Source organism: Macaca mulatta, chromosome 6, assembly GCF_049350105.2.
Source record: "Macaca mulatta isolate MMU2019108-1 chromosome 6, T2T-MMU8v2.0, whole genome shotgun sequence".
Lineage (NCBI taxonomy): Eukaryota > Metazoa > Chordata > Mammalia > Primates > Cercopithecidae > Macaca > Macaca mulatta.
The window spans coordinates 189,793,110-189,902,153 of record NC_133411.1 but is presented as its reverse complement, the minus strand read 5'-3'; the positions used below and the strand labels follow the sequence as shown (position 1 = coordinate 189,902,153).

Genomic DNA, 109,044 nt, shown 5'->3' with positions numbered 1-109,044 from the left:
CTCACAAAGTCACCACTTAACAAGATGAGAATGAAAATTTCCACAGATAACCACCAAAATAAACACACTCTAATCATAATGCAATTAAAATTAAAAAGAAATTCAAAAACATAGGAAACTCTATATACTAAGAAATTCTTATATAACACAATTTAAAACAACTCACAGGATGGGACCAAATCACAATAAAAGTTAGCATCTAGAATAGGGCAAAATGAAAACACTACATTTAGTCTAAAATCTAGAACACTGACAACATCAAATGCTGGTGAGGATGTGGAGCAACAGGAACACTCATCGACTGCTGACAGGAATGCAAAATGGTTCAGTCATTCTAGAAGACAGTTCAGCAATTTCCTGCAAAATTAAACATACTCTTATCACATAATCCAGCAACTGTGCTGCTTGTTGTTTACCTAAATGACTTGAAAACTTATGTCTACATGAAAAATTACACATGAATCTTTACAGCAGCCTTATTCATAACTGCCAAAAATGTATGCAACCAGATATCATTCAATAATGAATGTATACATAAACATATGTGTAAATGTGTCTTTATAGTAGAATGATTTGTAATCCTTTCAGTATATACCCAGTAATGGGATTGCTGGGTCAAATGGTATTTCTGGTTCTAGATCCTTGAGGAATCTCCACACTGTCTTCCACAATGGTTGAACCCATTTACATTCCCACAAACAGTCTAAAAACATTCCTGTTTCTCCACATCCTCTTCAGCATCTGTCATTTCCTGACTTTTTAATGATCACCATTCTAACTGGCACAAGATGGTATCTCATTGTGGTTTTGATTTGCATTTCTCTAATGACCAGTGATGATGAGCTTTTCTTCATGTTTGTTGGCCGCATAAATGTCTTCTTTTGAGAAGTGTTCATATCCTTCCCCCCACTTTTTGATGGGATTGTTTGTTTTTTTCTTGTAAATTTGTTTAAGTTCTTTGTAGATTCTGGATATTAGCCCCTTGTCAGATGGATAGATTGCAAATATTTTCTCCCATTCTGTAGGTTACCTGTTCACTCTGATGATTGTTTCTTTTGCTGTGCAGAAGCTCTTTAGTTTAACTACATACCATCTGTCAATTTTGGCTTTTGTTGCCATTGCTTTTGGTGTTTTAGTCATGAAGTCTTTGTTCATGCCTATGTCCTGAATAGTATTGCCTAGGTTTTCTTCTAGGGGTTTTATGGTTTTAGGTTTTATGTTTAAGTCTTTAATCCATCTTGAGTTAATTTTTGTAATAAGGTAGAAGGAAGGAGTCCAGTTTCAGTTTTCTGCATATGGCTAGCCAATTTTCCCAACACCATTTACTAAATAGGGAATCCTTTCCCCACTGCTTGTTTTTGAACAGGTTTGTCAAAGATCAGATGATTGCAGATGTGTGGTGTTATTTCTGAGGCTTCTGTTCTGTTCCATTGGTGTAGACATCTGTTTTGGTACCAGTACTATGCTGTTTTGGTTACTGTAGCCTTGTAGTATAGTTTGAAGTCAGGTAGCGTGATGCCTTCAGCTTTGTTCTTTTTGCTTAGGATTGTCTTGGCTATGCAGGCTTTTTTTAAGTTCCATATGAAATTTAAAGTAGTTTTTCTAATTCTATGAAGAAAGTCAATGGTAGTTTGATAGGAATAGCATTGAATCTATAAATTACTTTAGGGAGTATGGCCATTTTCACAATATTGACTCTTCCTATCCATGAGCATGGAATGTTTTTTCCATTTGTTTGTGTCCTCTCTTATTTCCTTGAGCAGTGGTTTGTAATTCTCCTTGAAGAGGTCCTTCACATTTCTTGTAAGTTGTATTCCCAGGTATTTCCTAGGTATTTTATTCTCTCTAGCAATTTTGAATGGGAGTTCACTCATGATTTGGCTCTCAGTTTGTGTATTACTAGTGTATAGAAATGCTTGTGATTTTTGCACATTGATTTTGTATCCTGAGACTTTGCTGAAGTTGCTTATCAGCTTAAAGAGATTTGGGGCTGAGATGGTGGGGTTTTCTAAACATGCAATCCTAGCATCTGCAAACAGAGACAATTTGACTTCCTCTCTTCCTATTTGAATACCCTTTACTTCTTCCTCTTGCCTGATTGCCCAGGCCAGAACTTCCAATACTATGCTGAATAGCAGTGGTGACAGAGGGCATCCTTGTCATGTGCTGGTTTTCAAAGGGAATGCTTCCAGCTTTTGCCAATTCAGTATGATGTTGGCTGTGGGTCTGTTATAAATATCTCTTATTATTTTGAGATACATTCCATCAATGCCTAGTTTATTGAGAGTTGTTAGCATGAAGCGTTGTTGAATTTTGTCAAAGGCCTTTTTTGCATCTATTGAGATAATCATGTGGTTTTTGTCATTGGTTCTGTTTATGTGATGGATTACATTTATTGATTTGTGTATGTTGAACCAGCCTTGCATCCCAGGAATGAAGCAGACTTGATCGTGGTGGATGAGCTTTTTGATGTGCTGCTGGATTTGGTTTGCCAGTATTTTATTGAGGATTTTCTCATCGATGTTCATCAGGAATATTGGCCAGAAATTTTCCTTTTTTTGTTGTGTCTCTGCTAGGTTTTGGTATCAGGATGATGCTGGCCTCATAAAATGAGTTAGAGAGGAGTCCCTCTTTTTCCACTGTTTGGAATAGTTTCAGAAGGAATGATACAAGCTCCTCTTTGTACCTCTGGTAGAATTCGACTGTGAATCCATCTGGTCCTGGGCTTTGTTTATTTGGTAGGCTATTAATTACTGCTTCAATTTCAGAATTTGTTGTTGGTCTATTGAGGGATTTGACTTCTTCCTGGCTTAGTCTTGGGCGAGTGTCCTGGATTAGTCTTGGGTGGGTGTATGTGTCCAGGAATTTATCAATTTCTTCTAGATTTTCTAGTTTATTTGTGTAGAGGTGTTTGTAGTATTCTCTGATGGTAGTCTGTATTTCTGTCGCATCAGTGGCAATATCCCCTTTATCATTTGTTACTATGTCTATCTGATTCTTCTCTCTTTTCTTCTTTATTAGTCTGTCATCTATCTATTTTGTTAATCTTTTCAAAAACCAGCTCCTGGATTTATTGACTTGTTGAAGGGTTTTTGTGTCTCTAGCTCCTTTAGTTTGCTCTGATCTTAGTTATTTCTTGTCTTCTGCTAGCTTTTGAATTTGTTTGCTCTTGCTTCTCTAGTTCTTTTAATTGCGATGTTAGGGTGTTGATTTCAGCTCTTTCCTGCATTCTCCTGTGGGCATTTAGTGCTATAAATTTCCCTCTAAACACTGCTTTAGCTGTGTCCCAGAGATTCTGGTGCATTGTGCCTTTTTTATTGGTTTCAAAGAACTTATTTATTTCTGCCTTAATTTCATTATTTACCCAGTAGTCATGCAGGAGCGGCTTGTTCAGTTTCCATGTATTTGTGCAGTTTTGAGTGAATTTCTTAATCCTGAGTTCTAATTTGATTGCACTGTGGTCTGAGAGACTGTTTGTTATGATTTCTGTTCTTTTGCATTTGCTGAGGACTGTTTTACTTTCAATTATGTGATCAATTTTAGAATAAGTGCGATGTGGTGCTGAGAAGAATGTATATTCTGTTGATTTGCGTTGGAGAGTTCTGTAGATGTCTTGCTTGGTCCAGAGCTGAGTTCAAGTCCTGAATATCCTTGTTAATTTTCTGTCTCATTGATCTACCTAATATTGATAGTGGGGTGTTAACGTCTCCCACTATTATTGTGTGGGAGTCGAAGTCTCTCTGTAGGTCTCTAAGAACTTGCTTTATGAATCTGGGTGTTCCTGTATTGGGTGCATATATGTTTAGGATAGTTAGCTTTCTTTGTTGCATTGATCCCTTTACCATTATATAATGCCCTTTTGTGTCTCTTTTGATCTTTGTTGGTTTAAAATCTGTTTTTCAGTGACCAGAATTGCAACCCCAGCTTTTTTTTTCCTTTTATTTGCTTGGTAAAAATTCCTCCATCCCTTTATTTTGAGCCTATGTGCATCTTTGCATGTGAGATGGGTCTCCTGAATACAGCACACAGATGGGTCTTGACCCTTTATCCTATTTGCCAGTCTGTGTCTTTTAATTGGGGCATTTAGCCCATTTACATTTAAGGTCAATATGGTTATGTGTGAATTTGATCCTGTCATTATGATGCTAGCTAGTTATTTTGCCTGTTCGTTGATGCAGTTTCTTCATAGTAGCCTTTCTTTCTGGCTGCCCTTAACATTTTTTCCTTCATTTCTACCTTGGTGAATCTGACAATTATGTATCTTGGGGTTGCTCTTCTCGAGGAGTATCTTTGTGGTGTTCTCTGGTTCAATACCCCTTTTTAACAATAGATACATGAACCAGACAGAAAATTAACAAGAAAATACTGGATTTGAACTGCACATTAGAGCAAATGAACTTAAACAGATATGTACAGAATTTTTCACCCAAAAGCAGCAGAATGTGTATTTTTCCTAGTGTACATGGAACATTATCCAGGATAAACCAAATATGAAGCCATAAAATAAGTCTTAGCAAACTCAAGAAGATTAAAATCATAATAGTATTGTTTTCAGGATGACAGTATAAAATTAGAAATCAGTAACAGGAGAAATTTTGGAAAAGTCCCAGATATGTGGAAATTAAACAGCATGTTTCTGAAAAATCAATGGATCAAATAAGAATCAAAGGTAAATTAAAAGTGCTCACTTCAGTAGCACATATACAGAAGGAATTTTTTAAATTTTGGTATAAATGACAATAAAAATACAATATATCAAAACCTATGGGGTGCAGCAAAAGTAGTGCTAAAGGGGAACTTTATAGTTATAAATGCCTACATTAAAAAAGAAGAAATATCTTAAACAAAAAAGTAATGTTATGCCCCAAGGAGCTAGAAAAAGAATGTAAACCCAAAGTTAACAGGAGGAAGAGAACAATAATATCAGAGCAGAAATAAATCAAATAGAGAACAGAAAAACCATGTGAAAAAAATTAATAAAACCAATACTTGATTCTTTGAAAAATAATTTTTTTTTGAGACAGAGTCTTGCTCTGTTGCCCAGGCTGGAGTGCAGTGGTGTGATCTCAGGTCACTGCAACCTCTGCCTACTGGGTTCAAGCAATTCTCCTGCCTCAGCTTCCCAAGTAGCTTGGACCATAGGCGTGCACCCCCATGCCTAGAAAATTTTTTTGTATTTTTAGTAGAGACAGGGTTTCACCATGTTGGCCAGGCTGGTCTTGAACTCCTGATCTCTCAGGTGATCCACTGGCCTTGGCCTTCCAAAGTGCTGGGATTACATGCATGAGCCACTGTGCCCAGCCTTGAAAAATAAATAATATCAAATTCCGAGATAGACTAAGAAAAAAAAAGATAAGACTGGAATAAATAAAATCAGAAATGTAAGTGGAGACCATATAACACATACCTCAAAAATAAAAAGTATCATCATAAACAGTTATGAAAAAGCATCTGCCAACAAATTGCATAACTTATAAAAGTTAATAAACTACTACAAAACAGTAACTTTCAAGAATAAATTAGGAAGAAATCGAAAGCTTGAACAAGCTATTATAATAATAAATAAAGACACTGAAGAAGTAATTAGAAACCTTCCAACAAAAACAAAGCTTGGTACCAGATGGCTTTATGGCTGAATTTTATCAAACATTCGAAGAATTATTACCAATACTTAACTCTCCCAGAAAATAGAGCTGGGAGAATATTTACAAACAGACTTTACAAGGCCAGCATCATTTTCATAACTAAGCAAGAAAAAGACATCACAATAGGTGTCTTTAGGCCAAGAAAAAAAAAAAAAACTGTAGGCCAATAACTCATATAACGTAAAACTCCTCAGTCAAATATTAGCAAACCAAATTCAACAACACATCAAAAAGAGTAGATGTCATGACCAAGTGGGATTTATCCCTGGCATGAAAGGCTGGTTTAACATAATCAATGTAATACATCACATGAACAGCACGAAAAACAGAAAACCACATGATTATCTCAACTGACACAGAAAAGTACTTGACAAAGTTCCATGTCCATTCTTGATTTAAAAAACTCTTAATGGCCGGGTGCAGTGGCTCACACCTGTAAACCCAGCACGTTGGGAGGCCAAAGCGGGCAGATCACTTGAGGTCAGGAGTTCAAGACCAGCCTGGCCAAAAAGGTGAAATCCAGTCTCTACTAAAAATACAAAAATTAGTCAGGGGTAATGGTGTGTGCCTGTAGTCCCAGCTACTCAGGAGGCTGAGGCAGGAGAGTCACCTGAAAACAGGAGGCAGAAGCCGCAGTGAGCCAAGATTGCACCACTGCATTGCAGCCTGGGTGACAGAGCGAGACTCCTTCACAAAACAAACAAACAAACAAAAAACTCTTAACAATTCATGTATAAAAAGCAAAATTCTGGCCAGGAGCAGTGGCTCACGCCTGTAATCCCAGCACTTTGTGAGGCCGAGGTGGGCAGATCATGAGGTCAGGAGTTCAAGACCAGGCTGACCAACATGGTAAAACCCCATCTCTATTAAAAATATAAAAATTAGCTGGGCGTGGTGGTGAATGCCTGTAATCCCAGCTACTCGGGAGGCTGAGGCAGGAGAATTGCTTGAACCTGGGAGGCGGAGGTTGCAGTGAGCCAAGATCATGCCACTGCACTCTAGCCTGGGCAACAGAGTGAGACTCCATCTCAAAAAAAAAAAAAAAAAAAAACTAGATACCATGGGTCGCTTCTAAGATGGCCGAATAGGAACAGCTCCAGTCTGCAGCTTCCAGTGAGATCAATGCAGAAGACGGGTGATTTCTGCATTTCCAACTGAGGTACCTGGTTCATCTCATTGGGACTGGTTGGACAGTGGGTGCAGCCCACAGAGGGCAAGCTGAAGTAGGGCAGGGCATCGCCTCACCTGGAAAGCACAAGGGGCAGAGGATTTCCCTTTCCTAGCCAAGGGAAGCCATAACAGACTGTACCTGGAGAAACGGTACACTCCTAAGCAAATATTGCACTTTTCCCATTGTCTTAGCAACCAGCAGACCAGGAGATACCCTCCCATGCTTGACTTGGTGGGTCCCACATCCACAGAGCCTTGCTCACTGCCAGCACAGCAGACTGAGATCAAACTGTGATGCTGCAGCTTGACTGGGGGAGAGGTGTCTGCCATTGCTGAGGCTTGAGTAGTTCACCATGTAAACAAAGCGGGGAAGCTTGAACTAGGCGGAACCCACTGCAGCTCAGCAACGCCTACTGCCTCTCTAGATTCCACCTCTGGGGGCAGGGCATAGCAGAACAAAAGGCAGTAGGCAGCTGCTGCAGACTTAAACGTCCCTGTCTGACAGCTCTGAAGAGAGCAGTGGTTCTCTCAGCACAGTGTTTGAGCTCCAAGAACAGACAGACTGCCTCCTCAAGCAGGTCCCTGACCACCGTGTAGCCTGACTGGGAGACACCTCCCAGTAGAGGCTAACAGACACCTCAAACAGGCACGTGCCCCTTTGGGATGAAGCTTCCAGAGGAAGGATCAGGCAGCAATATTTGCTGTTCTACAGCCTCCGCTAGTGATACCCAGGCAAACAGGTGTGGAGTGGACCTCCAGCAAACTCCAAACAGATCTGCAGCTGAGGGGGCTGACTGTTAAAAGCAAAACTAAGAAACAGAAAGGAATAGTGTCAACATCAACAAAAACGACATCCACACCAAAACCCCATCTGCAGGTCACCAACATCAAAGACCAAAGGTAGATAAAACCACAAAGATGGAGAGAAACCAGAGCAGAAAAGTGGAAAAGTCCAAAAACCAGAGCGTCTCTTCTCCTCCAAAGGATCACAGCTCCTCACCAGCAAGGGAACAAAACTGGACGGAGAATGAGTTTGATGAATTGACAGAAGTAGGCTTCAGAAGGTCGGTAATAACAAACTTCTCCGAGCTAAAGGAGCATGTTCTAACCCACCGCAAGGAAGCTAAAAACCTTGAAAAAAGTTTAGACGAATAGCTAACTAGAATAGCCAGTGTAGAGAAGACCTTAAATGACCTGATGGAGCTGAAAAACATAGCACGAGAACTTTGTGACACATGCACAAGCTTCAGTAGCCAATTCGATCAAGTGGAAGAAAGGATATCAGTGATTGAAAATCAAATTAATGAAATAAAGCAAGAAGACAAGATCAGAGAAAAAAGAGTGAAAAGAAATGAACAAAGCATCCAAGAAATATGGGACTATGTGAAAAGACCAAATATACGTTCGATTGGTATACCAGAAAGTGACAGGGAGAATGGAACCAAGTTGGAAAATACTCTTCAGGATATTATTCAGAAGAACTTCCCCAACCTAGCAAGGCAGGCCAACATTCAAATTCAGGAAATACAGAGAACCACAAAGATACTCCTCGAGAAGAGCAATCCCAAGACACATAATTGTCAGATTCACCAAGGTTGAAATGAAAGAAAAATTGTTAAAGGCAGCCAGAGAGAAAGGCCAGGTTACCCACAAAGGGAAGCCCATTAGACTAACAGCGGATTGCTCAGCAGAAACTCTACAAGCCAGAAGAGAGTGGGAGCCAATATTCAACATTCTTAAAGAAAAGAATTTTCAACCCAGACTTTCATACCCAGCCAAACTAAGCTTCATAAGTGAAGGAGAAATAAAATCCTTTACAGACAAGTAAATGCTGAGGGATTTTGTCACCACCAGGCCTGCCTTACAAGAGCTCCGGAAGGAAACACTAAACATGGAAAGGAACAACCAGTACCAGACACTGCAAAAACATGTCAAATTGTAAAGACCATTGACACTATGAAGAAACTGCATCAATTAACAGGCAAAATAACCAGCTAACATTATAATGACAGGATCAAATTCAAACATAACAATATTAGCCATAAATGTAAATTGGCTAAATTCCTCAATTAAAAGACACAGACTGGCAAATTGGATAAAGAGTCAAGACCCATTGGTGTGCTGTATTCAGGAGACCCATCTCACATGCAAAGATACACATAGGCTCGAAATAAAGGGATGGAGGATCTACCAAGCAAATGGAAAGCAAAAAAAAAGCAGGGGTTGCAATCCTAGTCTCTGATAAAACAGACTTTAAACAAACAAAGATCGAAAGAGACAAAGAAGGCCACTACATAATGGTAAAAGGATCAACTCAACGAGAAGAGCTAACTATCCTAAATATATATGCACCCAATACAGAAGCACCCAGATTCTTAAAGCAAGTCCTCAGAGACCTACAAAGAGACTTAGACTCCCACACAATCATAATGGGAGACGTTAACACCCCACTCTCAATATTAGATCAACGAGACAGAAGGTTAACAAGTATATCTAGGACTTGAACAGAGCTCTGGACCAAGCTGACCTAACAGACATCTACAGAACTCTTCACCCCAAATCAACAGAATATACATTCTTCTCAGCACCACATCAAACTTATTCTAAAATTGACCACATAATTGGAAGTAAAACACTCCTCAGCCAATGTAAAAGAACAGAAATCATAACAAACAGTCTCTCAGACCACAGTCCAATCAAATTAGAACTCAGGATTAAGAAATTAACTCAAAACCTCACAAATACATGGAAACTGAACAACCTGCTCCTGAATGACTACTGGGTACAAAATGAAGGCAGAAATAAAGATTTTCTTTGAAGACAATGAGAAAAAAGACACAACGTACAGAATCTCTGGGACACATTTAAAGCAGTGTGTAGAGGGAAATTTATAGCACTAAATGCTCACAAGAGAAAGCAGGAAAAACCTAAAATCGACACCCTAACATCACAATTAAAAGAGCTAGAGAAGCAAGAGCAAACAAATTCAAGCTAGCAGAAGACAAGAAATAACTAAGATCAGAGCAGAACTGAAGGAGACAGAGACACAAAAAATCCTTCAAAAAATCGATGAATCCAGGAGTTGCTGTTTTGAAAAGATCAACAAAATACATAGACCACCAGCAAGACTAATAAAGAAAAAAAGAGAGAAGAATCAAATAGATGCAATAAAAAATGATAAAGGGGACATCACCCCAATCCCACAGAAATACAAACTACCATCAGAGAATACTGTAAACACCCTATGTGAATAAACTAGAAAATCTAGAAGAAATGGATACATTCCTGGACACATACACCCTCCCAAGACTAAACCAAGAAGAAGTTGAATCTCTGAATAAACCAATAACAGGTTCTGAAATTCAGGCAGTAATTAATAGCCTACCAACCAAAAACAGCCCAAGACCAGATGGATTCACAGCCAAATTCTACCAGAGGTACAAAGAGGAGCTGATACCATTCCTCCTGAAACTATTCCAAACAATAGGAAAAGAGGGAGTCCTCCCTAACTCATTTTATGAGGCCAGCATCATCCTGATACCAAAACCTGGCAGAGAAACAATAAAAAGATAATTTTTAGACCAATATCCTTGATGAACATTGATGCAAAAATCCTCAAGAAAACACTGGCAAACCAAATCCGGCAGCACATCGAAAACCTTATACACCACGATCATGTTGGCTTCATCAAGGCTGGTTCAACATATGCAAATCAATAAACGTAATCCATCACATAAACAGAGCCAAAGACAAAAACCACATGATTATCTCAAATAGATGCAGAAAAGGCCTTCAACAAAATCCAACAGCCCTTCCTGCTAAATACTCTCAATAAACGAGGTATTGATGGAATGTATCTCAAAATAATAAGAGGTATTTATGACAAACCCACAGCCAATACCGTACTGAATGGGCAAAAACTGGAAGCATTCCCTTTGAAAACCAGCACAAGAGAAGGATGCCCTCTCTCACCACTCCTATTCAGCATAGTGTTGAAAGTTCTGGCTAGGGCAATCAGCCAAGAGAAAGAAATAAAGGATATACAATTAGGAAAAGAGGAAGTCAAACTGTCTCTGTTTGCAGATGACACGATTGTGTATTTAGAAAACCCCATCATCTCAGCCCCAAATCTCCTTAAGCTGATAAGCAACTTCAGCAAAGTCTCAGGATACAAAATCAATGTGCAAAAATCACAAGCATTCCTATACACCAATAATAGACAAACAAAGAGCCAAATCATGAGTGACTTCACATTCACAATTGCTACAAAGAGGATAAAATACCTAGGAATACAACTTACAAGGCATGTAAAGGACCTCTTCAGGCAGAACTACAAACCACTGCTCAATAAAATAAAAGAGGACACAAACAAATGGAATAATATTCCATGCTCATGGACAGGAAGAATCAATATTGTGAAAATGGCCATACTGCCCAAGGTAATTTATAGATTCAATGCTATCCCCATCAAGCTACCACTGACTTTCTTCACAGAATTGGAAAAAACTACTTTAAACTTCATATGGAACCAAAAAAGAGCCTGCATAGCCAAGACAATCCTAAGCAAAAAGAACAAAGCTGGAGGCATCATGCTACCTGACTTCAAACTATACTACAATGCTATAGTAACAAAAACAGCATGGTACTGGTACCAAAACAGATATATAGACAAATGGAACAGAACAACAGAAATAACACCACACATCTACAACCATCTGATCTTTGACAAACCTGACAAAAACCAGCAATAGGTAAAGGAATCCTTATTTAATAAATGGTGCTGGGAAAACTGGCTAGCCATATGTAGAAAGCTGAAATTGGATCCCTTCCTTACACTGTGTACAAAAATTAACTCAAGATGGAGTGAAGTCTTAAATGTAAGACATAACACCATAAAAATCCTATAAGAAAACCTAGGCAATACCATTCAGGACATAGGCGTGGGCAAAGACTTCATGACTAAAACACTGAAAGCAATGGCAACAAAAGCCAAAATTGACAAATGGGATCTAATTAAACTAAAGAGCTTCTGCATAGAAAAAGAAACTATCATCAGCATGAACAGGCAACCTACATAATGGGAGAAAATTTTTGCAATCTACCCATCTGACAAAGGGTTAATACCCAGAATCTACAAAGAACTTAAACAAATTTACAAGAAAAAAAACAACCCCATCAAAATGTAGGCAAAGGATATGAACAGACGCTTCTCAAAATATGACATTTATGCAGCCAACAGACATATGAAAAAATGCTCATCATCACTGGTCATCAGAGAAAGCAAATCAAAACCACAATGAGATACCATCTCATGCCACTTAGAATGGCAATCATTAAAAAATCAGGAAACAACACATGCTGGAGAGGATGTGGAGAAATAGGAATGCCTTTACACTGTTGGTGGGAGTGTAAATTAGTTCAACCATTGTGGAAGACAGTGTGGTGATTCCTCAAGGATCTAGAACTAGAAATACCCCCTTTAACCCAGTGAACCCATTACTGGGTATATACTCAAAGGATTATAAATCATTCTTCTATAAAGACACATGCATATGTATGTTTACTGCAGCACTATTCACATTACTAAACACTTGGAACACATCCAAATGTCCATCCGTGATAGACTGGATTAAGAAAATGTGGCACATATACACCATGGAATACTATGCAGCCATAAAAAAGAATGAGTTCATATCCTTTGCAGGGACATGGATGAAGCTGGAAACCATCATTCTAAGCAAACTATCACAAGGACAGAAAACCAAACACCGCATGTTTTCACTCATAGGTGGGAGCTGAACAATGAGAACACATGGACATGGGGAGGGGAACATCACACACTGGGGCCTGTTGGGGACTGGGGGGCTGGGGGAGGAATAGCATTGGGAGAAATACCTAATGTAAATGATGAGTTGATAGGTGCAGCAAACCAACATGGCACATGTATACCTATGTAACAAACCTGCACGTTGTACACATGTACCCTAGAACCTAAAGTATAATAATAAAAAAAACTAAAATTCCTCTACATAATAAATGTCATTTATAAAAAAGCCCATAGCTGACACTGTAATCAATGGGGTAAAACTAAAAGCTTTTCCTCTATGATCCAGAACAAGACATAAATGTCCACTCTCACCACTTTTACTCAGAATAGCACTAGAAATATTAGCAAGACCAATCAAATGAGAAAAAGAAATAAAAGGCATCCAAATCAAAAAGATGTAAAACTATCTCTATTTGCAGATAGCATGATCCTATGTGTAGAAAACTGTAAACATTACACACACACACACACACAAACTAGAGCTAATAAATGAATTCAGTAGAGTTTCAGGATACAAAATTAACATATAAAAATCAGTAGCAATTATATAGACTAACAAAAAAATTTGGAAAAGAAATTAAGAAAAAATCCTATTACAATAGCATCAAAAAATACCTAGGAATAAATTTAACAAGGGGATAAACTTAACAAGGGGATGAAAGATTTGTCTTCAGAAAATTTTAAAACATTGATGAAGGAAATTGAAGAAGACAAAAATGAATTGATAGATATTCTGTGTTGATGAATGGGAAGAATTAATATTGTTTAAATGTCCATACTACTCAAAGCAATATACAGATTTAATGCAATCTCTATCAAAATTCCAATGGCATTGTTTATGGAAATAGAAAAAAAAATTCTAAAATCTACATGGAGCCAAAATAACCCAAATAGCAAAAGCAATACTGAGAAAGACAAACAAATCTGATGGCTTTATACTTCCTAATTTAAAATTGCGTTATAAATCTACAGTAATAAAAACAGTATTGTGCTGGTATAAAAAAAAGACATGCAGACCAGTGGAACAGAGAAGAGAGCCCACAAATAAATCCAAACATCTATGGTCAACTAATTTTTGACAATGGCACAAGAGGATACAATGAGGAACAGATAGCCTGTCCAATAAAAGGTTCTGGGAAAACTGGATTTACACAGGCAAAGGAATACAATTAGATTCTTATCTTATGCCATGCTCAAAAATCAACCCAAAATGGATAAAAGACATACGTATGAAACCTGACACCATACAACTCCTAGAAGAGAACACAGAGGGAAAGCTCCTCAACATTGGCCTTGGCAATAATTTGGATATCACCTCAAAAACTCAAGTACAGTAATAAAAATATATAAATGGTACCACCTCAAACTAAAACCAAAGGAAACAATCAACAAAGAGAAAAGACAACCGACAACCTTCGAGAAAACAATTGCAACCACATATCTGATAAGGGGTAAAATTTATAAAGAACAATTAAAACTCAATAGCAGAAAAATAAATAACCCAATTAAAAATGGGCAAAGGACTGGAACAGACACTTCACCAAAGAAGTCACAAAAATGGCCAACAGGTATATAAAAATGTGATCAACATCACTAATCATAAGGCAAATTCAAATCAAAACCACTATGAGATATCACCTCACCCATATTAGAATAGCTAGGACCTAAAAGACAAAAGATAACAAATGTTGGCAAGGGTATAGAGAACAGGGAACCCCTGCACAATATTTGGTGGGAGTGTAGGTTGATACAGCCATTATGGAAAACATTATAAAGGTTCCTGGCTGGGCACAGTGGCTCACACCTGTAATCTTGGCGTTTTGGGAAGCTGAGGCAGGTGGATCACTTGAGCTCAGGAGTTAGAGACCAGTCTGGGCAACATGGCAAAACCCCATCTCCACCAAAAATACAGAAAATTAGCTGGGTGTGGTGGTGCATGCCTGTGGTCCCAGTTACTTGGCAGGCTGAGGTGGCAGGATCATTTGAGCCTGGGAGGCAGAGGTTGCAGTGAGCTGAGATCATGCCACTGCACTCCAGCCTGGGTGACAGAGTGAGATCCCATCTAAATAAATAAAGCTCCCTAAAACGTTAAAAATTGAAATGCCATATGATATGGTTTGGCTGTGTCCCCACCCAAATCTGATCTTGAATTGCAGTTCCGGTAATCCCCACATGTCGTGGTAGGGACCTGGTGGGAGGTAATTGAATCATGGGGGTGTTTACCCCCGTGCTCCTGTTTTCCTGATAGTAAGTAAATTTTCACAAGATCTGATGGCTTTATAAAGGGGCTTTTCCCCCTTTTGCTTGGCACTTCTCCTTGCTGCCGCCATGTAAAGGATGTGTTTGCTTCCCCTTCGGGCATGACTGTAAGTTTCCTGAGGCCTCCCCAGCCCTGTGGAACTGTGAGTCAATTAAACCTCTTTCCTTTATACATTACCCAGTCTCGGGTATGTCTTTATTAGCAGTGTGAGAATGGATTAATACACCATATCACCCAGCAGTCCCTCTTCTTTACCATCTTGTAAAGCTATTTACACTCTTATGTTTATGACAGCATTATTCACAATAGCCAAAATATGGAAACAATGTAAATGTCATAGAAAAACAAATACATAAATATGATATATGTACATAATGGAATATTTTTCAGCCTTAGAAAAGAAGATCCTGCCACTTGCTACAACATGTATGGACCTGGAGGACGTTATGCTAACTGAATAATCCAGACACAGAAAGGAAAATGTGACTGGGTGCAGTGGCTCAGGCTTGTAGTCCCAAGACTTTGGGAGTCTGATGCAAGAGAATTGCTTGAGGCCAGGAGTTCAAGACCAGCCTGGGCAATATAGCAAGACCTTGTCTCTAGAAAAAAAAAATTTTGTTTTAATTAGCCAGGTGTGGTGGCACATGCCTGTAGTCCCATAACATCATGTAGTCATAGCTACTCAGGAAGCTGAGGCAAGAGGATTGTTTGAACCCAGTTTGTTACAATGAGCTCTGATCATGCCACCACACTCCAGCCTGGGCAACAGAGTGTGACTATTTTTTAAAAAAAGAGCTAATTTCCAGCATTCATCATGCTAATTAAGTCATAAGAATCACCAATAAACTCCATTAAAAATTAAAACAAGAAAAACATTACATGATTTCATTTATATGTGGAATATTAAAAAATCTGAAAAATAGGCCAGGCGCGGTGGCTCAAGCCTGTAATCCCAGCACTTTGGGAGGCCGAGACAGACGGATCACGAGGTCAGGAGATCGAGACCATCCTGGCTAACACGGTGAAACCCCGTCTCTACTAAAAAGTACAAAAAACTAGCCAGGCGAGGTGGCGGGCGCCTGTAGTCCCAGCTACTCAGGAGGCTGAGGCAGGAGAATGGCGTAAACCCGGGAGGCGGAGCTTGCAGTGAGCTGAGATCCGGCCACTGCACTCCAGCCTGGGTGACAGAGCGAGACTCCATCTCAAAAAAAAAAAAAAAAATCTGAAAAACACAGAAAAAGAACTGACAGTGGTTATCATGGCTGAGGGAGGGGGAGGAAATGTGGAGATGTAGATCAAAGGATAAAAAGTAGGCAATATGTAGAATGAATGTCTAGAGGTCTAATATACAATATAAGAAGTCAAGTAGTAAAATTGTATTGTATTAGGAATTCTTGTTAAATAAGCATATTTTAGCTGCTCTTATTACAAAAATACAAAGTAACTCTCTGAAATGATAAATATGTTAATCTGCTTCACTAGTGTAACTACTTTACTATCTGTATGCATCCCATAATGCTGTGTTGTAAACCTCAAATACACATAATTTATCTTTGAAGAAACAGAGTAGGATGAAGGACAGAGCAAGATGGCAAAATAGAACTATTTAGCTGTTGTCTCACTGCGGAAACATCACCTGGAATGACTAGCAACATACATAAATACCTTCATGAGAGCTAAGGAGCCCAGGTGAGAGATCAGAGTATATGTTTGTAACATAATAAGAAAAGATGCATTGGAGAGGGTAGAAAGGACAGTTTTAATTACCTGAATCACTTCTCCCCCAGCTCCAGGTATCACAGCACAGAGAGAGATACCATGCACTTGGGAGAGAAATGTAAGTGAACACAGGGTTCTGCCTTGTTCCCTAACATTTGGCCCCCAACAATAAAACCAAGCATTAGGCATACCCCAAAGCTTCTTAATCCAGGTCAGTACCCATAGTTTGATCCTTCTGACCTGCTCCAGTGGCAGGCAAGATCCCACAGCCCCTTCAAAATTTACTGTATGTCTGGCCTTCATCACTGCCAGCTGACTACAGTAGCGTCTGTACCAGAAAAACCTCAGAGGCAGAGAGGCAGGCATCAGCAAATACTTTAGGTACACCTAACACTGTACCAGTCAGTAGCCACAGCTCCATTTAGGGTAAATGCCCTATATTGGTGTACCTTTTTTTAATCTTTTATATCATATTTTTACTGTATCTTTTCTATGTTTGGATATGTTTAGATACACAAAACTTACCATCATATCACAATTGCCTACAGTATTCAGTACAGTCACATGCTGTACAGGTTTGCAGCCCAGGAGCAATAGGCTGAATCATACAGCCTGGGTGTGTAGCCGGCTGTGCCATCTTGGTTTGTGTAAGCACACTCTACAATGTTCACACAATGACGAAATCATCTAACAACACATTTCTCAGAATGTATTCCTGTCATTACATGATGCACAACTGTATTTAAAACTGTAAGCCTTTTATAGCAAATTCTTTAAGAAAGGGAGTCCAAGGGCCTGTCAACAGATGTATCTTAGCTAAGACAAATAGTCATTTCCTGGCACATTGAACTTTCTCAGGCAGGCACTTTAAGGAGCGCTGGTTTTGTCTGAGGGGCATGGTCTTATGCTGTTAGAAGCCATGCTAGGGTTTGGTCAGTTCTCTCAGAGCTGACCAAAGTTGTCATGTAGTGAGAGTTCTACCATTTTCACCTGCAAAGTCTTCCCCAGATGCTTCTATCCATTCTCCCAACACTTTTTTTTTTTTTTTTTTTTTTGAGACAGAGTTTTGCTCTTATGCCCAGGCTGGAGTGTAATGGCGTGATCTTGACTCACCACAACCTCCACCTCCTGGGTTCAAGTGATTCTCCTGCCTCAGCCTCCTGAGTAGCTGGGATTACAGGCATATGCCACCACACCTGGCTAATTTTTGTATTTTTTTAGTAGAGATGGGGTTTCTCCATGTTGGTCAGGCTAGTCTCAAACTCCTGATCTCAGATGATCTGCCTGCCTCGGCCTCCCAAAGTGCTGGGATTAAAGGTGTGAGCCACCACACCCAGCCTCTTTCAACACTTTTTATTTCTGTAGCGTTAACATTCCTGTGAACATTCTGTCTTTGTTTTTCACCCCTGTCTGCACCTCTGCTGTTGGTGAGGGGCTCCTGGTCATCACAGTCACATGTGGACTCCCCTGCTCTGTACCTCCCAGCCTTTCTGCCAACAGCGTTGGAATCACAGTGTTGTCCTGGAGATTAAGTGAGGTAGGTATAATGTGCCAAGTCCCCTACTTGACACAGCAGGCGCCTAGCAGAGGCTGAGCTCAGTGAGTTAGTGGGGATGTTGGTATGTGCCTTCCCCTGTTTCTAGCAGAGGCTGGGCTCAGTGAGTTAGTGGGGATGTTGGTATGTGCCTTCCCCTGTTTCTAGCAGAGGCTGGGCTCAGTGAGTTAGTGGGGATGTTGGTATGTGCCTTCCCCTGTTTCTAGCAGAGGCTGGGCTCAGTGAGTTAGTAGGGATGTTGGTATGTGCCTTCCCCTGTTTCTAGCAGAGGCTGAGCTCAGTGAGTTAGTGGGGATGTTGGTATGTGCCTTCCCCTGTTTCTAGCAGAGGCTGGGCTCAGTGAGTTAGTGGGGATGTTGGTATGTGCCTTCCCCTGTTTCTAGCAGAGGCTGAGCTCAGTGAGTTAGTGGGGATGTTGGTATGTGCCTTCCCCTGTTTCTGAGTCCTGCCAGCCCCGCCAAGGGACTCTGCCACAAGACGGCAGAAACTCCGTCTGTCTGCCTTACCAGACACGCTACCCAGACTCACAGCTGACTGCTCAACACATATGCTGGCTCACTCACTCACAGCCAGTAATCCTGTGTATCATGACTGAAATCTCCACACAGGCATCTCTCTTCTGCTTTCCTTGGTTACTGGGAAGGTGAATTTGTGTTCAGATGAAATGGAGGACGGGAAGGAGGCATAAGAAGAGGGAGTTCTTTAAGTCCACATGCATTCTCCCATGCCAGCCACACAGGAGTGGAGAGGGCTTTATTTATAAAAGATATAAAAAGCAAACAGACTGAAATATTTAAATCCCACCAACTAGAAGCAACTGATCAACACTTTGATAAATTTCTTGTCACTTTTTTGTTCAAAGGTTCAGAATGGTTTCTGTGTATCTTTTAAAATACGTAATTGTTTACAGCATATTCAGCTTTTTATCCTGTTCTTTCTTTCCATGTGAGATTTTTCCACATTACTCTCATGCTGGCTGCCTCCCTGTTTTCAGCAAGCCATTGTTTCTCAGAAGCTAACATAATTCCTTGAGAAGTTTATGGCAGATACACTCTTAGGTACTGTCAAAAGACAAAATTACATAAATTTGGTTTAAGATCGAATTGGCTTTTATGAATCAGGGAAGCCTCTATTCTTCAAAATAGAAGGAGAGCCCCCACTGGGCAATGGCAGAACTGTGGGCTTTGTAAGGTGGGACTGAGCAAACAGAACAATAGAAAAAAATCAGATTGGTTAATATCAGGTTACTTCAGGTTATTTTCTTGTAAGGTAAAGCACAGGCAACTTCTTCATGATGCTGACTCAGGTAAACTGAGGTCTTTCCGATTGGTTGCTGTGAATTTCCTGTTTTCAGGAAAGAACAGTTAGTTTGGGGATCCACCTGCTTCCTTAAAGTTTCAGTCTGTAGTCCCAGCTACTCGGGAGGCTGAAGCTGGAGGATCGCTTGAGGCCAGGAGTTCAGGCAGGTCAGGGCTGCTGAACCAGACCAATGGGGTCAGTGAAGACCTAGGCTGACACCATGTGTTAGTCAGGATTCTCTGGTGAAAGAGAGCCATAGAGAGAGAGAAACTGATTTATTTAAGGAATCGGCTCACGCAATTATAAAAGCAGCAAGCCTCGAGATCTACAGGGTGAGTCAGCAAGCTGGAGACCCAGGAGAGCAGATGGTTTAGTTCCTGTCTGCGGGCTGAGTGAAATAGCCAATGCCCTAGTTTGAAGGCTGCCATGCGGGGGAGTTCCCTCTTACTTGGCGGATCAGCCTTTGCGTTCTTCTCAGGCCTTCGTCTGAATGGATGAGCCCACCCACATGAGGAGCAACTATCTGATTTCCTCGGTCCCCCAATCTCATACAAAACACCCCCACAGAAACACCAGAAGAATGTTGTCCAAAGATCTGGGCACCCTGTGGCCCATCAGGTTGACACCAAATTAACCAACACACCCGTCTGCCTACTCTGCCCTCATCAGCCGCCTTTAGGGCCTCCTGGGTGTTGCTTCATGGTTACAAGACCGGAGTGGACCCAGGCATCACACAGGAGGACGCGGGAATAGGCAGTACCAGCCAGCTCTTCTCTGTGCTCTTTTGTTTGTTTGTTTGTTTGTTGTTTTCTTTTTTTTTGAGAGAGAGAGGGTCTGATTCTGTCACCCAGGCTGGAGCGCAGTGGTGCAATCTCGGCTCACTGCAACCTTCACCTCCCAGGCTCAAGTGATCCCTCCACCTCAACTTCCCGAGTATTTGGGACCACAGGCACTCGCCACCATGCTTCACTATTTTTTTGTTTTGTTTTGTTTGGTATTTTTGGTAGAGAAGGGGTTTCACCATGTTGCCCAGGCTGGTCTTGAATTCCTGAGCTGAAGAGATCCTCCTGCCTCAGCCTCCCAAAGTAAGCCACCACGCCCAGCCCGGTTTTCTTTTTTAGTCTTAAAATCTTTCCCAAAGCTCATACCAGAGTTCCCCACACATCCCAATGGCCCACACAGGTCACCTGGCCTCCTTTAGCTGCAAGCAGCAAAACTGAGTATCCGGGAAAGGAGAATGGGAGTCACTGTGCTTGGCCATCTTACATCAATTCTGATTGGTCTGGGCGTATTGCTGCCCCCAAGTAATTCTGGGGCTCTGTCAGTCAAAGAGAAGAGAAGTGGGGTGGCTACCGGGGAGCCAGACAGCAGCATCAGCCACAGGTGACAGACCGAAATCCCGAACCAGTCCTGCTCTTTCGGCTGTGGGTCAGGGCTGAGCATAACTTAACCACGTGTGTAGAGAGTCTCTTGCCTTACTTTGTCAGGAGCTGATTCTGTATTATGCCGGGAGCTTTATATTTTAATTCCCATATGGCAGCCTCCTTCTTCCTCCTTCTGTGTCTCATGGGGTGGGAGGGCGTCTTGCTGTGGACCCCATGGCCACAGCTGAATTGAAACTTCCCCCAGTGGAGGGTGGAGGTCTTGAGGCAGCATCCACCTTGGTGGCTGTTTTCCTCCCAAATCCCAGAGGCGAGCCAGCCATTCAGCACAGCAGGTGCCCCCGCCACAGTCAAAAGCCTCACACGGCTGGCTCTGGCAGATGTCCTGGATGTGCTCAGGTGATCCTGTGCCACCTCCCTGACCCGACAACCCGTCCACGAACCAAGTGCCCCATGCTGTGCCCTGTCTAGGTCTGTGCCGGGGCCATCTCTATGAGACACAGATTAAATATTGCTGTTTTCAGGATTCACATTTTCCATCAGGTTGTGCCTACACCTGTGAAGTAAAATCCTGCAAGCCTAGAGTTTTGGATTTCTAACAAAAGATGCAGTTCAGCTGCCATTCTTGGTACCCCAGCACCCCCCCGCCACCCCCGTCACACACACACACCCTGGTTGGCCTGACCCTCGGCATGATCACTGCCTGGCTTGGGGCAGAGCCTCTGTCAGTCGAGTTGCTACTGCCTTCAAGGGCTGTACAACTTCATAATGTACACTTCATAGTGTGCTAAGACCCTGCACTTAATACAACTTAATATAATCCCTTGTATATCTAGAGGCTATGCTACTAGGGAACTTGTAGTCTGGCTTAAAGTTTTATGACCTCTGAAAAAATTAAATGTACTTGGACATGACAAAAGCCAGACAGATCAATGTAACTAAATAGGTGGTCCATGACAAGCCCTTTTGTAGATGATGATTTAATACTATAAAGTAGGCCGGGCACGGTGGCTCAAGCCTGTAATCCCAGCACTTTGGGAGACCGAGGCGGGCGGATCACAAGGTCAGGAGATCGAGACCATCCTGGCTAACACGGTGAAACCCCGTCTCTACTAAAAACACAAAAAACTAGCCGGGTGAGGTGGCAGGCACCTGTAGTCCCAGCTACTCGGGAGGCTGAGGCAGGAGAATGGCGTAAACCCAGGAGGCGGAGCTTGCAGTGAGCCGAGATCGCACCACTGCACTCCAGCCCGGGGGAAAGAGCGAGACTCCATCTCAAAAAAAAAACAAACAAACAAAAAAAAACTATAAAGTAGTTCAAAGCAATGGAGAAGTTAAATGAGTAAATGGTAATGGGGCAATCAGTTCTTCATAGGAGAGGGAAACTCAGGTGTTCTAAAATAAATTCAAGGGAGATTGTTGTAGTTTTAAAATATGTCCACAAATTCTTTTATATTCCTGATTTCAAGAGATGGAGTTTAGGTCCCCTTTCCTGGAGTGTGGGCTGGACTTAGTGATTTGCTTCTCCTAGAGTAACACATGGCAAAAGCGCTGGTGTGCAACTTCAGAGACTAGGGCATAAAAAGCACCACAGTCCTGTGTTGCCCTCTCTCTTGGATCACTTGTCATGCCAAGAGGACACTCAAGCAGGCCCGCGGAGGGGCCTATACTATGAGAAACTGAGGCCTCCCACCAGCAGCCACAGGAGCAAGCCAATTTGGAAGCAAATCCTCCAACTCCAACTGAGGTATTTCTCCAAATGACTGCAACCCCAGTCCAATCTTCACTACAGTCTCATAAAAGACCTGAGTCACAGCCACTCAGTTAATATGCTTTCAAATTCCTAGCCCTAGCTCCATGTGGGATAATAAATGTTTGTTGTTTTAAGCCACCAAGTTTTGGGGGCAATTTGTTATATGGTAATAGTTCACTAATTAAAAGATCAAAGGGAAATATATTTTAAAATTAATTTTAGAAAAACAGAACTGGGCGTTGGAGGAGAAAGGACCTCTAAACTTTAATGAAGGATTCCTGTATAACCTGAATGTGGGTTTTACCAGCTCACGCAACAATGAGGCCGCGCTGGCCACGTTGTTGAATGATGCCAGCTTGTGGCCAGAGTGCAGTGTGGCCACAGGGCGCCTTTTCCCCTTTTTGAAGTTTCCTGACTATGGCAAGACTGCCAGTATTCACCAGCTGTCCACGAGATCCTCTAAGCCCCGGCCTCCTCTGCAGTTAGAACGGAGCTGTGTGACCTGGTTCTGGTCAAGGAGAGGAGGTTTTAAATGACGTAACGCACGTCTGGGCCCTTAAACATCCCATGGGCTCTTCCAGCCTTCTCTACAGTGGCAGTTCTGAAGGCCACACATTCCAGATATGATGGCTGCAGGATGGAAGAGGGCAAACTGACTGACAAGGAAGTTTACATGAAGAACAAACAAACCTTCTTGTCTTAGGCCACTGGGAGGGAGGGTGTATTTGTTACTGCAACCTCGTCTAACTATCCTGACTAAACCATTGCACTTTTCTAGCATCTCTGGGTCTTTGAGGTACTCCATGTGTTCTCCAGGGCCAGTCCAGATTGTGTGTGTGTCTACACTGCTGTCACCTCCAGTTTAGTAACAGTGCTTTGTACAGAAAGATTATTTCCAAAGTTCTAGGGACCCTGGTGCCCACCACACAGGCTGATATGAACATAAGCCTTTCTTGTAATTTTTCCTTAGCCCAGCCACGACCAGACCTTCATGCTTCAGAAGTGTTACTGTTCGGAGAATAACCTGCCACAGGCTACCTTCCACACCCACAGGCCCTGAGCAGTCTCATGGAGCCCCTACAGGGCACTCCCTGCCAGCTCCTGACCTGCTCCCCGAGTGCTTCTCTGGACTCCGAGAGCCAGACCCAGAGAGAGGGAGGGGTCAACCACTGACCCAGCTAAGGCTGCACTCTTCAAGTCCTCAGATCCCGTCCTAAGATCTTCTGCTTCCCAGGGAGACAGAGAAAGGTGATCCAGTCCCCTCAGGAAGACTCAATACCTACAGGAGTGTGACCACAGCAAACCAATCATGAATGCTCAGATAGTGCATGCTGTATGGCACCATAAGATCTGAGCCTCAAGACTGCCCAGCTGTGTGTCCTTAGACAGTTCTTACCCTCTGTGTTCCCCATCTGTAAAATGGGGATGTATACAGTGCTGTCATCAATGGGTTACTGACAAGATTCAATATATCAATATATACAAGTTCTAAGTGCCTTACGTATGCTAATTTAATTTTCACAACAACTCTGTGAAGTAGGTATTATTACCTATATTCCAGATGAGGGAGCGGAGACCAAAGATTACCCAACTGCCCAGTCCCCTAAGAAACCCAGAGCCCAACACAGATTCAAGAAAGTACCTTGGAGCAGGTGCCATTTTCCAAGAACTCTCTGTCCAAGTTAGGGAACGATAGCTCCTTTGATTTTCTCCTTTCCCGAGGTCTTACGAAACTGAGTTAGTCCATGTGTACAAGAGGGTCCAGCTCTCTCTCTTTTAAAACAAAAATTGCCTCCTCCTGCCAAGTTGGCAGAGGCCTGCATGGGTGGCATCCTAACAGCCTCCTGCTTGGTCTTGGCACTCTGTGGCTTGTGAACAACCACCTGAGATGAATATATCTTCACGAGGAGAACAAGCAGCTGGGCTTGAACCAGCAGGTGCCCAGGGCAGAGCATTTCAAAGATGTCAAAGATCCCAGCCTCAGAACTACCCAGCTGTGTGTCCTGGGACAATTTGCTTTCCCTCTCTGTTTCCCCTTCTGTAGAACAGGTGTATGTGCCTTCATCAAAGGGCTGTTGAGAAGATTCAATATATCAATATATATATTTAAAGCATTTAGAAGAGTGCTTGCACAAAATAAGCCCCATAAAATTTTCGCTGTTATCATTTTAGATGCAAGTGTCAGTCAGGACTTCTGACATAGACACCTCCCTTTCCACAGGGCCCAGAAATGAGAACAGTAGGAGGCTGCTTGTGCCTTCTAGACCTTTTCCCAGGGACCACGGGTTATCCCTTAAGAGCCGCTGGTAACAGGTTTCTCCAGGTTCATCCCACGTCCCTTCCAGCTCAACAGCGCCCCCTGCCACGCAGATTTTACACATCCATGTAAAGCTTCCAGGCATGAAAGGAAATTGTTGGTGCTAAAGGGCAAGCCGGAGAGAGAACTGCAGTTGATGGCCAATTCAAAAGGTGAATTTCTCTAATAAAGAATGTGTTCCCACAATGGACACAAACTCTACAAAAAGTACCGAAAGACTTGATCTAAGGACACGACGGGCACTCCCTGGGAGAGATGGCTCAGCTGGGTAACACACATGACAGAAGAGTAAAGAAAATTAAACAACCAGACACTATTTGCTGCCTGCAAATTTAGAGAAAAAACAAACCTGCCAAAACCCAGTCCTGGGGAGGTGAGTGCGTAAAGAGCTTTCACTTACAGGTGGAAGCTCTATAAACTGAAATACTCCTTCTTGAAGTTGTTTAGCAATCTGATGCAATTTAGGATTATTTATGTTTACATATAATTTTTGAATAAATACTATATTCTCGTGGTTCAAAATGCAAGTATAAAAACGATATGCACTGAAAATTCTCCTTCCCACCTTTCTCTTCCAGCAACCCGGGTACCTCCTCACAGACAGCCCAGGTTAGTGGTTTCTGGTGCAAACTTTCAGGAACATTTTTATGAACATACACAAATATGTACACATTCATTTCACCCTTTCTTATGCAAATTATAACATATTATAGCTTGGCACATTGATTTCTTTACTTAATATACATCTTGAAGATTTTCTCGTACCATTTTATAAAGAGGCCCCTCTTCCTTTTTTATGGCTGAAAGTAGTACATTGCATGCTCTTATGGGTTGAACTGTGTTCCCCCAAAATTTATATGTTGAAGTCCTAACCCCAGATACTTCCTAATGTGACCTTATTTGGAAACAGAGTCATCGCAGATGTATTTCGTTAAGTCGAGGTCATGCTGGCGTGGGCCCTAGTCCAATATAACTGGTCTCCTTAAAAAAGGGGGAAATTTGTACATACGCATGCACGCAGTGAGAACGTGGTGTGAAGATAAAGGCAGAGATTGGGTGATGTGTCCACAAGCCAAGGAACGCCAAGGATTTCCATCAAACCACCAGCAGCTAAGCACAAAACGTGGAACAGAATCTCCCTCACAGCCTCAGAAAGAACCAACCTTGCTGACACCTTGATCTCAGACATCCAGCCTCCAAAACTGTGAGACAATAATGTTCTCCTATTTAAGCCACATTGTGTGGGGTACTTTGTTACAGCAGCCCTGGCAAACTAACACCTGTGAATATACAATAACTTATGTAATCATTTCTTTAGTTTGGACCTTTCGGTTTTCTCCATCTTTTACTTTAGAAACGCTATTGTGAATAACCTTTTCACACACCATTTCATGAGTGTGTGACTATACCAGCAGGGCAGATTTCTAGAGAACTGCCACGGCAAAGAGTACGTGCACGTCCATCCATACTGCATGCTGCCTTCCCTGGAGGTGGGGTCCGTCAACACTCCACCGGCAGGGCGGAAGAATGCTTCCCCGCCATGCCATCACCACCATCGCGTGCATCAAACTTAGGATCTTCGCAATTCTAATAAGAGAAAGATTGTGTTTCCGTGTAGTTTGGACTTGCTTTTTTTTTTTTTTTGAATCATTTGTATAAGCTTTTCTGTGAGCCCATTTTTCCACTGGGTTGTTCATCTTTTCAATTTTGGAGAAGCTCTGTGTATCAGGGAAATTTGCCCTTTGTGATGTAACATGCAAATATTTTTTCCAGTTAGTCATTTGATTTTTTTACTTTTCTTGTGGTGGTTTTGCCACACGAAAGTATTTTATTTTTATGTATTTGAATTGATCTATCTTTACTTTTACAGTTTTTGGATTTTGCGTTATAGTAAAAAGGAAAGAAAGAAAACAAAAACCCTCCCTCAGTTCAATATGAGCAAAGAAATCTCCTGCTGTTGTTGTTTTTTTTCTTTGTAAAATTTTACGGAAGTGGGAGCAGCCGCCATGACGGTTAGTGTGTGCATTTCACATTTAAGTCTTGGATACACCTGGCATTGGTCCTGGTGTAAGGGCTGCGGTTTGAATCCAACTTCATTTTTTCCCCAATGCTTCCAGCTGTCCCTGCTCTGTCTTTGCCACTAGTTTGAAATAATAGCTTCACCAGATGCCCAATACCCATGACTGTTTAGGTCTATTTCTAGACTTTATACGTATGTCTCAGAATTATACCAGCTTAATTATTAATGTGCTTTAATAGTGCCTTGCATCATTCATATTTTTATAGGCATTTTCTGGCTAGAAACAAGCAAGAGCCTGTTAATTTGTCCTTGTGAACTTTAGAATCAATTGTGCGTTGCAAAAGATTCTATCGCTCTTATTGGGATCGTGACAATTATAATTTACAGGAAATGACTATTCTGATGTCAAGTGTATCCATTCATGTGAATGGAACATCCAAGAATCTTTCCATAAGTTTAGTTCATCCTCCACGTCCCCGGGAGCACTGTAAATTTTCTTCATAGGGGTCTTTCCATAAGTTTAGTTCATCCTCTGCGTCCCCGGGAGCACTGTAAATTTTCTTCATAGGGGTCTTGCACATGAGTCGTGAATTCCTGGGCATTTGGTCTTGTTTGTTTCTGTTGTAAATGTAGTCTTTCCTTCCATTATTCCAACTGTGGTTTCCATAGAAGGAAACTTGATTTCTGTATGTTAATTTTGAAACTACACACCTTACAGCATTCTCATTTATTCTAGTTTTTTTAATTCTTGTGAGTTTTCCAAAAATGAAATCTTAACTGCAAATAAGACAATTACATCTTTGCATTCCAATGTTTATATTCTGATTTCTTTTTTCTTTGTTTAATCCAGCTGCAATGGGAAATAATAGTAGTGATGGGTAACGACCTTGTCTAGTTCTTTACTCTGATTGCTTCCAGTGTTTACCTACTAAGCTTATTAGTCTTTCTAATTCCCTATTGTTCTTATTTTAAGACTCTTAAAAATGTTCTATTGAACCAGTGATTCCTCTTCTTGTCAATTATTCCAAGGAAAATACGATGAAAGCGTTATGCACGCCACTATCTAAAACAGCACTAATTTATTTTTTTAAAAAGACATACTTAGAAAAAAACCTCAGTGAGTTACGCAGAATAGTTAAGGAGACTATAGTTTAATGGAATATCACAAAGACTAAAAACATGAAAAATGCTAATGTATATTATTTGTAAAAATGCTATATAAAAATACAGATATAGTATTATTATGGCACTATCTGAAAAACACTCACAAATTGGTGACAAAAAAAGTTTACTAAGCTAAAGTCTACTAAGTAAGAAAATTTACTAAATTATGGGCTGGATGTGGTGGCACATGCTTGTAATCCCAGCACTTTGGGAGGCCGAGGCAGGGGGATCATCTGAGCTCAGGAGTTCAAGACTAGCCTGGGCAACATAGTAAGACCTTGTCTCTATTTTTTTTAAAAATGAAAGTTTAGGCTGGGTGCGGTTGCTCACGCCTGTAATTCCAGCACTCTGGGAGGCCGAGGCGAGTGAATCACCTGAGGTTAGGAGTTCGAGACCAGCCTGGCCAACATGATGAAACCCCATCTCTACTAAAAATACAAAAACTTAGCTGGGCATGGTGGCGGGCGCCTGTAATCCCAGCTACTCAGGAGGCTGAGGCAGGAGAATCCCTTGAACCTGGGAGGAGGAGGTTGCAGTGAGCTGAGATTGTGCCACTGCACTCCAGCCCAGGCAACAGGAGCAAAAACTCCATGTAAAAAAGAAAAAGAAAAAGAAAGAAAGTTTACTAAATTAAGAATAATTTTTCTGTTTTCCAGATTTAACATAATGAAGTGATATTATGGTACAGTGGGAGGAGAGATTTTATTTTAAAATAACTTTGCAGTTGGGCATGGTGGTTCACAACTGTAATCTCAGCACTTTTGGAAGCCAAGGTGGGAGGATCACTTGAGGCCCAGGAATTTGAAACCAGCCTGGTCAACACAGCAAGACCCTACAGCTCCAAAAAAATTAAAAAATTAATCTGAGGCTGGGAGCGGTGGCTCACGCCTGTAATCCCAGCACTTTGGAAGGCTAAGGTGGGCAGATCACCTGAGGTCAGGAGTTTGAGACCAGCCTGGCCAACATGGTGAAATCTCGTCTCTACTAAAATACAAACATTAGCCGGGTATGGTAGTGGGTGCCTGTAATCCCAGCTACTCGGGAGGTTGAGTCAGGAGAACTGCTTGAACCTGGGAAGCCGAGAGTGCAGTGAGTTGAGGTCGTGCCACTGCACTCCAGCCTGAGCAACAAAGTGAGACTGCGTCTACAAAAAAAAAAAAAAAAAAAATTAATCTGGATCTAGTGGTGCACACTTACAGTCCTAGCTACTCAGGAGGCTGAAGCAGGAGGACTGCTTGAGCCCAGGAGATTGAGGTTGCAGTGAGCTATGTGATGACACCACTGCACTCCATCCTGGGTGACAGAGCAAGACCCCGTCTCTAAAAAAACAAAAACAAATAAATTTGTGACCAAATCCAGTGGCTAAACACAGAGTGGGAATTAAGCCCTATGGGCATAGCTCAACATTAGTTTGTACTTAAACCACTCCAAAGGGAGGTAGATGAGCCCCCAAAGCAAGAGCAAACCCAAACAACCTCACTGCTGCACCTACTGGCCTCCTAGAGCAGTGCTGTTCAATGGAAATGTAATGTGAGCCAAGTATGTGACTTCTGATCTTCTAGTAGATGCATTTAAAGTAAAAAGGAACAGGTAAAATTCATTGTAACCATGTATTTGATCTACCCCAATATAGTCAAAATATTATTTCAGCATGTAATCAACATTAAAAATTATTAGTAAGATAGTTTACATTCTCTTTTCCTACAAAGTCTTAAAAATGTGGTGTGGATTTTACATTTACAGCACATCTCAATTCACACTACCATAAGCTACATGTGAATAGTGACTGCCCTACTGAACTCAGCTCTGACCTGTAGATATCCCTAAAAGACAGGTGTTAGAAAGGCAAGTGTGTGTCCTGTGTCTGTGTGTATGTGTGTCTGTGTGTGTTATGTAGACACAGGCCAAATGAAAGGTACCTGCAATATAACAAGGCTCAAGGAAGAAAAATCATCATCTAAAATAAAAAGTATCTGACAGGCATGGTGGTTCACGCCTGTAATTCTAACACTTCCGGAGGCCAAGACAGATGGGTCACTTGAGCCCAGCAGTTTGAGGCCAGCCTGGGCAACATAGTGAGGGCCCATCTCTACAAAAAATACAAAAATTAGTGGGGCTGTGGTGGCATGCACCTGTAGTCCCAGCTACTTGGGAGGCTGTGGTAGGAGGATCCCTTGAGCCTGGGAGGTCGAGGCTGCAGTGAGCCATGATCATGCCACACCACTCCAGCCTGGGCAACAAAGTGAGAGCTTGTCTCAAAACAAACAAACAATAAGATAAAATAAAAAGCATCTGACTTAAGATGATTTATGTGGGTTTCCCATAATCCCTTCCGCACACATACCACCTTTCATGGAGCGAAGTGTTCCAACCTGGACGTGAATATTTTTCTGTCTTGTTGCCTAGAGGTAAAAACCCAGGCTTTGACTACCATGAACCTTTAAGGGCAGCTTTAATTCTGGAGGCCTGTGAGGACCACCCAAAGCTCCTTCTACAGCTGTGCTAGCCAATAAGGCAGCCATAGCCACATGTGGCTATTTAAATTAAATGTAATTAAAAATTCAGATCCTCAGCAGCACTGCCCACATTTCAAGGGCTCAACAGCTGCAAGCGTCTGGCTGTCCTTTGGGGGCAGCTCTAGGGGAATCACCTCCCAATCCTCTACTGGCCCTGGTGCTCTCACCTAAAGCTGCAGGCCTGGGCCTGGGGCTCTACTCCTTCTTAGGAGTTGCCGCTGCCTGTTAACTCGCCCAGACTTTCTTTGAGGTGGGTGGGGTTGTGGTGTGAAGCCCAAATGCGGTCAAGGGCTTAGTGCTACAATGAAACGCCCATTCCCTCTACTTAAGTGAACACTGTGTCTCAGCACCCACATGTATGAAAATGAAAAATAGGCGTCCAGCTGATGCCAAACACTGGCTCACCCCAGCAATATGTAAAATTCATTCAAATAATATAAATAATTTGAGCTGTAAAACAAAATCCAGCGCATTACAAGTTGTGTTGTGCTTCCAAAGCATTTCACTTTTTGTCTAAGAATTAACAGTAAACATTTTGATATATATATATAATTTTGCTAATAATCCAGAAAATAACCCTAAGAGGGAAAAAAGTGTAATCTAATTCGTTACGGAGATACATGCTAGGGTAAACAATAAACAATAAAAATGCATAAAACTATTTTACACTAGTATCTGACAGGCACGGTGTCAGATACACTAGGATAAAATTATACACTAGGATAAAATTCAATGAGGCACATAGAGTGAAAATATTTTTACAGTACAATAAAAAGCCGGTGAGGGACATAAAAGTTCAAGGAAAAAAATCCCAAAAGATGTAAAACTTATGAGTGTTAAAAGTGGGTAATACCAAATCTTCAGGGATTTAGATTCCATTGGATACCCCTAAAAGAATAAAGCAACTTTGTTGTTTTTAATATTAACAGCATGCCAAAAATATACCCTTTGCAATTATTTAAACTTAATATGAAAAATATTTAGATGTTGCTGTTTTTAAAAAAAACTGACTATAGCCAATAACTTGGTTGTATATTTTAAAATAACTAAGAATATAATTTGATTGCTTGTAACACAAAGGATAAATGAAGTGATGGATACTCCATTAACCCTGATACGACTATTACGCATTGCATTCCTGTCTGTATCAAGATATCTCACGTACTCGACAAATAGGGACACCTACTATGTACCCACAAAAATTAATTAAAAAAAAAAAAAAAAAAAAAGGTCTTCAAATTCATTTTAGGCCCTGGGTTTGGAAGCCGACACCGGGGGTGGGGTGGGCAGGGGGCGAGGTCGCTGCCAAGCTGGCGCCCCGGCTGGGAGTGCGGCCCGGTCCCAGGGGCCGCTCCCTCTCCGCATCCCCAGTGCCCAGCCGGGGGCGCCTCTGGTGCTGACGACCAGGAACGGCTGGTGCTCTCGGGCCAGCCCCCAACCAGCTGGGAAGGCAGTGGGTCCCCAGCCCAGCGCTGTCCTGCGCCCCTCCCGGGTTCCCCATTTCCCGCCAGGCCCCCCTGCCGGGAACGTCCCCGCACCCACCTGGCAACTAGTCACGTGTTCAGGAACACCTGCGGGTGCGTAGGCAGGTATTTACTTTATTACCTGTGCCCCGCCCCCAACCCCCCCAAGGTAAAATGCACGGAAACAGGAAGCCCCGCCCACGGTCTCCTGGCCGCGCCCCCAGCGCGCGCCCTGCAGCTGGCGCTCAATAAATAGCCGAGGCAGGCGCTCCCCTCCCTCCCGCCGGCGCGGGCGGCCGGACCATCGAGTCAGTCCTCCAGCGTCCCAGAGAGGGCGCGGAAGTGCCCCAGGGCCGGCGCGGGTTCTTCCGGCCGTGCGGTCCGCGCTTTTGTCCCGCCGGCGGCCGGGCTCCCGCAGCGCCGCCACAGCCAGTACGTGAGTCCGCGGCCGCCCGCGCTCCCGCCCCCGGCCCTTGCCTGCCACGCCCTTCCCTTTTTGGCCGGGTCTTGGCCGCCCCGCGGGTCTCGGGCGGGATCTGGGAGTAAGCGTGCCCCCTCCCTGCACAGATCTCAGTAGCGCGTTCCTGGGGAGCGGAGCGGAGGGGAGGGAGGACCTCGGGCAGGCAGCGGGGTGCGGGGCGCGCCCCTGGAACGGACTGGGCTCCTGTGGGCCACAGCTGCCACCTCTGAACGGACCAGCGTCGTGCTAGGTCTGCTCAGTGTTCCGAGAAGGGCCAGGGCCCCGCTCCGGTGTTCCGCAACTCTTCATCCCCGTCTTGGATGGGAGGGGGATTCCTAAAAATTAGTGCTTCAAAATACCCACCGTTTCGTGCTCCCTCTGAAGTTAGGTTTGGTACTCGAGGACTTGAGAGTGATGGCGAGGGCAGAGAGACCTCTAGGGGCGGTCTGATTCGACCTTCTCCCCGCCCCCCGACACACACCTTTTTGTTTTGATCCGTGAGTGAGGAGGATAAGCTCCTGCTGCAGGGTGAATGGAGACCCCGGAGGCGCGTCCTGGCCCTCACCTGGGGAAGCGCACCTGCATCCAGACGGGTGCACCGGGGGGAGGCGACCTGCCGCGGGTTCCTGCCAGCAGAAAAGGAGTTAACTAGGGAGGGAGAGGAAGATCGAGGAGTTTCTTAGACCCGGGGACACAGCCTGCGGGAACCCGGCGGGGGGACGGAAAAGATCACTGGGGAAAGCCAGGGCTGGGTGTGCTGCTCTAAGACCTTTAAAGTAGTTGGCCAGCAGGAGCGTTTCTTTGTGAAAGCCCAAGGCTTAAAAAAAAATATATGAAATATGTAATACTTTCATATGGCTGGGATATTAAAAATATTAAAAGTTACCAGTGAAAGATTTCCTCCATCCCTCTTAGCTATCTTCCTAAGCCCTACCCTCTTAGGTAATTTGTTCCTTTGTATCTTTTCCAAATTTCTTTCTGCAAGTACTGGCGAATATCGCTAGTTAGTGCCCGCTTTTATCACACAGGTGATAGAAATCCTTCTAACCCCTTGATTCTTTCACTTTATCTTACCGGTCTCTACATATCAGAACACAGAAGTTTTGTTCTGTTTTGTTTTACGGAGCTGTGGTAAGTATTGGATGGGCCATTTGTTTGGATGTTTTCGGTGTTCTGTCCTTTTTTAGATCTATTCGGGGGCATTTGGGTTATCTCCAATTTTTCGTTGTTTCAAACAATGGTATACTCAATACAGTGTATTACGGTAAGGATTTTTAAAGAAGAAACCTAACAGCCATTAGAAAATTCTTTTTTTACATTAACTCAACCAGATATTGGCAGATTGTTACATATGACAAGTCATTATCAAAATCACTGATGTAGAGTGTTTAAAGAACAAATAAAACTTTAGTCCTTCCCTCCTTCGACTTGTCACTATATTTAGTGTTACACTAGCCTAACAGACTATGTCAGTGACTCCAAGCCAGTCCCTGCTGGCTTTAATTCAGAAAATCAGCCTCCCTTTTAGTATCTCCTTTGCTCACCTGCTCCCTAGAAATCTCTTCTCCACTACTTGGTTTGAGAATGTTCTACTTCAGATTTTTACTTTAAGGAAAAATCACCTTTCATTCTTATTTCTATATTTAAGCAATAGAAGCAACTCACGTTAACCATCTACATTCCTAATATTCATAAGACAAATGCAACAATAGCTAGAACACAAACCATATTCTCTTCTCATCTGCATATCACTTCTCTATTCCTTAGTCCCATCTTTCCTTTGCACATTTTCCCCCTCCTAGGTACTCTTTCTTCTGGGTTGATAAGCATTTTGTGGTCACTTTCTCTTGTCTTTTTTCCTTTCTTTGGTCATCTCCAAATCAAATACAGTATGTGAGAACTTAAGGTATAGAATCCACGCGTGAACCTTGAGGTGGTAAAATTGTCTTGTGGAATATGGTTGGACTCCAAATTCACAGTAGTTCCAGGCTGGTTGCAATCTGCTAATAGGAAGGAATTTTCAGCCGGAGCAGGCCACAGTTCCTGTCTTACAAGTTGTCTAGGCTCTTGAAAAGTGGCTCCTGAGTCTTGGAGGCAGAGACAGCAAGAATTTAGGGCAGGTTCTTACTATTTGCATTCACTTTTCTAGGCCTTGGCGATAGAGCATGAACAAGAAAGCAGCACAGAAGTACCCAGAGGTTGTTGGTTATATATAGCTTGGAAGGAGTGGATGGCATTCTATGTCTGACAGTTTTGACTGATGTAACCAGGCTATTAGAGTCAGGCTACGTGTTGAAAACTGGTTAGAAAGGGCTTGCCCATTCTGCCTTTAGAACTTTTAAGAAATTCAAAAGTTTCTGGGTCTTTCTATGGAAGAATTGTGTTTTGGGGGTAATTCCTTACTTGTGTCATAGGGGACACATGACTTAGCCACTACATCAGTCTTGATTGGATTATAGTGACTTATTCCTGGAACTCCAGGACTCAGTCCTGTCTTGCCTTAATCCATTCTCCCACTGCAACTAGTATGAGTCATCTTTCTTTTCTTTTTTTGAGACAGAGTCTCGCTCTGTCACCTAGGCTGGAATGCAATGGCGCTATCTTGGCTCACTGCAACTTCCGCCTCCCAGGTTCAGGCAATTCTTGTGCCTCACCCTCCCAAGTCAAGTAGCTGGAACTACAGGTGTGCACCACCACACTTGGCTAATTTTTGTGTTTTTAGTAGAGACAAGGATTCGCCTCCTTGGCCAGGCTGGTCTTGAATTCCTAGCCTCAAGTGATCTGTCTGCCTCAGCCTCCCAAAGTGCTGAGATTACAGGCATGAGCCACTGCACCTTGCCTGATCTTTCTTTTTAAAATTTTTTTCTTCTCTTTTTTTTTTTTTTTTTTTTTTTTTGAGACAGACATACAGGCGCCCGCCACCACACCCAGCTAATTTTCTTTGTTTTTTGTTTGTTTGTTTTAGTAGAGACGGGGTTTGACCATGTTGGCCAGGCTGGTCTCAAACTCCTGACCTCAGGTGACCCGCCTGCCTCGGCCTCCGAAAGTGCTGGGATTATAGGCATAAGCCACTGTGCCCGACCCAAAGTTTTTTCTTATGAACTTCCATATACCCATCACTTGGATTCAGCAGTTATCAGGATTCTGCTGTTTAACTTTTCCCTTTTTAGTTTTTCTTGATGGAAATATTTTAAAGCAAATTCCAGATACCATGCCATTTCACTCCAGACTTCAGTCTGATTAAAAAAAAAAAAAAAAAAACTCTGGGCGCAGTGGCTCACACCTGTAATCCCAGCACTTTGGTAGGCTGAGGTGGGCGGATTACAAGGTCAGGAGATTGAGACCATCCTGGCTAACGCAGTGAAACCCTGTCTCTACTAAAAATACAAAAAATTAGCCGGGTGTGGTGGCGGGCGCCTGTAGACCCAGCTAATCAGGAGGCTGAGGCAGAAGAATGGTGTGAACCCAGGAGGCGGAGCTTGCAGTGAGCCACTGCACTCCAGTCTGGGCGACAGAGCAAGACTCCGCCTCAAAAAAAGAAAATAATAATAAATAATTTTTAAAAAGGGTCTGGGTGTGGTGGCTCATGCCTGCAATCACAGCACTTTGGGAGGCTGAGGTGGGCGCATCACAAAGTCAGGAGATCGAGACCATTCTGGCTAATGCAGTGAAACCCCATCTCTACTAAAAATACAAAAAAGTAGCCAGGCGTGGTGGCGGGCGCCTGTAGTCCCAGCTACTTGGGAGGCTGAGGCAGGAGAATGGCGTGAACCTGGGAGGCAGAGCTTGCAGTGAGCTGAGATCATGCCACTGCACTGCTGCCTGGGTGACAGAGTGAGACTCTGTCATTTTTATCACATGGTTGTTTTCCTACCAGACTCTCCTACTAGTCTGCAGGCGCCTTGATGGCAGGGCCTTGTCATATCCATCTCTTTGGATAGGAATAGCCCAGGGCCCGGAAAACAAACAGGATACAGATAATAGTCTAAGTTCCTTGCGCAACAATTAGCCTCAGAAAGAACTGATATACTAGAATGCATCTTCAGTATTGTTTATAAGGATAACTTAATTATCCTTATATGTTACATTCTTTGCATTGTTTTTATGTTTTAGCAGCATGTACTCTAGTGCTGTCTTGTTGCTTTTCTGCCTGTTTTTGATGGATCTTAGTATTGATTAATATAGATTTCATTTCAAGCCATGTATTTTCAGTGAAGATCATGTTTTTATTAATCCATCTTGATTTCACTCAAGAAGAGAATTGGATGAACTACATCAGGTGACGGGACATTGTGCCTCCAACCCAAACAGAGGGGTTTAAGCAGAGCCAGAACAGGGAGGCCCCTGGCCTGCACTTAGGTTAGAGAGGTAAGTGGCAATGTGTCTGTGATTTTAGGCAGACCAGGCCAGTCAGCAGCCAGTCTAACATGGAATCCCAGAGGACAGGAAGAAAACTAACAATCCACTTGTCGAAGAAACAAAGGAGGAAAGATCAGACTGAGAATCAGTGAGTGGAGTGGCAGTGAGGGGTGACAGTTGCACAGGCGGCTGGTGCAGAAGGCTTTAGGTGCCACAGTAAGTAGCCAGGGAGAACTTGGCACTGCCCAGTGACTAGGTGTGCATTTTACAAAAACTCTTGACAGTGGTTGGAGAAAGAATTGGGCAGGGATAAGAGTGAAGGTCGAGAAACGATGGCAGTAGTCCAGAAGAGAATTTAGAAGGCTTAAACTAAGGCCTTAGCGGTAAGAAGCAGGTGGGGGATGGGGTGGGAGCTTCGGAACTACTTAGGCAATAGAATCAGCGGTCCCCGGGGCTGTTTTGGATGTGGCCACGGGAAATAGCCCACTTCTGATTTAGGCAGAGGGTGGGGGGCGAGGTGGATATGAGGATCTGTAATTGAGAGGGATCTTGGGCAGAGATGAGGACCTGAGACGGTGTGTGGGAGTGCTGGGAGCCATGAGGGCTCCCAGGGGAGTATGGGGAGCCGGAAGAGGAAAGGCTCAAGGTGGAAGGAGGGGCCGGAAACATCCAGGGGGCAGCAGCCCCGAGGGCAAGCACCACCCTGAAGAAGCTAATGCAGTGGGGTCTGAGTGGAAGAAATGAGGCATGAGGGGAGTGGGAGTGGGATGTGAAGACCACTTTTCCAGATGTAACAGGCAGTAGGATGGCGAAGCAGTACCTGGAGGGGAAGGTGTAGAAGAGGAAACAAATTTGCTTTCCGACATTTTGAAAACTTTTTGTTTGGTAATAATTTTAAATGCACAGAAAAAATTCAAGAATACGAACAGTAGAAAGATACCCATTACTCAGATTTACCTGCAGTTAACATTTGACTTTATTTTGTCCTCTTGCTGTCTTTCATACATGCTAGTATTTTTCTAAACCATTTGTAGGTAAGTTATGTACATTATGGCCCTTTATCCCTAAATACTTCAGTGTATTTCCCAAGGATTGGGATAGTCTCATAGATAACTACAGTACAGTTTTCAAATTGAGTCAATTTGAAGTTGATACTGCTTTTACCTAGTCTACCATCCATATTCCACCTTTGTCAGCTGATATAATTGTTTCTATCACAATTTTCCCTCCACTGCAGATCCAGTCAGGGTCAGGAATTTAATCTAGTGGTCAGATCTCTTTAGCCTTCTTTAATCTGGAACATTTCTACAGCTCTTCGTCTTTTATGAAAATGATGTATTTGAAAAGTATAGTCCCCCCTCTTCTCTCCACCCTCTGTTTTAGTAGAAAACATTTTTCATTTTGAGTTTACCTGCTGATTCAGTTCAGGTAATGCATTCTCATTGGTGATGTGTCCTTCTCCCAACTAAAAGCATGTTATGTCCATCTGCCCCACTGGAGGTGTTAAATTAGAACACCTGGCCAAGGCATTGTCTCTCCACTCTTGCATTTTTCCCCCTTGTAAATAACTTAAGCATTATAAATGTTTAAGGCTATGCAGATATCCTGCCCCTTTCAGAATTTCCTCTTAGACGTGGAATTCATTGATGATTCTCTCCTGATCCAGTCTTTACTCTGATAGTTGCAGAAAGCTGATTTTTCCAATTCTGGTATTCCTTCTACGTTTATCAACCAGCACTCACATTCTGCTGTAAGCAAGAGGCCTCCATTTCTATCCTGTTTGTACCTGTGTAGACTCATGAAAGCCTATCTTCAGTGGTTTATAGTGTATCACTATACTTAGTTATTATGGTGCCTAAAGTTATTATGGTGCTTGAACATGAACACTGGATGTGCAAGCTGGGTCTTGCAGCATGTCCCTACCCTGTTTTTGAGCCTCTCTTTACTTGCTGGTGTAACATGATGTTCTTCTTGTATGTTTCCTGCTCTCAGCCTGAAATCAGCCATTTCTTTGAGAAGCTGTGGTTCCTTTTAGTAAGTAATGGTAATAGAGACCCAGAATGAGGGTACTAGATGTGCTCATTACCACTGGAGTGTTTTTGTTTTTTGGGCTTTCAGCAAACAGAACTAGGAAATACATGCAGATATATGCATACAGCTATACGGACTTGAATATACATGCGTGCACATATATGTGATTTAGAAATCATAAGTTCACACCAGTACTTCGAATTCATCCCAGGATTCATTTTTGCCTTCCTTTATTCCTTATTTTTAGGTCCCTTTCTTTAGGAGAGCCCTGAGCCCAACAAAATCAACACATTTACTCAAGTTCTTAATACATCTTAAGTTGTTTCAGAATTGCTGTTCATACCTCTGCAGAAAACCTGCTAACAGTTGAATTGTTTGTGCCTCTTCCCACTGCCACTGCCCCGCCTCCAGCTTTCCCCAGACTGAATGGACTTAGGTAGTCAAATAGTTTCTAAGTTGCCTGGATTAGTTCTGTGTTTCCTTTTTGTTTGTTCTCTTCCTGCGATTGTGGTATTCATGTGAAATGCAAGTAGGTTGATTTGTTTTCTGTTTTAGCAGTTTTTCCCCTTTCCCATCCTCTTGATGTTTAATTTTATTGTTTGAATATGTAGAATATTATCATGTATTTTGTATAGTAAAAACTATTAAAAAGGCTATATACTCAGTCTCTCTCCCCCATTCCTTCTGGTCCATTCTCCACACTCCTCCCTTGTAGGCAATGAACCTCATTGTTTTCTGGTTTATCATTACTATAAAGAGAAACACATACGTGCTGCTTTTCCTGTTTTCTTTCCTACACAAAATGTAGCATGTATATTACTCTTTTTCACTTTGACCTTTTGACTTTAGGATATACAAATTGCTCCATATCAATTCAGAAATGCTCCTCATCCTTTTTTAATACTCCATTATGCATATGTGCCAGTTTATTTAACCAGTCTTCTGTGCTTGGAGATTTACGTAGGTTTCCAGATTTTGCAGTGACAAATAATGCTATAATGAATCATCACTCTGTGCACGTACGTGTTTTATATTTTTTGGAGGGTTATCCTCCTTATAAATTCATAAAATAGGATTTCTGGGTAAATGCATATATGGTTTTGTTAGATATTGGTGAATTCCCCTTAAAAGGGCTGTGCCGGTTTGCATTCCCAGCAGTGTATGAGAGTGCCTGTTTCCTCCACAGCCTTGTCAACAGTGTATTGTCAAGCTTTGAACATTTGCTAATATGACAGGTGAGAAGTGGTGTTTTACAGTAGTTCTTACTTGCCTTTCTCTTATTATGAATCAAGTTGAATGTTTAAGGATCACTTAAAAGAATTGTCTGTTTATCTTTTTGCCTGTTTACCTGCATGATTTTTAGTTTATTTTTCTTCAATTTTTGAAAACATATCAGTCTTTTGTTGCGTATGAGTCATTGTTAGAAAACTTTCTCTATACTCAAGTCGTGGAGGCATTTACCCATGTTTTCTAGCATTTGTACAGCTCTTTTATATTTAGAGCTCTATTCCATATGGAGTTTATTTGTGTGTGTGTGGTGTGAAGAATGGGATCTAATTATATCTTTTTCTTTTCCTTTTTTTTTTTTTTTTTTTTTTTTGAGATGGAGCCTCCCTCTGTCACCAGGCTGGAGTGCAGTGGAACGATCTCGGCTCACTGCAACCTCTGCCTCCCAGGTTCAAGTGATTCTCCTGGCTCAGCCTCCCGAGTAGCTGGGATTACAGGTGCACGCCACCACGCCCAGCTAATTTTTGTATTTTTACTAGAGACAGGGCTTCACCATGTTGGCCAGGGTGGTCTCAATTGCTTCACCTCGTGATCCACCCACCTCAGCTTCCCAGAGTGGTGGGATTACAGGTGTGAGCTGCTGCGCCCGGCCCTGATTTTGGTGGGATCACAGGTGTGAGCCACCGTGCCCGGCCCTGATTTTGGTGGGATCACAGGTGTGAGCCACCGTGCCCGGCCCTGATTTTGGTGGGATCACAGGTGTGAGCCACCGTGCCCGGCCCTGATTTTGGTGGGATCACAGGTGTGAGCCACCGTGCCCGGCCCTGATTTTGGTGGGATCACAGGTGTGAGCCACCGTGCCCGGCCCTGATTTTGGTGGGATCACAGGTGTGAGCCACCACGCCCAGCCCTGATTTTGGTGGGATCACAGGTGTGAGCCACCGTGCCCGGCCCTGATTTTGGTGGGATCACAGGTGTGAGCCACCACACCCGGCCCTGATTTTATCTTTTTCCATATGGCTTCATAGTTGCTACAACACTATTAAAAGGACCATCTTTTCTCCGGTAATTGCAGATATCATCTTTATTATTAATTTCTGTGTCTACCTGGGACAGTGTCTGGACTTCCTGTTCTATTCCCTCTGCCTGTCTATGTACCAGGACCACACTATTTTAATTATAGAGGTTTAATGATATATTTTAATATGTAATATGCAGGTTGCCTTCTTTCTCATCTCTGCAGTAACTGTCTTCATGATTTCATAGCCTTCTCCCTGCTACCCCTCCCCAGGTACTGATTTTTTCTCTTTAGTGTTGTCTGTCCTCTGCTGATTTTGTCTCACTTTTCACAATTTAAAAAAAAGTTTCACCTAACTTTTGTCTTACTTAGGAATTTTTCTGCTTCTATTCCTCAGAGATTTCTTCTGCCCTCTTGTTTGTTTTTCCATGACTGGATGACATTGTTTAAAAACTGATTGATGTTGCCCATGGTTCTGTGAATCATTTCACCTTGCCCAATGCTAAGCTGTTATGCAAGAATAGAAAAGCTCATTGTTCCATTGAAAATCCAGGGCTCTAGCATTTTAACATTAGTTCCACAGGGGCAGAACTTTTGTCATATTCATTGTTGTATCCCTAGTACTTAAAAAACAGTACATGGTACTTATCACACAGTGTGTTGTCAGTAAGTGTTTGTCAGTTGAGCGAGCAAACTTTGTTGTTTGTTGTTATTCCAGTTTGTTCGTTTTTAAAGAGAGTGAACAGGTGTCCTTTTCATTTTCTCGATTTAGTGTCACATTTGAAGACGAGCACTGAGGATGAGGAACCAGCTGAAGAATATGCAAATGCTGGAAATACAGAATCTAAGTGGCCGAAAGGGGAAGGTCTTCACAGGGATCCTGTGCCTGAGTCTAAGGTTGGTGACACGTGTGTTTGGGATAGCAAGGTAGAGAGTCAGCAGGAAAAACCTGTGGAAAACAGGATGAAGGAAGACAAAAGCTGCATCAGGGAAGCAATCAGCACAGCCAAGAGTACAGCAAATACAAAGACAGAACAGGAAGGTGAGGCATCTGAGAAGAGCTTGCGTCTGAGCCCACAGCATATCACACACCAGACTATGCCTGTAGGACAGAGAGGCAGTGAGCAAGGCAAATGTGTGGAGAACATTAATGGAACCTCCCACCCTAGTCTACAGCAGAAAACCAATGCTGTTAAGAAATTACATAAATGTGATGAATGTGGGAAATCCTTCAAATATAATTCCCGCCTTGTTCAACATAAAATTATGCACACTGGGGAGAAGCGCTATGAATGTGACGACTGTGGAGGGACCTTCCGAAGCAGCTCCAGCCTTCGGGTCCACAAGCGGATCCACACTGGGGAGAAGCCGTACGCGTGTGAGGAATGTGGGAAAGCCTACATGTCCTACTCCAGCCTCATAAACCACAAAAGCACCCATTCTGGGGAGAAGAACTGCAAATGCGATGAATGTGGAAAATCCTTCAATTATAGCTCTGTTCTGGACCAGCATAAAAGGATCCACACTGGGGAGAAGCCCTATGAGTGCGGTGAGTGTGGAAAGGCCTTCAGGAACAGCTCTGGGCTCCGAGTCCACAAAAGGATCCACACGGGGGAGAAGCCCTATGAATGCGACATCTGTGGGAAGACCTTCAGTAACAGCTCTGGCCTTAGGGTCCACAAAAGGATACACACGGGCGAGAAACCTTATGAATGTGATGAGTGTGGGAAGGCCTTCATTACTTGTAGAACACTTCTCAACCATAAAAGCATCCACTTTGGAGATAAACCCTATAAATGTGATGAGTGTGAGAAATCTTTTAATTATAGCTCTCTTCTCATTCAGCATAAAGTCATCCACACTGGAGAGAAACCTTATGAATGTGACGAATGTGGGAAGGCTTTCAGGAACAGCTCAGGCCTCATAGTGCATAAAAGGATCCACACGGGAGAGAAACCTTACAAGTGTGATGTCTGTGGCAAAGCATTCAGCTATAGCTCAGGCCTCGCAGTCCATAAAAGCATTCACCCTGGAAAGAAAGCCCATGAGTGTAAGGAGTGTGGGAAGTCCTTCAGTTATAACTCACTTCTTCTTCAGCACAGAACTATTCACACCGGAGAGAGACCTTATGTATGTGATGTGTGTGGGAAAACGTTCAGAAACAATGCAGGCCTCAAAGTCCACAGGAGGCTGCATACTGGGGAGAAACCCTATAAGTGTGATGTGTGTGGGAAAGCCTATATCTCACGCTCTAGCCTTAAAAATCACAAAGGAATCCACCTTGGGGAGAAGCCCTATAAATGTAGCTATTGTGAGAAATCCTTCAACTACAGCTCTGCCCTTGAGCAGCATAAAAGGATTCATACCAGGGAAAAACCCTTTGGGTGTGATGAGTGTGGAAAAGCTTTCAGAAATAATTCCGGCCTTAAAGTACATAAACGAATCCACACTGGGGAACGACCTTACAAATGTGAAGAATGTGGGAAAGCGTACATCTCCCTCTCGAGCCTTATAAATCATAAAAGCGTCCACCCCGGGGAGAAGCCCTTTAAGTGTGATGAGTGTGAGAAGGCCTTCATCACATACCGAACCCTTATAAACCACAAAAAAGTTCATCTTGGGGAGAAGCCCTACAAATGTGATGTGTGTGAGAAATCTTTTAATTACACATCACTCCTTTCTCAGCACAAAAGGGTCCACACTAGAGAGAAACCCTATGAATGTGACAGGTGCGAGAAGGTCTTCAGAAACAACTCAAGCCTTAAAGTTCATAAGAGAATCCATACTGGGGAGAAGCCCTATGAATGTGACGTGTGTGGAAAAGCCTACATCTCACACTCAAGCCTTATTAACCATAAAAGTACCCACCCCGGCAAGACACCGCATCCATGCGATGAGTGTGGAAAAGCTTTTTTCTCAAGCAGAACTCTTATAAGCCATAAAAGAGTCCATCTTGGAGAGAAACCCTTCAAGTGTGTCGAGTGTGGGAAATCTTTCAGTTACAGCTCTCTCCTTTCTCAGCACAAGAGGGTCCACACAGGGGAGAAACCCTATGTGTGTGATAGGTGTGGGAAGGCCTTCAGGAACAGCTCAGGCCTCACAGTGCATAAAAGGATCCACACAGGTGAGAAACCCTATGAATGTGATGAGTGTGGGAAGGCATACATCTCACACTCAAGTCTTATCAACCATAAAAGTGTCCACCAGGGGAAGCAGCCCTATAATTGTGAGTGTGGGAAATCCTTCAATTATAGATCAGTCCTTGACCAGCACAAAAGAATCCACACTGGAAGGAAGCCATACCGATGTAATGAGTGTGGTAAGGCTTTCAATATCCGATCAAATCTCACCAAGCATAAAAGAACCCATACTGGAGAGGAGTCTTTAAGTGTGATATATGTGGGAAGTTATAGTGGCACATCCCAGAAGAGAACCTATGAGGGAGGGAGTGCCCTGGATGGGAGCAGGATGAGGCTGCCTCTGTAGCAGGCAGAGCTCACCAAGTCTCTGAACTCAAATGGAAGAAATACCTTATGAATGTGAGAATGTATGGGGTCATGGCTTGTAATTTACACAGTGTAAATGAAACCATCCTAGAGGATTGGGAGGAATCCTTTCTATGTGATTTTCAATCATAGCGAGCAAGAAAGGCTCCAGTTTATCAAAGTAGTTCAGCGCTTATGGCATATAAAATAGTCCATACTTGAGATAAAAACCTACCCAAGTGATGGAATGTGAAGCAATGTCTTCAAAATTAGTAGACATTTCCGGACATAAAACACAGATGAGGAAGGGACTTTAATTAGAAGTTACATAATCACCATCAGAATGTTCATGTTTGGTAAATTCTGTTACTAGAAATGTAGGAAATTCAGGTATAGCTTTGAATCCCAATTACACATTGGTCAGTGGGAAAACTGAGAAAGGCCTCCAACAGGCAAATTCAGGGAGAGGTAGGTTTCAGGGAATATAAATTTACTTAATATTAGTGGTCTTTAAGTATAAACTTGATGTAATTGGTTTGGGAGGGGCAGTGATAATGACTTCTGAAACAAAATTTGGATTTCCTTTTAGGAAAAGTAGAAAGCATAGACTTACAAGTCTAACAGGAGATAGGAGAGAGTCACTCATAAAAAATGCAAATTGATGAACATACTATTGTGAAACATTAGTTGAATGGATGAAACTTTTTTAAAGTTTCAGATGAATTCCCATAATGATGAATTTGTGATGAGGGATAACCTGGAAGTGGTATTCACACATTATGCTACAATAAAAGGTTCTACCGTGGAGAGGATTTTGACACATTCAGTAACTAATGGAACACACCGTCAACATGAATTTGCACCTTACATGACAGAATTGATTCAGGGATTCCTATGAATAGAAATGCTGAGAAGGAACGCATCTTAGTGCAGAAGCTAAAAAGCTAAGTACCAGTCATCTAGAGAGAAGGAAATTAATGTTTCTTAATCCTGTTAAATGTTTGATTGTTTGGAATATGTTATTGTAAAGATGTCATGCAGTATATGTGTATATTGTCTGTTGTAAAATGTTAACGAATACTTTGTTCAGGGCTCACTTTCTCTTTGTCATGAAAGCCAGCTCCTTGTGGCGAGGTAAAGTGGAATTCCAATAAAGAAATTCCTTAAATCAAAACGGGCTGTGAGTTTAGATGCAGGATACCCAAGAGCCATTTATGTGTCAGATCTTTGTGTGGGGTAAGTTATATACCAGATCCAAACCAGAGAGGGCAGTGGACTCATCCCACAGGGCTAGCAGCTCGGCTGGTTTCACCAGAAGTTAGAAGGTGCCTCCCTAAGAGGAGCACAGGATAGATTTTGAGGAGACCACAGTGGAGCCATGTGATCCTCATACTGGGCTAGATCCTAACCCATGGGAGCAGGTAAGTTGTGTGAGTGGTCAGTCACCACACACAGCTCTGACAGGACTGTGTAGAATTGAACATAAAATACTGCTGTGTATGAAGCTGTTAACTAGGTAACTCAAGGGTAAAAATAGACTCTTCTGAGAATTGAGTAACCTGTCTGAGAATACTGTGAGTGGGCCAATCAGTAAAGGCTGAATTCTAAGTCTGGTCTCTGGTTTCAAAACCCACTGTCTTTACAAGACAACAATCTCAGCCATGTAGTTTCCCATCTCCCTCTAGGACTCCTACCTCTCTAGCCAGATAATTTCCATGCTCTTTTCTAGGAGTATAATTCTTTCACTTTGTATCCAAACCTCTACCAGTAAGTTTTGATGGCTGCAGTGGGGCAGGGTGTAGTTGAGGGAGGAAAGGGAGATGGAGCATTTCTGCCATTGCTCCACTTTGGACTGTTCTGGTCATACTTGCTCTCTATCCTTCTTTGCACATGACACTGGGAAGCCTGACCCTATACACAGACTTGGACTGGTTTATTCAGCAAATACTTGAGGATTTACTAGGCACCGTCCCTGTCCCACGTACTGGGTGGGAGAGGATGGCAGCAGGAGTAGATGCTGGCAGGTAAGGATGAATAAAAGGAGAAAGGCTGTGAGCGGAACCACCCTCCTAATGCATCCACCATCCTAATGGATGTCTGAATTAAGACTGCACGTGATCAGAGGATGGTGACTAGGACCAACCAAGAGGGAGGAAGTGGTGACATCTAGGCAGGACGTTGAATTGGGTTTTCTGAGAGAGGAGTAGGAACTGGGATGACCTGAGTAAAGGCAGCTTTGGAAGTGCCCAGGCATCCTCCTGCAGGGCTGGTCTCTGTCAGGGCTGGTGTCTGGGCAAGAAGGAGGGTGCCGTGGAGTACTTGTTCCCAGTAGTCATGGGGACATGAATTGGGCTTCCTTTTGCTGAAGATGAGACCAGCGCTGGCTATTTTTAACCTCAGGTTTCCATGTGCTCCTCACACAGGAGAGCTCCCGTACTTGAGCTCCAGCTGAACCTAAGGCACTGTCTACTTTTGGGGAAGATGCAGGCTAAATAACAAAGGAGAGGATGGCCACAGCTCAGGTGGGGATTCTGAGTGCCTCAGCCCCCCAAGCACCAGACAAGCTCCTACTGCGGCCCCCATCTACTCACATGCTCCGGAAATGGGCCCAGGTCCTCAAGTGTACCTACAGCCAGATACAAGCCATGCAGGCTGCTCCCAGACATGAGGGGTCTGCGTTGTAGCACAGACCTAATGAACTGGTGCAGCTGTGCCTGCTCAGATCAGGGACGGAACGTGGTTTAGGGACCATCCCCAATTCCTTCCAGAGAATGATATGCAAGTGGGAAAAATAAAGGGGGAGGGAAAAGTGGTGAGGAGAAAGAGAAAGGAAAAGCCTGAAAAGAAACAGTGAGTATGGAATAGCCTTCCATAGGAGTGCACATCTTTCTTAGCAAATTTGTCTGAAGGTGAAAGCCTGGAAAATAATTTCATGTTTCATGTATGGAGACACTGGGTGTGAAACGGTACTGAACACCAGTCCTGCAATGCAGGGGAATTTTCCTTCATGGGATTCAAAAACAAGAGGATCACCACTAGGACAACACCTGAAGATGTGTTAGCTGAAGACAGACATTGGGGACCTGACGTCTGTCTGCATCAAGACCTTGAGGAATTTGCCACAGCTGTACCCAGGGAGTCCCTGGGCTGGGAAGACCCTTCATTCCTCTTCTCCAGCTTCAGCTAAGGGCCTTGACCTAGAGAGATGGAGAAGGAAGCAGAATATAGTACTTCAATTTTCTTCCTACTGAGGAGCCGTTCTCATTTAGACCTGGCAGTTTTTCTGAGGCTATGGATAGTGTCATTGTGCTAAGGAAACTGCAGGAAACTTGTGTAGAGGCAGTGAAGTATAGTGACTGAGGACATGGTCTCTCTACCAGTAAACCTGAGTTCAAATAAGGACTCTCACTTTTTTCCAGATGAATTTAGGCAAGAAACTAAACTAGAATGTCCTCACCTGTCTTTTTTTTTTTTTTTTTTTTTTTAAAAAAAAAAAAAAGACAGTCTTGCTCTGTCGCCCAGGCTGGAGTGCAGCAGCATGATCTCAGTTCACTACAACCTCCACCTCCTGAGCTCAAGCAATTCTCATGCCTCAGCCTCCAGAGTAGCTGGGATTATAGGCATGCACCACCATGCCAGGCTAACTTTGGTATTTTTGGTAGAGACAGGGTTTCATCATTGTTGGCTGGGCTGGTCTCGAACTCCTGCCCTCAAGTAATCTGTCCAGCCTCAGACTCCCAAGGTGCTGAGATTACAGGCCTGAGCAGCCACAGGCTACCATGCCAGGCCCTCACCTGTCTTTTGTAAAGATGATAATAGTAGCAACCTCATAGATTGTAATGAGGGTTGGAAGCATTAGTAGTGTTCAGGTCCTTAGAAGGCTGCCTAGAATGAGAAGTATTTGCATAAGAATGTATGGAGTAAGTCTGATGAGTAAGTGTAGTGGCCCTGTCCAGGGACTCAGCATCTAGATGCTTGGGTAATGGAGGACAACTCTTACCTGGAAGTCAAGGAAATCCCTCAAGGACCACCCCCTACTCAGACACAACTTCAGAAGAAACATGAGAAAAGTGATGTTTTGGATGTTCCTGAGAGGTATCTTGCTTCTAAATAAGCAATCCATTGTCTCTAAACATGTTTTGTCTTTGTCGGGCTGCAAAAGGGCTCAGCAGAGGAGCCTCTGACTGAGGCCAGTAACCACACGTGTTGGGGGTCGAGGGCTGCCTCATGCTTGCTTCTCTGGCCTGGGCAGCTTGCTCACTCACATGGTATATTTTGTTTCCCCTGTGTTTTCCCAGCAATACTCAGATGTGCTGGAGATTACTGTAGGAAGGGTTGGTGAGAGCCAGACTTCCACTGTCTTAACCATGGCTATTTCTGGTTAGTGTCGCTTAAGATCTCAGAGGATAAGTAGTGGTCCTGAGGTGGGCAGGGCAAAGCCCCAGAGAGGAGCAGGCGAAGTTCCTCTGGTCTTGGGTGCAAACCATAGGGCCATATTCCATTCAATGCAATAATACGAATTTATTTCCTGTTCTATCATTTTCTCATCTGTAAAATGAGGGAAAGGTCCTGTTTACAAGATTATTTTAAGGCTTAATAAAAATGCTCTGTATTTTATAAAAATTTTGTACAAATGTTGTTAAATTGACTATCTTTTTAAAAGTTGAAAGAGATAAGAATGAGGGCAAACGTTGATGAAACAGCAAACAACACAATAAAGAAGACCAACAAAGTCAAGGTTGGGACTTTGAAAAGACTGAAAATTGGTAAACCTCTGATGTGATTGAAAAAGAAAAGCACAAAAAAAGTCAGGAATGAAAATTGGGAAATCACAACAGATTCCATGGGTTATTTAGAAGAGTATTTTTTAACTTCCAAACATGGGAATTTCCTAGTTATATTTTTGTTATTGTGGTTACAAAACATGCTCCATCTGACTGCTCTCCTTTGAAATGTGTTGAGATTTGCTTTATGGCCCAGCACATGTTTAACCTTAGTGAAGGTTTGTGGGCACTTGAAAAAAGTGCATGTTCTGCAGATGCTGCATGCAGTCGTCTACATAAAGCCATTACATTGTTTGTAATACGTTGTTCAGATCTTCTCTGCTCTTAATTAAGAAGTTTTATTTGCTTGTTCTATTAATGAGACAATTGTTGAGTTATCCCTACTTAGATATAGTTCTGTGAATTTTGCTTTATATATTTGAGGCCACACAAATATAAAATTGTTACATGAATTGAAATTTTATGAAGTAAACCTTGTATCTCTAGTAATGCCTTTTACTAAAAGTCTCCTTTTTTTCTGGTATTAATAACATCAGCTTCCTTTTTGGTTACTGTTATGTGGCATTTCTCTTTTCTTCCTTTTACTTTCAACCTTTCTGTATTTTTATGTTTTAGATGTACCTCTTGGAAATAGCATATAGTTGTTGTTTTAATCCAGTCTGATAACTTATTTTAACAGGATCATTTAGCACTTTAATATATAGTTACTGAAGGATTTGGGTTTAAATCTTATTCACTGCTTTCCATTTACTCCACATGACCTAAATTGTGTTATCTCTTCTATTGCCTTCATTTGGATTAGATTAGAATGATTCTATTCATACTCTATATTTCCATCTTTTGGTTTGGAAGTTACGTACTTTTTCTCTTAGTGGCCTAGGAATTAAAAGGTGGATTCTTATCAAAACCCAATGTTAATTGATACTTTTATCTTCATCCTAGACAATGCAAGGTTCTTAGAATACTTCAACTTAATTTACCTTCCATCCTATATGCTATTGTTTTGGTTAATTTTAATTATAGATAAATAGATAGATATTAAAATGTTATGATTGTTTTCTATACCAAATGTTTATTTTAGATTTATCTACATTTTTACTATTTTAATTACTTTCATTTTCTTTTTTTTTTTTCTTTGGATAGAGAGTCTTGCTTTGTCACTCAGGCTAGAGTGCAGTGGCAAAATCTCGGACATTGCTCACTGCAGTGTTCACCTCCCAGATTCAAGCAATTCTCCTGCCTCAACCTCCCCAGTAGTTGGCACTGTAGGCACACACCACCACACCCGGCGAATTGTTATATTTTTAGTAGAGACGGGATTTCACTGTGTTGGCCAGGCTGGTCTCGAACTCCTTACCTCAGGTGATCCACCCGCCTTGGCCTCCCAAAGTGCTGGAATTACAGGCATGAGCCACCTTGCCCAACTTTTTCATTTCCTTTCATTCTTCTCCACCTCTGCAATTTTTTATTTGGGGACATTTTCCTTCTCTCTAAAAAAACTTTGTTTAGAACACTGTCCTGGTAGAGGTAAAACTTCACAATTTTTATTTGCCTAAAAATAGCTTCATTCTTAAAAGAGATTTTTTGTAGGAATGGAATTCTAGGTTAGACCTCATGTTCTTTTGTTGCATTGGATGCTTAAGCCACTAAACTGTGATTTCCACTCTGGCTGTTCATTTGCCAGTTTAATGTATTCTTTTTAAAATAGCTTCTTTTAAGATTTTTTTAATCTTCAGTTTATTCCAGTTTCACTGTGTTTTATTTTGGTGTGGATTTTTTAAAAGTAATCTTTTTTTTTTTTTTTTTTTTTGTATTCTCTGGGCTTTTAAATGTATGTATTTGTCTTTCATGAGTTTTGAAATATTCTCAGCCATTGTGTCCTCAGATATTAGCTCTGTACCATTCTTTTTTTCATTTTTTTCTAGGACTCCAAATAAAGCCTTCTCACTGTGTCTCCTGTGCCTCTTTTTCATCCTTTTGTCCCCTACTCCTTTACCCAGGCTTCATTCTGGATCTAATTTACCTTCCAGTTCACTAAGTTTCTCTTTAGCTATGTAATCTGGCTTGACTGTACCCGCTGAGTGCTCAATTTAAGTTTTTCTGTTTCTCAGTTATAGACTTTTCATTTGCTTCCTTTTTTCTGGAGATGGAGTATTGCCATGTCACCCAGGTTGGAGTACAGTGGTGAAATCTTGGCTCACAGCAACCTCTGCCTCCTGGGTTAAAGCAATTATCATGCCTCCCATGTAGCTGGGATTACAGGTGTGCACCACCACGCCTGGCTAATTTTTGTATTTTTAGTAGAGAGGGGTTGTGCCATGTTGGCCAGGCTGGTCTCAAGCACCTGACCTCAAGTCATCTGCTCACCCCAGCTTCCCAAAGCTCTAGATTACAGGCATAAGCCACGGCACTGAACCTTCTTCCTTTTTCATAGTATGCCAGATTCTCAAATGTAACTTTATTTTCCTTGAACATAGTAACATTATTAGTTTAAAAGCTGTGTCTGATAGCATCTGTGGCAGTGCTTTCTCTGATGTTGACCCTGAGTGTGTCACCTATTCTCTGCATTAGATTTCTTCCATCTGAATACTTGAGTGGTTTCTGATTTTCAGGTTAGAATCTGACTGATACACTGCTGTCTGCATGCTCTTAACCTGGGCCTTAGAATTTTCTACAGAATCCTTTCACAGCCCACAGCCCCTCTTTGTATTTTGTTAACTTTCAATAAAAGGGAACTTGGTTCAAGAACTATAGAAGTTGTTGTCTAAACCCAAGATTCTAAAGTGAATCCAAACTGGGAAAGAAGAAAATCCTCCCCTCAAGTTCCTGGCCTTAGTAAAGAGTGTGTGTGTGTGTGTGTGTGTGTGTGTGTGTGTGTGTGTGTGTGTGTGTGTGTGTGTGTGTATGGCACACTGCCATGCTTTCCATTTTATTTCAGTTGGTCTCATCTGGCAAGTTCATGTGTGTGTGTGTGTGTGTGTATGGCACACTGCCATGCTTTCCATTTTATTTCAGTTGGTCTCATCTGGCAAGTTCATTTCCTTCCACAAAACAATATCTAGGATACAAGACAAGAGGTTAGCTATTTGCTAATAGTTAACACATTTTGGGGTCATTTCAATTCAGTATTTTTTATTTTTCATTCAGAAGTCATTTGAATAACTAAGAAGTTATTTATTAGACCCTGTCCTCAGAATATACCATTGAAACAAAAACCAAAAAACCCTCAGTGAGCACAAATCATGGAGTTCCAGGTTCCAGCTTCTTTTTCAGGATGCTTTTTTCCTCTAAAAGCAAAGATTGACTCGAGCATGTAACAACAGAAATACTGTGATAGCAATACTATACTAACATTTTTATTATTCCTGTGATCTTAACACCTTCCTCCCCCACCCCAACACACACACACAAATTGTTTTAGCTACTTTTTTTTTTTTTTGAAGCGGATTCTTGCTCTGTTGCCCAGGCTGGAGTGCAGTGGCGCGATCTTGGCTCACTGCAACCTCCGCCTCCTGGGTTCAAGCGATTCTCCTGCCTCAGCCTCCTGAGTAGCTGGGATTACAGGAGCCCGCCACCACGCCTGGCTAATTTTTGTATTTTTAGTAGAGATGGGGTTTCACCGTGTTGGCCAGGCTGTTATAGAACTCCTGACCTTATGATCCACCCACCTGGGCCTCCCAAAGTGCTGAGATTACAGGCATGAGCCACCGTGCCCGGCCGTTTTAGCTACTTCTATGGGAAGAGTTACATTTCCCAATTCCATTCTCATATCTACCCACACCTAGAATCCTGCAAGTTATCTAGTTTATCTTGTCTGGAAACCGGCTGATTGACATCCAGTGGGGCTTTGAGGGGCATCTTCAAAGCCTTCCCAATCCCCAGCTCCTCAACTCCCTCTGAAGCTGACTGCCCCTTTTCATAGCCAGTGCATTTAGGAGAAGCCAGGGATCTGCCCCTGAACACACTAGGCGTTGGCTAAGACCACTGTCCACTGTGTCTAAACAGTCAGGCACACGGGACAGTGGACAAACACCATGGCTAGAACATCTTCACAGAACATGCCCTTGATGACCCAGTGACCTTGTGGCACTTACTGTGGAGGCCTCCACCTGGGGACCCTCGGCTCACCTCTCTTGCCTTCCTGACATTCTTTAGGCAGTCCCACAGCTGTAGTATTTTAGGTGGGCTGGGGCTGGTGCAAAGGGACCACAAGCATATACCCATTGTAAGGTTAGTTCTTCATTAATTAACCAGGGATTCAAAATCTTATCAGAAGGAAAATGGTGAATGGGGCAGAGAAAAAACAAATTCACTGTGAAGCTGTCCTTGGTGCTGGGAGTTCTTAAGGGGGGTAGGAGCCAACCAGGTCTGGAACATTTATTTCTTGTCAGTACACAACCATTTTACTTTTTATTTATTGTAACTTTTATTTTAGGTTCAGGAGTACATGGGCAGGTTTGTTACATAGGTAAACTGTGCATCACAGGGGTTTGGTGTTGACTGTTTCATCACCCAGGTAATAAGCACAGTACCCAATAGGTATTTTTTCTGATTCTCTTCCTTCTCCTGCCCTCCACCCTCAAGCAGGCCCCAGTGTCTGTTGTTCCCCTCTTTGTGTCCATGTGTTCTCATTGTTTAGCTCCCACTTGTAAGTGAGAACATGCAGTATTTGGTTTTCTGTTGCTGCATTAGTTCTGTTAGGATAATGGCCTCCAGCTCCACTCATGTTTCTACAAAGGATGTGATATCCTTTTTTTATGGCTGCATAGTATTCCATGAACACAACCATTTTAAACTAAGGGATTAGGTGACTTATGAAAGAAACTAAGTAATTTGTGCCTTCACACTTTAAGGAATTCATACAAACAGGCTGTCATGGTTCCTGAACCAGCACAGTATCACCATGGCAGCATGTGAGAGGAAGTTGAGGCAGTACCTTGGCACTGTTTTTAGCCACTGCTCTATACCAGGCCTTTACATGAGTGCTTTTGCTTCTAAACATATGCTTTTGATTTTTAACAAAAGGAAGCTTACTATATATAATGATATTGGCACATTTGCGTTTAGACAGTAGCTCACCTTTCTGTAAAAGTCAACATCTTTCTGCATTCTTTCTAAGGGTTTCCTAGTAAACTCATTGTATAGTTATATCATACTTTACTTAACCCCCTAATGATAAATGTTTTAGTGGTTTTCAGTTTTTGTTAGTATCAACAGTGTTGCAGTAAAATACATTTTTCTATCCTGTATGTTATTCTACAAATACATTTCTAAAGGCAAAATTGCTGAGTTAAGATTTGCTTTTAAATTTTTGCTAGATATTGGAAAATTGCTCTCCAAAAATATTGTAACAATTTATACTTTTGACAATAGTGTATGAAACTTTGTTTCTCCACACCTTCACAAACACTAGGTATTATCAACATTTTTCACCTTTTACCAACTGATGGTTGACAAATGCTGCTTTTTAAAAAATTGTATTTTGAAACAATCTAACCTTGCCAAAGTAGTATAAAAGTTTTTTCTTCCTGAACCATTTGAGAATAAGCCGCTGATATGATGCCCCATCACCTCAGAATACTTTTGAAGGTGTATTTCCTACAAGAACCTTCTGCATCATCAGCATACAACCATGAAGATTAGGGAATCAACATCAATGCATTACTACTACCTAATGCTCAGACCCCATCCAAGTTTCTTTCATTGTCCTAATGTCCTTTAGAGCAAAGATTTCAGTTTAGAATTGTGCATTGTTAGTGTTTGCGTCTTTTTAGTCTCCTTCAATCTAGAATAGTGCCTCAGCCCTTCCTCAGCTTTCATGACTTTTCAAAATTACGGGCCCTACTCACCTCGCTTGGCAGTGACACCCTCACTCCCTGCATGGTCCCCTCTTCACCTTGCTTGGGCACTGAGACCTATGCCAGGCCATGCCCCACCACCACATGGGCCTCCTTGACTCTGTCCTCACCCTGCTTGGGCTCCAACACCTAGCTTCGGGACACTGAAGCTCTGTCCCCTCACAACAGAATCCCATCTTGTTTGTTTTTGTGTAATGGGAGCTGAATTGTTAAGGAAGGGAAGAGAATTCTTTTTTTTACCTCTTAGTAGAAATTTAAGATTTTCTATACATAGGTCCAGTTAAGTTTATTCCTAGCTTCAATAAATGTTTAAAGGAGAGTAAATATTCTTCACAACTTTACATCAAGTTCATTGGCAAACGTAAGGTTTTTTTCTTGAGGGAAGCTTTAACAGAGCCCAGGAACAGGACCTTGTGCTTGAAGGTGCATCAGCTGAAACAGGAAGTTCAGGAGGGTGGAGGCTCAGGGTGGTGGAGGTTCAGGAGGGTGGAGACTCGGGGGTGGAGGCTCAGGAGGGTGGAGGCTCAGGGGGGTGGAGGTTCAGGAGGGTAGAGGCTCAGGAGGGTGGAGGTTCAGGGGGGTGGAGGTTCAGGGGGTGGAGGCTCAGGGGGATGGAGGTTCAGGGGGGTGGACACTCAGGGGGGTGGAGGCTCAGAGGGTGGTGGAGGTTCAGGAGGGTGGAGGCTCAGGAGGGTGGAGGCTCAGGGGTGGAGGTTCAGGAGGGTGGAGGCTCAGAGGAGAGTGGCCGTCCCTACTCATGAGCACCATCCCAAACATCCCTTCGAGAGAAGCCAGACATTTGACAGAAACTGAAAAACAGACTGTTGGAATTATGCTGCTTCTTGAAGGCCTGGATGCAGATTTTCAATTATGGAGTCTTCTCCCCAAGGCAAATTCATCCCAGAAGAGTCTTGTGGGGAAAATTCCAGTAAGTTGAACACTTAATTATCATAAATTTCAATGGGGGAAATTGTTATGCATTCCAGAGCCTCTGAATTAACATACCTGTATGCTAAAATCCTTCACATCCCAATAGATGGACTGAGTTAATCTCTGCTAAAAGTTAACTCAGTGATTAGGAGCTTCCCTTCAACGGTTAGCCTAAAAAACAGCTGTTTGCTACCTGACAGCTTTCCCCACCCCTCACTGCCAACACCTGTCATTCAGCTTCCTACGCAGTGTGAGGTACCACACTCTTCAGTTTGTGCTCACAGTCAAGCCTTACAGCTCAAAGCTCAGATCAGTAGACCTTTAATCCAAAACAAACCCACAAAACAGGAAATTTGATAGATCAACATAGTGCCAGTGATGATGTCACATGCAGTGAATAAGCCATTGTATGGAAAAGCAGAAAACAAGATGGGGGGAGGACACAGGGAGAGTCACTGCTGTTGGATTCATCTTCAAAGACGGGCCACACGGGGGTCTCGTTTCGTGGCCCTCAGCCACTCACCAATGTTTTGCAAGCTGTTTCATGCTTGTTAAATTAATTCTTCATCCAGTCGATGGCCTGAAATAGAGACTGGGATAAGCCTGAGTTGGCAGAAGCTTCATCTGCTCTGGGAAGCAGGTGGTAGGTGGCAGGGCTATGTCTGTGGACACTGAAGGACCTGGCTCTCAGGTGGCCACACATGTATCTGCAGAAAAATGTAGGTTTTATAGCTATTCAGATTCATTTCTGGAGATTCTCATTTGATAGCACAGGAATGTTATGCAATGTTAATAAGTATAGCTTTTTTATCAACTTGAATAAAATGTATTCTTACAGGAAATTAATTGAATGCTGTGGCAGTCCCTACTCATTGCCTCTGCAAAGAGTAGCCCATAGGTCTGCAGCCCACCTCTGTTGTCACCATCCAGCCCCCGTGGCTCTGGAATGACAACACAGAATGCTTTCCAAGGCAGCGTGGCCCTTACTTCAGTTTACATGTTCATGAAAAAACGGGTTTCACCATGTAGGCTGCTTTGTGGCTTGACCTCTGATGTGGGTTCACTTGTGCCCCCTAAAAATATATGTTCAAGTCCTAACCTCCAGTACATACGAATGTGACCTCATTTGGAAATTGCATCTTTACAAAGGTAATCAAATTAAGGTCACACTGGATTTGAGGGGCCCTGAATGCAAAGACTTGTCCTTATGCAGAGTGAGAGATTTAGAGACACAGGGGTTTACACCGTGTAAAGACTGAGGTAGGGATTGGAGTTGTGTTACTACAAGGAAAAGAATGTCAGGGATTGCTGGGAGCCACCAGAAGCTGCAAGAGGCAAGAAAAGATTTGCCTCTAGAGCCTTCAGAGGGCGACGGCCCTGCTAACAACTTGATTTCAGGCTTCTGTCTGCCAAGTCTGTGAGAAAATAAATTTCTGTTACTTAAGCTTCTCAGTTTGTAGAATGAATAGTCATAGGTCACTTAACAACGTGGATACGTTCTGAGAAATGCATCATTAGGCTATTGTGTGAACATCATAGAGTGCACAAACCTAGTTAGGAGAGCCTGATACACAGCTAGGCTGCCTGGCATGGCCTACTGCTGTGAGGCTGCAAACCAGTACAGCATGTGACTGTGCCCTGAATACTGTAGGCAACTGTAACAATAAGTAGTTGTGTGTCTAAACATAGAAAAGGTACAGTAAAAAATAATGGTGTTATAATTGTATGGACTACTGTCAAAAACGCAGCCCACTGCTGACTGAAATGTTATGTGGTATGTGACTACTTTGTTACAGCTGCCGTAGGAAATTAATACAGGCTGCAAGAGCCAAAGAACCTTAATTTTTTTTTTTTTTTAGAATTTCAAAGTTTCATACTGCACTTGAAACTGGGGTCAGAACATCAATTTGGTAATGAAAGTGTCACATAAATGATCGGCTCAGTTGAAACTGGCTGAGGACAACTGTACAAGAAATTTATTGTCAAAAACATTTATTTTTTCAAATGCTAATAATAAGTATTAACCATTTCGGATGGTTTGCATGTGCTAGGTTTTACTTATGTTAACTCATTTTACCTCACAACAGTTACCTTGGTGAGAAATTATTATCCACATTGATATCCAAATATCAATCCACAGAGGAAGAAAATTGCTTAAGACCAAAGTCATAGTTATCAAATGTCAGGGTCAGACCCAGACCCGGGGCAGTCTGCCTGCAGAGCAGTTTTGGCGACCACACTCTGCCACCAAAAGAGCAGGGCAAATCCCATTCTCCATGAAGAAACGCTGTTTGGAGATGCCAGGGATACCATTTATGCTTTAGGCCTTACCTGTGTGTGATGGGGTTGAGAACGAATGTCCTCCATGAAGCAGCTGTAAATATTAACAGCTGTATTAGTAAAGTTTCTCCAGAGAGACAGAACTAACAGGAGAGAAAGAGAGAGATGGATGAGTGGGGATTTATGGGAATTGGCTCATACAATTATGGTGGCTGAGACGCCTCACAATATGCCATCTGCAAGCTGGAGAATCAGAGAAGCTGGTGGCATGGCCCGATCCAAGTTGGAAGGCCTGAGAAACAAGGAAGCACATGGTATAACTAAGTTCAAGGCTAAAGGCTTGCAAGCCCCAGAGGGCCACTGGTGCAAGTGTCAGAGTCCAAAGGCCAAAGAAGCTGGAGTTCTGTGGTACAAGGGCATGAGGAGAAGGATGTCACAGCTCTGAAAGAATTCACCCTTCTTCCCCCTTTGTGTTCCATCTGGGCCCGTAGGTGATTGGATAGTACCTGCCTACATTGAGGGTTGATCTTCCCGACTCTGTCCACTGAGTAGACATTCTCAAGTCTTTATCCTTGAACTTACTTCCACCATGTGCTTCCTTATTTCTCAGGCCTGCCAACTTAGACCATGCTACCAATTCTTTCTTAGAGTTCTCAAGGCTGGCAAGTCCAAGATCAAGGTGCAGGCAGATCTGGTGTCTTAGGAGAGCCCACCTGCTTCTGGTTTGCAGATGGCAGTCTGTGTGTGGTAGTCTCACATGGCAGAGAGAGAGCGCAAGCTTTTGTGTGTGTTTTTGTAATGCCACTGCCATGACCTGAATGTTTCCTCTGAAATTCACCCATACAATAGTCTCCTCCAAAAACATGGTCCTTCCCAGAAAGAGTGCTTCCCCAGCCATCTAGGCATCCCTCAATCCTGTCAAGTTGACACCTAAAACTATCACCGGGACACTCTACAAGTAACTGGTAAACCCACCAGAAGATCAGGGTCCAGATGCAGAAAGCAGGTGCTGATGAGTTTTAAAGTATCTTGGGGTCTCTTAGTGGGCTGCTAAAACAAATTACCATAGACTGGGCGGCTTAAACACACATTTCTTTCTTACTGTTCTGAAGGCTGGCAAGTCCACGATCAAGGTGCAGGAGCATTTGGTGTCTGCTGAGGGTCCACCTGCTTTCTGGTTTGCTGATGCCAGTCTTCTTGTGGTATACGCACATGGCAGAGGGCAAGCTCTTGTGTCTCTTTGTATAAGGCCACTGCGATGGTCTGAATGTGTCTCCCAAGATTCACGTGTTAGAAACTTGATCCCCACCAGCTACATGGAGGCGGAGGTGGGAGGATTGCTTGAGCCCAGGAGTTTGAGGCTGCAGTGATCTATGATCCTGCCACTATACTCCAGCCTAGGCAACAGAACAAGGCACCATCAATCAGTCAGTCAGTCAATACATAAATAAGTCCATCCATCAACCCCCAATGCAACAGCTGTGAGAGAACAAATATCTGTTCTTTATAAATTACCCAGTCTCAGGTATTCTGTTACAGCAGCACAAAATGGACTAAGACAGCCACTAATCCCACTCAAGAGGGCTCTACTATCATGGCCTAATTATCTCCCAAAGTTCCCACTTCCTATTACCATCACAATGGGGTTAGAATCTCAACATAGAAACTTTGGGGGCACACAAGCATTCAGTCCATAACATGGAGCGTCTTAGCTTGGGTTGCTATAACAGATACCATGCCAGCCGGGTGCAGTGGCTCATGCCTGTAATCCCAGTACTTTGGGAAACCTAGGCAGGTGGATCACAAGGTCAGGAGTTCAAAACCAGCTTGACCAACATGGTGAAACCCCGTCTCTACTAAAAATACAAAGCCAGGTGTGCTGGTGGGCACCTGTAATCGCAGCTACTCAGGAGGCTGAGGCAGGAGAATCGCTTGAACCCGGGAGGCAGAGGTTGCAGTGAGCCAAGATCGCGCCACTGCACTCCAGCCTGGGCAACAGAGCGAGACTCTATCTCAAAAAAAAAAAAAAAAAAAAAAACACCATGTCATAGAGCTGTGGAGAAATTTATTTCTCAGTTCTGGGGGTTAGAGGTCTGAGACTGTGGTGCCAGCATGGTCAGGTTATGGTGAGGGTCCTCTTAGAAGGTACAGATGGCTGCCTTCTTACTGTATCCTCACATGGCAGAAAATCAGCAAGCTAACTCTTTTTTTTTTTTGAGACGGAGTCTTACTCTGTCGCCCAGACTGGAGTGCAGTAGCGTGATCTCAGCTCACTGAAAGCTCCGCCTCAAGGGTTCACACCATTCTCCTGCCTCAGCCTCCCAAGTAGCTGGGACTACAGGCACCCACTGTGACGCCCGGTTAATTTTTTGTATTTTTAGTGGAGACGGGTTTCACCATGTTAGCCAGGATGGTCTCGATCTGATCTCATGATCTGCCTGCCTCAGCCTCCCGAAGTGCTGGGATTATAGGCGTGAGCCATCTCTGTTCTCTTAGGCAGTCATTCCATTCATGAGGGCTCCACTCTCATGACCTAATTACCTCCCAAAGGCCCCACCTCTAAATACTATCACACCGGGAAATAGATTTCAACATTAATTTTGGGGTGACAGTCCATTCGTAACATGGAATGAACCATGAGACTGCTGACCAGAACACGGAAAGTGCAGCCTTGTAAACGGCCCCTTTGGAGCCTGGCTGATTGCCAGACACAACAACCAAACCCTCACCTTAACCCCCACCCCCAGCCACACTGGAACCTGTACTGAGAGGCCACCCTTTCCCTGCAGGACCAGCTCCTAGAACAGCGGTTCTCAAACTTAAGCAAGTGTCAGAATCACCTGAAGGGCTTGTTAAAACACAGGCTGCTGGGCCCCACAGTTTATGATCCAGTAAGTCTGGGTGGCTGATAATTTGCATGGTTACAAGTTCCTGGGTGATGCAGATAACATTTTGAGAACTGCTGTTTCAGAAGTTCTCCACATTAAAGTCTGCCAGTCCTGACTGGTACCTAAGGGGTCATGAGGTAGTCAGTGCACAAGATAGAAAGTGAAAACACTGTCTTCAAATTTAAAACAAGACTTCCTAACACCAATAGGTAGCTTTTGATAAAGGAATTATCAAGCATGACTGTATTCATTTCTTATTGCTGCTGTAACAGATTACTACAATTTGGTGGCTTAAGACAATGTAAATTTATTATCCTAGAGTTTTGGAAATCAGAAATGGAAGCCCAGGTGCAGTGGCTCATGCCTGTAATCTCAGAACTTTGGGAGTCCAAGGCAGGAGGATTGCCTGGGCACAGGAGTTTCAGACCAGCCTGGGCAACATAGTGAAACCCCATCTCTACAAAAAATCCAAAAATTAGCCGGGCATGGTGGTGCACGCCTGTAGTCCCAGCTACCTGGGAGGCTGAGGTGGAAGGATCACTTGAGCCCAGGAAGGTTGAGGCTACAGTGAGCCATGATTATGCCACTGCACTCCAGCCTGGGTGACAGAACAAGACTGTCTCAAAGAAAAAAATAAACTAGAAATGAATCTCACTGGGCTGAAATCAAGGAACCAGCAAGAGTTATGTTTTTTGTCTTTTGCTTTGAGATGAGGTTTTGCTCTGTCACCCAGGCTGGAGTGCAATGGTGTGATCTCAGCTCACTGCAACCTCTGCCTCCCAGGTTCAGGCGATTCTCCTGCCTCAGCCTCCTGAGTAGCTGGGATTACAGGCGTGCACCACCATGCCCAGCTAATTTTTGTATTTTTAGTTGAGACAGGGTTTCACCACATTGGCCAGGCTGGTCTCGAACTCCTGACCTCAGGTGATCTGTCCACCTCAGCCTCCCAAAGTGCTGGAATTACAGGCGTGAGCCACCACACCTGGCCTAGGAGTTGTGTTTTTATGGAGGTTCTAGAAGCAAACCCCTTCCTTGTCTTTTCTACAGACTGCCTACATCCCTTGGCTTATCCTCCCACCCGCATCTTCAAAGCCAGCAGTGGGTGGTCAAGCCTTTCTCATACTGCATCACCCTGAAACTGACTCTCCTGCCTCCTTCGTTCACCTACGAGGACCCTTGTAATTACATTGGGCTCTCTGGGATAATCCAGAATAACATTCCAAGATCCTGAACCTCCATAAAGTTCTGTCTGCCATGTAATACATATTCGCAGGGTCCAGGGAGTAGGATGTAGACATCTTTTGGGGGCCATTATTCTGTCTACCACAGTGGTGAAGACACACTAACTACCTGCTAGTCTCTGTATTTCCCTATCTGTGGGCACATAAGTAGACTACACTTTCCAGCCTTCTTTGCAGTTGGGTGAGGCTGCGTGACCGTCTCTCCAAAGGAAGGTGAGCAGAACTATCTGTTACTGCCATGCGAGGTCCATGGGAATGTCCTCTTCATGCTCCTCCATTTTCTTTCCCCTTTCTTAGGACATTAGGGGATGGCAAAGCCTAGGTGCCTATCTTACTTTGTTTTCTGTTGCTTATAACAGAATACCTGAAACTGGACAGTTTATAAATAAAAAGAATTTATTTCTTACAGCTCTAGAGGCTGTCAAGTCCAAGGTCAAGGGGTCCCATCTGCTGAGTACCTTCTTGCTGGTGGGGACTCTCTGCGGTCTCGGGGTGGTATAGGGCATCATATGGTGAGGGGGCTCAGCGTGCTAGCTCAGGTCTGTTCCTCTTCTTAAGAAGCCACCAGTCCCACTCCTGTGATAATCCATTAACCCATTAACGCCTGAATAATGAGTCCATTCATGAGGACAGAGCCCTCGTGACCCAGTGATCGTCTCTTAAAAGCCCATTTCTCAATACTGCCACATTGGCAATTAAGTTTCAGGATGAGTTTTGGAGGCGACAGACATTCAAACCAAAGCAGTGCCCGAATGACCAAAAAGAAAGGAACCACCCGCTGACCTGAACACTCATCCTGGACTGTCAAGTGAGCAAGAATTAGATTTCAGTAAGGTAGAGGTTATACTGTGGAGCCTTTGCATGTGGGCTCTGCTGCTTATGGTATTTAGTTGATCCTAACTAATATATAAACAAGCATATTTCTTCACAGGCCCTTGACTCCCAATATCCATTTCTCAGAAGACCTAACCTGGTACTGGCCCAAGACTGAGGCCGCCTGAGATGAGCAACCACAATTTCTTCCTCTCCCCTTCAATCACGTATTGACAACAGGTTCAGGGCAGGTACAACACTGAGACCTGCAGATGCCTCCTTCCTTTTACTTTCTTTCTCGCTGCCTTTTGTGATTCAGCACCCATCCCTCAACTCTACGGCCCTCACCGCCTTCGCCAACTTTGTTCCGTAGGGCTCCTTAGCTTCCACTTTCAAACTTGCTGGGCTTGGCCCCGGTGTTGTCAGGCTTCCCTTCACTCTGCGGTGCTATCTCACGGTTCCTCGATTCCTCTGCGTCCTTCACCGTCAAACTTCATGGACCAGTAGCTGACCTTGTGGGCCCCACTTTTCTCCTGCTGCCGCCCTCCCGTCCTCTTTCCTCCATCCACTCAAGTTTCTACTTTGCTTATCTAGCCGGATTTACTGAGCCTCTCCTTGGTGCTGGGGAGAAGGCAAGAGTGAGAGGGTCCGTTTTGCTGCTTCCATCCAGCATAGACCGTCAGGTCCTTGTGAGGTCAGGGAATCCACACTGATGGGGAAGCCCCGGGGAGGGGAGGGAAGAGGAGGGAAGCAAGGAGAGAGGAACCCAGGGAGCAGAGCCTGTCTGGTCCTGGGGTTCTGGGAAAGACAAAGAGGCACAGTTAGAGCCGGCAGCTGAGGGCTGAGGCCGGGTAGGGGTTAGCCCAGCAAAGGACGAAAAGGAAAAGTTGCAGGTGGAGACTCCGGTGGAGAAAGACCGATCTGGAAGGCACCAGCTTGTGCACGTGGCAACTGAGGTCAAGGACGTGCCTGAGAGAGAGGAGGAAAGCGCCCTGGGCACCGGGTAGGGGTTTGGAGGTCGCGAATGGAGAAGAGTTGTTGGGCAGGTCCGGGTACCCGTAGCCAGAACCCCAAGGGCGTGCACAGTTCGGCGTCGCTGCCCCCGGGCGGCCCCGTCCCCTGGATAACCGGCCCCTGGATGCCCCGCCCCCATGGATGCCCCGCCCCCTGGCGGCCCGGCCCGAAAGCCCGCGCGCGGCGCTGCGAGGTGCTTCCGGGAAGCCGCGCCCCCTGCGGGGCACCTGTGCGCTGCTCCGAGAGCCGCCCGGGCTGTGACGAACAGGCCCGTTCTAATTTACAGAAACACCACGGACCGAGGCAGGAGCATCGCTTGAACCCGGGAGGCCGCGGTCGCAGCGAGCCGAGATGGCGCCGTTGCACTTCAGCCTGGGCAGAAAGAGCGAAACCCCGTCTCAGAAAAACAAAAAAAACACAGGACTGACACCGGGAAGCTGGGTGACGGCGCCCACGGCTCCTCTTCTCCCGGCCCCGTGTCCAGAAGATTTCTCCCCGAGCCGCCCTGGCTCCCGCAAGCGGAGGAGAGGGCGGGACGTGCCGGGGCTGCGAGCTCAGAGGCCCTGGGTGGGATCTGCTCTCCCGCCATCCCGAGGGCCGAGCTGACCTGAGGCCTCCCCGCAGAGATCCCCGAGGTGGAAGTGGGAGCGGGCTGTGGGAACCGCAGAAGAACGCGGGGCGCAGAACGACCTCGTCCACCCGCGGTAAGAGGCTTCCGCAGCAGCACCGTTTCCACAGCCCAGAGCCGTGTTTCTAGGGTGACGGCAGCCCCAGTAAGTTCCTGCCCCGGAAAGCTCAAGGCTGTCAAAAGAACTGTTTGCTCCAGCGGGCACATGAAGGCGAGGGTAGGAGGCTGCCCGTGACGCCCGTCAGCAAACCCAGGCCGCCTAATCACGTGACCCGCCCTCGTCTCCTTTTGTGGAGAAGGACCCTCTTCCCTATGGCAGGCTACTTAAGGGCCCAGCCGCCTCTACACACTTCCCTGTGGCAAGCCACTGAAGGACCCTCTTCCCTATGGCAGGCCATTTGAGGCCCCGCTACCGCTACACAAATGGAAGTTGAGTTCAGTTCATGCTGGACCCTCTTCCCTATGGCAAGCTACTTAAAGGCCCAGCTACCTCTACACACTTCCCTGTGGCAAACCACTGAAGGAGACCTGCTGTTACTGCTTTAGCTGCTGTTCTGCTTAATCTCAGACAGCTGGAAGGTGGTGTTCCGCCCTCACCCAGCCACCCAAGTAAATTGGAATGATGACTGACTGAGACCCCAATGGTGGTGGCTTCGACAAGATGGAAGTCTGAAATGGAGGCCCAGGGCTGCCTCGATGGCCCTGTAGTCATCAGGAAAGGGGCTCCTATTATCTTGTTACCCACTCCCCTCTTGTGCCCCTTCCTTCCGGTGGTCCAAGAAGGCTGCCCCAGATCCCGCCATCTGGCCTGCATTCAATCAGCAGAAGCTTCCTGGAGGAGCAGGAGGAGGCACTGTGCTTGCATCACATACCAGTGGCCAGAACTTGGCTTCAGGGAAGCTCAGGAAATAGGATCCGGGAATCCATGAGACCTCCCCAAACTGCAATAACAGAGTCAACAAGATAATGGCTTAAAGATGGAGAGAACAGTTGATAGGTCACACAAGTTGTTCCACGATAATTCTTGTGTCAGAAGGGGAGGCTGAATACCAGGACCCTCTTCCAGCCCCTCCACTCTTGAGTACATTTCAGAGGGCTCTGGCAGGGTGAGGGGGTCTTGGCAGTGTCACAGAGAGTAAAGATCTAGCACACCCATTGTGGAGACATTTCATGGGGACAACCCAGTGACTTGATTTGAAGCAAAATGGGATTTTCCAACCTTGAGATTCTTATTTTCTGTGGTATGTGTGTGGAAGAAGTACAAAGGTGGGGGTTGGGAGGAACAGCAAATGAGCTGTGTGTATGAGGAGCTGGGGCCTGGCTCCTAACAATATCACCCACCCCCTCCCCAGGCTTTCCTTGGGGCAGAAACACTGGCCAGGGCTTTCAGTGTCAGCAACAAGATATAGAGGTATAACCAGTGCTTTTGGCTAAGTCACATCACTGATGAGCTTCTCTTTCCACCTTGGTAAACCAATCTTCTGTAAAATGGTCTTCAGAGTTTCTTTTTTAAAGCAGAGGAACTTATTTTTCAGATAAAAATTTAGATAGAACTATCAGGGGAACCTGATGGGGGCCAGACATCGGGGAACCCACCCCCAATATTTCAATGTAGGTTCTTTTTATTTTCCATAAGTGTTGGCCAGCTGAGAAATAAAGAGTACAGAGAGAGGAATTTTACAGCTGGACCACCAGGGGTGACATCACATATCGGTAGGACCGTGATGCCCACCTGAGCCTTAAAACCAGCAGGTTTTTATTAAGGATTTCAAGAGGGGAGTGGGTGTATGAATAGGGAGTAGGTCACAAAGATCACATGCTTCAAAGGGCAAAAGGCAGAACAAAGATCACATGCTTCTGAGGAAACAGGACAAAGGGCAAAAAGCAGAACTCCTGATGAGGGTCTATGTTCAGCAGTTCACATATTGTCTTGATAAACATCTTAACAGAAAACAGGGTACGAGAGCAGAGAACCGGTCTGACCACAAATTTACCAGGGCAGAGTTTCCCAACCCTAGTAAGCATAAGGGTACTGCAGGAGACCAGGGCATATCTCAGTCCTTAACTGCATAGGACAGACATTTCCAGAGTGGCCATTTATAGACCTCCCCCCAGGAATGAATTCCTTTCCCAGAGTATTAATATCAATATTCCTTGCTAGGAAAAGAATTTAGTGATATCTTTCCTACTTGCACATGCGTTTACAGGCTCTCTGCAAGAAGAAAAACATGACTCTTTTTGCCTGACCCTGCAGGCAGACAGACCTTATGCTTGTCTTCCCTTGTTCCCTAAAAATCGCTGTTACTCTGTTGTTTTTCAAGGTGCACTGATTTCATATTGTTCAAACACACACATTTTACAATTTGTACAGGTAACACAATTATCGTAGTGGTCGTGAGGTGACACACATCCTCAGCTTACAAAGATAACAAGATTAAGAGATTAAAGACAAGAATAAGAAATTATGAAAGTATTATTTAGGAACTGATAAATGTCCATATTAAAATGAAATCTTCACAGTTTATGTTCCTCTGCCACGGCTCCAGCTGGTCCCTCCATTCGGAGCCTGACTTCCCGCAACATAGAACCATCAAATAGATGAAGGTGGAGCTTCTCACATAGAGCCTGGAGGATTGGGGTGTTGCTCACTGGGCCTTACAGACTCTCCCAAGTGATCTGAGTCACCTCCAAAGAGCTAGGTATCAACTCCAAAACATGCTGTGTCCCTTTCTTCCATTTAGTAATCAAGGCCTTACCACCAGAGGTTTGGCAGGGCATGGGCCCAGCTTCCTTTCAAGGCTCTGGCCAATGGGATGTGAGCAGAAGTGATGGGGCAACTTTCAGGTGATGACTTTGAAAAGAAAGCTTAGTCCTTGCTTCGCTGTCACCCGAAAGAGAAACAGAGGCCTGGTCTTGTTGAAGCCAGTGTGTTTGGTGTCTTTTTGTATAGCGGCTTAGCCAGTTGCCTAAGAAGACCAAAGCTCAAAGGAACACACTTTGAGCTTCTCCACAGTTTGAGAACCTCTACATTACCTACACCAAGCCTTCCCCAGCACTCAATTTATGGAAGACCATTTCTCTTCTCATGACACATGTCCTCATGTTGCTTTGGCCTGTTTTAAAGCTTTCTCAACTCCATCTCGATAAAGAAATATGCAGCTTTGTTGGATGAGAGGATCTAAAAAGTTGGTTCTTCCAATCAGTCATAAATATAGACACTAATTTATAAACCGATATAGGAACACACAGCAAATTAGTAGAAAATCCGATTCCTGTTTGCTTTTCTCCTTGCATTGTTTCCTGCCAATGCTCACTATTTCTTTATCCTTTCCACTCTTCCTCACTCCTCCTTCCCTTTAATTTTTCTCTGTTGTGCCTAAATAAGCTGTCCATGCATGGCACTCCATGGGCTCTGATAACAGACTCAACAAGACAATGACTTAAAGACAGAGTGACCAGCTGATCAGTCACACAAGTTGTTCCAGTGTCACTATTTTCACAGGTGTCTCAGTTTGGATGATAAATTATATGGACACTCTACTTAAAGAACAAAGACCTTTATGTCTGTCTTGCTTCAAAGTCCAAGGTGAGCATGCCTGCCTGGCAGCTCTGCCTCAATTTCTTTTAAATCATTGCTTTGCCATACTTCAGCACACTGCTGTCATCTGTATGGTTGAAGCTGGACTGCTGCCATGTTGAGTCACCAGTGACTTTTTGATTCTTTAATTCCCAGTTTGACTGGCATTCCTCTCCGTGTGTGTATTTAGTTCGATGCAGTTTTATCACATGTGTAGGCTTGTGTAACCACCGCCACAGCCAAGATACAGAACAGTCAAGTTTGTTTTTGTTCACTGTCATCTCTCCAAAACCTAGTGCCTGGCACAAAGACACTCAGTACATACTTGTTGAATGGGGGAATGAATGAATGAATGAATGGTGTGCTAGTTTGGGTTTTAAGATGCCATAGCTGAGATGCAAAACCCAAGCAGTATAGGTGAGGTACACGTGGCAGTCTAGAGGTGGGATCAGCAGGATAGCTGTGCCATCTCTGTCTGGGCCAGGCAGCTGCTGCAGTCGTACCATGTCCCCAGCAGATGGACAGGGAAAGGCAGGGCCGGGAGTTGTACCCCTCACTTCCCCTCATGTCCTACAGGCCAGAACTTAGGTGCAAGTACACACCACGCTGCATAGGAGTCTGGGGTACATGGTATCACTTGCCTGCAATTCTTCCTTCCCTCTTTTCTCTTAGTAATGTTCACCAAAGTGGAGAATACTTTTCTACAGCTCATGCAGGGCTTTGGCCAATGGAATGTGGTCAGAAGCGAGTTTGTTAGTTCTGAGTTGAGGCCTTACAAGGCCCCTTGTGTCTCTGCTCATCCACTGGCCCTGTTGCCACCCCAGGTGGTCACTGGTCCAGAGGATGAGAGACAAGTAAAGCAGCCCTGACTCAGCTCATAGCTTGAAGCAGAGCTGCCTCCACCGGCCTGCAAGAAAAATAAATGACTTTTTTGATAAGCCACTGAGATTTTGAGGTTGCCTACCATGAGCTCAGCGTTAACTGCGTTAGTTCTACTAGTAAGGACGGGAAGAATGAACACTTGTGGTCTTCGAGCATTCTGCAGTATGAGAGGGGCCCCTCCCGGGTGGAGCAGGGAAGACCTTACCTGCAGGGGCTCCGTAAGAGTCCAGAGCAAAGCCCAGGCGGCTTAGTTACCAGGGACACGCTGGAGATGGCAGCTTTCCTGGGACTCTCACGGGCAGACGGACTGGAGATCCGCTGAACTGCGGCCAGCTGGAAACACCTCCGTCTGGAGACATCTAGGGGGTAAAGGGAAGTTCGGGGTGGGAAGAACGATGATGGAAAGCTGTGTCCAAACAAATAAAACTGTCGCATTAACAAGTGGAAGAAGAGTTTTCCCAGTGAGTCGAGAACTGGTGCTAATAATAGAAGCCTCAGATAACTGTGCTTTTTGCCATATTAAATAGTTCATTTGTGGCTGCCTGTTGCCAGTACAGTTGTAGAGAATGATGCTGCTCCAATTTGGATCAATACAGTATCTGGAATGCATGGAAAAGATCACTGATGCCTTTACTTGATGCCTTACCTCTGAAGGATTATTTCTCCACAGCATTGGCCCTCGGTTTTGTGCTGAATGCAGCTGTTGAAGGAAGCAGCTCTCTGTATTAATTGCTGATTATCCTGCCAACAGGAATTTGGGTGTGCAGAAATGACATCAAATTCTTTGCACTGGGAAACTGCTAGCAACAAACAAGAGGTTAAAAAGCTTTTGAAAGCACAGCAATTTGGGTGTGAATATCCATTTTGAGATGGATGAATTAGTTCCTGATAAAGTATTGGCTGCTTATTTGAAACTGGTTGAGGAAAAGAAAACATGGCTTTAAAAAGTTCTTCAAATACATATGTATCCTAAATTTTATCTGGTTTTTACTGATATTTATCTGTCTACTTTCTATTATGAAAATTTTCAACACTTAAAAGTGTCAAAAGAAACCACAAATGCTTTTCATCTAGATTCAATGGTTGTTAATGTTTTACCGTATTTGGTTTTTCTCCTCTCTCTGTCTCCCCACAAACACATGATACACACCATTTTTGAAAATAAGTTGTCAGTATGACATCATGATTCCTAAGTGCTTCAATATGAATCTCCTAAGAATAAAGAAAATCTCCTGTATAACCACAATACCACCATCATACCTAGGAAATTTAACAATGATTCTACTATCACAACTAATATCCAAGTCATTTTACTATTTTTGAAATTGTCCCTTAAAGGTTTTTATGCAGTTTCCCCTGAGATCTAATCAAGGCTTGTGGATTCCATCTGGAGGCTAATCTGGAAAATCTCCCCACCTTAACTTCTGTTTGGTTTTGATTTATGACATTGACTTGAGGAATTTGGACCAGCTGTCTTAAAGAAGGTGACACATCCCTGGTTCTGATGGTGTCCTTTATCTTTTACCTTTAAGCACTTATAATGGAAGTTAGGTTTTAGGTTTGAATAAACTCTTTTCTTTTCTCTCTCTTTCTTTCTCTCTCTTTCTTTCTTTCTTTCTTTCTTTCTTTCTTTCTTTCTCTCTTTCTTCTTTCTTTTTGGCTATGAAGAATATTTTATAGGTATTCCATGAAGAGGTCCTCACATTGGGTTTTTGCACTACCAGTGATGCTCAGGGGGATGACCTGGTTGAGAAATTATTATATGTCCATGAAAAAGTACCTTTGCCTGGGAACATCAACTGAGGCAAGGTTTATATGCTATTATTGCTTTGCAGGGTGGGGGTGCAATGCTAAGAAAGAAAGAGGGGAAAAATGAATTGCAGGGGAAAATACAAGATGGTCCACTGCTGAATTGGCCGCCACTTGATAAACAGCACAGCTGACTGCTTGGCTGTGTGAGACACCTTTGGAGGTACTGTGTAGCTCCACTGCATCTCGGAGGAGTCCTGCAAGACAAAGCTCGCGTGGTATTAAAGCACTTGTATTTCAGGACTGTGTTACTAGGTGCCTCCACACAGCCCCGGGGAAAGCCAGTTCGCCCATGGGTCCTGCTGGACCTGGGCACAGGAGTTGCTGCAGCTCCTGTCCTGGCAGGTGTAATGACACGGCCTTGCCAAAGACAGTGGGGCCTGTCATTACAGGAGGTAAGGTGACAAGGTGGAAGCTGGAACTTTATGGCCATCGCTGGGGCTGCTTCACCTAGGATCACGGCGAGTGGGTCCCCAGGGGCAGGCAGGGTCAGATGGATGCACTGGGTGGGTATAAATTGGATCCAGCATTTTTTTCCCTTTTAAATTACTGAATGATTTCTGGGGTGTACTTTGCCCCTGTAGGAATATTCTATTGCCCTGCCACTTTTATGTAATGGTTTCAGTATCCATTGATTATTCTTGCCTGTACCATTTATTACAGCAGGAAATGCAAGATATGAGGGTTAGTTATGTTCATTACCACTAGGTTGTCATTGTTTGTACGCTTTTTCAGGAACACAACTAGGATACTTTACATATGTAATGAATATATATATAATAAAAATACATATATAATGAAATAGTATGAGTTTGTATTGCTATTGAAATTTAACATAACAGTGTTTAAATTCTAAAATTTTATCTTTTTCCTCTTATACTGAAAAATTCCTAGTTCCTAATAATATTGATACACAGATATAGTCCGAGTAGTATGTTCAAGTTACCCAAATTAACCTTTTCGTTTATTGTTGGTGTGGATCAATTTTATATAGAGTCAGTAATTTATTTCTCTTAAGGTCCAATTTTAAGGCATTTTGCTTTATAAATTACTTTTATTTCTGAATATATAGGGAATAAATGGTTCAAAAATCAACATTGTGTAAAAACGTTTGATCGGAGAAGTCTCACTCCCATGCACATCCCCTCCGCCCTGCCCCAGTCTCCCTACGAGGACAGGTCATCACGTGGATTCTCTCTGGTTTTCCCTCTCCTGTGTTTTCTTTTGCAAAAGTGAGCAAGTACATATATACATTTTAATTTATCCTTCTTTCGTACACAAAATGTGGCACACTATATATTCTGTTCTGTCTTGCTTCTCTCTCTTAATAATGTATATTCAAGGCATCATTCCACATTGGTTCACAGACACCTTAAATACCAGTTTCTCTTTTTTTTTTTTTTTAGACAGAGTCTTGCTGTGTCCCCCAGGCTGGAGTGCAGTGGCACGATCTCGGTTCACTACAACCTCTGCCTCCTGGGTTCAAGCAATTCTCCTGCCTCGGCTTCCCGAGTAGCTGGGATTACAGGCACCCGCCACCTTGCCTGGCTCATTTTTTGTATTTTTAGTAGAGACGGGGTTTCACCATGTTGGTCAGGCTGGTCTCAAACACCCGACCTCAGGTGATCTGCCCGCCTCAGCCTCCTAAAGTGCTGGGATTACAGGTACGAGCCACCGCGCCCAGACTTAAATACCAAAATTTATCAATTGTTTATCATATGTCAAATGTATTAGAGTAGGCTGGACAATGCTCCCGTAGCAAAAAAAAAAAAAACCTCAGTGGCTTTACAAATAAAGGGTGATCGCTTGCTCACATAAAGTCCTTTGTGGATAGGACAACACTCCTTTATCTTGTAATTGCATCACCTAGAACATGTATCTGTATGGTGGCTTATTGGCTAGAGCCGTCACATGGACTCAAACTGGTGGAAAATGTGTGTTATGTTCATGAAGAGGAAACTGAGATTGCATTTGGTGGATACGACTAGCACTATCTCAGCCACACAAATCTTTATATAGGCCTCACAACAGCTCTGTAAATTAGATACTCTCATTATTCCCATTTTACAGCTAAGGACATTGAGGCTCCAAGTGTTTAGATGCCTTTCAAAGTCATAGTGTTCCTGTGTATCAGGGTTAATTTCAAATGTAGGTTTCTCTGCCTTTAAAGCCTGCACTTATGCCCAATTCTATGGCCAATCATTATTGTCCACTAATAAAGAATGGCAAATCCATTTCATCCATGAATGAATGCAAATCTCCAACATTAGAGATCAGTACAATTGGTACAGAACAATAAATATTTAGAGTTAAGATTCATAAGCTGTTTTCTACAAAAAAATGCAAGATTAAAATTAAATCCCTGGACCAATAAAGACTAAAACATTACAGGACACAATGTTTCAGTAAATTGGACAATAAAACAGTTTTATTTATAATTTCTGAATCTAGAGCTAATTGTTACAAGAATTTTTTAAAGCTCAAAGTGAAACTGTAAACATGTTTTCTTCCTCTTCCTAAGTAAGAGCATCATATATTCAGCACATGAGGGAAGTTATAAATATTTCAAAGCCCTGGCGTGGCTCTGAGGACTTCTGTCAAGTAATCTCCAAGGATTTCAAAGTCGAAAAACCTTCCCTTTAAAGGAAGAAATGAAAAACTCACAAGGCCATTTGGACAGTGCCTCCTGCCCCACATCATCACTTATCGCCTAAGACTCCACGCAACAATGTGTCTAGTGTGTGCTTTTAGAAAGTGATGACAACCAACTAAAACTGGGAAACCCAAATTAAATGAAGCATTGCCATTTCCTTGGCATTTGAACCCAAGGCAGATAACCAGTGTGCCATGGATCTCTGTGTAGGCCTACACTCATTCTTTCTCATACTTACTTTTCCAATTGTACTTCCTTACTTCTTTAACGGGAAACAATGTATCCTTCTTGGGATGCCTATTTTTCTATTTTCCATTAACCCACCTGCTGGGACTATAGACTCAATGAAAAGGTAGGGTGGTTCCAGAAGAGTGATTTTCCCTCACCTCTGAGTCTGAAACTAACACCTGGCTGTTGACCCAACATAATTCTCACAAAGAACACCCTGCAAGTTTCATGATCATATCAGGGGCTTTCAGGTGTTGTGGACCATGATTACAGGTCAGGAGGACCATCAGCCAGTGTACACACTCACACACACAGAAGTTTCATGAGACCAAATTCACCAGTGTACACACACACACACACTCACAGAAGTTTCATGAGACCAAATTCACCAGTGTACACACACACACACAGAAGTTTCACGAGACCAAATTCACCAGTGTACACACTCACACTCACAGAAGTTTCATGAGACTAAATTCACCAGTGTACACACTCACACACACAGAAGTTTCATGAGACTAAATTCACCAGTGTACACACTCACACTCACAGAAGTTTCATGAGACCAAATTCACCAGTGTACACACACACACACAGAAGTTTCACGAGACCAAATTCACCAGTGTACACACTCACACTCACAGAAGTTTCATGAGACTAAATTCACCAGTGTACACACTCACACTCACAGAAGTTTCATGAGACTAAATTCACCAGTGTACACACTCACACTCACAGAAGTTTCATGAGACCAGATTCAGGCCACACTCTGACCCCCACCCTCCCCCACCTGCCCCCACCCTTCTCCACCCGCCCACCAGACTCTTCCTTTCCATCAAAGCCCACTGCCTGCCCCACAGAGGCCAGGTCTGTCCATCCCTCAGAATCAGGACCTTGGGCTTGGTTTTTTCCTGTTATTCTTCTTTTTCCCATCCTACACCCCATCCCTCAACAGAAAATCTGTTAGTGTGTGAAACTGCTCACACACCGATGTTATCATGAAGCGCTGCACTCTTCCCTGCCTTCCTCCTGTTCGGGCTGTTCCTCTGACCTTAGCTAGAGGCAAGGATAAGCGTCACCTCCTGGAGAAGGCTCCTCCAAGCCTTCGGCAGCCAGGACCTTGGGCTGGGCTCCAGGGCCTCGCGGGGCCTCCTTCCAAAGCACCGAGGCTTTCTTCACCGTCTCTCTCTCGGCCCGGCCACAATTCCTCCGGAGGCCTTCTCACCCTCTGCTAACACTTACTCATCCAGACTCTTCCGCCAGGGCCATCTGGATCTTTTAAACTGGCATTATAGTTTAAAAAAACTCGAAGCAAACTGGTATTTTAAAAAACAAACAAAAAACCCTAATCATTGTTAATGTGTAAACGGTTGCCACTGGGATAAATCTGAAATTTTGTATTTAAAAAAATCTAGCCAGTATTTGAGTTCTGCTAGGTGTGCCTAACACTGTTAGGAGCACACAGTTAAGACACAAGTTCTTGCATTCAAGAATCATACTGGCAGACAAGGTTTAAGTAAATGAAAGCCATTTAAGGATGACCCAAAGAATAAAATGAGTCTGGAATGATTAATAAAATCATATAATGACACTGTGTTTCCTCATCTGTGGAATTACAGAGGATTTGATCAGGTTATCCATAAAGTTCCCTCTTTTATTCCAAATAAATGACACTAGATATTTCAAATTTTATTATTTTTATATATAACATATGATTTATATTATAATGTAATAATATAAATTGTTATATACAATATATAATATAAATTATGTTATATTTTATTTATATAATTTATATATTTATATATTTAATATATAATACATAATATAATAATATAAATTATGTTATATAATAAAACAATATAATAACAGTACTATGTGCCACACACCATTCCTGACAACTCTTCCAATTTTCATAATACCATGAGGTGGCCATTCTAAATCTTCCACGTGGCAGATGGGGAAACTTAGGCACAGAGAGGTTAAGAATTTGCCTGTGGGCACACAGCATTGCTGTACAGTTGGCATTTGAACCCAAGGCAAATAACCAGTGTGCTGCGGCATCTCCGTGTAGGCCTACACTCACTCTTTCTCATACTTACTTTTCCAATTGTACTTCCTTACTTCTTTAACAGGAAAACAATGTATCCTTCTTGGGATGCCTATTTTTCTATTTTCCCTTAACCCACAAACTTGGCCCTCTCAGTTCAAACTTGTACAATTTGCAACCAAGTTTCTAACATTCTCTTGGCTGCATCTCTTCTCTAGGGATTTCGTTTACTGGAATCTACAATTTACTCAGATTTTCGCCGAAAGTCCTGCCTCATTCACTGTATCACTTATCTGTTCAAATTTTCTCAAAATGTGGTAGGCAAAATCTTCATCTTGTAGCTCCTTTTTTTCCTACCCCATTTTAACATTTTGATTCCACAGCCTCCCTGGGAAGACCTCCTCACAGTGCGTCACTGAAACCGGAGTTTCTTCCGTGGCTGCTCCCGTCTACTTCATCCCTGCAGCTGCTGCACATCCACCCAAGTCCTCTCAAGACACTGCTGTGGGACTGAGAAATAGGAAAAGGAGGAAAGCCAGGGACAGCCATGCCACAGTGAATTCCAATACAGGGCAACGAAAACTCACGCTGACACCGTACTGCGGTTTCGAGGAAGAGTGGCATTTGAACTGCGGTTCCGAGGAGAGTGGCATTTGAACTGCGGTTCCGAGGAGAGTGGCATTTGAACTGCGGTTCCGAGGAGAGTGGCATTTGAACTGCGGTTCCGAGGAGAGTGGCATTTGAACTGCGGTTCCGAGGAGAGTGGCATTTGAACTGCGGTTCCGAGGAGAGTGGCATTTGAACTGCGGTTCCGAGGAGAGTGGCATTTGAACTGCGGTTTCGAGGAGAGTGGCATTTGAACTGCGGTTCCGAGGAGAGTGGCATTTGAACTGCGGTTTTGAGGAGAGTGGCATTTGAACTGCGGTTTCGAGGAGAGTGGCATTTGAGCTGGTAATAAAGTCTGAGGACATCAAGGACTGAAGGGAGAGCTACTGCCCTGGGCTGAGGGAGGGAGATGAGTCTGGGGTCTCCGTGTCCCTCAGGCCAGCCATCCCTGACTTCTACCATGGGACAAACTGCCTGTGGTATTCTATATAGCGCCAAAGCCCAGAAAACGACAAATCATGGTTTTTTTACTCGGAATATTCTCCTCACCTGGGTTGCAGCTGAGTAGATCTGAGCCACTGCATATATTACATCCAGTTCCTCACTGAAATTCCAATTGTTTTTCACCCACTCGAGAAGGCATGGCAGAATGCAAGCAAGTCAGCTTGCTGTGCCCACAGACATGACCTCAAATGGGTTTGATTTATTTAGTCAGGTCAGTCATCCGAAAAGGTCAGCGCTTAGCAGTTCCTGGGAATTAATCAGTGGTGTGACACAATGCAGCTGTGATTGCCACAAACCAGCGACAACTGGGCGGTGGCAGGCACAGTACCAGGTTATTAACCCCCAGCAGCCTGTGCCCGCCCCCGCTTTTTTAAAAAACTTGCCTTGAATGCCACTAATGAGTGCTTGCTGGGGCGTTAAACAGTCTTGAACCTACATTCTTGCATTGTTTTGGAAGGCGTCCTGTGTTGATACTGAGTGGGGGCCCATACAGACCACATTCTGTCACAAAATAAGGCAGAAAAGAGTGAATCATACACCTGGCAAAAGATCAGAGAACTGTGCTTCGAAAGATTAATAGATGTGTTTCCATTTTTATGATTAATGAAGATTATTACTGACAATTATTTAAAATGTTTCTAATAATTACAATGGTGGTTCTGGCTTAAAACTCATTTCACAAAAGATAAAGAATTATACAGTTCTAATTAAAGTTTGGGACTAATAGTTAAAACTGGTTTTCCCAAAGTACTTTGCAGCTGTTCCTGCACAAGGAGATGAGTAAAGAATTTGCTCAGAGGCCGGGCGTGGTGGCTCAAGCCTGTAATCCCAGCACTCTGGGAGGCCGAGGCGGGCGGATCACGAGGTCAGGAGATCGAGACCATCCTGGCTAACACGGTGAAACCCCGTCTCTACTAAAAAAAAAATACAAAAAACTAGCCGGGCGAGGTGGCGGGCGCCTGTAGTCCCAGCTATTCGGGAGGCTGAGGCAGGAGAATGGCGTAAACCCGGGAGGCGGAGCTTGCAGTGAGCTGAGATCCGGCCACTGCACTCCAGCCCAGGCGACAGAGCCAGACTCCGTCTGAAAAAAAAAAAAAAAAAAAAAAAAAAAGAATTTGCTCAGGGCCTGTGATGAGCTGGACGCTGGAATGAGGACCAGAATCCTGACCCCAGACCCAGCTTAGATGACTCATACTGGAGCTTAAATACTCATACTGGAGTTTGGTTGTTCTCGAAGAGGGATTTACGGTCCCCAAACCAGGAGCTCCTTTCTCCCCTGGTTGCTTTCAGGACCTTGTGCTGACGCACCTACTCCCAGGAGGCAATCCTGATTAATTGTACTGCCCTCCAAACCGGTCTTTATGTCAGCACTTCTGAACCGACTTCAGTCTTTTGTTTCTTTGTTATTTCTTAAGAGTGAATTTCCTTTCTCCATGTGACCTGAAATATCTTGAAGGCAAAAGACACTTCTATTTATGACTGTGCTTCCTTGACCTTCCTCTCCCACCCTTCTCCCTCTGTACCCCTCTTCCTGCCTCCCTGCCGCCCCTGCCCTTCCACACACACGTGGAGGCCCAGTGCAGGAAACCCTCAGCCTCCTGGCGTCAGGAAGGTTTCAAATTCTCACTGGTAATGGACACACCCCTCTGGAGGAGCTGGGCTGAAAAATTACTGACCTGGACAAATGCTCCTGATTTAAATGTAAATTCAAACTCAAAAAATAGACCTGGTGATATTCAGAACTTACAATATCGTTTAAACAGACTGGCTTTCTCTGTGAAGATCACTCTTTAGGGGCGCTGAAAAGGAGAGGTCAGGTGGGAAATGCGAACTGCTTCCTCAGGCAGGAGAGTGCAGGGCTCTCCACCCAGTGCCCCCTGGAAGCTCAATGCCTAGCAGCGCCGGGCGCCTTCCGATTGCATCTGTGAACCTAAAGCCCTCAGATGTGTATGCAGCTCTTTGCAGTTTTCAAAGGGTTCCCACACACATGGTTTCACCTGATCCTCATGAGAGCCTTGCCGGGGTGAAGGCCAGGTTTCACTGTCCTCGCTGTATGAAGAGGAAACCAGATCCCTGGAGTCCACGGAAATGAGAGGAGCCAGGATCTGAGCCCGCACATAAATATTCATTGAATTCAACTAATACAGAAACATATGATTCTTTTAAGGTAAACAGAATGTCCTTAAGAAGCTCATAATCTAATTGTGGAGAAATGTTCAAAATATGTTTTATTACTTATTTATTTTTGAGATGGAGTTTCGCTGTGTCACCCAGGCTGGAGCACAGTGGCGTATACTCCACTCGCTGCAACCTCCGCCTCCCGGGTGCAAGCGATTCTCCTGCCTCAGCCTCCCGACTAGCTGGGATTACAGGTACGTGCCACCACGCCCGGCTAATTTTTGTATTTTTAGTAGAAACGGGGTTTTACCATGTTGGCCAGGCTGGTCTCAAACTCCTGACCTCAGGTGATCCGCCCACCTCAGCCTCCCAAAGTGCTGAGATTACATGCGTGAGCCACCGCACCGGCTCCAAAATAAAAATAATTAAAATAACCATACAAGGAATGAATAAGGCGAGAGCAGACATACTTCAGTGTGAAATGAGGCAAGAAAGTGCTGCGATTTTTTAGGGGACTGAGGTAACTTTTATCCCATGACTGAACTGAACTGAAATTTCTGTGTCCTCCACCCCAACCCCCTTCCAGGTTCCTGCTGAGTATTCCGGGTTTTGCTAGAATTCCTTATGACACATAGAAAGTCTTCAGCTCTACACCGTAGCCACAGCGACGTCTGGGCTTGTCGCATCATCTTCAGTCCTGTATTTACGGTGCAACTCGGCCAAAACAAAAAAGAATTTTTTTTTTTTTAATTTAAAAAGTCACAGGGAACATGAAAAGGGGGAAGAGGGAAATTTGTCTTCAGTGTTCCAGGAAAGTCCACCCTCTCCTTCTAGGGGTGGATCTTAGTGGATCTAATGAATCACACATGAAAAGAGACGAAAAAGACGAAGGAGTTTCAGGAGAGTATTGACCAGGTCAAAGGAAAGGGTGGGGGAAAAGAGCCATGAAATAATTGGGAGACAAACTTCTGGGGGCTTTTGATTGACTGGATGTGGGAATGTTGTGGAAGACGTCTGGCCTGCCATTTCCTGAGAATGGGACTGCTGAGAGAGGAGCCGGGAGGAGCACTGCAAATTTCGCTTTGGACACGTGAGTCATCTGTGAGGGGACCAAGCTGGGAGGGCAAGCAGGGAACTGGACACGTGGCCCTGGAGCACAGAGAGGGGCTTCAGCAGGCATATTTAGGTGTTGCCATGGTTCCAATGTTCCCTTCAAAACTCATGTTGAAATTTAATTCCCAAAGTGGCAGCGTGGCGAGGTGGGGCCTGTAAAAGGTGATTGGATCATGAAGGCTCTATTCCCACTAATGAATGGATTCATCATGGGAAAACGGGCAGCTTTGTAAGAGAGGAAGAGAGACCTGTGCTAGCACCTTAGCACGCTCACCCTCTTGCCATGTCATGCCCTCAACCCCTCAGGACTCTGCAGAGTCCCCACCAGCAAGATGGCTCTCATCAAATGCAGCCCCTCAACTTTGGACTTCTCAGCCTCCAGAGCTGTAAGAAATAAATTCCCTTTCTCTATAAATTACCCAGTTTCAGATGTTCCTTGTTTTTAATTTTTAATTTTTTTTTTTTAATTTTTTGAGACGGAGTCTCACTCTGTCGCCCAGGCTGGAGTGCAATGGCGCGAACTCAGCTCACTGCAACCGCCGCCCGCCCTGGGGTTCAAGTGATTCTCCTGCCTCGGCCTCCTGAGTAGCTGGGATTACAGGCGCCTGCCACCACACCCGGCTAATTTTTATATTTTTAGTAGAGATGGGGTTTCACCATCTTGGTCAGGTTGGTCTTCAACTCCTGACCTCGTGACCCACCCACCTTGGCCTCCCAAAGTACTGAGATTGCAAGTGTGAGCCACAGCACCTGGCCCCCGTTTCAGATACTCTGTTATAAGCAATAGAAACAGAAGAAGTATCTTTGACATGGAGTGGATACTGGAAGCCATGTGACTTCTGTGGGATCATCTCGAAAGAAAGTGTAAAATGAGAAGACACAAGGGCCCAGGAAAGAGCCCTAGGGAACTCAGCATTTGCACAGCAAGTACCGGGTAAAGGGAGAAAAGTGAGAAGCCTGTCAGGAAGCTGAGGAGGAGTAGCCAGAGGAGGGGGAACCCAGGAGAGCATGCTGATATGGGAGTCAGAAGTGTGTCAGAAGGAAGCAGCTGACAATGTCAGAAGCTGCCAAGAGGCACAATAACATTGAGGGAGGAAGTGACTGTGGTTGTTTCTTTATGGGCCAGAGTTTTAAAATACCAGGATGCAAGGGCATCTAACAAATAGCAAATACACTAACTTTTGTATTTTGTACCTACCAGACTTCAGACTAAAAAAAGCACAAAGAACACTTGCCAGGGTACGGAGAAGCCCAGGAAATTGCAAGAGATATCCAGTTTCTGAAATGAATTACAATTATCATCTGAATAAATAGTGTGAAAAAATATACACCTGAAAAAATGTGTGAAAATGGCCAAGAAAACATCAAGGTCACTGGGGGAAGACTTTTACTGCCAGTTATTAAAATTTACTATCAGCTGTACTGACTAGAACAGCTGCCAGAATAGATAATTCAACAAGCCAGGATGGGAAGCCCTGAGACTTGAGCTTGGTGGGGACCGTACGTAGGCCCTCTGGCTACCTTCTTTCTCGATGAATAGGTCACACATCTAACTCCCTTGCAGTTAGGTTCACCCACTCAGGTGCCCTTGAGTTAGACTGGAAAGGCAGAAGGGAGCGGAGGCCATTTTCCTGCCGCTTCTCATGTAAATGCGAGGCTTCCACAGGAAAGAGGGGTCCACCTGTATAAAGAGCCCAACAACCGTATTCTCCAGATGTTCAGTCCCTCTTCGCCCCCCCCAATCCAAATGACAGTCTGAGAGACTGACCACGGAGACTCCACCTGCTGGTCCTCCAGGTGGAGTAACTGATAACAAAAATCTCTAGCTTACTCCTAAGTGTTTATTCTGAAGGCAGAGAATGTACAGCAAGACCAGACTTTTGGCCCAGCTAGCGCTGACTATGTAATATCAAAATTCCACGTAAACAGACTTAAAAAGCAAATGACAAACTGGGAAAATGGCTGTAACATAGGTAACAAAGGGCTGATATTCTATAAAGAGTTCTTGCAAATGAATAAGACAAAGATGAATCCAAGTGGGCAAAAGATATGCACAGGCAATCTGCAAAAGTGATGCATAAAAACAGGTTCAACATTACTAGTAATCAGTGGAATAAAACTTAAAACAACAATGCGAAACCACTGTTCTATCATATTAACAAAGATGACAAAAAATGGTGTGACAGTGCAGGGTGTGGAGAAAAGTTGATGTCGAAGCTGTGCCGTCTTTCTATATGTCTTTCATATTAATCAAACGCCTTCAACAACGAGCACCACTTTTGACATGAGTTCCTGGACTTTATCCTTTAAAAAAAAAACATGACGTGCACATAGATTTAGCTACAAGTAATTTTGCAAAAGTGAAAAGTTGAAAACAACCCAAATGTACAAAAATAGGGGAGATAATTATGGTACATTTGTATAATAGTATGCCACTTGCTCATTAAAAATGCCATAGAAGTATATTTTTCATAGGCTTATTTCTGGCTGCTGGAGTTACAGGTGGTTTTTGCTTTTTTATTTTATCATTTTCTATTTTCCTGTAATTATTGCACATTTTTAATAACAACGTTTTAAAACTGGCAATTATATGGTGAAAAGGGCATTAGTAAATTCTGAAGCAACTGAAATTGTAACTGACCATTAATAAATAAACATCATTACATACTAACATTTACCTTAAATAAACTAGATTTCATTTTTCTACTATGGGAGGAAAGACCTAAAATACAAATTGACTCAAATTATAAAGTTACAATTCAGGAATATATGTCTTTGAACTGTGAAATTTGTACCTGTTATGTGTGTGTGTGTGTGTGCGCGCGCACGCGTATGTGTATAAAAATATTTGGAAAGATATCCACTAGTTTAAAACAGTGGTTCCTTTCAGCAGGGTGGGATGAGAGGGGGACAGGAGACAATTTTTTGTTTACACAACTCTGTATGACTTGTTATAATAAGCATGAAAAATCGAAGGTCACTTAAGTAAAAATGGTTATAATTATGAAAATACTTAGAAATATGTAAAGTCTCTATGGTATGATTAGAAATCATAATGCAAAATATGTATACTGTGCTTGTAACTATGTTCATATATTTCCATGTGAGAGAAGCCTGAAGGGGAATACTCTACCATGAAAATAGTTGTTCAAGTTCATTCATTCGTTCATTTATTCCACAAATGTGTGCTGAGCTGCTACTATGTGCCAGGCAACTGTTGCAGGCACCTGGATACAGCAGGCAATCAAAAGTCAAAAGTGCCTCCACTCAGGGAACTTAAATTTTAGTAGCGGGAGACAAACAATACATGGTAAACACAGCGAGTATTTTAGGAGGCGGTGAGTGAGTGTCGTGGGAAGAGTGGAGCAGGCCGAGGGAGACTAGCAGTGCTCTGGGTCAGGGCCACGTTTAAATAGGTCGGTCAGGAAAGGCCTCACTGAGGTGACATGGGAGTGAAGATTTGAGAGAGCTGAAGGGGTCAGTCCTGGACACGCCTGGACGGGGGGTTTTACAAGTAGACAGCAGCCAGTGCAGAGGCCAGAGGACGCGGACATCAAGTCAGACAGCTAGGCAACCAGCGGGTTGGCCGGCTCTGCGGCCATTGTAAGGACTTTGGTAAACTGAGGAGCCGCTGTGCAGCGTGGAGCACAGAACCCACAGGATCCCTGCGGCTGCTGTATGGAAACCCGGCGACTGGGAGCGTAGGGAGGGCAGGAGACCGAGGTACTCAGGCGAGGGATGAAGGGGGTGCGGACATGTTGAGGTGCTGCATCCTAGACACAGACTTAAGGTAGCGGCAACAGGATTTCCAGTCAGGTTGTGTCGAGGGTGTGAGAGTGAAGCTGGCTCTTCCGGCTCTGGCCTGAGTAAATGCAGCCGCCATTAATGCTGATGGGAAAGGCAGGCGGGCGGAGCGGGTTTGGAGGTGGGGGAAGAAAGGGTCTTACTTTCTTCTTCCTTGGAATAATATATTCCAAGCAATATAATTAAGCAATATATATTTTCTCCTTTAAGAAAATTCCAAATATTATGGTATCGTTCCAAATAAAAAAATCATTTCAAGAGTCCTGACGCAGCAACCATTACACTCCCGGTAACGGGAATGTTCAGTCCGTCCGTGCTCCGGAGACATCCCACCGCAGAACACAGGCCGGCAGGCCGGGCCGAGATTCCGGCGTTCGAAAAGCGGGGGCAAAACGGAGGCTGCAAACCCGTGCCCAGTCCTGGTAAGATTCTCGAAAATGTCGGGGGAGCGCTGCACAGGAACTTCGAAAACGAGAGGCGGCTCCTAGGATCCAGGGTGCGGGAAAACCGCGGGGCACATTTGGAACTCGGGTCCGACGTCTGAAGGAGCGGACGCCGCTTCCGAGGAGCCCGGGGCACGCCGGGAACGGCCAGGCCGCCCTCCTCCCGGCAGCCTCGGGGGCCCGGCCACAGGGACCAACAGCACCTGCCGGAGGGCGGGAAGGTCCTGCCTCGTCAAGGGAGGCAGCGAGAAACGGCCGCGATGAACGAAATAAAACCTTCCTCCACTACTGGGACGCAGCTCGCGTCCGAGGAAGCAGAACACACAGGCCGCGGAGCTTTCCGAAAGGCTTCGCGCCGGGACCCGCGACCAGCACGGAGGCCCCCACCCTTTTTGAGAAGCCGGGTCAAGCGGGCCGTGGCGAGGCGACCTTTGGGCGGAGGCAGAGGGCAGGGCTGCCCCGCACAGGTTCCGCCCCCACTTCAGCGTCCTCGCCCCGCCCAAGCCCCGCCCAGCAGCCCAAGGGCCAAACCCCCGCGACGCATGCGTGCTGCTTCCCGCGCGCCTCCACCTGCCGTGCGCTTCCGCCGCTGGCCAGGCTCTTCTGCCCCTCCCCCTCCTGTACGGCCGCCACTCTGCGCCCGGCTTCGTTCTCACAACCTGGTTCTGCCCACACCTGCCCTTCAGCCTCGTGAACAGTGGCTGTCGAACAATCTCAGGCCCTGCAGACCCACCTCCCTCGCTCCCGTGGTGGCGGTGGTGAAGGGCTGGGGACGTGGGGTAGAAAAATGGGCGGGATGTGGGAGGCCGCGGTGCCGGGGCCCACTTCCGGAGGACGGGCGGAAGTGGCTGCGGTGGATGGTGGGAGGGGGAAGGAGTGCGAGGGGAGGGCCGGGCCGCTGGGGGTCGAGGGGGTGGGGCCTGGGCCGGCGCTGGGGATCGGGCCTGGGGCCTGGATTGCTACCCGGGCGGGCCGCGGCTCTTAGCCGAGGCGGGGCGGGCGGGAACCAGGTAACGAGCCGGCTCAGTTAGGGCGAGGGTCGTCCGCAGGGCGGCCGGGTCGGGGTCGGAGTCCATGGAGGGTCGCAGTGTCACCCCCTTCTCCTGTGAACTCGGGGCACGGGGTTCCGGGGGAAGGGTGGGAGGAGTTACATTGTTGGAGGGGGTGGAGGTCGTGTGGACGCCACGCCCCTACAGGAAGGAAAGGAGAGAGTGTGTGTCTGTGTGGGGATGTGTGTTTAGGAATAAACTTGGAGGGGATGGGGCGACATCCGGGCTGAGAAATAGGAACACTGTGGGGCTGCTGCAAGCAGGACTTGGGCCTTAAACATTCCAGGAGAGTGTTCTCGGGAGTAGCCCCGGGAAGGACTTTAACAGAGGTTGGGAATTATATCTCTGGCACAGTTTTGCAAGCGGAGGGGGAGCTTAGTTGAAGGAAAAGGAGCAAAGAATGCATGTAGAAGATGCCAACATCTCGGTCTGGAAAGGATTCATTAGTTTAGTTGAAGAGGGCTGGTGGATTAAAACACTTAGCACCCTAAGAAGCTTGGGAGATTCGATTATTATGTTGGGCTTTAGACAGGCGGGCAGAAGAAAGGGCATTCTCTTCTCGATTTCTTAGAAGACAGTCTCCGGTTACTTTTCTGTGGCGAGAATGGGTACGACCCATCTTTTATCCTGAATCGCGTATATGTTTGTACATATATAATGTTTATATTATATGTGTTTGTATATAAACACACTATTGAGGTGACTGTGTTCTGGCGTGCGATACGTGAGTTAAGTAGGTGCTTTGTATAACCTTGCGGAGTGTTTAAAGTTTTTTGATGATAGAATCTAGTATGCACTCTTAGGAGGGGAGTGGAAACTAGAAGGTTTTAGGACTCTCTTTGGGTATGTGCTAGATTAGAGAGTGTTATAATGTTTAAATGTTCTGCAGGTTAACACGAAAATCTGCCACCTGGGCCATGCCGCTTCTAAGGCCTGTTTCTTATGAGCCTCCGCAGAAGACAGATGGGCCAGTTCTTACAGTGGATAACTTCCCCTGCCTGAGCAAGAGATGGGATAGTATCTGGGATCTGCCCATCACCAGACTCTGAGCTTAATAAGGCAGCTGAATGAAGGGAGGTAACGGACCCCTGAGAGGGGCACTGAAGTCTGCAGTGGGGGGGGAGGGGCTTGGACACACCCCTTCCCCCCCAGACTCCTCCCTGTCAGGGTCAGCTCAGCCATGGACTTTGGACCTGGATAAGAAGAGAGAAGCTGCACTTTGGTGGATCTGATTTGGGATTCTCAGTTTTGAAAATGGAGTGCTGAATGGGGGTTTGATGATCTCCTGGGGAGCAACTGAGACAAGAGGAAAGGTAAGGCTCCTGTCTCATTTCCCATTTAATGTCTTACTGCGCGTGTGCAGAAGTTGTTGAGCGGGCGAGTTTGCAGAGGCTATTATTCCGGAAATCTTATCCAGATGGGTGCACTGGAAGCTACACCTCTCCATTACTCTGTCCGGGTGTAGACCTCTTCCCCATCTGTCCTTACCCAGGCTGGATGAGTGACTTGTAAGGGATTGTGAGCAATGGCAATTGAGGGGTTTGGCCAAGGAGAACATGCAAATAATTCAGGCTTCCGAAGGGAGGTTGGATTAGATTACCTTTAAAGGCCCTTCCAACGCTGAGATAATAGGATTCCAAGTCAGTCTGGGTTAAGACTGGAATGGATTACCTAGGAGAGGCAGCTGCTCTGTTTTGGGGAGCTAACTGAAAAGGACTGCTGGTGGGAGGAGAAGGCGGGAATGGTCTAGATCACCTCCTAAATTGTCTCTCTTCCTCTTTCTATAACAGGAGCTTAACCCATGAAAGCTCAGGAAAAGAGCAGAGGAACCGAACACAGGTTTGGGAATCAGGAAGGAGTACTTGTGTTCTAGCTTTGACTTTTTTAGTCAGTGTGCAACCGTACACAGGCCATGTTCTCTTCACCTACAAAATGGGGAACACTGACTTTCCAGGTCCCTTACAAGTTGTTACAAGGAGCGAATGAAACAATGAAGGATTTTGAAAAGTATCGGGGCCATGTACGTAGGAAACAATAGCATTGACATTGCTACATGTGCCTTAAAAGCGCAGAAACAACTCTGAATCAGGAGTTCTGTATTCTTGTTGAAATAGTGTTGTGCTGGCAGAAGCCTAAGAAGATGTCCTTAGGTAAAAGCCTGAATTTGTTTCATCATCTTGTTGTTAAGCAGTACTTGGGATCATCAAGTTGTAGAACAGGCAAATGGATCCAAGGAGAACTTGGATTGAAGATTCTTGCAGATACTACATTGGTCCTTATGGCTCTGCAGTCCAATTTCAGTGTGCCCCTTTGAGGTAGCTGATGAAAGAGGGGGTGGAGGGATGCCTAAGCCTTGAGGGCAAGTGTCTGACTAGGAATTGGTACTGCATTTCTTGGAGTGAATGGTGGTCTTTGCCTTCCTGTGCCATATCCTCGTTATCTTTCCAGCTCTTTAAGATGACGTTGCTTTCCAGACTGACATCTTTTTGCCCTTCGTATTTTCTCAGGCTGTATTCCCACTAAAAGCAGCCCTGTTTGTCTTTATCTTCTCACTTCCTGTCTGCTCCCTTCTTCAATTCCAGTTTACCTGTGCCAAGATGCCTGCTTTTCCCAGTGACCACACACAGCAGAAAGGAGAGGTGGAGCACAGTGTTGGGAATTTGGAGAGACAGTAGGATGTGGTGGCCTGGGCAAAGGGCAGGAAGCCTGGCTTCTGGCAGTCTCTGCCTCTCCCTAGCTCAGTAACACCCAGGCCTCACGTGTTCCTTGAGGATGGGTGCCAGTGAGGTCATCTGCAAACTGAAAATCCTGTACTTATGCCTTACTTTCCGTGTTAAATTTTTTTCTTCCACCGCCTGCCCCAATCTTTCCTTTTTTGCCACAGGAGTTTTCCTCACTCCAGCGGCCTGAGCGGTGGGCGGTGGCCTGGGTGGAGCTGCTGCTCCCAAGCTGTTCTTTCTCCTCTGATTTGATGCCTGGGGCAGCCCCTTTGAAGCCAGGCTGCTCCTTTATAAGGTGTGGGTCTCAAGGTGGGTATGCCACCTTCCCCAGCTTCACCCAGCACATTTCTGGTGTTGGTCTTTGCTTAGATACGGGTCACAGTGGTCCCTCAGGGACATGTGATGCCACGGTGCCTCCTCAGCCGTCTCTGGGATCCCAGGTACCAGGGAGTTGTGTATTTGCGTAGTGCTTCCATCGTGTCATCCATCAATCTGTTTTGTCCGGTTTCCCTCACCACTTTGTTGTGAGGAGAACACAGCAGGGATTCTTTTCCCAGCTTGAGGGGAAGCTTCGGAAGCCCTGAGTGGGAAGGGTTTGCCTAAGGGTAGAGTGGTCGGCACTGAAATCACCTCCCAGGGCTGTGCTGTTTCCACAGCATCTGACCTGACAAGGGCCATCTGGGTCCTGCAGACCTCCAGGGAGAGAAGCTCTGTACCCGCCAGACAGCCACTCTGGTGGAACGTTTCCTCCTTAGAGTGAGCAAGCTTTCCTCTCCCTGACCTTCTCACCCTCCGCCCTCCACCTGACCCTCCATGAGACAGGCCTTTCAAGACAACCGTTGGCTTTTTCACAGGGGCACCAGGATGCCAGGGCATGGCACTCAGCAGGTGTCAGGCTACTTAGCCAAGAGCAGTGATAGACTTCACCAGACTCTGTGTGTGTGTATTTCTTTTTTTTTCTTTTTCTTTTTTTTTTTTTTTTTTGAGACGGAGTCTTGCTCTGTTGCCAGGCTGGAGTGCAGTGGTGCGATCTCAGCTTGCTACAACCTCCACCTCCCAGGTTCAAGCTATTCCCCTGCCTCAGCCTCCCAAGTAGCTGGGACTACAGGCACGCGCCACCACGCCCTGCTAATTTTTTGTATTTATAGTAGAGACAGGGTTTCACCATGTTGGCCAGGATGGTCTCCATCTCCTGACCTCGTGATCTGTCTGCCTTGGCCTCCCAAAGTGCTGGGATTACAAGCATGAGCCACGGTGCCCGGCCATGTGTGTATTTTAACTCAATTATTTATATCCTTCTTTATTCCAAAAGGAATTGGAGGTGGCTAACCAAAAGTTACATTTCACAGACATTGTTTAGTGCTTATTATGTTAATCTTTCCTCTTTGACCTGGATGAGATGAATTTCTGGGTCTCCATTGTGGGGTGAGGGAGAATGGCAAACAGAGAGATTGGGAGGCAGGGAGAAGGGAAACAAAACACTGATTTTAAACATTTGCTTTTACTTTTTTTTCTTTGAGATGGAATCTCACTCTGTCACCCAGGCTGGAGTTCAATGGCATGGTCTCTGCTCACTGCAACCTCCGCCTCCCAGGTTCAAGTAATTCTCCTGCCTCCGCCTCCTGAGTAGCTGGAATTACAGGTGCACGCCACCACACCTGGCTAATTTTTGTATTTTTAGTAGAGATGGTGTTTCACTATGTTGGCCAGGCTGGTCTCGAACTCCTGACCTCGTGATCCGCCTGCCTTGGCCTCCCAAAATGCTGGGATTATAGGCATGAGCCACCGCACCTGGCCTGCTTTTACTTTTACTGATGTTTTCAAGCCAACATGTTTTAATTTAAGGGCATGAATTCTTTCCAAATTGTAAAAAATGTCAGGGATCTTGGGCGTGGTTTATGGGAGGGCAATTTCCTGGAGCAGTTTTCACTTCCTTTTCATCCTTTCAGTTCTTTTTTGTTGGTGGTGGAGTGGGCAGGAGAGTATTGTTCCTCCTAATTCTGGTTTAATCCTGTGACTGTTTATCCTCCTGTTTTTTCTTTTTGCACATAATCCAATCCCAGGCCCACCCCCAGAATCCTGGGCCCTTGTTGCTATCCTTCTTACCCCCAATCACTGCTCCCCATGTAACCTCTATCAAGAGTTCAGAGCCTCTTTTCAAACCCAGGTCAGTTTGGCACTCATTTACCCTGGTTTCTTGCCTCTCAGACCAAGTGCTTTCTTTTGCCTCCATCACGCCCATTCTGATTCTCTAACCAGGCCCTTTCTTTTTGAGATGGTCTCTTGCAGTCCGGGAATTTCTCCTTTTGAATTTTCCTGTGAGCCTTGGGATTTAAACAAAGGGTGGTAGAGAGGGGGTGTGCGTTACAGTGCACAAACAGCCCTCATACTGTTTCCCCTTCACCTGCCTTAGATGGAGAAGTATCAGGGTTAGTGGTGGGAATCTGACATCTCATGGGCTGATCTTCCCCCACCTTTCAGCACCCCCTGATGTCTGTCCTTTCTCCTGGAAGGTGATTTTGGCTAGTCATGTCTTGGATCTACAAAACAGTGTTTCCCAGCCTTTTCGCTTTTAGGAAACATAATTGTTTTTTCCTTTACGCCTGACACCTAGTGTGAGTGTGCAGAGCCCCCAGGCCCCTGACTCTTGTTCATTAGAGAAACATAAGGCAGAGGTGACAGACAACTGGCCTCTGACTGGCACACCCTCCTGGGCTCGAGGCTCCTGCCACAGTGCACACAGTCAGCTAAAGTGGAGGCTACGGGCTTCCTGCACACTGCACACGGCGGGCCTCGGTGGGCCTGCTCTTCTCCTGCTCCTCCTCCAGGTCTGGGCTCTGGCCACTTCCGCGGAGGCTTCAGGGCAGCGCCTGAGAAGACACAGAGCCCTCTTAGAACACTGGCGCTGGAGGATGTGTGCGAGGGTGGATGAGGGGGCGCGCAAGAGTGCCCCGTCTAAAACCTGGCCGTGCTCCCCACCGGGTCTTGTGGCTTCCAGCATGTTGGCATTTACCCTGAGCCTCAAACTAGTTATCTGTAGAATGGGGATGATAACGCCCACTCCGCAGAGCTCCTGAGGCTTGAAGGAGAGCCCGAGGGAGGGTTTGGCCCCTGAGGCCTCTCACTATGCCTGGTAACCCTTTAGCAGTTTTGATTTAGGTCCTCGCCTCCACGCAGGGGCCTGCAGGGTACGCCGGGCCCTTTGTTTCTCTAGAACCCTGTACGATTCGTGGTTTCATGTAGAAACAAGTTAGTGAGCAGTCAGTTCAGTCAGTAACCACAGGCCTCAGAGTTCCGGGCTGCTGCGTGCTCTGGCACACGGGGGAGGGGTTGATGTCAGGGGCGTGGGTCCTGATCATATGGCAGCAGCCCTTCTAGGGGAAGTCAGCTACCCAGCAGCCAGTAGCCCTCGGCTATCCACCCTCACTGCCTGGGGTCCCATGGTGAGAGTGGGCATCCAGCTTCTGCAGAGGGCCAGGCCGGACGGAGCTGGGGAGGGAGTGGGGCTGGCTCCTGGCTTGCACCGGCCTCGTGGAATCCAGGCCTCAGACCTGATCGCTGGCGAAACAGGCTCTATGCGCCAGAGCCCCTGGTGGTCTGTCTCTCTCCTCCTCCTGGCCAGACTTTGCTCCTGGCTCAGCCACAGGTATTTGCTATGGAAGAGCTGTCCCTCCCTCCCCTCGGCGGGCCTGGGTCCACCTCCACCTCCTCTTCAGTTCCGCACCTTCCTCCCCTTTAAAACACCAGCCAGGCGCAGACCGGTTCTGGGCTTTTCCATGGTGCTCCCGCCAAAGCTTGTGACCCAGTCCTTCCCGCCTAGGGCTGGTGGGCCTACCCTGCTGACAGGTCTCTCTCTGTTTTCTTTACTTAGAACTAACGCTCTCATTCCCCACCCACAAAGGAAAAACAAAAGGGAAGAAGCCACAGCTGGCCCTGGCTTGCTTTGGCACAGGTGTTTTCCCCCAGCCCCGCGTCGGGCACCCTGGTTCCTCTTCTGCCCTTGCCCCACGCGCCCTGGGGCCCCCACCCAGGCTCCCTCAGCCTCCCCTGGGTTGGGGCGGGGGCACCGGCTCCCAGCCCTTGGCCTGGGGTTTGGTGAACGCCTTTCCTGGACCGCGGGCCCACTTGAGGCGCGGCTCCAGGCAGGGCGGCTGCGCTGGGGGGCCGAGGGCAGGGGTGGGGTCGGGCGTCCACCCTCAGGGTTGCGCCAGGGAGCAGGAAAGCCGACTCCCGAAGTTGGGGGCCTGGGAAAACTTGGGCCCTGGGTTGCCTGAGAAGCGGCGGGGAAAGGAGGCGGGCCAGGAGGAGGGGGCCGCGGACGCCGGCCGGGGGGCGGGACGCGGAGGGCGGTCGGTCCCGCCCGTCAGTCCGCCCCGCCCCGCCCCGCCTGCCTGGGAAGGGCCACGTTGCCCGCCCGGGCGGTCCGGCCCCGGCGCGCCGCAGGAAGGGCTGGCGAGTCGAAAGGCGAGGCGGCCGCGGCAGCGCCTGGGCACCGGGCTCGCTCCCTGCGCCCCCGGGCGGGCCAAGTTCGGGGCCAGGACGTTGGGAGGCCCGGGTGAGTAGCGGTCCGGGGACGGAGGTCTGACCGGGGGAGGCCTCGCGGGCGGCGAGAGGGAGCCCCAGGGACGTCGGGTCGCCCGAAAGCCCCGTGCCCGTGAGCGCGGGCGAGAGGGCGCTTGGCTGGGGAGCGGCCCGGGCCGACCCGGTCCCAGCTGCGCCTTAGTCCTTCCCGAGCCGGGAGGGTGGAACTTCGCTTCTGCTTTCGGAATCCCGGGCCTCCAGCTGTTGGAGGAGGGAGGGCTCCGCGGACTGGGGAGGATGTTGTGAAACTCGGCCCAGGGCGTCCGTGGGTGCGGGGCAGGGAGGGGGTGGGAGTGCCCGGAGGGTTTGCGGAGCGAGACTGGGGAGGTGGCCTTTCCCCCAACCTCACTCCAGCATCCTTTCCCCAAGTTAATAGAGGTGGATTCTCCTCGGCAGAAAGGAAGTGTTGACTCAGTGTTGAAAAATATGTATAATAAATTGGCAAGAAAACTTTTCTTCCTACCTGTTTGCTAACGTGTGTGGAGTAGAGAGCCCCGGGACGTGCAGTGCCCGCCTCTGGTAAACTCTAGTAGAGGGACTGTGGCTGGCCGGCTCTGTCTCCCGCAAGGCTGAAGCTTCACTTTGGTTAACCCTTGCTGCTGTAGCGGGTCTGCTGTTTTGTTTTAGAACATCACTGGCTGAGAAGTTGTCCAACTTTATTTTCCGTCTTTTACAATATTTTTTCAGGCCATGTAGCCTTTGCTCTTACATGCTCACATCATCCAGGGTCTGCCTTCCATCAGGAATCACTGGGTCCTGGTCCTTCCCAATTCCAGGGACCATTGAGCTCACCCATATCCCTGCTTTTGTGTCTTATTCTCACTGTTAAAAGCACTGCAGTATGTCTGATCTCAGTGGCCTGTGTAACAAGGGAAACTCATTATTGTTTGGGGCATTAGGGAAATTGTAACAATCCTCAGTATCCAGGCACTGGTACCTTGTGATGAACCAAATCAACCCGTCACCTTGTAGATGAGAGAACTAAGGTACGAGTGGGTCAAGCGACTTGTCCAAAGTTGCCTTGCTTGCTGGCTGGATCGCCTGAATCCCAGGCCTCATGCCTTTTGTGGCACTTGTATTTAGCTCTTCTTTTCCAGGATGAATAACCTGTATCCTTTCCCTCCTAGGTCTTATTCTCTAAACCCTTGAATTATTTAGTGTATCTTCTCTGACTGCCTTTCTTTTTTTTTTTTCCATCCTGAAATTATGGGCCTGGTACATGATACAGGAGTCCAGCCAAGGTCTAAGAATGAACATGAAAGTAGTTCAGTTAGATTTCCATTATCTGTGACATGTCTATATTTTCTGGAATTTTTACGTAGTGCTTTTTAACATTAAGCAAAGCAGAGATAGAAGGGAAAATCTGTTACCATTTCTTCCACTTCTATACTTAATTTTAAAGCTAAATATAACTTCTCTCTTATTGCTCATGATTGGAAGTTGACTATCTGGTGTTCACTTGCTGTTTAAGAAACGTTTTTTGCCAGATAAAGGAAATAGGCTGGAGAATACCATGGTATCAGAGTGTTAGAAAGGCTCTCACAGCTCCTAGGCAGTCCTTCAAATGATTCAGAAACTGAGTGAGCCCCGTAGGGGTGGGTAGCACCCACCCAGAGCCACCTGGGTTTTGGCTGAAGGGTTTGGTACTGAAAAGACACACTTCTCATCTCCCACCCTGGTGCAGATGTCTTTGTACTTGGTGGTGTGGATTGGCTGTGTCACTTCCCTAAAGGAGTTGTGAAAACTCCAGAAAATGGAAGTCAGTTTTGAGTCTGTGCCTTGCATGCCAGTCTCATAATGATATCGTTAGGAACTCAGGTCAGGATTAAGGACAGTTGTTCTACTTAAAAAGGAAGGTGTAGTAGATTGTATTTTCCCTAAAGGGCCTCACCCGTAAGTATCCCCTTCCACATGTAGTTATCGTTTGACATTGTCCACTTCCCACCCAGTGGTGGGGTTTGTGATTCTCTCCCCGTGAATGTGGATAGGAACTTGTGGTTCCCTCGACCAGTGAGTAAGACAGACCTGATCCAAGGCTGAATCAGGAGCAGGATACACCTTCACCTGGCTTGCTCGCTTTCTTGGAACACTCACCTTTGGAATGCAGCCACCACTTCCAGTACGTTTCCGGGCCACATAGAGGGGTTCTAGCGAGCACCCCTGCCAGTAATGTCTCAGCTGCTGCCAACATCATCCTACAGACGTGTGAGAGACCTGAGAGCCTCCAGGGGAGTCTAGCCTTCAACTTTTGAGTCTTTCAGCCTCAGGCATGGTAGAGCAGAGACGTCCCTCCCCTCTGTGCTGCACTGTCCACATTTCTGACCAATAAAAACTGAGAAAGAGTAAGTGATAACTTGTTTTAAGCCACTGAATATCGAGGTAATTTGTTATGCAGGAGTAGATACCTAATAAGGAAGGGGGCACGAGTGGAGACAGGGCCTCAGTGTTCGGACTTTGAACTGAGCACGGAGAACAGGGAGGACTCTTGCCCTGCTTGTCAAGATTATCTGGATTCTCTTTTTCTCATCGCTTCAGGTACTGCTGGCTGCATAATGAATCACCCCAGAACTTAGTGGCTTACAGCAACAGAATCATTTCATTAACGTCTCAGCTATGTGGTTCTTGCTTGTGGTCTTTCACACGGTTGCAGTCAGGTATGGCTGGGGCTGGGATAATCTGGAGGGCCGTGTCCTGTGTCTAGCAGTTGATGCTGGCTGTCAGCTGGGACCTTAGCTGGGGCTGTCAGTTGGAATACCTAGAGGGGTCATGTCCGTGTAACGGGGTCCTGTCCGTGTAGCAGGGTCCTAGGATTAAGCATCTTAAGAGGACCAGGTGGAAACTACTGCCTTTTATGAGTTAGCCTCCAAGTCACATAGCATCTCTTCTTCCCAGAACCAAAGGGAGGGAGCACAGACCCTCCGCTCTGGAGCCAGGACTGTCTTTGTCACTTGTAAGAAGAGCGTATGGAATGGGATATGTGCGGTCATCTTTGGAAAATGTAACGCTTCACGCTCTTGCTGCTGCTTTGACCATCTTTCCCCCTGGTTTCGCTAACAGTGTGAGCAGTCTTCCATCTAGCCGCTTGAACCTCACGCATGTGCCAAGCACTGTGACGGGCACAGAAGTCAGGGTCTTCTTTCCTAAGGAGGAAGGTGGGAGTCAGGTGCGTGTGGCCACAGATTCTGTTATGGTGTGGAGAGAGTGCTAGGGCTACACAGCCACAGGGAGGCCTGGCTCTGTCTGCGATGTTGCAGAAGGAGTCACCTGAAGTGGCCTGAAAGGATGTGTGGGCGGCTGGCAGGGTGTGCCATGGGCCAGATTTCAGGGTGAGGGGCCAGCTGGAGCAAAGACCCAGCAGTGTCCAGGTTTGCTTATTGGGGAAAAAGCATCCTGCTGAGGCCGGAGTGGAGGGTCCCTGGGGTGGGTGGTGGGAGGTCAGGTTGGAAAGGGATGTGTGAGCCAGTCTGTAAGAAGGGCTTTGTATGTCATCATAATGAGTTTGAGTTTTATTTGGTGGGCAGTGCAGCCTCTGATGGCTTTAAGGCAAGTTAATGTGACCAGACGTGCTTGTCAAGAGGGATGCACCGTTGCTATTGGGAGGGTTTGTGAGAGGGAAGCAGGATGAGTGACAGGTAGACCAGCTGGGAAACTACATCAAGAGTCCAGACTTAAGACAGTCCTTCCTACGAAGGAGTGAGTTCAGGTTAACGGGCTAGAGGGCTTGACATGGGCTGCTAGCAATAAGTGAGTAACTTTGTACTTCCATTCTCACAGTTTTGAAGTTTTTGGGCCTAGACGTATTTCAGAATTCAGAATTTTTGGGGTTTTGAAAAGGTGATCTGGTGAATTTACTCTGTAGTGGAAGATCAGAAGCAGCACAGCATAAGCCACCATGTTTATTTCTGTAGCAAAATGTATGAATAACCACAGCAGGAGAGATAAAAGACTATAAATAGCCCCATATTAGATCAGATCAGATTTTAGCAAATGAGCTTGGATGAGGCTTTACTGCCAATTGAGTTTAGAAAACTTCTGTTTTTTAGTGCTTCTTGGATTTGGCAGTTGCAGTTGAGGAACTGTGGATGTGTTTAGATCCCAGGCACATCTGCTGAATGTTGAGGGCCCTAGCACAGCGGCTTGGTGGTGCTGGTGGAGCCAATCCCTGTCTTCATGTAGCTTGCAGCTGAGGGGACTTGAGAGAAATCGAGCAGGTGGTTGCGCTCATTGCTGTTGGTGAAGGGTAGGTGGACCTTATGTGGTCCCAGGCGTCAAGGAAGGCATCTTGGCAGAGACACGACAGAGTGTGCCAGGTGAAGAAGATAGGGAAGAGCAGAGCTGGCTCAAGGGCACATGCACAGACCCCAAGGGTAGGGTTGGCCATTGGGGTGCCCGATGGGAGTGTGGTAGAGCGGAACAAAGAGAATGGGGAGAAAGGAGTGAAGTAACTGACCAGTATTTACGTGGTCATGCCGGGCACTGTTCTAAACACCTAACATGGCTTATCTCATCTGATCTTCACAGCAACCCAGTTTGAGTCTCAGAAATGTGACAGAACGTAGGGTGACGTCTCTGGGCTGTCTGGCTTGCCTTTGTTACTGCTGCACGCTCCTGATGGTGGCCTGAGCAGTGCTTCCTGGAGGATCAGGTCACCGCTGCTGGCCAGGGTCTGGGCTTGACCGTCCTTTTGGGCACAGCCAGCTGTGAGAGATGTGTGGCTCCTGGTTCCTGTGTGTGCACACAGCACTAACTTACAGGCAGAGCTGAGGATCACATCCCAGAAATTACATGGGTAAACAGTAGGAAAATAGCACTGGGGCCCAGGATGAGCCTATGTGAAGAAGCAGGTGGGCTGGAAATAGGGGTGTCATGTACTCTTACGGCAAGAGGAGCAAGTTTGAAGCACAGGGCTGTGGGGTGGAGAACAACGGTCCAAGCACTAAAGTGGAGGCCAGGGCTGGGCTGGGGCAGCTTTTCCTGTGGGCTGTCCAGCCACTGCAGATGTGTGCAGATTTGCTAAGTAAAAACCCAGTCAGAAGATTGCTTTGACCTGCATGACTTAGAAGGGTGGGGCAGGAGGTCCTAAGTGTCAGGTAGTGGGTGTGGGCCATAAATTCTAATGTTTGGAGAAGAGTAAAAAGTCATCTAAAGCGTGCAGAAGTCGTCTGGAGGGTCCCATGAGGCTTTGCCATAAGGGCTTGCAGGTCGTTGATAAGTCAGGGACGGGCTATCCCTCTAGCCCCCTTTTTTATTTCTTTTTCTGGGATGGAGTCTTGCTCTGTCATCCAGGCTAAAAGGCAGTAGCGCCATCTCAGCCCACTGCAACCTCCGCCTCCCAGGTTCAAGGGATTCTCCTGTCTCAGCCTTCCAAGTAGCTGGGATTACAGGCGCACACCACCACACCCAGCTAATTTTTGTATTTTTATTTTAGTAGAGATGGGGTTTTGCCATGTTGGCCAGGCTCCTGACCTCAGGTGATCTGCCTGCCTCGGCCTCCCAAAGCTCTGGGATTACAGGCTTGAGCCACTGAGCCCAGTGTGGCCCCGCCCTTCTAAGCCATGCAGAGCAGCACTTCGGTGAATAGAGTTCAGTCCCTCTTCTCCATCCCCATACTGTTATATAAAGTCTTTTTCTTGCACAGTCATTTAGGAGGCGAGAAGTTGGGAGACAGGGAATCCTGGCCATCAGATTGGAGGGGAAGTTCCAACATGGACAACATCCTGAGGGGAGAGCGAAGAAGAAACTGAAACTCTGCCGGGCACCGTGGCTCACTCCTGTAATCCCCGCACTTTGGGAGGCTGAGGAGGGTGGATCACTTGAGGTCAGGAGTTTGACACCAGCCTGGCCAACATGGTGAAACCCCGTCTCTCTTAAAAATACAAAAAGGAGGCCGGGCGCGGTGGCTCAAGCCTGTAATCCCAGCACTTTGGGAGGCTGAGACAGGCGGATCACGAGGTCAGGAGATCGAGACCATCCCAACATGGGCTAACATGGTGAAACCCCGTCTCCACTAAAAACAAAAAACTAGCCGGGCGAGGTGGTGGGCGCCTGTAGTCCCAGCTACTCGGGAGGCTGAGGCAGGAGAATGGCATAAACCCGGGAGGCGGAGCTTGCAGTGAGCTGAGATCCGGCCACTGCACTCCAGCCTGGGCGACAGAGCAAGACTCCGTCTCAAAAAAAAAACAAAAAACAAAAAACAAAAAGTAGCTGGGCATAGTGGCAGGCGCCTGTAATCCCAGCTACTCGGGAGGCTGAGGCAAAAAAGTCGCTTGAGCTTGGGAGGCAGAGGTTGCAATGACCTGAGATGATCATGCCACTGTACTCCAGCCTGGACAACAGACAGATCGAGACTCTGTCTCAAAAAAAAAAAAAAAAGGAGATAAAGAAACTGAAACTCTTCTGTGCATCACTCTTTTCTTCCACATAAAGTTTCTTAAAAATCAAATATGGGGATATGGCCCACAGCTCTGAGTAGCTTCATCCATGTGTGTGGCCCCAGCTGGGCACAGCAGTGAGGCCAACTGAAACAGTGTTTGCCTGAATTCCTCCGCCACTTGATGACATGTATCTAATTGATCTGTAGTGTGTGAGCCCTGACATAATAGGAATTTAATTGCACAGGTACGTGGAAATGGACTTGAGGTTTCTGAGAAGGCATGTCCTGGAGCGGTGGGGGTGGTTGGTTTCTAGGAAGAAGACAAGTGGTGGTGAATGCTGGCAGGGGCTGGGGAAATCTCCCCAGGAGGGAGACAGAATCCAGGTCTCTTTAGACGCCCTTCAGGATCAGCCCTTTTAAGCCAGATCTGCTGGTTTGAGAGCCCAGAGCCTCAGAGATTAGATCTGAGGCCCAAGGTTTCAACCAGGATTAGAGAGTAGGCTGTGAGGCAGAGGGTGACTGGCAGAGCTGTCGGTGTAAGAGGGTGCATGCCTGAAGCTTCCAGGTGTGAAGGGTAGATCAGAGGCAGGACAGTCAAGGAGTTATGGTCTGGAAGGGCAGCTGGCTGGGAATTCAGGAGTGTTTCAGATCCTTTCCAGTAGTGTGGTCTGGTAGAGCTTAGAGGGTAGGTGGGACCATGCCTTTTTCTCATTGGTTTGTGTCCTGATTCCTTCCCAGAGCCTGGCAGAGAGCAGGTGTGTGGTGCATGTTGTCAGGTGACTGACGGAGGAATTCAGGGCGAACAGATCATCTCAATTTGCCTTGCTGACGTGCCCAGCTGGGGCGACACTGATGGATGAAGCTATTCAGAGCTATGGGCAATGTCTACATATTTGACTGTCAAGAAGCTTCATGTGGAAATAGCTTCAAACTTACACAAATTGCAAGAATAAAAAATAGTATAAGGATACTCGTACACACTGTCTTTACTCAGATTCACTTGTTAATATTTTGCTCCATTTGCTCTCCCTCTCTATGTATGCAATATATTTTTGTTCTGAACCATTTAAGAAGTTGCATCCATTCTAAGAATTGGAATTAATCAGTTATCACTGATACTTTAACCTACTGTCCATATTCCAACTTTGTCATTTTACCCAATAATGTCTTTTTTGAAAAAGTTTTTTGAGGTTTCATTGACATACAATAGATATAAATATGTGCAATAAACTGCATATAAAGTGTACAATTTGATGTTTTGACAAATATATGTGTGTGTGTGTATATATATATATACCTATAAAAGTATCACCACAATCAAGATAATAAACATATTCACCTTTCCAGAAGTTTCCTAAAGCCCCTGTGTAGTAACTACCCCACTGCCCTTCTCTGCCTCCATCCCCAGGCAACAACTGATCTGCTTTCTGTCATATAGATTAGTTTCTATTTTCTGCAGTTTTATGTCAATGGGATCATAGTGTATATATTCTTTTTTATTTTTCCCAAAAAGACCCATATTGTGTATTTATTTGGAGATTGAACACAATTGTGTATGTCAGTGATTTATTCAGGTTTTTTTGCTGGATATTATTCCATTCTATGAGTAAACCACAGTTTGTTTATCTGTATTTCCCTGTTGATGGGCCTTTGGGTTATTTCCAGTTTTGAGTGATTATGAATAAAGTTACTATAAACATTCCTGTATAGGTTTTTATATGGACATGGCTGAAAGTAGAAAGGAAGTGTGGCATGCAGGAGAGACAGTGGAAAGGAAGTGTGGCATGCAGGAGAGACAGTGGAAAGGAAGTGGGGCATGCAGGAGAGACAGTAGAAAGGAAGTGGGGCAGGCAGGAGAGACAGTAGAAAGGAAGTGTGGCATGCAGGAGAGACAGTAGAAAGGAAGTGGGGCATGCAGGAGAGACAGTGGAAAGGAAGTGGGGCATGCAGGAGAGACAGTGGAAAGGAAGTGGGGCATGCAGGAGAGACAGTGGAAAGGAAGTGGGGCAGGCAGGAGAGACAGTGGAAAGGAAGTGGGGCAGGCAGGAGAGACAGTGGAAAGGAAGTGGGGCAGGCAGGAGAGACAGTGGAAAGGAAGTGGGGCAGGCAGGAGAGACAGTGGAAAGGAAGTGGGGCAGGCAGGAGAGACAGTGGAAAGGAAGTGGGGCAGGCAGGAGAGACAGTGGAAAGGAAGTGGGGCAGGCAGGAGAGACAGTGGAAAGGAAGTGGGGCAGGCAGGAGAGACAGTGGAAAGGAAGTGGGGCAGGCAGGAGAGACAGTGGAAAGGAAGTGGGGCATGCAGGAGAGACAGTGGAAAGGAAGTGGGGCATGCAGGAGAGACAGTGGAAAGGAAGTGGGGCATGCAGGAGAGACAGTGGAAAGGAAGTGGGGCATGCAGGAGAGACAGTGGAAAGGAAGTGGGGCAGGCAGGAGAGACAGTAGAAAGGAAGTGGGGCATGCAAGAGAGACTGGGGTTGGTTGTAACAGCCTGTTATCCCTGGGGAACTAGCTCACTCACCAGAGGACATTATGAGGGTTCTGCCCTGGCCCCCTTGTGATCCAGACACATACCACTAGACCCCACTTCCAGCACCACCACACTGGGGGTCAAATTCCAGCATGTGTTTCAGAGAACAGACCATATTTAAGCTATATAGCGTAGCTACATAATTATTATAACACTATTAATAAGACCATCTTGGCCTTGGGAATTTTAAGTAGCACCTTTATTATATATTATATTTCTTTGTGTATTGACTCTGTTTCTGGAGCTTAAATTCTATTTCACTGGCTGGTCTGTTTGTTTATGTACCAGTACCACACAGTTGTAATTACGGAGGTTTTGTAGTATGTGATATATGTATGTGTGTGTGTATATATTTATAATTTTTTTGAGACAGAGCCTCACTGTCTTGCCCAGGCTGGAGTGCAATGGCACAGTCCAATCACAGCTCATTACAGCCTCAGCTTCCCAGACTCGGGTGATTCCATCTCAGCCTGCTAAGTAGCTGGAACCACAGGTGCATGCCACCATGCCCAGCTTTTTTTTTTTTTTTTTTTTTTTTGTAGAGACAGGGTCTCTCTGTGCTGCCCAGGCTATTCTTGAACTCCTGGGCTCAAGTGATCCTCCTGCGTTGGCCTCCCAAAGTGCTGGGATTGCAGGTGGGAGCTACTGCACCTGGCCAGTGTGCAGCATTTTAATATCTGGTAGGGCTAAGTCCCTCCTCACCTGGCCAGTGTGCAGCATTTTAATATCTGGTAGGGCTAAGTCCCTCCTCACCTGGCCAGTGTGCAGCATTTTAGTATCTGGTAGGGCTAAGTCCGTCCTCACAGCTTATTTTTACTGTTTTCCTCGTTGTTCATGTGAACTTTATTGTCAGTTCGTCTAGTTCCATAAAAAGGTATTTTTATTGGGATTTTTGATGATGCTGAGATGTCCTGACCAAGAAAAAGGGATGTTCAAATGTTCTTTTGTGTCTTTCAGGAATGATAGTTTTGTTCACATACGTTTTGAATGTTTAAGTTTATTTCTAAATATTCTCTCATTTCTCTGGCTTTTGTAAGTAGGGTTTTCTCATCCATGTTTTCTTCTCATGAGTCATTTGTGGATATAAAGGCTATCCATTTGTGTATGTTGATTTTTATATTTGATTACCTTGCTCAGTTCATTGATAGTTTGGTTTAGTTTGTTACTGATTTTCTTAGAGTTTTCCAGGCATATTCTCACAAGTAAAGATAATAGAAATAGTTTGCTTCTTTTCCACTTCTGCTTTGAATTGTTTTTTTCTTGGTTCATTTGCATTGACTGCTTCCTCCAGCAAAATGTTAAATAACCCTGGAGATGATAGGCAGCTTCATTTTGCTCCTGACATTCGTGGGGTGCCCCTGGTGCTTCCCTGTTAGGTGAGGGATTAATTTTAGCCCTGAGGCGTGATATTTGATTTTAAAAATCAGTAATCTTGGGGCAGTTGGGTTAGAGGAATGGTAGGCGGATGCTCTCTCTCCTTGCTCCTCCCTCCTCCTTCCCCGCTGGAGGGAAATGAGTTCCGACAGGTGGAAAGAGAGGAGTTAGGATTCTTTTTCTCTCTGCCTCTGCCCGCATCACATTCTACCTCTCCCTCAAGAACATGTTGCTGAGAGTCAGCATATACGTGGACTCCGCAGAGAGCTCTGGAATCAACCTCCTGGCCCTCCTCCACCCTCACGCTTGGCCTTTGCCTGCCCCCCACATTCCTCTACCTGTGGGGTGTGGAGCCACACGCCTTTGTGTGACGGTTTGTTTTCTCTCTCCTGTCTTTAGGTGCATGGCTGCTTGCTAATCCCATAGTCCAGAGGAAGCATCCCCAGGACTGCAGGCAAGGGAGCCGGGCAAGCCGCGGGCAGCCTTGAACCCTCCGCTTGCCTGCCCTCCCCGGTGGGGGCCAGGATGCTGAAGAAGCAGTCTGCAGGGCTTGTGCTGTGGGGCGCTATCCTCTTTGTGGCCTGGAATGCCCTGCTGCTCCTTTTCTTCTGGACACGCCCAGCACCTGGCAGGCCACCCTCAGTCAGTGCTCTGAATGACGACCCTGCCAGCCTCACGCGGGAAGTGATTCGCCTGGCCCAAGACGCCGAGGTGGAGCTGGAGCGGCAGCGTGGGCTGCTGCAGCAGATCGGGGATGCCCTGTGGAGCCAGCGGGGGAGGGTGCCCACAGCGGGCCCTCCCGCCCAGCCGCACGTGCCTGTGACCCCAGCGCCAGCGGTGATTCCCATCCTGGTCATCGCCTGTGACCGCAGCACTGTTCGGCGCTGCCTGGACAAGCTGCTGCACTACCGGCCCTCGGCTGAGCGCTTCCCCATCATCGTCAGCCAGGACTGTGGGCACGAGGAGACGGCGCAGGCCATCGCCTCCTACGGCAGCGCGGTCACGCACATCCGGCAGCCGGACCTGAGCAGCATCGCGGTGCCGCCGGACCACCGCAAGTTCCAGGGCTACTACAAGATCGCGCGGCACTACCGCTGGGCGCTGGGCCAGGTCTTCCACCGGTTTCGCTTCCCCGCGGCCGTGGTGGTGGAGGATGACCTGGAGGTGGCCCCGGACTTCTTCGAGTACTTCCAGGCCACCTATCCGCTGCTGAAGGCCGACCCCTCCCTCTGGTGCGTCTCGGCCTGGAATGACAACGGCAAGGAGCAGATGGTGGACTCCGGCAAGCCCGAGCTGCTCTACCGCACCGACTTCTTTCCCGGCCTGGGCTGGCTGCTGCTGGCCGAGCTCTGGGCCGAGCTGGAGCCCAAGTGGCCGAAGGCCTTCTGGGACGACTGGATGCGCCGGCCGGAGCAGCGGAAGGGGCGGGCCTGCATACGCCCCGAAATCTCGAGAACGATGACCTTTGGCCGCAAGGGTGTGAGCCACGGGCAGTTCTTTGACCAGCACCTCAAGTTCATCAAGCTGAACCAGCAGTTTGTGCACTTCACCCAGCTGGACCTGTCCTACCTGCAGCGGGAGGCCTATGACCGGGACTTCCTCGCCCGCGTCTACGCGGCTCCGCAGCTGCAGGTGGAGAAAGTGAGGACCAATGATCGCAAGGAGCTGGGGGAGGTGCGGGTGCAGTATACCGGCAGGGACAGCTTCAAGGCCTTCGCCAAGGCTCTGGGTGTCATGGATGACCTTAAGTCGGGGGTTCCGAGAGCTGGTTACCGGGGTATTGTCACCTTCCAGTTCCGGGGCCGCCGTGTCCACCTGGCGCCCCCGCCGACGTGGGAGGGCTACGATCCTAGCTGGAATTAGCCTGTCCTTCGTGGGCCCCTCCTTACCACATCATGAGCTGAGGTGGGACCACAGTCCCCAGGCTGCATCGGCCTGCCTGTGTTTCCCTCTTAGGTGCATTTATCTTTTTGATTTTTCCGAGTGGCATTTAAGTGCACAAATGATAACGTGAGGATGATTCTCCCGTTCTCAAGGGAGTCAGATCAGGGGAACTATTCTAGGGTATGTTGTGGGGTATTAAGCAGGAAACCACTGTGTGGTAGGGGACACTGGGCTTGTTGAGGCCAGAAATGTCCACGTCCTGAGTGTTCTCCTGGAGCATGTGCGGAGGGTTTGGCAACGTTTGCCCTCTTGACCAGACCCTTCTCCCTGACGTGGCTTTTCCAGCCAGGGCATGAGCCCTCCTTCTATACCTGTTCCCTTTCCCCCAGTGGGGGCTGGGTCATGGGAGAAGGGGACATATTTGTGGCCAAAATGATACTAACCAAAGGGGCTGCCTTGTCAGGGCCTGGTGGAGTTGGTGGGTCACTGGGGCTCACTGCCTCGTCCTTCTCTCCTGTCTCTGACCCCCACTCAGCCCTTCTCTCCCTGCAGCCTAGCAGTTTATCATTCTGAGATGGAAAGTTGAAGGGGGCAAGCAAGACCTCTCCTCAGCCTATGCCCAGCTGTCAGGGGAGAGGTGCAGGGAGGAAGGCCTTGTGCTGGGACAACCGCTCTCTTGCCTTACCTCGGAGAGGGACTGTGCCCTGACCCCTCCTTTCTGAAAATCAGTCCCCTCCCTGTTGCTCTAGGAGGCTCCTGCTGGCTTGGTAGAAGACAGAATTCGATCCGCGTGTCCCTTTTTCCTCTGGGGTTTGGCGCATAGGCTCCTCCCTGCAGGCTGTGGCTCTGGTGGCCTCTCAGCATGAGGTGGAGCAGTGACCAGGACGCCTCTGGCCCAGTGCTGCCCAGCCTCCCTGCCCACTCCCAGGCGCCCCATGTCCTCACAGGCCGGGATGCCATGGCAGGGTGGAGAGGACTTGGTGGATTTTTGCTTCTTGCCTGACCTCAGTTTCATGAAAGAAAGTGGAAGCTACAGAATTATTTTCTAAAATAAAGTAAAGGCTGAATTGTCTGAAAAATATTTGTGTGTGTGTGTCCTGGAAAAGGAGGTGACAGGCGGGGGAAGAAAGGAAAAGGGAGAATGAAGAGTTAAGGAGAGGGCTAGATGGGTGGGAGGAAGCAAAGTTGAGGAAGGAAAGTGGATGAGTGGGAGAGAAAAGCCAGCGACAGCCCAGGGGATGGGGGCCGGGGGGAAAGGAAGTGCAGGCCACACGGTAGAGAGGACCCCCAAGCCGTGCTCCTGCTGATCATCCTGTAGAGCCAGGAGGCCGCAGCAGGAAAGCTGGTGAGTGTCTCCTGCTTCTGCCTCCTGCTGGCTGGGCAGGCCTGGTCTGGGGAAGAACCAGCTCCTCCGATAAGGGTGGTCCCTGAGAGGTGCTTTGTGCCCGGTGCCCTCTGCTGACCCAGGCAGTGCTTACTGAGTGCCCTTTATCACCTGCTGGCGAGCCTCAGGGTGCACAGCTGATACCAGGGTTGGCCTCACAGTGGCGCTTGGACTCCCAAACACAACCCTGGTGAGAGTGCCTGTTTTGCTAACACCCAGAACACATACACAGACAAAACTGTTACCTATGCATATCACATGCAACATTCTGAGAGTTTCTGTTCTCCACTAATTCATTTAAAAGAACAAAACACGGCCAGGCGCAGTGGCTCTAATCCCAGCACTTTGGGAGGCTGAGGTGGATGGATCACGAAGTCAGGAGCTCAGGACCATTCTGGCCAACATGGTGAAACCTAAAAATACTTTACTAAAAATACAAAAATTTGCTGGGCGTGATGGCGAATGCCTGTAATCCCAGCTACTCAGGAGGCTGAGGCTGGAGAATCACTTGAACCCGGGAGGCAGAGGTTGCGGTGATCCGAGATCATACCACTGCACTCCAGCCTGGGCGACAGAGCAAGACTCTGTCTCGGAAAAACAAAAAGCAAAACGCTTTTTGTGACCACGAACTTGGTTTCCTGATTTCCTGAGTGGGTTTGAAAACTCAGGGCTAGGCCGGGCGCGGTGGCTCACGCCTGTAATTGCAATACTTTGGGAGGCCGAGGTGGGTGGGTCACCTAAATTCAGGAGTTTGAGACCAGCCTGGCTAACGTGGTGAAACCCCATCTCTACTAAAAATACAAAAATTAGCCGGGTGTGGTGGCAGGCACCTGTAATCCCAGCTGCAGGAGAATCACCTGAACCCAGGAGGGGGAGGTTGCAGTGAGCTGAGATTGTGCCACTGCACTCCAGCCTGGGCGGGAAGAGCAAAACTCCGTCTCCAAAAAAACCAAACCAAACCAAACCAAAACAAAAACCCCGGGCTAGCAATGTTCTTGGCAGAAACTACTTTGGAGCTCCACACCACATGGTGGCAGAGGCATCTGGGGAGCTGTGTCGAGGCCGTGGCCTTGGGAGCAGCTCTGACCTCCCATCTGGGCTCAGAAACCAGTGTCAGACATCCATTTTATTTTAACCCTTGAGATTTGTGTGTGGAGTGGGTTTTGCCTTCCCCTGTTGCTTAGATGGGTTATTTAGCCCTACTTTTTTGTTAAATAAGGGGAGATGGTCGTTATCTGTGCTTTGCAGATGTGGAGTAGACCAGGAGATAGCTGCACTGCGCCCTTCCCAGGGGAGCCAGGAGGAGTTTGGCTGCCAGGCTCCATGTCCTTAGCATTTCATGCAGCTAACCAAGTGCATTGTTCTGAGTGCTCCACGATAAATACGAACTTACTTAATCCTCAGAGCAAGCCTCGGTGGTGAGTACTGTTTTGCTCTTGTTTGACCGGTGAGGAAGCAGGCACACAGAGGTTAACTTGCCCAAGGTCACACAGAGGGTTGTGGGAGAGCCGGATTGGAATGAACTCTGCTGTTAGCCACTGTGTGATGCTGGACTGTTCCATGCCAGCCTTTACCGCCTCTTCCAGGCCATTCCCCAGCTGCACTTGGATTCTCAGGCCAGGCACCGGTGGTCTCCTGTGAGGGTGGTGAGGGGAGGTCCGGGAGAGATGCGGGAGGAGTAGAGCTTGGGGCCTGCGGGGCCAGAGGACACCCTTACAAGACAGACTGGATCTCAGGCTCCCGAAGGAAGGAGACCTTCAGGGGTCTCCTGGTATTCCCCCGTCAAGGCTTGCTCAGGTGGTGTGCATGTTTGCAGGGCGGCTGCCTCCAGACCCCGAAGCGCCTGTGGGTACCAACGCAAGTGGAAATGCCAGATGGAAAAGCTCTGTTACTCAGTGCTGTAGAGTTCAGCCAGCCTCCAGTCTGCAGGTTTACAGAGCTCTTTCGCCTGGCTGCTGCTGCTGCTGCATTCCTGCTTCTGCCTCCAGCTGTGACCACCTCCTGCCACTCCTGCTGTCGCTGCAGGTTCCTGCTCGCTCTGTCTCCAGGACACACTGCCTTCCCGGCAGCCTTCCCTCCTCAAGCCTCTTGGCCTTTGCAATCCTCTTACCTGGGTCACTGATGGGATCTCATTTGTGTAGATTTGAGTCACCCCCAGTGTAGACAAATGTCTGATGGAGTCTGGCCAAGGCTCTCCTGAGCCTTCACTGGGCCCTGCATCAGAACCCTGCCAAGGCTGTGGGGCAGGGGAAACTGAGA

At 45.7% G+C, this 109,044-nt stretch overlaps 3 protein-coding genes and 1 long non-coding RNA gene across 34 annotated transcripts; 2 read left to right on the top strand and 2 right to left on the bottom strand.

Moving 5' to 3' along the window:
• Nucleotides 1-32,481: 32,481 nt before the first annotated feature.
• On the top strand, nucleotides 32,482-52,202 carry ZFP62 (ZFP62 zinc finger protein). Of its 6 annotated transcripts, none has more exons than XM_077937541.1 (3): nucleotides 32,482-32,522; nucleotides 41,958-44,309; nucleotides 47,094-52,202. In XM_077937541.1, coding segments are annotated over exons 1-3 (2,382 nt in total). In that variant the 5' UTR covers nucleotides 32,482-32,521; the 3' UTR covers nucleotides 47,123-52,202. The 6 variants fall into 6 exon arrangements, with proteins under 6 accessions (XP_077793667.1, XP_001107789.3, XP_077793666.1 ...); XM_015141654.3 differs by lacking the exon at nucleotides 32,482-32,522 and adding an exon at nucleotides 35,474-40,175; XM_001107789.5 differs by lacking the exon at nucleotides 47,094-52,202 and having other exon boundaries at nucleotides 41,958-45,844.
• On the bottom strand, nucleotides 41,958-70,039 carry LOC114678997 (uncharacterized). The gene is made up of 4 exons (XR_013395076.1): nucleotides 63,059-70,039; nucleotides 59,625-59,919; nucleotides 58,574-58,665; nucleotides 41,958-56,822 (listed from the first exon to the last, which is right to left on the bottom strand). It is a non-coding gene; the product is annotated as an uncharacterized LOC114678997 (long non-coding RNA).
• Nucleotides 70,040-83,799: 13,760 nt separating this feature from the next.
• On the bottom strand, nucleotides 83,800-89,538 carry LOC144341299 (uncharacterized). The gene is made up of 3 exons (XM_078004383.1): nucleotides 89,178-89,538; nucleotides 85,627-85,873; nucleotides 83,800-85,096 (listed from the first exon to the last, which is right to left on the bottom strand). The coding sequence occupies exons 1-3, from the start codon at nucleotides 89,536-89,538 to the stop codon at nucleotides 84,700-84,702; spliced, it is 1,005 nt and encodes a 334-aa protein (XP_077860509.1). The 3' UTR covers nucleotides 83,800-84,699.
• On the top strand, nucleotides 85,445-106,480 carry MGAT1 (alpha-1,3-mannosyl-glycoprotein 2-beta-N-acetylglucosaminyltransferase). Of its 26 annotated transcripts, none has more exons than XM_078004119.1 (6): nucleotides 85,445-85,513; nucleotides 86,832-87,255; nucleotides 87,733-87,781; nucleotides 95,779-95,897; nucleotides 96,136-96,406; nucleotides 103,917-106,480. In XM_078004119.1, exon 6 carries the CDS (start codon nucleotides 104,043-104,045, stop codon nucleotides 105,378-105,380), a length of 1,338 nt encoding a protein of 445 aa, XP_077860245.1. In that variant the 5' UTR covers nucleotides 85,445-85,513; nucleotides 86,832-87,255; nucleotides 87,733-87,781; nucleotides 95,779-95,897; nucleotides 96,136-96,406; nucleotides 103,917-104,042; the 3' UTR covers nucleotides 105,381-106,480.
• Nucleotides 106,481-109,044: the final 2,564 nt, after the last annotated feature.

Excerpts from the sequence above, each read along its gene's own strand:
- LOC144341299 (XM_078004383.1), bottom strand. The coding sequence starts at position 89,538 with ATGCCCTGGCATCCTGGTGCCCCTGTGAAAAAGCCAACGGTTGTCTTG. Across the intron at positions 85,874-89,177 it reads GTTCTCCTCACAACAAAGTG|AGCCGCGGCCCGCCCGGGTA; the intron begins GTGAGGGAAACC and ends GCCTCGGCTAAG. Across the intron at positions 85,097-85,626 it reads CCACCACGGGAGCGAGGGAG|GTGCTGTTGGTCCCTGTGGC; the intron begins GTGGGTCTGCAG and ends GCCCTCCGGCAG.
- MGAT1 (XM_028849225.2), top strand. The coding sequence starts at position 104,043 with ATGCTGAAGAAGCAGTCTGCAGGGCTTGTGCTGTGGGGCGCTATCCTC.